The sequence below is a fragment of the Homo sapiens genome, chromosome 3, assembly GCF_000001405.40.
Source record: "Homo sapiens chromosome 3, GRCh38.p14 Primary Assembly".
NCBI lineage: Eukaryota > Metazoa > Chordata > Mammalia > Primates > Hominidae > Homo > Homo sapiens.
Window position 1 is genome coordinate 194,172,853 of NC_000003.12, and position 140,164 is coordinate 194,313,016.

The window sequence follows — 140,164 nt, forward strand, 5'->3', positions numbered from 1 at the left end:
GGAAGGTCATATACCAGTTAAACTCCGCCATTGTGCCTCTTAGTGCGCAAGCTAGGGCCCACTCACACAACTCCGGAGATCTTATCCGGAAGCTGCTGTTCATCAGCCTCAGGTATTTTCTATCTATTGGGAGACTGCCTTTCCCTGGTGCTGGCTGTGGACAATTATTATTTTTGAGAGTTTAAGAACCACCTCATCGTCACCTGATAGTCACCTGACATTCCTGGGGGTGGAGGGGGGGCCTGTCCTGCCCTGCTCATGTCTGCCTAACTACCTACTCTAACAACCCCACAATTACATATAAGGACACTGAGGCCATGAGAGGGGAAGTGACTTACCCAAGGTCACACCACACATGACCCTTTGGCACCGTGTTTCCTATTCCTCCCATAATGCCTCACATTGTCACTTGTGATGAGGGTCAGCTCTGAGGTGACATAGTTAACCTTCATTCTGAAAGATATTAGGAGTGATTTATATTTTTGAATGTGGCTAATGGTAGAAATAAAATGATAATGAGAAAGCAACACATACTTTCAACGTGACTGCTCACCAGAGCTAACATTAAGCCTGATTTGATCGTACCCATTAGAGATTTCAGCTGAACATTATGAGGATATTTCTTGGGAATTTATCTGATGGATGTGGCAGGATCAGCTGCTAAGGATAAAGAACCGTCACTGAAATGTCCGACTAGACAAACTTTTTTCAGTTAGAGGTATGAGAGAATTTGTCACGCTACATATAAATCAATTCATTTCTAAAACGAAGCAGCTACTTTTAAAATTATTTTTTACATTGCAAGCTGTTTTACCTTTATTAGCCTGCTTTATCAGTAAAAAGGTGTTTGGGGAAGGTAGATTTTATTTATTAATCATTTCACATGTTGGGTTTTATTAAGGTGAGTCACCTATATGGAGATCTTTAAGTTTGAAAGATGCCAGGGATGGTGGCTCATGCCTGTAATCCCAGCACTTTGGGAGGCCGAGGCGGGCAGATCACTTGAGGTCAGGAGTTCGAGACCAGCCTGGCCAACATGGTGAAACCCTGTCTCTACTAAAAATACAAAAAATTAGCCAGGCGTGGTGGCGGGCGCCTGTAGTCCCAGCTACTCGGGAGGCTAAGGCAGGAGAATGGCATGAACCCAGGAGGCAGAGCTTGCAGTGAGCTGAGATCACACCACTGCACTCCAGCCTGGGAGACAGCGAGACTCTGTCTCAAAAAAAAAAAAAAAAGCTTGAAAGACACCTCAGAGATCATCTGGTCCAACCTCTTTATTTTCCAAATGAGGTGGCTGTGATTCAGAGAGGGAAAGTGACAATTCCAAGGTCACACAGCAAGCAACATCAGAGCCAGGACTATGACAACTTCTCCAGACTAGGTCAAGGCTTTGTTTGATTAACAGCCAATAGAGCTCCCTGTGCTGTAAGTTATAGGAACAAGACCACAGTATTGAAAATACAAAGGAACACAGTCCACTTTCTTTATGAATCTTTTTTTCTTATAAAAATAAAATATTTTCACTTACCCAATTTCAAAAAATTTTTAAATAGCTTATACTAAGACAATGTGTACAGCCACAGTACATCCCAGTGTTTTGGGAGGCCAAGGAGGGAGGATGGCTTGAGGGCAGGACTTCAAGACAAACCTGGGCAACATAGCAAGACCCTATCTCTACAAAAAATTTTTAAGAATGAGCTGGGCATGATGATACGTACCTGTAGTCCTAGTTACTCAGGCAGCCAACACGAGAGGATCGCTTGAGTCCAAGAGGTTGATGCTGCAGTGAGCCGTGACCACATCACTGCACTTCAGCCTGCACAGCAGAGAGAGACCCTGTCTCTAAAAAAAAGAGCAAAGTAAAAAGACACTTGTAACCAAAACAGAAGAGATGAAGAAAGAAAGCTAGGGGAAATAAGAATGTACATATGATGCATGCACATGTGTATGTGTGTGATCTGTCTGTGAGGGGGTGGCCAAAGAATACATAATTTGGGTAAAATTTAAACCTCTAATAAGAACGGTCACTGAAATTAATTTTTTAATTTTTTTTTTTTTTTCGAGACAGGGCAGGGACTCACTCTGCCATCCAGGCTGGAGTGCAGTGGTGCCATTTTGGCTCACTGCAGCCTCAACCTCCCGGCCTAATGCAACACTCCTGCCTCAGCCTCCCAAGTAGCAGGGACTACAGGTGAATGCCATCATGCCCAGCTAATTTTTTTTTTAAGAGATGGAGTTTCACCATATTGCCCAGGCTGTTCTCAAACTCTTGAGCTCAAGTGATCCACCCACCATGGCGTCCCAAAGTGCTGGGATTATAGGTGTGAGTCACCGTACCCAGCCTGAAATTGATTAAGATCTGAGTTTCCTGGTAATAAAGTTTTCATTTGCTTGTTTATTTCCCCCCCCAAAAAACCCTTCAATTGAGGTTTCTAAATATTCGTTTTTTCTCCCCTCCGATCCCATCGCATTGCCCTATGTCCCAGCCTGAGAAGCATGGAGCAGAATCACAGCACATTGGAGCTGGAAGGCTCCTTAAACACCGCCAAGTGCAGCCCTCCCAGTTGACGGAGGGACACCTGGAGCCCCAGAGAGGAAAGTAGCATGCCACAGTCATAACAGTCCACAAAAAGGGGGTGCTGTAGAGACACCGAACACTTCATGCCCGCGTTTCAGGGATTTCATAGCCGCAGACGGCATCCCTGATCCCCATTGGTCCCATTCTCAAGAACCTTGAGCCTGATGATCTTGGAACTTTTTCCTCCCACGGGGCCTTACCAGGTACAAAGTCTTTTCACCCCTGCTGTGTCGCATGGGACCGCGACTTATCCCTGTGAGGCAAGAAGGCAGAGAAGAAAATTGGGCCTCAGAGAACCGGAGACTCAGCCAAGGTCACAGGGCCAGTCAGCGCTGGTGGTGGGAACTCAGGCTGCTGCAGCCAAGGACACTCCTTCCTCTCCATGCTGGGGGCTCCCTGGGAGCACGGCAGACAGTGAGCAACGAGCCCGTGCACTCCGTCGTCCACCGCAGAAAACGCTGCAAGGATATTGCTGACGGGCCGGGCGCGGGGGCTCACGCCTGTAATCCCAGCACTTTGGGAGGCCGAGGCAGGCGGGTCACGAGGTCGGAAGATCGAGACCATCCTGGCTAACACGATGAAACCCCGTCTCTACTAAAAATACCAAAAATTAGCCGGACATGGTGGTGGGCGCCTGTAGTCCCAGCTACTCGGGAGGCTGAGGCAGGAGAATGGCGTGAACCCGGGAGGCAGAGCTTGCAGTGAGACGAGATCGCGCCACTGCACTCCAGCCTGGGCGACAGAGCAAGACTCCGTGTCAAAAAAAAAAAAAAAGAAAAGAAAAGAAAAGAAAAGATATTGCTGACAGCTGGTTGGGATGACAGCTTCATGGTCAAAGTACCATCTCTTAGACGCATAAAACATCTAGCACAAAGGGATTTAAGTAAAACGGCTGTTTTATAAAGGGATATGTGTTTTAAAAGGGGGAAAAGAGTCAAGAGCTTTGTATTTCAAGTTTTGTGGAGCACCAATGGGTACCTCAACAGGTGACCTGCAAAATCCATGGCAGGCAGAGGCTTCTGGGCATGCGGTTCACAGGGCTCATGATTGAAAGGAATTAAGAGAAACTTCAAAGTGAGATTCACGGGGTCTGGATGAGGTAAGAACTCTTGGAAGCATAGGGAAAAATTAAAGCAATTGTCAAGCATGAAGGGGAAGAAAAGATCACCTCTGCAGTCCACGTTCTACCTCTGGACCTAAGGCTTAAAGTTTAAAATAATAATAATAATAACCTGGCATCTTGTTTTGATTTAAGTATGAAAAGCCGGTGTCTGCAGGCGGCTGCTGAGCTAAGCGCTTTTCCTGCTGGGGCACCGTGGAGCTGTTGTCAGAGGTGCGGGATAACTCGAAGCAGAGCCAGCCCAGCTGGGCGGCCGGACCCCCGTTTGAGTTGCAATGCCGGCAGTTAGAAAAAGTGTCTCCAACTTGTAAACACAGCAAATTTGATCTGGAAGTCATTGAGAAAACATAAACACGGAACCTCACGCAGTCCTGTTTACACTCTTCCAGCCCTGGTGAAAGATGAGCTCCTTATGGAAGGATTTTTTTTTTCCAAAGGCGCTTTTCTTTTTAAAATAAAAATCCCAAGAAGTATGTATTGCCACCAAGACCAAAATCCCAACAGAGACCACGAGTGCATGAACAAGTGTTGCTTCAGCAGGTGACAATCATAGTGTCACATTTATTCGAGTTGTCTTCTGCAGTTGCAGAAACTCTGCTTTATCAAAAATCCATTGTTTTTGAGGTGGAAATTAACATGACTGGAACGGCGTCTAAAACCATATCCTTGGTTGAGAATATGGTTTCATAACTATTTCCTGTTTCCCAAATCCATTCTAAATGTGTAGTAACATGAACCAGGAATTTAGTCCAGTATATCTTCATACGACCAATAAATAAATGGAAGGCACAGATGGAGGAAGGGACTTACTTAAGGTCACAGAGAGCTTGTTAGTGTCAGAGACAAAAATAGGACAGCGATTTCCTGGTTTCTACTAGTTCTTTCAGGACATGTCTCTTCCAGGAATTGCTACTGACACTTTTGCCCAAGGGCGTTTATTAAATAGTGTGTTCTGTGTGGAGCAGGTATGGGCTTTATTTCACAAACTTGGCATGAAAGAAATGCCACATGATTTTTCTTTAAAAAAATTAATTCTGCTGAGGAGTCTCCAGTTCACTGGGTGGGTGAAGAAATTGACTAATTCGGTCATTAGTGACTAGGGCCCATCCTGGAAGCAGCATCACCTACATTGTGCGGTGGAAGGGACCAAGGTGTGGAAGTGGAGCAGCCTTAAGAGAGGCTCTGGTTTTCAGTCCCCACCAGCACAATGACCTCCTCACCATACCCCAGGGCCTCTGCCGGCCAGCAGCTCCTCTGCTCCTGGGCTGTGGCCTCTGCAAGGATAGGGTCAGCAGCCTCTCCCTCCCCAGATTCTGCGTCCACCCCTGCAACCCTGGGAGGGAAGAGAGTAAGGCCTGGGATCCCCGCACTGTTCCTCTCTGAAGTCTGGAAGGACGTCTCCAGCCCACTTTTCCCTCCCTGCACCCAAATCTCCTTCTGTGTCCCAGCCTCTCTCACTGCCTCCTTTCCTGGTTAGCATAATCTTCTCTAAAGCAAGGCCAGAATGTAAGAGAGAAGGGTTTTGAGGAACTCCTGCTTTCCGTCCTATCAAGGAATCCTGAGACAAGGAAACCCAAATACCTAACAATAGAATTCTAAATTAATATCTCAATCAATTACTCTGCCACTTAGATATGCCACCTTGACCACGCAGAATTCAAATTCAAATCCTTTTACAATGAAAACAATAATGCATTTGCACGTCTGACCATCTACAGAGCACATTCGTTCAACTCACCAGCTCCTTTCATCCTCAAACACTGCAAAGTAGGTCTTTGTCACCCCATTTTACAGATGAGGAGACCAAGGATTCATGAAGTGATGAGGTATTTGTAGTGACTTTTTCCTGGTCCTGAGAAGAGGATGGCAAGCCCTGTGTTTCAGATACCCCCTGAACTTGGTCAACCCTCAGTAAATCCACACTTGATCCCACTCCATGATATCTTTTCTCTTTCACTGCTAAACGGCCTGATGAACTTAGCTGAAGCTACCAGATACAACTTTCAACATCCTTCTAGGTGGATCCTCGTTGTTTTTGTTCACTCAGCTTCAAGGTTAAAAAAAACAAGCAAAAAAAAAAAGACCAAAGATCATAAACAATCTTGCTACTTTTCATGCCTCCTCAGCATTTGAAAGTTTTGGCAAAAAACCCAGTGAATGATAAAAAGAATTGTTTACATTCTCGAAGGCAATTTGGTTGAGGTCCTTGTGCCCTGGTGCCAAGACTTCTGAGACTCTCGGTCTCTATTTGTCCCCCGCCTGATTTCTGTCCTGATTGGCACCTACAAAAAAGGCTTTGGCATTCAGTGGCGCCAACTTCCTCATCTCCCTGGAGAAACAGGCTACAAACCCACGAGAGGATCCAATGCATCCAGTCACTCAGCAAACATTCATGGAGAAGCTACTGTGTGCCAGGCATTGTTCCAGGCATGGAGGGATACAGTCACAAACAAAACCAAGTCCCTGCCCTAACGGAACTCCTCAGGGGAGGGGGTGCACATTAAATAACCATAATAAATAATATTTCAGATGATGGTATGTGGTATGAATAAATAATATTTCAGATGATGATATGTGGTATGAAGAAAATACAGCAGGGGAAGGGGGATGCTCTTCAGAAGAACAGCCCCTCCAGGAGTGCTTAGGACGCTGGCTGCAAAAATTCACGCACATTTCTAACGCCACTTCATCTCCCTTTAGTAGTTTTGCGAGCAGGCAGGAAATAGGAAATCGTTGGCATAAGTGTGCCCTGAAAGATGTCAAAGGCTGGATCCATCCACAAAAGCAACTGCAACACTGAGGTTGCCTGGCCTGGAGCAGGCGAGCATGGGGGAAGCAGCTCTGGGTGGGTAGTTGGCAGCCCTGACCTTTGTTTCCCGATCTGCCACCCAGGCTCAGTATGCCCTTCCCCATATCCCTTCACCCGATCTGCCACCCAGGCTCAGTATGCCCTTCCCCACATCCCTTCACCCGATCTGCCACCCAGGCTCAGTATGCCCTTCCCCACATCCCTTCACATCGCTGGATCCTCTGTAAAATGGAATATACAGCAGGTTGAGAGTTTCCTCTTTCCAGCCATCATTTTCTCCTAGCGCCATATTCTCTCAGACTTTTATTCCACATAGTCACTTTATTTTGGGTTTAAGTAGTTAATTTAGAAAAATGTCCCAAAGAGAGGGTTGATAGACCCCAGGAGTTCGAGGCAGTGAGCTATGATCGTGCCACTGCATACCAGTCTGGGTGACAGAGCAAGAGCCCCCCCACCCCCCCCAAAAAAAAAAAAGAAGAAGAGAAAAAAAACAACCTAAAGAATGGCTGGCAGACCTGGTCAAAGAGCTGTCTCGGGAAGAAATGATATATTCCTTCTCCAGCAGAAAGTGAGACCAGCCATCTAGAAACCAGAGCTAAGCCTTTGCACACACTTTATCTGAGAGAGAAAATTTAAAAATACAACCAAGAGAATTTTGGAAAAGAACAATAAAGGGAATCTTGTTTACTTACTTACAGCTTACTAGACAGCTATAGGAAGCTGCATATCATTTTGAACCATATTCCTCTGCTGGTGTGGGAAGAAGAAAATAGATCAATGCACTGAAGTGCTTCCATGACAGCTGGTAAACAGCTACTGCCCTGAACTCTCACAGTGCGTCCTGCTGACCTGGCCACCTTGGTCTCTCCCTTGGGACCCCTGACTCCTCACCCACCAGCTATTAAAGACTAACACCTGGGGGCGGGACGCGGTGGCTCACGCCTGTAATCCCAGCACTTTGGGAGGCCAAGGCAGGCGGATCACAAGGTCAGGAGATTGAGACCATCCTGGCCAACATGGTGAAACCCCGTCTCTACTAAAAATACAAAAAATTAGCCAGGCGTGGTGGCAGGCGCCTGTAGTCCCAGCTACTCAGGAGGCTGAGGCAGGAGAATGGCGTGAACCCGGGAGGCGGAGCTTGCAGTGAGCCGAGATCTAGCCACTGCACTGCAGCCTGGGTGACAGAGCGAGACTCCGTCTCAAAAAAAAAAAAAAAAATTAACACATGGCCCAGCAGGACCTCCTTGGACCCTACTTCAGCACCTCAGGCTGACGGCTAACTTCTGCACTGATCTGCAGACATTGCCCGATATGTGTATTATCTCACCGCTGAGCACCCTCAAACTCTCTTAGTGGTGGTTTGTCCTTTGAGAGTATAATTTGGCAGTTTCTATGAATTTTCAAACTATGCACACCCTTCAGCCCAGGAATTCCACTTCCCATCAGTTTTTCTACGAATATTTACATATGCAAAAGCTGTACAACAATTTTTATTGCAGCAGTTTAATAACAAATAAGGAAGCAACAACAGAAATAAGCTTACAGCCCAAAAATGAAGGCTGGTTAAATAATAGTCTATCCACGGAAGACTGCACCAACAGCCTTCAGTGACCCAGCAATTCACTGGCTTAGTGAATGGAGAAGTCCAGAAGAGAGGGGGTTTCGGGTTCCGTTCCATCAGTCCTCTGCTGTGTTGGTTATTCTCTTAGCTCTCCTCTCCTCTGTGTGCCACCTGCATCCTTTGTTGACCTCTCTCATCTATGGTGGTTCCAGGCCTGTCATCCACACACAGCCCAGCTCAGAGTGAGCGGGAGAGATCTTCTCTCCTACAGCTATTCAGAGACATCCTGGGCCGCAGTGGGATTGGAGCCCTCCTGAGCTCATTGCTGAGGTTTACACCTCCCAGGGCCCTCCCCTAGAGCTGCTGATGAGGTCAATCCCACCCAGATTCCAAGGCTGCTCCCCAAGGCGGAAGGGGCAGAGTGGATGGGTATGGGTCGGGGATGGGGGAGCCACCCAGTTTGGCTGGCCAGTATGGTGACCATGTTCTAGAAAGCCACCCTTAACTCACTGGGGGAAAAGGATGTATGGGGAATAAGAGTGGATGGAAGCAGGAAGACAAGTTAGGAGGCGGTTGCTATGGTGCTGACCAGAAAGGGAGACGGGCAGAGAGTCACAGGGTGCGATCGGCAGGGCTTAGGGCTTGGTCACCACCTAAACTGCATTGGGAGTATTGAGAGGGGTTTCAACAAAGCCAAGACCAGGGTGCAAAATTTAAGGGGATGTCGAAAAACTCAGTAATCAAGATACATAATATTTCAATGCAATATTTTTTAAAATAAAAAGGAATCCAAACATTTATGATGTATGAAATACTAAAAATTCACATAAAGACAGAAACTGTGACTGGGCATTTTCCTTTTTGGCCTCAGTCTCTAAAGTGGCTCGGCACGGCACTCACTGGAGGATGACCAACAGGTTACAAAATTGTGGTGCTTAAAAAAAGTTACTGGGATAAAGAATTGGTTTGAGGTAGAAGTTGGTGGGCTTTCTTTTAGCTGCTACAGGTATGTTCAGGCCTCTTAAACTGCAGCTGAGATCCATTTAGTGTAGGAATAAAAAACAGTTCCTGAGATTGTGTGATCAGAGAGGGAAAAGAGAATTTTCGCTCAACACTGAGACCACCTAATTCACTGTCTTCTCAAAATGCGCTGTAATATTCACTTAGCTTCCCCACATCAAATGGAATGTGGCAGGAGGGAATTCCGGGAAAGAGCCCACTGCATAAGCAATGTAAGTCGTGGATTACACCATCCCAGATCTCCAGCCAGGGGCCTAACCTGAGCTGTGACAGTCATATAATTACACTCTTGTATTCATTAATTCACCAACTTCCCCTCCTACTTCTGCTCTTCTTCTTCCTCCTCCTCTCCCTCCTCCTTCTGCTCTTCCTTCCTCCTCCTCCCCCTGCTCTTCTTCTTCCTCCTGCTCCCCCCTTCTCTTCCTCGTCCTCCTCGCATGCGTCAGGATGCGGAGTTAGGAAATGATGATGATGATATTGGTGAGAAGAAGGGGGAGAACAACAACATGCAGGATGAGAAAAAACAAAAAAGCTGAGAAGGAGAAAGGAAAGAAAAGGAAAAAAAGAAGAGAAAAAAGAGAAGGGAAGAAGAGAAGAAACAGGAAACAGTACTAAGTAGAGTCATTGTTTTTTTAAATTATGAACAAACTATTCTATGTGAATTTTAGAGTCGAAAACTGTTCTCCTCCCCCACTGCAGACTACAGCGACAAACCTAGAGAATGATCACAGATTGAGCAACAACTGTTTTCTTTCTTTTTTGTTTGTTTGTTTGTTTGTTTGAGACAGTCTTGCTCTGTCACCCAGGCTGAAGTGCGGTGGCACGATCTCAGCTCACTGCAACCTCCACCTCCCGGGTTCAAGCAATTGTCCTGCCTCAGCCTCCCGAGTAGCTGGGATTACAGGCACCCACCACCACACTGGGCAAATTTTTATGCTTTTCGTAGAGATGATGTTTTACCGTGTTGGTCAGGCTGGTCTCAAACTCCTGACCTCAAGTGATCCTCCCGCCTTGGCCTCCCAAAGTGCTGAGATTACAGGCGTGAGCCACAGTGCCTGGCCTGTTTTCTTTCTTTTTTAGTGAGGAAAGAGGCATAAGTCTAAGAGATATACCTGCCCTCAGCTGATGCTCCCAACAGGTGCCCTAGCTAGAGGAACAGGAGGTGTTTCCTGTGCAGAGGTGGTGTTTGCATCGAGCCTCACAACTCCACAGCTTGGCTCTATAGATGCTCATTAAGTTCCAGGGAATAAAAATATTATAAAGGTTAGTGGCTAAAGGAAATAACTGCTATCTTTTCTTTAAAAGAAAGAAGAAAAAGCCCACCAGTAATGATATCATTGCTACCTTGAATCTCAAATTTAGGTATAACAATGGGTCTTAGACAAAAGACATGGCCTGGAGGACTGAGCCAGATGGAGCAAGTTGGGCAAGGAACAGAGTTTCTTCCAAGTGAGGCCACTGAACTGTGAATGTGGTCACTAGAAGAGGCAACTTCCCTGTAAATTCAAAGTGTGCTGGCATTCCCATCACTAGGGACCACTCCTGGGCCCTGGAGTCAGAATCACCATGATCAGCAGCCCGTGAGGTGGAACTGCTTTCACCCCGTGGCTAGGAATTGTCCCAGTCCCTCAGTGGGCCAAAGAGGAGACCTTTTCAGGGGAAAGCCCGTGCATTTGTGTCTATGCCTTGTTTTGTAAAGAATCGTTTCAAGTTGAAATTATTTTTAATTAAAACAATAAAACCCCACTGGTATAGTTTTGATGGCACAAGTTTGCACTGACTAGTCTTGAACTGGGAGTCAGGAGGCCCCTTCCACTAATTTATTGGGTGACCTTGGGCAGATGACATCCTCTTTCTGGAGCTCAGTTTTCATATCTATAAATTAGGGATGATATAGATAATATAATGTAGACCCCCTTTGGTTCCCAGATATAGACGCATCAATGTGCTATAAGAGATTCACCAAGCAGGAGAAGGAGGTGGGGACAGTTAAGTACATTTTCTGGGTCAACCTCCTGATTCTGATTCCATAGGTCCAGGAACCTCCAGGCTGCTGCTGATAACCAGCCATTAAGTAATCCCTGGACTTAAATGACCTCTGCAGCCCTTTCTGGCCCAGGAAAGCCGGGGACAATCACTAAAAAAAGATATAACTATAAATTACATCAAAGTCATTTGGGGATAGAGCTTTCTTTGAAATGACGTGTAAAAGGAGGGCAGCGCGGCTCAGAGATTTCAGAAATATTTCAAAAAGTAACACTCCTGATAGGAAATACTATCTACATAAATAAATGAAATGAAAAAGGCCTTTTTTTTCCCTTTAATTTCCCCTCAACTTTAACTCCTTAAATTTCTACAGGAAGGGTAACAGGGGCAGAGAGTGAGGGAAGTCTATCTCCCTGACAATTCCCTAAAGTGATTTATTGTGGAGGTCACAATAGTCCCTGTTTGGACCTGTTACAGTTTGCTAAGCTCCACTAAGCTTAGGTAGTAGGAGATCCTTCATTGGAACACTTGTGTTGAAGGGAGGAGGAGGAGGAGAGGAAGAAGCCGCCACTGCTTTGTTTTTAGCTCTAGAGCTGCCTGAGGCCTGGTCTCAATCCTGGGACACGGTTCTGTTTGTCTTCCTTTTCTATTCAAGTTGCTGATGTTCCAGGCGTTCTCTGCCCCATTGCTCAGTGTTTGTTTATGGCAGCCAAGTAGAAAATTGTAATGTCTGTAATTGTTATTGGTTTGCTGATTGTGTGACCACCTGGTTGGCTGGATTCCGGACAAAGGCAGTAAATCCTGCTTTAAGGCTAAAGCTGTGTACTTTAGGAGGAGGAAGAGGAGAAGGGGAAGTTTGGAGGTCTTTTGTTTGTGTCTGTGCCTTGTTTTGTAAAGAATCATTTCAAGTTGAAATTATTTTAATTGAAACAATAAAACCCTGCTAGTACACTTTTGATGGCACAAGTTTGCACTAGAAGAAGGCCTTCTTTTTTTTTTTTGCAATGAAATGCCCTGAAATTGAGGAATTCCTCAATAAACAACTTCATACTTGATTTGCTGTGTATGAAGTTGGATGTGCAGTTTCCAGATGTTTTCCAAAAGGCCCTGTGCTCTGAGGTACACAGACTGCTTCGAGACATCCCTCTGGTCTGCAGAGATCCCACAGCTGTTTTAGTAAAAAATTATTTTCTTTTAATTTCATAAAATGCCACATTCAACATGCACCTTTCATCCAGAGAGACCCTAAGATGTTCAAAGGATTCAGAATTAGCGACCCATCCCCTACCCTCTGGAGTCATACACAGAAAATATTTAACATCTGTACTGCTATACCACCCAAAAGTTTTAAATTGAAGGAAGATGTGTTTCTTGCACTAAATTACCAGAGGAATTTTCAAAGTAGAGCTCAGTTACCTAGGTTGGTCAGGACGTCACTGCAGGAAAACCCTTCTTTTTCTCAAAGCGCTGAGGCGCGATGAATGAGCAACCAGCCCTTTCCCTGCCTCTTGCCCCAGAGATGGCACTGCAGGCGGTACCGGTTTCCAGCACTCAACTGGCTCTGGTGTGGTTAATAATAATAGTATTGGCCAGGCGCCGTGGCTCATGCTGTAATCCCAGCACTTTGGGAGGCTGGAGCGGGTGGATCATCTGAGGTTAGGAGTTCAAGACCAGCCTGGCTAACATGGGGAAACCCAGTCTCTATTAATAATACAAAAATTAGCTGGGCCTGGTGGTGCATGCGTGTAATCCCAGCTATTTGGGAGGCTGAGGCAGGAGAATCTCCTGAACCTGGGAGGCGGAGGTTGCAGTGAGCCGAGATCGTGCCATTGCACTCCAGCCTGGTGACAATAGCAAAACTCCATCTCCAGATTAAAAAATAATAATAACAATAGTAATAATATTACAGCTGGCTTCACTGAGTGCTTACAGTCTACCAGACCTTGAATCCAATGCTTAATGTATATGGTTTCATTTAATTCTAATAAAATAGCAACTTTATTGGGTGAGTATTGTTACTGTCCTGATTTTATAGAAGAAAAAAACTTACAAGGCTCAGAGAGTTAGTTCAGTTGTTGAGTCAAAGATCACAAAGCCAGGAAGTTAGAATTTAAATCCCGTTTTGTCTGCCTTGCATCCATGCTATTTGTCACCATGTCCCACTTGTCCTGATGCTACAAGGTGCTGAGGTATGTCCTCCGACAAATAGTGCATCTTACCAAGAACCCGGTGTGTGCAGAGTTGTGGGTTATGATCAGAAGTGGAGAGGAGGCTGGGTGTGGTGGCTCACGCCTGTGATCCCAGGACTTTGAGAGGCCGAGGAGGGCGGATCACGAGGTCAGGAGTTCAAGACCAGCCTGGCCAACATGGTGAAACCCCATCTCTATTAAAAATACAAAAATTAGCTGGGCGTGACAGTGGGCACCTGTAATCCCAGCTACTCAGGAGGCTGAGGTGGGAGAATCACTTGAGCCCAGGAGGAGGAGGATGCAGCGAGCCAAGATCGCGCCACTGCACTCTAGCCTGGGCAACAATAGCAAAACTCCATCTCAAAAAAAAAAAAAAGTGGGTAAGAGAATAACCAAGAATAACCAAGAATAACCAATCCTACCCTTACAGAGCTTACTAACAAGGTGACCCATTGCCCCAGTGTGTGCCTCAGACCGTCCCAGCTTTAGCATCCAGAGTCCCGTATGCCAGGTATGGGAGGCGGAATTCTAGGATGACTCTCCAAATTCCCTACTGCACATACACCTTCTCCAGTTATTGAATCAAACCTTAAATCTAGGTGTTATTATGAAGGGAGTTTACAGATGTAACTAAGTTGACTTTAAGATAGGGGGATTAGCCAGGTGGGCCTGACTTTATCAGATGAGTCTTTTAAACCTGGGTCTAGAGGTCAGAGACATAAGGCAGAGAGATTTGAAGTCTGATTCCACACGGCTTTGAAAATGGAGGGGGTCACACAGCACGGAATGTGGTTGACCTCATCCAGTGCTTACAGTACCCTGGTCCTATTATGCCCTTCTTAGACATGAGGAAACTGAGGCACGGAAGGTTCAGCTTCAGGTCCAAGGTCATATAGCCAGCGCGGAACAGCACTGAGATTGGTGGTCAGACCTTGGAGCCACAAGTCCGTGGGAGGCCCCTGCACACAGGCGGAGCTGGGAGTGACCTCCAGCTGACAGCTGGTAAGGAGATGGGGGCCTCAGCCATATAGTGCAAGAAACTGCATCCTGCCCACCGCCTGTGTGAGCCTGAAAACGGATTTACTCAGCCTGGCAGACACCTGAATTTCGGCTCTTTTTAGACCCTGAGCAAAAAGCCCAACCACGCCTCGCTTGGACTTCTGACTGACATATAGAACTGTGAGCTAATATGGGTGTTGATCTAAGCTGTCAAGTTTGTTATGCAGCAATAGAAATGTAATATACTAGGAAACCCTTCAGCCCCGGGCAGACTGGAACAGTTGGTCACCCCAGATGAGCACAGACCATGTGACCCCTGTGTGTCATGGGAGGCAGCTAGAGGGTGGGATAGGACAGGAGGGAAAGGGCTGAAGGCACTTTAGGAGGAGGACACCAAATAAGCAAAGACAGAGAGACAGGAATACGCAGGGATGTCAACCAAGATGCCAGCAAGGTGCCAACTGAGAGGGTTAAGTGCATAGGGGCAGAGGCTTTGCAACTTCAGCATTTGAAAAGGGTCTGTTCTGGGGTCATGAAGATGGCAATGATATTAGCAGCCTGTGCTTACAGTTTTTTCGTTTCTGTCATTCTGGCACTGATCCAGTCCAACCTCTTCCAGGAACTCTGAACTCCCTGAAGGCAGGGCTGTGGCTTACCCAGCTGTGCAGCCCTAGCACCTAGCACAGAGTCTGGGGCGGCATCATTTTGTATTCAGGAAGTGCTCAATCAAGACATGGATGAATGGCCTATTGTGGACAAAATAATACCACTTTAGGACAAACTTGAGGCCGTGACATCCCAGGGAATGCTAAGAGGTTGAAGGGTTGACCTGCCATGCTGCCACCCCGCCTCCCTTGGGATCTGACCCTCCGCCTGTGTGCAGGGGCCTCCCACGGACTTGTGGCTCCAAGGTCTGACCACCAATTTCAGTGCCGTTCCACGCTGGCTATATCACCCTGGACCTGAAGCTGAACCTTTCGTGCCTCAGTTTCCTCATGTCTAAGAAGGGCATAACAGGACCAGGGTACTGTAAGGACTGGATGAGTCAATACGACATGTCAAGCTCTTAGAATGCAGCTTGGCGTGAATTTCAATGTTTAGTTGTTATTATCGTTAATTTTTACTTTATTTTTTATTTTTATGTATTTATTATTTTTTTTTTTTGAGACAGAGTTTCACTCTTGTTGCTCAGGCTGGAGTGCAATGGCGCGATCTCGGCCCACTGCAACCTCCACCTCCCGGGTTCATGCGATTCTCCTGCCTCAACTTCCTGAGTAGCTGGGATTACAGGCATGCGCCACCACACCCTGCTAATTTTAGTATTTTTAGTAGAGACGGGGTTTCACCATGTGTGCCAGGCTGGGCTTGAACTCCTGACCTCAGGTGATCCACCCGCCTCAGCCTCCCAAAGTGCTGGGATTACAGGCATGAGCACCGCTCCCGGTCTAACTTGTATTTTAAATAGTGATGATGGGTCTCCTTCGACCAGAACTTTAGCTGGGCTCCTCTGGGTCCTCTGCTTGACTAGGCCCTACCTTGGCTTCCTTCCCTGTCCTTATAGAAGCCAGTCTGAGCAAGAATCCTGCCAAGTCAGTTTAGCAAAAGTCTCCCACTTTTGGTATCTCATCACCCTGGCCGGCCTTCAGCAAGACTCCTGTTAAGTCAAGTCAGCCAGAAACCCCTTATCTGTGATATTTCCTCTTAGTAATTTCCCATCCATTGACCCCCACCCTGCTTCTTGGTTAGAAGTCTCCACCTGTCCTCGTTGCAGCTGGAGTTGAGTCCCACCTCTCTCCCCAGCTGCAAGACCCCGTTGCTGAAGTCCCTGCACCCCTTGTCTCCACGGCTCCCCTTGAAGAAAGTTGACCTTAGCATCTTGAACAAGTGTTTGAATAAATTTCTTTCTTTAACAATAGTAATGACATATTTGCTGCCAAAATTCAGATGGAGACACTTCGTGCACCCTGCCCCAGCCCAAGGGCGTTTTCATTTTACTCAAAGATTCTTGAAACCACAAAAACCTTTTAGGACCCAACGGGAAGACTGCCCAATGGAGGTGGGTTCGACAGAGACCTCCCCAGGATGAGTAAACCTGGCCCTCTAGCTGGGTGCTCCTCAAAACACACCAGCCTTGCTGCACCTGGAGTTGTTGAGAACTGCAGAATCTCAGTCCTCTTCCAGGCAGCCTGAGTCAGAATCTGTATGTTCACAGGGTCCCCCGGGAAAGGCACCGGTCTAGACGAATTCCTATCAGCCCTGCATCTGGGCAACGCGGAATCTCTCTGACCTTTACTTACGATTTGCTTTAAAAGTTAAGTGTTTAAGCACATAGGCGAGCCAGACCAGAGAACTCTCAGTTGGCAAGAGATAACCTCATTTCCAGGGACAGCTGGCTCTCTACGTGTTTGAACAAACTGGCATTATCCAAGAGCTCTAATGGTCTGAAGTCAGGCTTAAAACTCAGCAAAAATAAACTTTCCAGGAAATTTTTGGCACACCCAGTTTCCAAACCCATCATCTCAGGAATGTTATCCAAGCAGTGGCCTCTTTCCCCACATCTAACTCTATTTCCAGTTGGGACAGTTCTTTCTCTGGCCTTGAACTGACAAAACACACACAAATGAGGGAAAACAGGGAGGCCACATTTAGTGTGGGCCTTTAGATAAGTCTCCGGGAAAGTCCATAATCTCATTTTGGCACTATTAGTGTTTGGCTTCTTAAGGCAAATGTTATTTTAAAAGAATGTCTTAAACCTGAGGGACGTGTGCTCTTGGTCACTGGGGTTCAAAGAGGTACACTTGTGAGGGCGAGAAGTAGAAACCACCGTCTGTCCTTCTTGCGGCTGTTGATGCCATGTTCTTTGTTGCCTCACTTCTCCCTTTTTTTTTTTTAATTTTATTATTATTATACTTTAAGTTTTAGGGTACATGTGCACAATGTGCAGGTTAGTTACATATGTATACATGTGCCATGCTGGTGTGCTGCACCCATTAACTCGTCATTTTGCATTAGGTATATCTCCTAAAGCTATCCCTCCCTGCTCCCCCCACCCCACAACAGTCCCCAGAGTGTGATGTTCCCCTTCCTGTGTCCATGTGTTCTCATTGTTCAATTCCCACCTATGAGTGAGAATATGCGGTGTTTGGTTTTTTGTTCTTGCGATAGTTTACTGAGAATGATGATTTCCAGTTTCATCCATGTCCCTACAAAGGACATGAACTCATCATTTTTATGGCTGCATAGTATTCCATGGTGTATATGTACATTTTCTTAATCCAGTCTATCATTGTTGGACATTTGGGTTGCTTCCAAGTCTTTGCTATTGTGCCTCACTTCTCAAGTGAGCGGAACACCCAAATCTTCCTTGAGGATGAAAACTCAAATTAGCCACGTCTGTTGAACCTGTTTACAAATCCTTCTGAATGGACTGTTGTGTGATAGCCACTATAGGAATATGAGAAGGCACGATTCCTTCACTCAGGAAACTCCCAGCCTAGAAGGGACATCTTCTGTTTGACTTATTATTATTATTTTAAGACAGTGTCTCATTCTGTTGCCCAGGTTGGAGTACAGTAGCGCTATCTCGGCTCACTGCAACGTCCGCCTCCTGGACTCAAACGATCCTCCTGCCTCAGTCTCCTGAGTAGCTGTGATTACAGGCATGCACCACCGCACCTGCTTAATTTTTATATTTTTCGTAGAGACAGGGTTTTGCCATGTTGCCCAGGCTGGTCTCAAACTCCTGAGCTCAAGCAATCTGCCTGCCTCAGCCTCCCAAAGTGCTGGGATTACAAGCGTGAGCCGCTGCTCCTGGCCTCTGTTTGCGTCTTTAGCTGCACATCTCCAGATGTTTGTAACGCATCAGTCAGGGTCTATCCTAGTAACCTACTGCTCCCTAACAAATCACTCCAATTTCAGCAGCTTAAAATACCAACCATCGCGTTAGTATCTTTCATAGTATCTGTGGAAGAGGATTTTAAGAAAGGCTCAGCTGGGTAATTCTGGCTCTGGTCTCGCCTGTAGTCACAGTCAGATAGAGATGCTGAAGCAGCCTGAGCCTCCCAGGAATCCCTCTCTTCATGTGGTCTCTCCGCATGGGCTCACTTGAGCTTCCTCAGAGTATGGCGGTCTCAAGTCAAGTGTTTTCATGACGGTTCACCCTTCATTGTTTATGACTAGTTCAGAAGTCACAGTGTCTGAACTTTTCTTATTTTATTTATTTATTTATTTTTAATTGAGACAGAGTCTCGCTCTGTCACCCAGGCTGGAGTGCAGTGGCATGATCTCGGCTCACTGCAACCTCTGCCCCCTGGGTTCAAGCAATCCTCTCACCTCACTCTCCTGAGTAGCTGGGACTACAGGTGCATGCCACCACGCCCAGCTAATTTTTGTATTTTTAGTAGAGACGGGGTTTCACCATGTTGGCCATGGCTGATTTCAAACTCTTGAGCACAAGTGATCCACTGGCCTCAGTCTCCCCAAGTGTTGGGATTGCAAGCATGAGCCACCGCGCCCAGCCATCACTTCCTCTTGAGGGTGAATTGTCCCAGTCACACTGTAAGCAGAGCTATAGGATGGGGGATATTGTAACCATCATTGGTAAATATAGTCTGCAACAGGTTTCCAGCAGAAAACAGAAGTCACATTTGAATTAGGATATTTCAGGGAAAGGTTAATGAAAGCACTAGTTATGAAGATATAAGCAGAGTGGAGAGAAACAAGAGATACAGTTTCTGATATGGTTTGGATTTGTGTCTCTGCCCAAATCTCATGTCAAATTGAAATCCCCCGTGTTGGAGGTGGGGACTGGTGGGAGGTGCTCGGCTCATGGGGGTAGATTTCCCCCTTGCTGTTCTCATGATAGTGAGTGAGTTCTCATGACATGTGGTTGTTTGCAAGTATGTGGCAGCTCCCCCCACTTTCCTCCTGCTCCAGCCATGTAGGATGTATCTGCTTCCCCTTGGCCTTCTGCCATGATTGTAAGTTTCCTGAGGCCTCCCAGCCATGCTTCCTGTACAGCCTGTGGAACTGTGAGTTGACTAAACTTCTTTTCTTTATAAACTACCCAATCTCAAGTAGTTCTTTATAGCAGTGCAAGAATGGACTGACACAGTATCCCAAGGCTGCTGATAACATAGAAATTGTCACCATCTCCATTTGGAAGGAACAAGACAAGGTTACAGGAACTCTGAAGGAGAGAAGAGTTCAGGGACAGCTCGCTTGAGAGGAACAGTCAGAGGGGACTATCCAGCAAGGAGGCAGCCAGGGAATAAAGGCCCTTAACTCACCCCCACCCCAGTCTCCTGCCAGGGCTTCTCACTGACTGAGCCTAACAGGAGGCCCAAAGCCTAAAGCCCACACTGATAAGACTCTGGGGAAGAGAGCAGAGTGGAGAGTAGAGAGGACATCTAGAGAAGCAAACAGGAGACACATAGCATAAGAAATACCTACAATCTAATGCCAATAGATTATAAAGTGTATTTCTACAAGAGGGAGATTTTAAACTATTTTCATGCAAAGTCCCAGAAATAGAAACATGATGTGGGAGAGAAGTTCACATCACCAGTAGTCTTCTGGATGTCTGGAGCCCACTTTATCTTGAGGCTTAAGAGTAGACTCCACAGTAGAGTCCTTGGCTGTTGGAAAGGAAGTTGTCCACATGAGCAATATAGACAGAGACTACTCAGTCTTTGGGCACTGATAGGAGTTGTTCCTGATGGTGATGGTCCAACAGGAAGCGTGGTTGCTGTGGCTCCTGGACACCAGTGATGGGGTAGTGGGATGGAGACTTGCTGGGAGGGATCCTGGGGGGCTTGTGGGCACCACTCTGGCTGCCAGTGCCAGCCAGTGCCCAGCAGAGCAAAGCCTGCATGATCCCTGGAGGCTGATTCTTCTGTCTGAGTGGTCCCTCCAGGCCTGGTTCTCTCATACTGTCTGAGTGGTCCCTCCAGGCCTGGTTCTCTCATCCTGAACACCACAAGCTTCTCTCCCTCATCATATTCCCTCCAACTCTCCTTTCCCCCAGTCTGGTTAATCCTTATCTCATCTGGGGTAAGAAGGCCCAGTTTTCAATCTATTCTTCCAAATCCATTATTTATTGTATAAAATGTAAACTCAAAAGTCCAGGTTCTTGTAAGTCCACATCCTTGATTTCTGCAACTCAAAAGCCAAGGCCTGGTGTGTTTATTCTCTGCATTCTGCACAGGTGTGCCTTCCTCGGGGTATATTGTATGGAATTTGGCCCTAGCAGTTTTGGGGGTCGGAGAAGATCACAAGGCTTGTGGCGGAGTGGGTGGAGGGGTGTCCCAGAGGAAAAGTATCGTCTATCTCCACTCAAACAAAGAGGTGTAAGAACACAAAAGATCACTTATGGAGTGTCCAAGAAAGATTTCATCTGATACTTTGAAAAATCAATAGACTTTCAACAGAAAGAGATGAAAGAAGCATTCTGAACAGACAGAAGATCATGAACAGGAAAATTAAAGCATATCAAGAAAAGATGTAGTTTCATTTGTAAGTTGTACAGGAGTATTTGCATGTAGGGGAAAACAATTCTAGAAGAGGTCAGGTCATGAAGGACCTAGACGGAAAGCTTTCTTTTTGCATTTAAGAAGCCACAGAGGCCGGGTGCAATGGCTCACGCCTGTAATCTCAGCACTTTGGCAGGCAGTTGAGGGCGGATCACGAGGTCAGGAGATGGAGACCATCCTGGCTAATGTGGTGAAACCCTGTCTCTACTAAAAATACAAAAAATTTTCCAGGAGTGGTGGCACATGCCTGTAGTCTCAGCTACTTAGGCTGAGGCAGGAGAATCGTTTGAACCCGGGAGGCAGAGGTTGCAGTGAGCCGAGATTGTGTCACTGCACTCCAGCCTGGGTGACAGAGCGAGACTCCGTCTCAAAAAAAAAAAAAAAAAAGAAGCCACAGAACGCTGAGTACTGAAGGTTGCTGGCAGGGTATTCAGGTCTGAGCAGCATGTTAGAAAGATGAATGCAGTGTACAGGACACAGAGACTATGGTTAGAGTGAGGGACATTCACTGAGGCCTGAACGAGGAGTCTCCTGCTGCTGGCTTCTCTCACTGTCTGGCCTGCAAGTTCGCATGTGCATTTGGAGTCCCTCCCTGACTCCAAACCTGTGTCTCCAACTCCCTGGAAGGTGTGTCCACTCGCGGGGCCCACAAGCTCCTTAACTCAATGCACCCAAAATGAAACTCTCCAAACCCTCTCCTCCACTGCCCCCGTGCTCCCCCAGACAGCTCACCTTCTTGGACTTCCCCTCACCCACTTCCTCCTTTGCAACCTCATGGTCTCCTTCATCTCTCCACGCTCGTCACAGCCAGATCCCTTAGAGTTTCCCTTGTATTTTTTCTTTTTCTACTAGACCCTTCTCCTTTCTAAGTCCTCTCTGGAACCCCCCAAGGTCAAGACATCAGCACCTCTGCCTCCAACATGTGCCACAGCCCGCTAATTGGTCTGCCTACTGCTGAACTCTCTCTGCTACCCCCCATTCTCCATAGTTCAACCACAATCTTTTCTAAACACAAAATCTCATCATGCTATTTCCCCCTTTAAAGACTTTTCTGACCGTTTCATGGTCTATAGCACCAAGAAAAACCTCTTTTGTTGGCATTTAAAGCTTTCATAAGCTGACACCAGACACTCTTCCAGCTTTGTCCATTGCTGCTCCCCCTGACATTGCAGCAGAAACTGAGGGGATCTTGGCTCTCAGCATCCAGCTGCCACACCCTTCCAGGAAGCAGCCTGTGATGGGATTAGGCCCCAGATGTTTACACTAGAGAGAAAGGGCCTTAAGACAAAAGGAAATCCTGGATGTGTGTCTGTTCAGGACAGAGGTGGGAGGAAAGCGAGAATGAGAATGTATCAGTTAGTTCTTCAAAAAGTCTGCTTGCCACCCAGTCCTATGCTACCAAAGAAATGTTTGAATTGTTATATGTTAAAGACTGAAAAAGGGCCTTCAAAAGAAACAACACATTTGGATAATATCTTATTCTGCAAGGGGCTGCCCTGGTGAGTGCTCAAGCTGGGGTCTTTACAGGTTCCTCTGTGACACAAAGTGGAGATTCCCAATTCTTCCTCTTACAAGACGCAAAAAGCTTCAAGGAGAAGCTTGGGAGGACAGCTGAGCTGGCGAGCGTTAATAAACACTGGAACCAATGGGCCAGCGGAATTGGTGGATCATAGCTAATTAAACTGTTTTTTCTTCTCTGACCCCCTGGCTCTATTAAACATAGATGATCTTAGTGAATTAAGTTTTGGCTGACTTGATGGTGTCCTGTCAGCAGCAGCAGCACTGGAGTCAGGAGGCCTGGGTTCTAATTCCGGGTGTGTCTCTAACTAGCTCCACGACCTTGGGCAGTCCCAGCCTTTCTCTCAGCCTCTGCTTCCCTATTTACCTAACAAAAGGACTGGACTCATTTGCACAGGCCTCTAAATACTCAGTTCTATATTTCTTCAATTTCATACCAATACAAATATTTCCCCTCTTTCTATTTATCTACCTCTGAATTTTACTTTTTGAATGACTTCAGTCCTCATCTTCTCTTTATTTTTTCTCCTCATCCTATCTGCTCAGCCAAGCAAGGCATAGCACTTGTCCAGCCATTTTCCAGACTCTTGACTTGGGTTTACAGAGTACGTTCTGCCCACTGCATGTGTTCAGGAGTTGAGCCTCCTTGGCTAGGACTCCAGCAGCCAACAGACCTTGGCATCTGCGCTGCCTAGGACACTTTCCAGGGCCGAAGAAGGATGAGACCTTCAGACTCTGATGCATGTGATGCTATCCTGTTACCAAAACTGTAGCATCCTTCAACAATGTTACCTGTTTGGATGATCCTATGTATGAAATTAATTTTTCAAAAGGGAAAGTAAATTCAAAGATAGGGTAAGCAGTGACCAAACTAAGGCCATGCCAGTCATTCTGACAGGAAGGAAATCCTTCCAGTCTTTGCAGTCTTGGCACAGCTCAACATTTTGTATCTGCTTTCAGGATGTTCTTGGATCCCTTGAAGTCAATAAACCTCATAATAAGGGCCTTGAGATATATATACATACATATGAAACAAAGGTCAGGATTTTTCTCCTCAAAGACAAAACATCTGGATGAATGGCTGAGTTTTCCACTTAAGAAATGATGTCTTGGCCGGGCACGGTGGCTCACACCTGTAATCCCAGCACTTTGGGAGGCATAGGTGGGTGGATCATGAGGTCAAAAGTTCAAGACCAGCCTGGCCAAGATGGTGAAACCCCGTCTCTACTACAAATACAAAAATTAGCCAGGAGAGGTGGCAGGCAGCTGTAATCCCAGCTACTGAGGAGGCTGAGGCAGGAGAATTGCTTGAACCCTGGGGCACAGAGTTTGCAGTGAGCCGAGATCGTGCCACTGCACTCCAGCCTGGGCGACAGAGTGAGACTCCATCTCAAAAAAAAAAAAGAAATGTTGGCTGACTTCACCTTAGCTCAGATGGAGTGATGAGCTACCCAGTCCCAACTTCCCAGGCACCCTTGAACAAGGGGCCAGGGGTACATGGCAGCCTTGTCTCTATCAACCTGTGAAGTTGCTTATGGTGTTAAAATGTTGCCAGAGATCAAGGATGTCCAGACAAACACCAGCTAAATCTAAAAAGAAGTCAGAAAACTAATACAAGCTTAAAATACCAATTTCAGCACAGATATGCTTATCTTTTAGACTTACTTTATTTACCCACCTCACATGACATGGGGAAGAATTCCTGAAGAACGTTTTCCCACTGATTGTTTAAAATCCTTCCTCTCAATAAAGTCCTTTCTAAGTACACATGGTTCCGTTTCATTCTCTGGCTCATCCTCTTAATCACCTGCCTTTAGCGTCTCTAATTTACTTATTTGACAGTATTTATTGAGCATCTGCTATGGGCCAGGCACCAGGTTAAGATGGCAGGAAGCCGAATGAGACACGGTCCTGACCTGCGAGGGCTCGTGGTTGAGTCACGAAAAACTACACTGAAAGAATGGCAAATAGCGAGATGTGTGCCAGGAAAAGACACGTGGCAAGTAAACTCACTCCTGGAGGAAATCAAGAAAGAGAATGGTTGGGTTTTCTCAATAATCCATAGACTATCAGGGCCAGAAGAGACTTTACAGATTATCTGTTCTAACCCCCTCATTTTATAAATGGAAAACAGAGAGGGGAAGAGCCACACAGTTTTAAAGCTGGGGCCAACGCGTAATGAATTCTTTCTCTTTTCCTGGCTGATAATTTGTTGTGTGTCTCTCAAATTGTCTCTTGAGGTAGGTAAAATAGAAATCATCAGTATACCACTGAAAGAAATCTATTTTGTTTTCTGACTAAAAATCTACAAGATATACCTCATCAACATTTGTTTGAAAATGTGACTATTCTTTGAAGATTACTATCATCGATTCACATTCAGTGCCTTGCCTGGGTATTTTTAAGTTGTTCCTTATTCCAGCATTCCTACCACTAGTCTCAGCTATCACAGTCCTTTATAGAAAACGTCATCATGATTCTTGTTGTTTCTCTACATTTACATAGCACCTCGGAGTTTAAGAAGCATTTTCAGATCCATTGCTTCCACTGGGGGAGTCAAGTTGTTGGCTTGATAGCTTTAGAGGGACATGACAAGTAGAAGGAGGTTTGGAAAGGAGCAAAGCACGTGGTGACAGTGCTGGGGAACAAGACCTACAAAGCCGGGTGACAGGAGTAGGACGCCTGGGACTGCTCTTGTGGGGCCAGATCACCAGGGGAGGGCTAGGGAATGGATTTCTAGTCCATGAAGTCTAGTGAGCGGAAAGGAAACACATCAATAAACACATCAATAAACATACTGAATAATGCCTGTGTGCAGGGCACCATGCTAAGTGGATTCAAAGATGAGTGATCAACGTACCCCCTTCAAAGAATGTTTTGGATTTCTGTTCAATCTCCTTAAGCCACCGGGAGTGGAAGGCATGAGTGAGCAGAAGCCACTGAGCAGAGAGAAGTGGATGTACCAAGCTCCTGCTGTGTGGCCTCGGCTTCTCCAGGAGGTTTGGACTTAACCCCTATTAGTGACTCAGGCTAAGGCTCTTCATGGAAGAATGGGCTGCCTCCCCGGGACTTGCTGGAAGGTGACATGGGTGCATTTAGGCAGAGTGGAGGGTGATCTGTCACGGAAATGGTAGACCCTGGTCCTTTCCCTTGAACATCTCAGGTTGAACACTGGGGCGGTGCTTCATTATGAGCCATTAAGTGGATTCTCATGAGTGAGTTTCTGTTGGCCTTATAGACAATGGGGTTTTAATCATGTTTATCTAGGCTAAGAGAGGACAAGAGAACCATTTGTGTACTTTCAAAGAATCAGGGCCCCATGGCTGAGTGCTGCTGGGGACGTAGAGGAGCAGCTAAGAGAGCCCAGAGGATGATCACGGAACTGGGACAGGGAGCGCCCAAAACCATGTGAGAGGCCATGGGTGGGGGGTGACTGAGAAACAAGCTACTAACCACCTTGAAATACATGAAGGGTAAGAAGAAACTCCCACAGGACTCTCAAATCAGAATGTAAAGGTAATGCAGGGAGGGGAATGGACGCAGGAGCTGGAGGAGTATAGAATTGTTACAAAGCAACCGTGAAGATGAAGACTTTGGAAAGGAAGGACACATTGGAACTAGCCTCACACAGGTGTTAGACTAGTCGTGGGAACTTCAGACCCACTACAGTGCTGCATGCTTCTGGATAGCAGGTCTTCTTGCTAATTTAAAATAGCCCCTGGCTCTCTCACCAGATTGGCCACAACCTCCCAGCAGACCCCCTGGCCTCCCTGTGCTGGCCCCAACTACACTCTCATGCTCCTTTCCCACTTCTCCCACCTCATCTTGCAGATTCCCTCCTCCATAGCCTCTTTCTGGATCTCTCCCACGGATGTCTCATCCTTCAAGGCTCACCTAACGTGCTACCTCCTCCAGGAAGCCTTTCCTGATCCATGCCACCAGATGGTACATGCTCCCTGCGGGAACCCATATAGCACATTGTGCCTCTTTATGGCACTTTCACTTCCTCCTGCATTCTAACAAATTGTGTGCTTGTCTGAGCTCTCACCCCCACCTCTCCTTAGAAAACTTCAAGGGCAGAGACCTGATCCTTTCATTTGTGTATTCACAGTGCCAGGGCAGGAACCAGTGTGCCATAGACACTCAATAAATGTTAAATTGCATTTCAGCCAATGCATACCTTGGACAAAGTTTCTGTGTTCCTTTAGAGGTTATGACCGAGACTCGGGCTTAAACACTTGCCTCTGTCACTAGCCAGGTGATCTAGGGTAACTTAATTCATCTCTGCACCTAGGTTTTCTCATCTGTAAAATGAGCACAACAGGACCTACCTCCAAAGGACACTGTGGTAGTCTTCATAAAGCCCTTAGTAGATTGTCTGGACACACTGTGAATGCTCAGTAGATGTAAGACAGGGTTAGCAATGTGCAGTATAAGGGACATAATTTCCTTTCGATTGCCAAGAGTGCAGTGATTCATATGCTCCTTTTCTACCTGGCAGTCTTTATCTTCTGTAAAGCACATCTTTGCACAAAGCAGCTTCATATCATTTCAATGCTGTTAGATATCTGGGCGCCATATACACAGGAATGCTAGTAGGCAGTTTGTTAACTAGGAATCAAATATACCAATCAAAGAGATTTTCCTCAAAGTGATTTGCCAATTCATCCATCCATCAAGCCTGTGCCATTACAAGCTGCGTGAGTCCTCCAAGGCCTGCGAAAATGAAAATGAACAAAACCAAACCCCTGTTCCCATGTTGATCACAGCCTCCCCGGGCAAATATAGCAAAGACCTAGATAGAACTATAAAAAGAGGCTGCGAGAGTCCAAAGAGGAGAGTGGCCGCCCCTGTGCATGGTGAGGAGAGGTTGGGGAAGTGGGAGCGCCAGCAGGCCTCATGGAAGAGGGGGTGTGCAGCTGGACCCTGCCAGGTGAGTAGGAAGAAGTTTGTCAGAGAGAGGAGGTAGAAGCATCTCCAAAAACAGGAAGCAGCAAGTGCAAAGAGACAGAGTCCTTGAGTCCACATTCGGCAAATGCTGAGGTTGGTGGCCCTAAAAGGCCCAGAAAATCAATCCACATTCTTCTAATACTGATGTGGATTTTATTTAAAATAGAAACACTTCCACCAAATTAGTTATGAATCCCAGAAGAGATTATCTTATTGCTAAAATAAATGTTCTTTTCTTATTTCTTCCAAAATGATTTGATGGTTATTTTTCTGAAGCATATTTCTGATTTCTCTTGAAAACAAGTGCCTTCAGAAAGTCCATGTCAGCCAAGGAGAAACAACTCAAAAGTAGCCCAGGATCACAACTATTTAGCCCCACCAAGGATCAAATTCTTCATATTCTCTAAACTACCCCCCCAGCACATGGAGTGATTTCAGCTCTTCAAAGCCAGTAAAGAGATAAGTTCATTGAAACTCAAGATGACAGGCACAGAGCTCATTATATCTGGTTTCATTTGTTCCTTCAGTTATTCTCTGAGGACAGTGGACAGTGAATGCAGCCAGACGTCTCTTTCAGAAGAGCACAAATGGAGGAGGAAATTTTGTTCATAACTTTGCTGGGAGAATGTTTGGCCAAATGCAGTGGCCTGAGGCCAGAAAATGCCATTTTTTATCTCCAGTGCAGACAGGCAGAGAGGAGGTGTAATGGATTTAGCAAGATAAAGACTTGGACCCACAGAAAAAGAAACACACACACATCCACATGCACACGTGATCCTCACGGAAAATTAGACTTCACTTCCACCTCTTGAGGTGGGAATTGTAGTCTTACTGAAATTACAGAGACGAAGCTACGGTCATATTACACAAAGCTGTATCTATCAGTGAAGGGTGGCCTCTTGGGAATGAACTATTTAAACAACAATTGCGTGTCCAGAATTCATGATGTGAGCAGATTTTTCCTGAAAGAGGCAACTTGGCCTGTTGGGATCAGAACTGTTGCTTATTTGATTGTTTTCCTTTTGGTCTCAGACGCTGGGGTCTCAGTGTCAGCTGGAGACTGAAAACTTCAGCCTGCAGGGAGAGATGGGACAGAGGTGGCCCTGAGGGCCTCTGAGTCCTGGCTCCAGGTGTCCCATTCGTCGGCCCTTCCTGTGCTTGGCTATGCAAGCCAATCCATTCTCTGCGATTGCTTGAAATTTGTAAAAAAGAAAGAGAATGAGGCTTTGTCATCATTGTGAGCTTGAGTAAATCATTTCTCACTTCTAGACCTCGGGTTTCTCACTTGTTAAGAGGGTGGGGGTGGGAGACTAAGCAAATCCTCAGGTTCTTAAAATTTGTTGATTTAATTGATCTGGAAAAGGGATTTTTTCCACCATTTTGGTTTAGGAATATTTTATGGGGCCCAGGATGCAGAGGTTCCTTGAGTTCCTCAGTGAAGGACCGCAGTGACTTCATGGTTGGGGTGGCAGTTAACCTGAGCAGCAAAGACTGCTGGGTAGAGCTAGGCGCTGCTTTTCAGAACCAAAGGCTTCACCTATTTGAAACTTGTATTATGGAGGCATGTTACAGAGGAAAGAGCACAAGACTTAGAATAATTGTCCTAGATTTGAGTCTAGCCACTAAACTAACTCACTGAGATTGTGGCCAGGGCACACCCCAATTTGGGGACTCAGTTTACTTGTGGGTGAAGTGAATATGGGAGACAGACTCCCAGGAGGCTCCATGGTCCATGCTCCCTGGTGTACCCACCCTTGTGGGATCCCTTCCCTCCAGTGTGGGTGGCACCTGTGACTTGTTTCTAACCAACAGAATATGGCGATGGTGGTGGACGTCAGTGTCATGATATTAATATATTCCAGCGGACTTGAACACCCATCTTACTAGCCGACTTTTGCTGTCAACTGTCTCCCTTGCTGGCTTTGATGGAGTAAGCTGCCATAGAGAGAGGTCCTGGAGAAGAACTGAGGGTGGCCTCTGGCTGAGGGCCCACAAGAAGCTGAGGCCCTCAGGCCAACAACCCTCAAGGAACTGAATTCTGTCAACAACCACATGATTTTGGAAGCAGAACCTTCCCCGGTCAAGCTGCAGATAAGATCCCCAGCCCTGACTGACTCCCGGATTAAAGCACCGTAAGAGAATCTAAAACAGAGGAATCAGCTAAACTGTGCCTGGACTCCTGACCCACAGGAACTGTGAAATAATAAATGTGCTGTTTAAAAGTACGAAGTTTGTGGTAATTTGTTATGCAGCAGTAGATAAGTAACACAACAAAGCAGTTATAACCTTCTGTACCTGACATCCTGTGAGCATGACAATACTCTTCTTATGATACCAGCATTACACATGTAACAGAAACCACTCCATTATGACATACACAAACATATTGTAAGCTGCTGTTACTATGCTGGGTTGAGAATTATTCATCTTTCTAGAACTCCTAGGGTACTTGTTCTGTATTTAGATTCTCATTTAATCAGGACTCATTTCCAGGCTTCTTCCTGCTGATTGTAAATACCATGCTCACACACACAGGTCCACATTCACACATACAGATCCACATTCACACACACAGGTCCACACACACACACACAGGTCCACGTTCACATACAGATCCACATTCACACACACAGGTCCACACACACACACACAGGTCCATGTTCACATACAGATCCACATTCACACACACACAGTTGCACACTCACACACAGGCCCACACTCACACACACAGGTCCACACTCACACACACAGGCCCACACTCACACACACACATCCACACTCACACACAGGCCCACACTCACACACACAGGTCCACTCTCACACACAGGCCCACACTCACACAGGCCCACGTTCACACACACAGGTCCACATTCACACACAAGATCCACACTCACACACACAGGTCCTGCATCTCGCTGAATTTAATTAAGGATCAACCTGAAATAAAATGGCTCCAACAGGGCAGAGGATGCCTCTGAGAGGTTCTGAGGACAGGAGCAAGAGACTTTGGTGTTATTTGGTGTTGTTGGTCCTGACAGTCAGGGTCAAGTAGAAGAATATGAATCAATGAAGCTTGAGGAAAAATTAGAAAATTAGTCTAGCAAGGGGAGCCCCATTTCTGTGCAGAAACATATGGCCACCTATAACCAGCAGCTAAAGATATTGGACTTCTTTTAACATACAGAGGTGCCCAGAACAAGTGTAAGGGCCTCAGTGAGCTGCAAGTTAACGTTTTGTTGCTTTCCAAGTCTGCTTTTCTGGAATCCTGACATCCCCTACAAATAAAATCAACATTGTGGACTGTCTCATTTTAGCCATGAAAGGAATGGACCTAAAGTCTGGTTAGTGTCTGAGGTGGTGGTTGTCGAAGGTTCCAGAGAGGTGCCAAGGAAATATGGCTCAGCCGCATCTCCATGAGGAGGAGTAAGTCCATGCTTCTGCCCACAGGGGCCTTCTAGGCTACCGGTGAGCTGTCACTTCCTCTTCCAGGAGAGTTTGATGGGTGCTGGTGCAGCAGCCGACTTAGGAACCAGAGGAGGTGAAGACACCCAGGAGATCAGAGCAGGGCTGGGGAGTGAGGAGAGCAGCGCTTAGTGCTTTTGAATGATGAATTCCTGCCCTTAGAGACTTAGTAGGTGGCGTCATTTCCTCCCGGGTACCCGTCCCCCCAACACCTGCTTTGTCATTAAAGGACGATCCACCTCTGCCGAAGAAGAACTTAAAGGACAGGCATGTAAGACGCATTAAATGACAAAATATAACCTGATGAACAAAGGCAAGGGGGCAGTCTCGGTTCATTGAGCCAGGGGGATTTGGGTAAACTTCCCAGGGGCATCCCTGGTGACCCCTCCAAAACCCCAGCAAGAGGCTGAACTGGGCAAGGGTTAACTGGCATTTCTTGATGAAGTGATTTCAGCTCTGAAAGTCTGATGCTCGCGGCCCCAGCAGGAGGCCCCTGGAGTCCCAGGTTTGGGACAGGGCGAAGTGCCAGGCGGTCTCCTGGCCTCGGTCCCTGACAGCGAGGGCAGCAGCGAAGGCAGCCGCGGGGGCGGCGCTGGAGCCGACGACCGGGCGGGGAAAGCCCGAGACGCGGCCCGGGCCCGGGGTCTCGGAGGCTCGGGGACTCCGGCGCGGGCGTGTCTCTGCCCCACGCCGCCCACAGCAGCCGACCCGGCCCCGGGGGTAGATGATCCGCGGCGCGGAGCCCCCTGGCCCGGGCCTGCCTTTGTGGCGCGGCGGCGCGGCCGCCTTTGTCCCTCCGGCGCGCACGCCCCGCCGCGCGCCGCCTTCTGCAAGGATCACCCCCGCCGCGGCGCTACCTGGCCCTTTGTCACCAGCTGCCAAAGAATTCAGAAAATCAAATTTATTTCCCGATTACGGCCGGAGCGCCCCTTTGTGCAGAGGGGTCTCTTTAACTGCTGAGATTCCAGCAGACACTGTGCAGCCCTTTATGGCGCAAAATAAAAGCCGTCCCGCTTCTTGCCCCGGCCCCCGCCGCCCCTCCCGGCTCCCCTGACTTCCAAGCCCCTGTGGGAACCTGGGAGGGACGCTCTTCTCTCAATAAAAACGCTTATGAGCCCGAAGACATTGGGGCTTGAGTGTCTTGCCAGCTAAAGGGGATAAATCAATGGGCATCTTGAGTTCGGGAGGGTGTATTTCCCTTTTTTTCTGGGAATGAATAGATGAATGGTAACTCCGTTTCTTACCAGCCCAGCACTGTCCGAAACTCGCCTGGACAAGTCCAACTTCATTCTTTTCAGTACGACTAGCTCCTGTGCGCTGCAGAAGACTCGGGCTGATCTGAAAGCGCCTCTCCTATTCGAGACTCTCAGGTTTTAAGTAGGTCTTCCGCACCTGCAGATGAAAAAAGATGTGGCTATTATTTTCCTCGATTACGTTGACATTGCCTGAAAATGAATACAAAACATTGCCTTGCAAAGATTTTTTACCTTTTCTTTATTTCTTTCTTTTTTGTGTGTGTGATTGTGCAGGGAAATAAATGTATGTCTTTTATATTTTTGAGAAAAGTCTAGAGTGACCACATGTTCACAGCACGCATTCCCACACTTCTTGTCCACTCATAAAGCAATGGATAAGAGAGACGGATATGCACAAATCTACTAACCCATCAACATCAGCCCAATAATAAATGCTCCCATGAAAACAGTTACAAAGGCCATCATAATTTGTACTCTCATTATAAAATATTTAGCAGTATAACTTGAATTATATAGTCATGGAAGGAAGAAATCTGTATTGGAAGAATTAGGCCCATTAATTGTAAATCATACATGTTATAAGGCTTTTGCAAGCTCTTAAGAATAATAATACATAATACATAGATATTTAGCACTTAGGATTTTTTTTCACCATCTCTTTTTTTTTTTAATCGTGAGAATTGAAAGACGCCACTCAGTCATTCTGTGACTACAGGAAGTGATTATAAATCAATGCCACAGTTGCTAACAGACGGCATTCCTCTCTTTATACACATCTGTGTGTCTCCTCACACACAGGCGTACATGCACACACATATGCACACACACACACAAGTGCTTGGCCCACTCAGCCTCCCCATAATTTCACAAAAGAGTGACTCTAATGTTTGCTGCCTCGTGGGGAGCCGGTGGGCACAGCAGTGGATTGGATACCTACACCAGAGAAGGCCTGAGAGGCGTAATCAAATAAGGGAACCACTTGAACTGAACTCCCAGCAGGAGCGGGAGGGAGGCCTTGAGAGGTTACACGTAGTTTTTATCCAGCCTTGCAGGAGAGCACCAACTTCCTGCTGCTAGAAATTTGTCTGCAAATTTTTTCCTCATTCAGACAGAGAGCTGGGGTCCAGGAAACACTGGGTTGATATGATAACTTGATTAAGTCTGGGGACAGATGACACGGGAGCACCAACTCGACTCAAAGGAACCTGTGCTCTCCTCTTTAACCTCTCCTTGGGAGCCTACAAATTATATCTATTAATGCATCAGCCCCGGGAACTGCACAAAGACATTGTCTGCCTAAATGTATGTCAGTCATTTGCAGGGGCCTTTGTGGAATTCCCACCACATTTTCATGTCTCTTCGCTATTTGAAAAAATAAAATGTAAACTGATGGGCTAGACAAAGGCTCACAGTCTACCTCCTCTCGTTAAAATCGCTTTGAAGGCAGAAGTCAAGTTCATCAGCAAAAGTGTTCAAGAAATTCTTGAAATGGGCCCTGGGCAGCTGGAGCATATCCAGGGGAGAGAAACTACAAGGAAGAAGGGTTTGGAAACTGCATCCAGTGAAGCATGGATGGAAAACCCAGGGATTTGCCTGGAGAAGAGAAAACACAGAGAGGACTTGGGAGCTGAAGAAGTGCCAACGGGAAGAAGGATGAGAGTTTGCTGTGGGTCCCGGGACAGAGCCCAGGGAGAGACAGGCGTTCGCCAAGTGCCAGCAAAGTGACTGGATGAAAAATGGGCCACGTGCTGGGGCCGCCCCTGCGGATGTGAGGAAATCAGTAGCGTGGCCACAGCTGCACAAATCACAGCTGCCTCTCCTGGTGTCTGATCCAGGAGACAGCCGGCCATTGAGAGGCTGGTAAACCTCAGCTCCAAATAACGTGAGTTTTTAAAATGTGAGGGTTAATTTAACATACAGTAAGTTTTGTATCCACCACCCCAGTCAAGATATAGAAAATTTCTACCACCCCTGAAAGTTCCCTTGTGCCTTCTTTCCAGTCAGCCCATCACATCCCACTCCACCTCCTAGGCAATTATTGTTCTTTTTTTTTTTTTTTTAAGAGATGGATTCTCACTCTGTTCCCCAGGCTGAAGTGCAATATCAGGATCATAGCTAACTGCAACCTGGAATTCCTGGGGTCAAGTGATCCTCCTGCCTCAGCCTCCCAAGTAGCTAGGACTATAGGTGTGCACCACCACACCAACTAGTTTGTTGCTATTTTTTGTAGGGATGCGGTCTCTAACTACTGGCCTTAAGCAATCCTCCCACCTCAGCCTTCCAAAGTGCTGAGATTCCAGGCATGAGCCACTGTCCCTAGCTGGCAATCGCTGTTCTGATTTCTATCACTCTCAATTAGTTTTGTCTGTTTTTAGAACTACATTTAAATGGGATAATACAGTATGTACTCTTTTGTGTCTGGTTCCTTTTATTTAGAGGACGCTCTTGAGATTCATCCATGTTGTTTGCTCATTTTTGTTGCTGAGTAGTATTCCCTAGGAGGGCTATAACACAGTTTGTCCACCCATTCTCCTGCTGATGTGTATTTAAGTTGTTTCCAGTTTGAGGATATTATGAATATAGCTGTTATGAACAGTCTCATAATACTTTTCATTTCTAAGTCATAGGATTAGGGTATATTCCAAATGCCTTTTTTTTTTTTTTTTGACCAAGTCTTGCTCTGTCACCAGGCTGGAGTGCAGTGGTGCGATCTTGGCTCACTGCAACCTCCACCTCCCAGGTTCAAGCTATTCCCCTGCCTCAGCCTCCCGAGTAGCTGGGACTACAGGCGCCCGCCACCACACCAAGCTAATTTTTTGTATTTTTAGAAGAGATGGGGTTTCACCATGTTGGCCAGGATGGTCTTGATCTCCTGACCTCGTGATCTACCCACCTCGGCCTCCCAAAAGGGCTGGGATTACAGGCGTGAGCCACCACGCCGAGGCCCAAATGCCATTTTAAACAAGACTGCAAAGCAAGAAAAGCCTGAGGTCATGAAAGGTGTTGTCTTCAGCCAAGACTGAGAAGAGTTTCTGGGACTTGACAGTTTCTAGCTATTGTCCTCACCTTCCCCAGACAGCACAAGTTGCATCCTCGTTCCTCTCACTGATGGGCAGGGGGCATATACTGAGATTGATCTAGGGCGGCCTGGGATTCTTCATGAGCAAGAATATCCATCTTAGCAAAATGGGTATTGGCATCATTCCAGCTTACTCAAAATATGTGTATTCCCATCTACTGAGCTCCCACTATGGGCTGGGCCTTGTGGGTAGACAAGGGGCCATAGGCTGAGAGAGATGAATTTGATGAGGGACCTGTCTTTAAAGTGCTTGCTGCCAGGTGCGGTGGCTCACGCTTGTAATCCCAGCATTTTGGGAGGCCGAGGCAGGTGGATTACCTGAGGTCAGGAGTTTGAGACCAGTCTGGCCAACAAGGTAAAACCCCATCTCTACTAAAAATACAAAAATTAGCCGGGCATGGTGGTGCATGCCTGTAATCCCAGCTACTCGAGAGGCTGAAGCCAAAGAATCACTTGAACCCGGGAGGCAGAGGTGGCAGTGAGCTGAGATTGCGCCATTGCACTCCAGCCTGGGTGACAGAGCAAGACTCCGTCTTAAATAAATAAATAAATAAATAAATAAATAAATAAATAAAGTGCTTGCAAGTCTAGAAGGAGAAATTTAAAAAGTAATAAATTATGAAACCATAAGTCAGTCTTCAACAAACACTTGGGAGTCACCTGCTGTGCTGGCTCTGGGCTGGTGCTGACATGGTGGGGAGATGGCTAGACAACCACAGAGAGAACGTGAAGGCCACCCATCTGAACCATGGGGAAAGAGGGACAGAGCCTCCCACTCTGGAATAATGAGTCCCCTTTAGCAAAGAGGATATAAGGACAACGGAGAGGTTGGATTTGGATTTGGAACAGGTATTCCAAACCCCAGATCTGCTGCATCACCTTGGGACACAGAACCTGTCTCTGCCAGGTGTGCTCATGTGTCCTTATCATCTGACTTCAGGTGGCACTAAAGCTTCCAAGTCAAATCAAAGCCATCAGAACACAGAATGCTGGTGCTGGGAGGCCCTTTAGAGGTCACGGTTCACTCCATCCCAAGTACAGATGGAGAAACAGAGACCCAAGCAAAGATAAATCACTGTCTCAAAGTCACAGGGAAAACACGTTTGCCTCCCACTACAATTCATATTATATGATGTCAGTCCCTCATTTATTACAGGTTCTTATTACATAATAGAGACCTATTTATTTATGATATTAGCTTTGCAGGGATAAGATTAGCAGATTCCCTGTAGTCTCAGCAGGTTAATCAGACTTTGCCTGTGAGCAGCTGTTACATTTGGAGAGACACATTTTTAATCCAGAAGTTGTCTAAACTTTATGATAAAAACAGTAGACCGTGTTATGATAGGGCCTTATGTTATTAGGACTCACTCATCTTCTATATCAGGTTGTTTATTTTTCTATTTGTTAGGCTTTTATTTTATTTATTTTTTTGAGATGGAGTCTCGTTCTATTGCCCAGGCTGGAGTGCAGTGCCACGATCTCAGCTCACTGCAACCTCCACCTCCTGAGTTCAAGTGATTCTCCCACTTCAGCCTCCTGAGTAGCTGGGACTACAGGCGTGCACCACCATGCCTGGCTAATTTTTTTTTATTTCTTTAAGCAGAGACCGGGTTTCACCATGTTGGCCAGGCTGGTCTTGAACTCCTGACCTCAAGTGATCCACCCACCTCGGCCTCCCAAAGTACTGGGATTACAAGTATGAGCCACTGCTCCTGGCCTATCATTTTTTCTATACACAGGTTTGACAACTGTTTAATCATAGAAAACTGTATAAACAACTTTAGAGTAAAACTTCATCCCTATAGCCTTTAAAAACACTGATGTATATTACTGCAAAGTGAAAGAAAGTTGTGAATATATTGAATTTTCATATTACCATCCAAATGGTTGTTGACAAATTTGTTTAAAAGAAAAAAATGAATTTGGATTTATGCAAACTTGGCAGGAATTTACAAATCAGAGGGAATAAAGACAGCAATGTTCATGGTTCCTGCTTTGTAGTTTTTTAATAGTAATAAAAATTATACTTGATACATACACAACATTTTACATTTTCCAAAACACCTTTATATGCGTACTTTTACAGGAAATCCTGATAAATGACAAGATATATGCTACCTCCCTGCTGCAGATTGAGAAGGCAGAGGCTTGTCCATGATCACATAGCTAATAGGGCCACTGTGATCTCCACCCACCACCCTTTGCCCAAAGAGCAACATAGCGCCATGTGATGGTCCCACACAGAACCCAAGAAAACTCGAGGACGGCATTGACACAGTAGCTCTTTTAGGGCTGATTGTAAGATCTGTGATCACAGAATTTTTTTCAAACATATGATACGCATTTCAATAGGTCTTCTGCCAGAAACAGGGTTAGCTATATAATTTGTGGATTTTATTTACTATTTAGTGTCTTCCTAAGTAAAGAAAAATTCACATTTTAAATTATTAGCATGAGTTTTACAATTCCTCTTTAATTTGAATAGTGCCAGTTTTAAATGCAAATATAAGAACATTTAACTCCTACGCAGAATCACCAAAATTGCAGAATTTTTATTTTGTAGCCTATATATGTATGTATGTATGTGTGTATACATGTATATATATATATTCTTACCAGAACAGTGAAAGTGCTATACAAAACTAACCCCGCTGTTTTCATTTCTCTTGGTAATACACACACATTTCCCAGCCCTCTGTACCTTTGGCTTATGATGAGGCTGAATGAAAGGGCAGGGAGCTATGGATCATCCTTGCTCTCTCGTTCCTTCTCGTGTCATTTTCAATGGATCTGTTTTGCTAACACAAGGACATAAGGTGAGTAAGAAAGGATATGATGGGATTATTTGGTCAATTGTGTTTTTCTTAGACTGCCACTGTCTTTTTTTGTAATCTTTTTTTTTGTTTTGTTTTGTTTTTGAGACAGAGTTTTGCTCTTGTTGCCCAGGCTGGAGTGCAATGGTGTGATCTCGGCTCATTGCAACCCCCACCTCCTGGGTTCAAGTGATTCTCCTGCCTCAGCCTCTCAAGTAGCTGGGATTACAGGCGCCCACCACCACACCCAGCTAACTTTTTGTATTTTTAGTAGAGATGGGGTTTCACTATGTTGGCCAGGCTGGTCTCAAACTCCTGACCTCAGGCGATCCACCCATCTCAGCCTCCCAAAGTGCTGGGATTACAGGCATGAGCCACCGCGCCTGGCTCTTTTGTATTCTTTTGTACTGGTTTGCAAGGAGTGCATGGCTTCTAAGGGCCCTAGGGGCCCGCTTACTCAGGTGTGGGCAGAGTGTGCTTACCTCCCTGAGTCTCGACGAGCTCCTGGGCATCATGGGCCCACTGGACTCCTGGACTCCTGAGCATGGAGAATGCTCTGTATGAATGGCATAGCGAGGAACTGCAGTGGCATGACCCCTCTCCTCCACTGTCTCACTGGGCTTCACTTACAAAAAAGAAGTTCAAAGATGAAATTATCAAGAATGTCAAGACAGTGACAGAAGAGCATTAAGCCAAGCACGTGACCCTTCTCAGCATAGAGTCCTCTATAACAGAACTTCACGGTCACATGGCAAAGTCAGCACAGAGTATTCCTAGTCTAGAGGCTTTAAGAGTACAGATGTGTCTCTCAGGCCCCAGGCTGAACTTCTAGACGAATTCCAGGGTGGAGCACCTTCCTCACAATATCCCTAGAATTGATGAGGCTCCGTGAAGCATAATCCCAGAGGGAAGCTGGAACTCCCAGCACTGCCCTACCTGAGAGCCTCGTGCCTATAGCTGCGTGACTTGAGGATGAGGAAGGAAGGGAAAGGGGACAGTAGAAATCCTCCAGGCACAGCTAGAGTGCAGTGGAAGCAGTCTTGTCAAGAAAATGCTATTATGACCAGAAATTAAAGGGGAAATCCAAAATGTTGTTATAACCTAGCGATGTTCTTCTTTACCCACAAAACAATGCTTTAAAGAAACTAATTGCTCAAGACATCTCTCTCGAATACACATTTACACAGTCTATTTAATACAACCCCTGGAACAACTGCAGTGAAACAGAGCGTCAGGGAAACCTAACTTCCAGACACAGCTCTGATTCCTTCTTGATGGGTGACTCTGGGCAGGCCACCTAACTTCTCTGAGTCTCAATTCTCTTATCGGTAAAATGGGAATAATGATTCCTAACCCAGAGGTAGGGTCCTTGTGAGAGAATGCATGTAAAAGTGAGCTGTAAGCTGTAAATCACTGTGCACACATGAAGGCATGTATATTGCATTGGCACGTTGGTATCCTGTGTACAAACGTTATATATCACACACGGACACCATCAGGAAATTCCACTCCGGGGCAGAGTGATTTACAAAGCCTGCTCAGAAGTGGAGTCAATTAAGGTCAGCTTTCTATGTTGCTAAACAACAGGGGATTCTGGGTTCAGTAACGTTGAAAGGCAGGCCCAACACACCCCTTGAAACTGGGCTTTTGAGAGGGTTCAAAGGAAGGCGAAACAAAAGCCCCTCTTTGTGATGTTTTCACTCTTCCTGCATTGTCCTCTTTCACCCTCCAAGGGCCTTCATGTAAAGAAGGGCTGCTAATGTGGCGAGTGGGAGTTTGAAATTGTCCTGGGCCAACAATGTTGGCACATTCTGCCGGGCCTCATTACAGAATCATCTGAAATGCTCTAGAAGTGTTTCCCACTCATTAGCATAAATAGCAGAAAAACTCTTTCACAAACAAAGCAGGTTCCATCTGCCCCAGTATGTCCTCACCTTGACTTCAAATGGCCAGTCCCTCCCCCAGCACAATACAGGGGCGCCGGCCTCCGAGGCCCCAAACACCCCACTTCAGAACAGCATTCAGCGAAATATCAACACGGTAACCTGCATGTTTATTCATTGGCCAGCCCCCTCCTTTTAATGGAGTCCCTTCCCCATTGTGACCACTTGATTCTTTCACAGACCTAAAAGGGACAGGCAGGGAGAGGCTTCCTTTCGAAGCTGTTGGGATCCTTAGCAACCCACACCTTGTGAGTGGGTCAACTAGGCTAATTAGGTTTGTTCTGCCTTTTTGGCCCAGGCGTATTTTGTCAGGTATTCTGCTGTGAGATTAAAGAGTCATTAATCACCCAGGCCTGACGCTGACAAGGTGGCTTTTACAATGAAGTCCACTTCCCTGGTGCTGGCTGGAGCCTAGGCCGGATCTGTTTTGCATTACATTGCAGAAGAATGTAATGTGGGCTTCTTCCCAGGCGACCTCACAGGATGTCAACCTCGGGCCCCCGGGCCTTAAGAAGGCCGGTGCCAGGGACAGAGATAGCATCTACTTTGAAGGCAAACCGTGCTCACAGCAGCTGGGTGGAGTCTGTTGGGTTCTGGAAGGGCAACTCACAGAATAAGGTACAGCCTGACAGAGTCAGACCTCAGTCCCCAGCCGCCCAGCCCCGCATTTTCCCAAAGAAAGCCCAGAGGCTCAGAAAGGAAGGATACTTGCCCGAGGACACATAACAAATCACGGTGAGAGTCAAGATTAAAACAAGGCATCTCACCACTATCACACTACCACATCTGAATCCCAAACTAAGCTTTTTATAACCCTTTTCAACATAATCAATAACTGTTACAGTTGGCAATTCAGAGGTCCTGCACTCTTAAGCGGAGAAAGAAGGGAAGTCAATCCCATTTGTCAAGTGCTACAAAAGGCTAAACTCTGTGCCATTTTGCATATAATTGATTCCATTTAAATGTCATTTTCATAAGATGACTTGTGAAAGGGCTCAGCCACCCTTAGTTCTTACCCAGTGCAACAGTTTTCCTGATAAGTAGACCTTATCATCCCTATTTTTTTTTTTTTTAAGATGAGAGTCTCCCTGTCACGCAGGCTGGAGTGCAATGGCGCGATCACAGCTCACTGCAACCTCTGCCTCCAGGTTCAAGCGATTCTCCTGCCTCAGTCTCCTGAGTAGCTGGGATTACAGGTGCCCACCACCATGCCCGGCAAATTTTTGCATTTTTAGTAGAGACGGAGATTCACCATGTTGGCCAGGCTGGTCTCGAACTCCTGACCTTGTGATCCGTCCGCCTTGGCTTCCCAAAGTGCTAGAATTACAGCCGTGAGCCACCGTGCCCGGCTAGCATTCCTATTTTTATGAACAAAGAAGCCAAGACACAGCAAGGTTAAATAACTCATTCACGGCCGATATTCTTTCCTATGCCAGACTGCCATTTGAAAAGATGAGTTCTCTAAATCCAGGTGTTCTCATGAACTTTTATTATTGCTGATGTCAATCATAAATTAAAAGCTTAGGTCAATTATCTAAACATCAGATTATCAGAATGTGTTGTTTCCTTTTAATCTCAATGTGTGATCATGCCATCTATCTCTGCTGATGTTTCCTTGTTGTCCTTTCTGCTTTTATTCTTTCATTAATTTAGCAAACATCTGTTGAGCATGCTGGGGATACCCAGATTTTAAAAACAAGGCCATATGCCCCTTTCTTGTGACATTACTGGAAAATGAGCTCCTCACAAATAAGAAGGTAAACCAAGAAGGAGGAAGGCGAGGGCTTTGGAAGCCAGGAGCTCCAACACAGAAGGATGGTGAAGGCAATGCCTGGGAGGCTGCAGGGTTCTCCAGAGGAAGGCTACATGCCCAGTGCATAGGGAGGGCAGCTGGCCCACATGCTGCAGGGCGCAGCCCTGGGACAGGCTTCAGCAGAAAGACAAATTCGATAGGAGACCTGATCATCTACATCACCAAGGAGGAGATTTAGAACTTTGGCAGAGTTTGAACCTTTATTATTACTTAATACAATGAAAACAAAACAAATGGACTCACGCCTGTAATCTCAGCACTTTGGGAGGCTGAGGTGGGTGGATCACTTGAGGCCAGGAGTTCAAAACCAACCTGGCCAACTTGGTGGAACCCCACCTCTATTAAAAATACAAAAATTAGCCAGGCATGGGGGTGGGCACCTGTAATCCCAGTTACTAGGGAGGCTGAGGCAGGAGAATTGCTTGAACCCAGGAGGCAGAGGTTGCAGTGAGCCGAAATCAAGCCACTGCACTCCAGCCTGGGCAACATAGTAAGACTCCATTTCAAAACAAACAAACAAAAACCAACAATAATAAAAAACAAAACAAATGGAAAAATAAGACAGTTACTAACTCCAGGAAAGTAAAGGCAATCACACTGTACTTCAGGGCACAGTTATAAACCTAGTTTATATTTTCATATGGAAACAAAGAATGATGAACAAGCGATACTAGTATATAATAACAGTGGGAGGATATGGAGTGAAAGAGTGTGTATATGAGGGGAGGCCACGGCACAAGAAGAAAAAGCTAAACTCATCTTTCATGGTGGGAATTCAAGATTTAATGCTTAAAACTAAAAAATCAAAACAGAAACACAAGCATATTAGGGACAACATTTGTGGACTATTTGACTCTCCAAATTATGTGGATGTGTAACTTTGGTAAACACAGAAACTCAAATTCAAAAGTCATTGATGAATTTGATTGCAAAGTAAGACATTGTGTTTGTTGTCAAAGGGTTAACAACGTCCTTGGGAGGCTGTCAGGCCAAGTCATAATTGAAGCATACCTGGGATGCTCTGACCCTTCTGTGGGTCGTTGAGAGGTGGAGCAAGAGGTTAAGGAAGTTCACAGGTGAGGGGAGGGGCAATGTCTTGAGTGGATGCAGCTGTGAAAGGGAGGGAGCGTGAGGAATTGGTATCACAAACATTGACAGCGTGAAAGCCAGAGAAGGTGGTAGAACGCTGGGGAGATAATCCTGGTCCTGTCTAGCGAGATAGACAAGATTCAAAAGTGAGCCTGAACCAGACCCAGTTTGAACACCAGCTGCTGTACTTACAGACCACATTAGTAACTACTCTGAGCCTCACTTTCCACAATCTAAAGAAGAGAAAAATAGTAGCTCCCACCCAGGATTGTTCTTATACTTGATTCAGACACATTTATAAAGCCTCCACTATGAAATACTTACTGCATCTCAGGCCCTGAATAAAACCAGCCCTCAAACACACCATCAGTGAAACCAACAAGGTCGGTAGTATTTCTTGTTTCTTGAAAGTACATGCGGAGATCATCTATTCAAGTCTACAGGGTGACTGACTCAATGTTAGAAAGAAATGAAAAAAGTGCGTGCAAGGAAAATGGCGTTAATGGATGGTTTGACTGCGTCTTCAAAACCTACACACAGACCCAGGAAATTTCATTCAAGGATTAGCTGCATAGTAGGATCAACAAGCTGGATATAAGCATTCATTCTTTTCAGACATTGAGTTGTTCTGTTGATTTGAACCTCAGAAACCTACAGGCAACTGGCTTTCTTTAATTTTCTCAGGTCCTCATCCCTGTTTACCTCTTCTGTCTCTCTCTGCCTCAAGCCCAGAAACAACCCTTCTCCTTTTCCCTTTCTCCCAATGCTGCCTCTTCCCTCTCCCCGCTCCTCTTCAATAAAACCCTCACTAAACTCCAGGCCTTGCCTCTTCTGTCATCAGTCTGTGCACAAATAATAGTCCACGCAGCTGGGTGCAATGGCTCCCGCCTGTAATCCCAGCACTGTGGGAGGCTAAGGCAGGCAGATCACCTGAGGTGAGGAGTTCGAGACCAGCCTGGCCAGCATGATGAAACCCCACCTCTACTAAAAATACAAAAATTAGCCAGGCATGGTGGCCGGCACCTATACTCCCAGCTACTAGGGAGGCTGAGGCAGGAGAATTGCTTGAACCCAGGAAGTGGAGGTTGCAGTAAGCCAAGATCGTGCCACTGAACTCCAGCCTGGGTGACAGAGCAAGACTCTGTCTCAAATATATATGTATTATATATATAAAATATATATATTTATATATTTTAAAATATGTATAATAATTTATATAATATATATTTTATATACATATAAAATAGTCCAAACCTATATATAAAATAGTCCACACCTATATATATAAAATAGTCCACACCTATATATATATTTTATATATATATAAAATATATAAATATATATAATATATATAAAATATATAATATATATAAAATATATATATAATATATATTATATATAATATATATTATATATAATATATATATATAGAAAAAATAGTCCATACGAATATTTGTCCCAAAGACTTAAGACTTTTTAAAAAAGATTTAATGTTTCCATAACAAACAAAAATTGGATTCAGCCTTAGGAAACATATAATCAGAGGCTGACTTCCCAGACTTTCAGGGGATAGGAATGGGTGGGAAGGGAGCTTCACAAAATCAATATAAATGATATTTACTTGTAGTATTTTGGAGGAGAAGCGGGGGCAGGGCAGTAGAGGAAAGGGAAAAAAATGTATCTGAGCAAGAGAGGTATAATTTAGAAGCTGCCACGCAGTAAGTAGGAATTTCCGAGGAGGATAGATCATTTTTTACAGGTTTGACAAGAAGCTGATGGAGAGAAATCTTGACCAGACTTGCACCTGTTCTTCAAGGAGGATGAAAAATGCTGCCCTCCTCACCAAGCCCCGTTCCCAGTGGGCGGAAGAGGGGAAGGGCTCGGTGGCACGGGGGGACCACCCTCTGCAAAGCCTTTATATATGATCTCTAAGCTGGAGGGCAACAGTGAATAGTATGTCTTATACCATCACTAACATAATGTATCTGTGAATCATAGATAACATTTATTGGGCATTTGCCATGTGCCAGACACTGTGTTAAATATTTTGCAGGCAATCTTATTAAATTCTCATAACAATTCCACGAAGGAATCTCTACGATGTTCTGATTTACAGATGAGAAAAATGAGGCTGAAAGAGGTGGCCACTTGCCCAGGCAAAGCCAGGACTCAGAAAAACGCAGGTTTTCCCTGACTGTGGAGTCCCACTGCTATGGCAGAATAATTTTTTTTTTTTAGACCGAGTTTTTCTCTGTCTCCCAGGCTGGGGTGCAATGGTGTGATCTCGGCTCACTGCAACCTCCGCCTCCCAAGTTTGAGCGATTCTCCTGCCTCAGCCTCCTGAGTAGCTGGGATTACAGGTGTGTGCCACCATGCCCAGCTAATTTTTGTATATTTAGTAGAGACGGGGTTTCACCATGTTGGCCAGGCTGGTCTCAAACTCCTGACCTCAGGTGATCCACCTGCCTTGGCCTCCCACAGTGCTGGGATTACAGACATGAGCCACCATGCCCAGCCATAATTTTTTAATAAGTACTGACTTGTGTGTGTTTTTCCTGAATTTTCACAAGCTCTCCACAGAGTTAGACAGTCCTGCCTCAGGGGTTTCTGTAGGACAGTAAGCAAAATGCTACCTGAAAATTAAATCTCTTGCTGTATTTTGTAGACACCAAAATGCAGAGATGATGCTGAGTGTCTTAGATGGACCTTTTAAAGTAGCCCAGGACCGAAGAGTAATGAGAAATTTCTCCCAGCCTAGGAGGGGGGCCCTGGAGTTTTGTTGGTGGAGGTGGCAGGACCCGCAAGGCACAGCTCCATGGTGCCTTAGGAAGGCCACATGTAGGAGGGCCAGGGGCTCTCAGCCTCCCCTGGGACCCGGTGTGGGAAGCAGAGGAGAGGACCTCAGTCGTGGCTGGAATCTAATTTCCTTCACCTGGAAGGATGGGAGCATAACGAAGGATTTAAGATCATTTTAAACAAAAGAAAGTGGTATTTCTCACACAAATAAATTTATGTACTAAGATTTCTATGCATTACAAAATAGGTAAGTAGGCGGTCCCCCAACTCCTCCCTTCTATGTGCTCAGCCTACTGATAGGAGTTTGGCTGGGTGAGGTCAGGGAATTGGCATAAAAAGTTGATAACGCCCAGTTTCACCTTCACCTGCTACACAGAAGAAAATGGTTCTTCACACTATCAAAAACTTCTCCTCCCCACCCCACCCCTGGCCGAGGAATAACCTGCTGGGCTCCCCGCCTGACTCCAGGAGGGCCCACCACATCATGTACAAGGAGCCTTGGAATCTGTCACTGTGCGGGGCGGGGAAGCATTGCTCAAATGCACAGCCGGCTGCCAGAGCCCCAGCCAGAAACTCTCTCCAAAGCTACCTTATTCCCTTCCCCCAAAGCTTGAACATTTGTAAACAGAAGAAAATATCATTTTTTTAAGAACAGGCTTATCTGACCCTCCAATCCCCATAAGACACCCCTTTCTACACTCTCATTGCACCTTTCACTTCCCCTTCCCATCACCATTTGAACTGACGTGTTTATCTGCGTAATTACTTGCTATTCGTCTCCTGTGTTAGAAGCTCCATGAAGAGAGGGACTAAGAAGCCTTGTCCTCTGCTGCATGCCTAGCACGTAGCACAATTTCAGGAGCACAGTGCTCACGTTATACTTTCTGAGTAACTGAATGAACCATGGGCGAATGAGCATGGAACAATCACAGTTGGCAAAATCTCAGCGATCACACAGCCCAGTGCCCTGAGAAGCCCAAGCTTAGTGAGGCTAAACAACTTGCCTGAGATTCCAGAGAGAGTTGGTGGTCAAGCCCATGCTAAAAGCCAAGGACTCCAGACAGATCTTTGAGTGACTTTCTTCTTCTGACTCTGTCATTCTAAGTGTCCAAATTCATCATAGACAGACCAAGACCAAATTCCCACCTGTCCATACAAGTACCCTTGTCCTTCCTTGATCCTCTCAAGCTCACCTGTTTCAATATTGTCACAAGCCCCTCTTATCTAAATTTTTGGTGCCTTCTGTCCCCTAGTGTCTCAGTATTTCCAATGCCCAAGAAAAGATGATTGCTTTCTCTCTTATTCTAAAGAGTTTCGTCTTTTAACATGATAGTTGAAGGCTTTAAGATTCATCCTGTTCAGCCGATGTTCACTGAGCACTCACAGATGTGGACACTGTTTTAGTGCCCAGGGTAAAACAACAAGCAAAATAAGCCCCTTGTGCCACACATATTCTGTTGCCAGAGACAGATCATAAAGATAAACCAGCAAATCAATTAGTTTTAGATAATGCAGTGTCAGGAAGAAAATAAAATATGGTAAGAAGTTAGAGGCCGGAGTGCTATTTTTGATCGGGAGTTAGAGAGGACTTCTCTGAGAAGGCCTCGTGTAAGCTGAGCTTGAATTGGAAGAACATGCCAGCCTGCAGAGTTCTTGGGGACAATATTCCAGCAGACGGCCCAGAGGAACTGGCCAGTCTGCTGGAGCAAAGCACATGAGGCTTGTACGGTCAGTAAGGTGGGCAAAGGGCAGATGACAGAGGGTTTTGCAGGCTGTGAGGATGACTGGATTTTATTCTATGGGTATCAGGGAGCCGCTATTGGAGGTTTCTAAGTAGAGGAGTGATGTGATCTTCTCACATTTCAAAACAACCACGCTGGCTGCCATGTAGAGAATGGCCTAGGAGTGGGGATGCAAGAGCAGACAGACAAATCAAGAGGCTGCTGGTGTGGCCCAGCCCGGAGAAGAGTGTTCGGGACTAGGTGGGGAGCAGGGAAGCAGCAAGGGGCTCCTGTGGGGTGTGTTGGAGAGGTGGAGCTGGCGTGTCTTGCTGATGGACTGGATGTGCGCTGTGAAGGACAGAGAGGAGTCAGATAGGACATTCTTTGGTTTGTTTGTTTGTTTGTTTAGTTTTTGTTTTTGTTTTGAGTCAGAGTTTCGCTCTTGTTGCCCAGGCTGGAGTGCAGTGGGGTGATCTCGGCTCACCGCAACCTCCGCCTCCCAGGTTCAAGCGATTCTCCCTCAGCCTCCCGAGCAGCTGGGATTACAGGAATGTGCGACCACATCTGGCTAATTTTGTATTTTTAGTACAGACGGGGTTTCTCCATGTTGGTCAGGCTGGTCTTGAACCCCCAGGTGATCCACCCGCCTGGGCCTCCCAAAGTGCTGGGATTACAGGCGTGAGCCACCGTGCCCGGCCAAGGATGTTTTCAATCTTGGCTTCAGTGTAGGTGATTGTGGCACATTTACTAACATGGAGAAGACTGGGAAAGCGGCACATTTGTGGTGGTGCGGTCACCAAGAGTTGGTTTGGATGCATGAAGCTCAAGAGGTCTGTTAGCCCAGTGGAGATGCCAAGTAAGTGGCCAGATATGCAGCCCAAGGAACACACAATAACTGAGGAATTTCTGAAGTCTAAGAGGATTTCGAACTTCAGCCAAGGCTGGGCGTAGGGATGAGAAGGAGAGGCCTCCGGTTCTTCTCAAGTCTCATCACCCAGCAGTGGACGAGCGACGCTCATTGTATTAGCACAGGGACCTCTTTAACTTGGTCTTCCAGGAAGCTGGCCCAGGTCTAACCTCTCAGATGCTAATTTCACAGCAGACATCTAATGAATTCCTTAGCGTGTTTGAATGTCGAAGGTTTACCATTACTCACAGCAATGAATCATGGAATGATTACAATCTGGACTTTTTTCTTTAATTGGTAAAATGGTATGGTCTTTCTTCCTCCTGCTGTCTGTAAGTCTGCCTCCAACCATGGGGTCTCCAGGGCCTAATCTAGGAGGTGCAGTGGACACAGCTGTTGTTCCCCATACACAAGACTGTCCTCGCCTTGCCCCTGCTTGCTTGCTTGTTGGTGAAGCCCATCTCCCACCCCAGAGGATCGAAATGCCAGTACTCTGTTGTCAATCTTCTTTGAAGCTGGAGCATAGAAGTAGAACCCGATCTTGGCCAAGGGAGCTGGCCTGAGTGGAAACCTGCTAAGAGTCTTCTGCAAATGTTTTCCTCTCTAATAAAAGAGCACATTTCCTCTTCCTCACTGGGTGTGGTTGGGTCAGCCCGTGTCACTGGAATTGTAGCTGCCCCCTTGTGTGATTAGGAGGATGGCAGAGCAGAGGGCTGGGATGTACCTAGACCACTCAGGACACTGGGGAGCCCCATGTCTGTCCTGGAAGCCCTTGTGCAAGGCTTATTTTGAGGTGCTAAGGTAAGCATCGTTATTTTTAAAGCTGATTAGACTTGGGTCTTCTTTTCCTTCCATATACTTAGGTTTCCCACCTGGCTCACATTCTCCCCTTCAAGCACAAAAACTCCTTTGTGCTAACCACCCTCACTTATCCATTCATCCTGCTATGTGCTGGGCACTCAGTGGAACGTGCGGAACGGAAGAAATAGACTCGTCTTGGTAGCACCCGTCTTCGTGGGTCAAATAGACTGGTGTGGAGACAAACATCACACAGGTGACGAATAAACATATGATTACCAATTGTGACGCATGCACCTGGCAGGGACGGCGTGGTATGCAATGAAAGAAAGCGACAGCAGGACTGTGTTCCCGTCTGATCGTCTGAGAAGGTGTCTCTGAAGGGGGGACATTTAAACTACAACCTGAGCCCGGGCACAGTGGCTTACACCTGTAATCCCAGCACTTTGGGAGGCCAAAGTGGGTGGATCACCTGAGGTCAGGAGTTCGAGACCAGCCCGGCCAATATGGCAAAACCCCGTCTCTATTAAAAATAGAAAAATTAGCCAGGCTTGGTGTCACGCATCTGTAGTCCCAGTTACTCAGGAGGCTGACACAGGAGAATTGCTTGAACCCAGGGGGCAGAGGTTGCAGTGAGCCAGGATCGTGCCACTTCACTCTAGCCTGGGCAAAAGGGTGAAACTCTGTCTCAAAAATAAATAAATAAATACTACAACCTGAGAGACAAGAAGGATCCAAACAGGCAAAAGAGTGCAAAGTAGCATTTCAACAAGAGGGGACAACCAAAAATGCAACATTTGCTTCCATCTCCTTTTTTTTTTTTTTTTTTTTTTGAGACAGAGTCTTGCTCTGTTGCCCAGGCTAGAGTGCAGTGGCGCGATCTCAGCTCACTGCAACCTCCACTTCCCAGGTTCAAACGGTTCTCCTGCCTCAGCCTCCCAAGTAGCTGAGATTACAGGCACACGCCGCCACGCCCGGCTAATTTTTTTGCATTTTTAGTAGAAATGAGGTTTCACCATGTTGGTCAGGCGGGTCTCAAACTCCTGACCTTAAGTAATCTGCCCGCCTTGGCCTCCGAAAGTGCTGGGATTACAAGAGCTGCCTCCTTCTTGAACAGAGGCTTCTGAGCATCCCGTACCCTCTTCCAGACAACCTAGTGCAATCACTGTGGATCTTAGGTAGCTGAGGCCGCAGGACACAGAAGGGGTGTTTGCCGCTTTCACTAAGCTGCCAAGGTTGCTATATCCCGCGTGTCTCTCTGCAGCAGCACTGACCACCCAGACCCATCACCCGTGGGTCATTAACAAAGCTTTAGAGCAGTTCCGCACCAGCCCTCAAGCAGACAAAACCAAGAAAAAGGGACCCTTTCCCTCTGAGTTTGTCCAAGAATGCCCTTTTATTGATTAATTTATTTACTTGTTTGTTTGTAAGGCACCTTCAGATTCTGCTTTTCTGGGGAATGAGAATTAATGCTGGAAAATAGCATTCAGGTTTTCCCTCGCACGTCTTCCACCCTCCTTGGTGGTTCATCTGTGGTCTGGAGAACTGTGTTTGAGAAAGGAAAATCAACTCTAGTGGCCCAGAGTCAGGCAGACCATGATTACCCTGTTGTCCAGGCTGGTCTCTATCCTTAAAAGTCCAGGAACGACCTCAAGCAAAGCTCTAATGGTTACATAATTTCTCTTAGGCAGAAACAGAGTGTCTGTTAGAGCTGGCACTCCTAATTCAACAACCTCATTTCACACAATGGGAGACTGGAAAATAAAGCAGAGAAGTCTGCACAGTTCAGCAGAGGCAGGGCTGGCACCCAGGCCCTGGGGACTTCCAGTTCACTTTTCTCCCTGAACCATGCAGTTCACTCACAAATCCCCAACACATTCTGTTCAGATGACCCAGGTGATTCCCACCCCGCCCGCCACTTCCAGAAGGGTTACACTGTCATAGTTTGTGTCATAAACCTATGTCTATGCGCTTCTGATCCAGGCAGAGCTGCTTCCAACAAGGGCTACTCAAAGAGGCCTCGGCTGGGAGTGACCACCCTAAACCTGCCCTGCGATTTCCGGGATAACCTTTTGAGTCTTCCCAGCTTGTGGGATCACTGGGACGGGGTGAAGGAAACATGGACAGCAGTGTGTTCTGTTTTCAGTAACTCTACTTCACCCAGCATCTCCCCCCACCACTCTTTTCTCCCTCATCCTCTCCATCCCCTCCTCTAGTTCCTCCTCTCCTGCCACCACCACCCCCTCCACTTCCTCCTCCATCTCCTCCACACCTCCACCACCAGCACCCTTCAACCCCTGTCTCCACTGTCTCCTTCTCCACCTCCCTCAGCCCCTCCAAGCCTCCTCTACTTCCTCCTTCACTGCCGCTGCCACCTCCACCACCTTCTTCATGCCCTCCACACCAACACCACTAACCCCCTCCCCTCCAGCACCCCACCCCCCCTACCTCCACCTCCTCTGCACAAACACCCATACCAGCCCCACTGCCCCGGCTCTGCTTCCTCCTCCAGCAACACCCCCAGCTGCTCCTCTCTCCACTCCTCCTCCGCTGCCCGTACGTCCACACCACTTCCAGCAGCAGCTCCACCACCACCTAATCTGTAGCATTAAGATAGGTCTTCTAACCAAATATGCCTCTAGGACCTTGATGCTTCCAAAACAAAACGGGTGATCAGTATTTTAATCTATAGCCAGAGTCACTGAGATTTAGCATACATTTGAAATGAACCAGGATCGACTCCTTCTATTTTTGCTCATTTTGAAATTACTTATCTAACCACACACACCCATGCACATGCAAACGCGCACACACACACAGACACACACGGGCTCCACACACAGGCTCCTGATCTCTCTCTCTTTCTCACCAGAAGACCATAGGTACTCTGAAATGAAGCAAACAATGGTGGCCTTGTTACAGAAGCCTGATATTAATAGACTATTCCTTTTGATTTCAGCCTGGAAACATTGGCACCGAACCAATATTAGAAAGGAGGGACTGTGCAGCGGAAGTTTAAAAGAGAGAGGGAGAAAAAAAATCCAACCCAGCTTTGATCAGAAGGGTCTGAAGATGAATCGTGGTCATTTCATAGGTCTCTGGGTGGAGGTTAATGTCATTTTGAGACAAGGAAACTGGGTTTAAAAAAAATAAGGAAGCTGAGAAGAGATGAACTTTCTGATGGAACAGGGCCACCTCACCAAGAGGATCAAAGCTGCTCGCCATGCAGAGGCGAATGAAGGATTATTCACTTTCTATTTTTTCACGCCTGCAGCACACATGGGGATCTAATTGGTCAGGATGCGAAATACAGCCAGCCAGCCCCCGCAGCAGGGCAGAGCCCACGGGGGAAGCTGGTGCTTGCTGCAGCTGCAAACCATTAAAGGCAGGCTCAGCACCCTGTGCCACTTTAACTGCTCCTGTGTGCGTTTCCTCAACTTACAGCCCCCAGCATCTACCTGCAAGCCTTTCTGATCTCAGAGGCGATGAGCTTGACGGCTGCCAGGCCCCGCCGCCAGGACTCAGGGAATGCAAGAGAGGAGCCTTGGGGGAGGGCAACGCACAGTCCCTGGAGGGAGGGGCCGCTGGGCTGTGAGAAGGCTGGGACTGTGGCCCCTGGGGTGGCATTGCCTCAGTTTTAACCCACATCACCGGACAACAAGGAGTAAAACAAAGTGAGGGCCTGAAAACCCACACCACTGTGCATTGCGACCATAGGCACAGTACTCAACCTCTCCGACCCTTCATTTTCTTGCCTTTGAAATGGGGTGTGTGCCTAGCCCACAACACAGCTGTGAGGATTAAATGACATCAGGGATCGTTGACTAATGAGGGGAGTGTCTATTGGTTATTGTCATGGATCACACCCCTCCTTCAACCTTCTCTGACAACCTCTTGAACTACTTTAGGTCCAGTTTCTTCCAATTTCCCTTCCAGTCTTCTCCACCCTTCCTCCCTAGTGAAACCTTCCCTGCTTGCTGAGGTCAGCAGGATCGTAGAGCTCTCACTTGCCCCACTGAACCCCACTAGTCATTCATCTCAGGCTCCCATCTTTCTCTCTTAGCTGTCATCCTCGGGCACATCCTCCCAGCGGGCGTTGCCACCTCCAGTCTCCCCATACCTCCTCCTCAACCGCCCGTTATCCACATATATGAAGCTATACAACACAAGCCCACCCATTCATACAGCCCACCCTCTGCTGAGCACTCAGGAGCAGCACCCTGTCGCTTACAGGGTAAATCCTGAGCCCCTCAGTTCTGCTCCCTGTCCCCAAACCCCTAACTGTCCTGTTCGCAGCTGTCCCCTTAGCGAGGAATGCCATCAATCTTCTTCTGGTCTGCCTCATCCTGCAAGACACAGCTGAGGTGTGACCTCTTCTGGGTAGTCTCCCCTAATGCCAGACAGTAGCCTCGGCTAAGCATCGTACGTGTGTTTCCACACTGTCCTACCTCGACCACATGGAACTGAAATCATGGGCTTGCCTAAGTCTCTCCTCCACGTGAAGGTGAGCTTTTGAGAGACAGGAATGTATTCTAACTCATCTTTGTAGTCTCAGCATGTAGCATGTTTAGCCCAGTGCCTGGAATATAGCGTGCACTCAATAAGTGTATTGTGAACTCATTCATGGCTATCAATTGTTACTTGTCTCTCTGCCTAAACTGTCCAATTAAGTTGAAAGCATCTGGAGCACCGGGAATGTGTCTGACTCATTTTGTATTCTGCACAATGCCCAGTACATAGCAGAGCCTCAACACGGAGTTGCTGGTTCTGTGGGGCACCGTTAGCGATAATGCCCCTGCTGTGTTCTGTGCTGTTTTCTCAGCATCTAAGACCAAGCTCTGCACATAGTAGGGGCTCAATAAATATATTTTGAAAGAATAAATAGTGTATCTTTGTAGGAAAAACACCTGTTCTGGTCAGAATATGCAATGGGTTGGATGGTTATGACCCCCCACCCCAATTCATATGTTGAAATCCTAACTCCCAAAGCAATGGTGTTAGGAGGTGGGGCCTCTGCTGGGCGCTTAGGTCATGAGGGGTGGCACCCTCATGAATGGGATTCCTGCTCCTATAAAAGAAGCCTGAGAGAGCTCCTTCACCCCTTCTACCACGTGAGGTTACGGCAAAAAGAAACCTGTCTATAAGGAAGTGGATCCTCACCAGACACTTGATCTGCCAGTGCCTCGATGTTGGACTTCGCAGCCTCCAGAACTGTGATAAACTTCTGTTGTTTATAAGCCACCCAGTCCATGGTATTTTGTTACAGCAGCCCCAACAGACTAAGACAGAAAGCCTGGGTTCTAGTCAGAGGTAACAAACCCAAAATTAACAAGGCCAAAAGATAACTTCTGATTTTCTCCAAAACTCCATTTCTCATTCCAAAGCCCCAGCAAAAATTCTCCATCTTGAAAAATGTAGCACCAACATCCACCTAGTTACTCAGACCAAAATCTAGGAGTAATATCTGATTTGCCATAAATCTCACATCCCACTTTGAATTCACTGGCAAATTCTACAAGTCCTGCTTCCAAAATGTGTCCAACCTCTGACCCTCATCACCTTTAGAGCCCCAACCCTACTTCCAGGTACCATGATCTTGACCTTGTAGCTGGTCTCCCTGTCCACATACATGATGTGCTCTTTTCATTTTAATCACCTTGATCTTTCTGATATACCTCCAAAGCCATTCCACTTTACTTAGAATGAAGTGCAAACTTCTTTTTTTTTTTTTCCTTTGAGACAGCGTCTCCCTCTGTTGCCCAGTCTGGAGTGCAGTGGCACAATCTTGGCTCACTGCCACCTCCACCTCCCGGGTTCAAGCAATTCTCCTGCCTCAGCCTTCTGAGTAGCTGGGATGACAGGCACATGCCACCACGCCTGGTTAATTTTGTATTTTTAGTAGAGACGGGGTTTCACCATGTTGGCCAGGCTTGTCACGAACTCCTGACCTCAAGCAATCTGTCTGCTTCAGCCTCCCAAAGTGCTGGGATTACAGGTGTGAGCCACCATGCCCGGCCGAAGTGCAAACTTCTAATCATGGTCTACAAACCTCATGCAATCCAGCCCTGCCAACTTCCTCCTTTTCTGATCCTCTCCTTGCTATTTTCTTCCAAACATACTGGTCTTTTTGCTGTTCCTAAAGTATTCAGGTTTGTTCTCACCTCAGAACTTTCTATTCCCTCTACCTAGAAAGCTCTTCCCCAAATATTCATATTTCTTTGTTCAAATGTCACTATTTCAGTGAAGCCTTCACCAATCCTAGGTGTGATATTAATTGTATATGTCAATTTCACTGGGCCATGGGGTGCCCAGATATTTGGTCAAACATTTTCTGGGTGTGTCTGGGAGGGTGTTTTGGATGAGATTAAAATTTGAATTGATAGACTGAGTAAAACAGATTGGTCTTCCTAATGTGAGTGGCTTTCATCCAATCAACTGAAGGCCTGCATAGAACAAAAAGGTTGACTTCCCTTAAGAAAGAATTTTCTTCTGCCTGGCTTCCTTGAGCTGAGACATCAGTCTTTTTCTACTTTCAGACTCCAGCAGAATCATCTGCTCCTCCAGGGTCTTAAGCCTGCTGGCTTTTGGACTCCAACTTACACCACTGGCTCTCCTAGTTCTCAGGACTTCAGGCTCAGATTGGAACTACACTGTCTCCCTCCAGCTTGCTGGCTTTGTGGGACTTCTTGGCCGCCTTAATTGTATGAACCAATGCCTTATAATAAATCTTTCTCTCTCTCTATCTATACATGCACTGTTAGCTCTGTTTCTCTGGAGAACCCTAACTAATACACTAGGCAAAACCGTATCCCTCCACCCACCTCATGCAATTCTTCTTTATCTATTTCTTGACTGTTTGTGCCTGTCTCTTCTCAACCAGAATGGAGGCCCCTTTTTCATCACTGTATCTCTAGACGCATGCATGGCACACAGGGGGTCCTCAGTAAATACTGGTTGACTGACTCTTTTCCCTCATTAGCCATGTGACTTTGCACAGTTCATTTGACCTCTGAGCCAATTTCTTCACCATTACAACAGGCATGGCATCTTGTCTACGTAACACCAGGGCTGTTTGAGAGGATCCCCAGGCACACAGCTGTGAAAGTGCTCCTTACAAATGTAAGTTTTCTCCGTACTAAGGGTTGTGTCTCATTCATCTTTGCACCCCCATCCCCTCTTTCCCTCCCCTCCACCCTTCCCCCCACCCTCTACAGATGCTCAGTAGATGTTTATTTTCAACGAGTTAAATCATTCTATGGCTATCTCAATTTTAGTCAGTTACATCAGTTATGATGACACAAGAAATATCTACTCATCGCTGAATACCTTAATGCCTAAGAAACTTTGGTCAGAAAAGAATGAAAGGTAAAGTTGGGGGATCCATAGCATGAATTTGGTCATATCTAGTCTAACAAGATTAATAGGAAACTTAAAAAAGCTTTACGGTATACAATGAAATGGGCTCTCTCATTTGCTAATAAGCATGCAAATTGGTGCAACCACTTTGGAAAGCAATTGGACTATATCAAAATGTTCATACCATTTAAGTCAGCAAAGTCTCCCTATCCTAGATGTTTCCATGTGACACAGACTCTGATCTAAATATAAAAACAAAAACTATCAAACTTTTAGAAGAAAGCAAAGGTGTAGATCTTCTTGACCATGGTCTAGACAATAGATTTTTTAGATAGGATACCAAAAGCTCAAGCAACTAAAGAAAAAATAGATAAATCGGACCTCATCAAAATTTAAAACTTTTGTGCATCAAAAGACACCATAAAGAAAGTAAGAAGACAACCCACAGAATGGAAGAAAATGCTTGCATTTTCTCCATATTTCTGATAGGGGATTTTTATCCAGAATATAAACAGAATTCTTGTAACTTAAGAATAAAAAGAAAAATAACACAATTTTAAACTGTGCAAAGAATTTGAATAAACATTTCTCCAAAGAAGATAAATACACAAACATCCAAGAAGCACGTGAGAAGATGCTAAACATACTAGTCACCAGGAAAATGAAAATAAAAGCCACAATGAGATACCACTTCACACCCACTATGATGGATGTTGAAAAATTAAAAAGGAAAGTAGCAAGTGTTGTGAAAATATTGGAAAGCTTGCACAGTGCCGGTGGAAATGTAAAATGGTGCAGCCGCTTTGGAAAACAGAGGGGCAGTTCCTCAGAAGGCTAAACCCAGAGTCACCATATGGCTGGCAGTTCCACTCTTAGGTTTATCCTCAAGGTTGGTGAAAACATGTCCACACAAAACTTCTACATGGGCTGGGCGCGGTGGCTCATGCCTGTAACCCCAGCACTTTGGGAGGCCGAGGCGGGTGGATCACTTGAGGTCAGGAGTTCGAGACCAGCCTGGCCAACTGAAGAAACCCTGTCTCTACTAAAAATACAAAAATTAGCCAGGCATGGTGGCACACGCCTATAATCCCAGTTACTTGGGAGGCTGAGATAGGAGAATTGCTTGAACCGGGGAGGCGGAAGTTGCAGTGAACCAAGATCACGCCACTGTACTTCAGCCTAGGTGACAGAGTGAGACCTTGTCTCAAAAAAAAAAAAAAAAAACAAAAACAAAACTTGTACATGAATGTTCAGAGCAGCAATGTTTATAATAGCCAAAAGGTGGAAGAGAAGCTTTAAATGTCCATTAATTGGTGAATGGATAAACAAAAGTGATACATCTACACAATGCAATATTATTTGGCCATAAAAAGGAATCAAGAACTGATACCTGTGATAACATAAATGAACTTTGAAAATACTATGATAAGAGAAAGAGGCCAGACACAAAGGGTCACCTATTTTGTGGTTCCATTTACATGAAATGTTCAGAATAGACAAATCCATAGAAATAGAAAATAGATTAGTTGTTGTCAGGGGCTGCAGAGGGAGGAATGGGTATGGAATTTCTTTCTAGGGTGACAGAAATGTTCTGGAATGAGATAGTGATGATAGTTGTATAACTGTGAATATGCTGAAGTCTACAGCATCGTACACTTTAAAAAGTAAATTTTATGATACCTGAATTATATCTCAAAAAGCAATTATTTAAGAAGTGCTCATTGTAGCATTATTTATACTAGTAAAAAATAAAGTAGTCAAAATATCCTTTTATTAAAAAGAATATTAACTAATAATGAATTTATTTGTTAATTACACAGCCATTCAACTGTATCTATAAAATTTCATCATACCATGTAGAAGGATTATAAAATAATATTAAGTAAGATATAGTCACGACGATTTTTTTTTTTTTTTTGAGATGGAGTCTCGCTCTGTGGCCCAGGCTGGAGTGCAGTGGCGTGATCTCGGCTCACTGCAAGCTCCGTCTCCTGGGTTCACACCATTCTCCTGCCTCAGCCTCCCAAGTAGCTGGGACTACAGGTGCCCACCACCACACCCAGCTAATTTTTTGTATTTTTAGTAGAGACGGGGTTTCACCATGTTAGCCAGGATGATCTCCATCTCCTGACCCCGTGATCTGCCCTCCTCAGCCTCCTAAAGTGCTGGGATTACAGGCGTGAGCCACCGCGCCCACCAGTCACGACTCTTTTTTAAAGCATGTCTGTCTGGGTGTTTTTGTTTAAGTCTGGAAGAAAGCATACCAAACTTTTAACCAATGTTGGCTATAGGGAGTGAGACATGAATAATTTCTTCTTTTTTCTACTTTTCTATATTTTCTAAACTTTCTTCCAACATGATTATTTTTATTATTGTTATTTTTTTGAGACAGAGTCTCGCTCTGTCACCCAGGCTGGAGGGGCAGTGGCATGATCTCAGCTCACTGCAAACTCCGCCTCCCAGGTTCAAGCAATTCTCCTGCCTCAGCCTCCCAAGAGGTGGGATGACAGGCGTCTATCACCACTCCTGGCTAATTTTTTTTTGTATTTTTGTAGAGACAGGGTTTCGCCATGTTGGCTAGGCTGGTCTCGAACTCCTGACCTCAGGTGATTCGCCTGCCTCAGCCTCCCAAAGTGTATTCTTTTTATTTTATTTTGTTATTTAAAATAATCTTTCTGGGTTGTTTACCTGCTACGGATAAAGTGTCAGATTTTCAGCGTCTGGTGTTATGAAGATGAGTCCACCTCCCTCAGTGTGGAGGCTGCTGCTCTCTGGCGCAGCCACCTGAAGGGCAGGGTCCCGAGAGAACTCAGGCCCAAGGCCCTAGAGGGTGTCCCGGCTGCAACACAGATGAGTCCCGAAGAGACTGGCCCCCGCCCCCGCCGAGGCATCACCTTACAGATAGGGAGAGTCTTCTTTTCCTGTTTTAAATTGCAGTAGTTTTTTAAAATCCCTATTGTCATTTCAAAGGTGGCATGAGGCAGCTGGGTCCCCAGGCCTGTGTCTTTCCTTTGTCTGCCCCACGGACTGTTTATTTCCCTTCTGTCTCCAGTGGTCACCCTTTGGGCAGGGACACCAGCGATGTTGTTACAGGTGTTGGCTCTCTCTGGCCTCGTTTGCTCTGGAAAGGATTCTGGTGGGATCAAATGGCCCTGTGGAAACTCAAGCTGAATTGTCTTCATTTTCTATCATTTTATTTTAACATCCCAGCAGTCCCAGCCTGTCAGGGTCTCCACCGGCAGTCAGCCATTCATCAATTTAAAGCATAGCCGTAAAGTTCTGGAAAGCGTCCAACTCCACAGAAGAAATCAGTTCTTTTCTTCTCATTTTTCTTTGAAGGCAGGAAAGAATCTGCTCATCTGGATACAAGGCATGATGACTTTTGAGTCAGTCAGGAGCCTGCTTTTAGATAGTAATACTCAACATTTCATCCACAGGCCAAAACATTGTCCTGTGGAAGGTGCCAGCGCTACTACAAAACCAGTATTACAAGTGAACTTTTTGATTTCACAATAATTGTAGGCCAGGTGTGGTGGCTCATACCTGTAATCCCAGTAATCCCTTGGAGGCTGAGGTGGGAGGATCACTTGAGCCCCGGAGTTTGAGACCAGCCTGGGAAACATAGCAAGACCTCAACTCATTTAAAAGAAAGAAAAAGAAAAAAAGAAAAAAACCATCATTGTACGTGCTTATTTATTTATCACATTTCTCATTTAGTAATAACACTTATTACTTGACAGAAGGACTTTTCTTATATTAACTCATATAATTCTCTCAATAACCCATTATATTACACCCCATCTTACACATCAGAAAATCGAGGCACTGAGAGAAGGTTGTAAATGTAATCTTGTAAATGGAAGGTTCTAAAAAATTAGCCAGATTTAAGGATTAAATGAGCATTACAACTATATTAAATAATTTTTCAGGAAGACCTAGCTTCACTCTCTGCAGTGGAGGGATTTTGTTCTAAGTTGGTCTCATCTGCTCATGGCGATTCACTGGAGTGCTTCATGGGTTAGCAGAAAAGGGAAAAGAACGCAGAATGACATGCTCATCCCTTCTCTTACCAGCCTGTACCCAGCCATAGCAGGAAGATGAGACAATAGAGCAGAGAGTACCCCACTAAGGTCCAGTGGAGGTGCCAGGACCACCTGTGGAAAAGCCATTATTTTATAGAATTTCAGAGCCACCTATAAAACACAGAGAGGAAAAATGCTGAGTCACACTATGCAACCCCCATTGTACCCCATGGGAAAGGCACCCTGGAGCACCACTCCCCAGCAGACTGAAATGTGAATGGTGCCCTGTGGAGGTGTGCAATATGGATTTCTGTCCCTTGGTGATCTCAGGGAGGTCCTTTGAGATCCTGCAGAGGTAGCTGGAAACAACTGCCTGGTACACAACCCCAGACATTTCTGCCCCCAGCTTTTGCTTATGGCCTGTCTTCATGGTGACCAATGTCTCCTCTGCAAGAGAAGTGGAAGACTGGCCACCAGAAGCTTCCATTCTGCTGTGTGGGGTCTCCTAGAGAAATTTAGGAGCAAAATCCTCCCTTAGAACAAAATCATCCGCATCTGCTATTTCCCATTTCCAGATGTTTCTTACATTGATAAGCATCTCCCAAATGTTTCTCCTTGCATTGCTGTTCTTTTAAAAAAGTAAACATAAAAAGTTAAGGCACTGTTTCTCATGTTCCTCAGCCTTCTCTAAGCCAACCCTGCACAATGCTTTCTCACCCTACCTTTTCTGCATCCGAATGTCAAGAAGACTTTTAGGGGCTTTACTTTCCATGGTTTTTGTGACTAAATTAATAAATGTACTTTTTCATACTCTGTTTGCCCCCCAACCTCCTCTTCCTCGCCGTGAGGCAGGAATTGCTGTGCTAGGCCATTATTGCCATGATGTGGTCTTCAAAAACCTGGAGACTTTCCCCTAGGACATTCAGTGCTTAGTCCTATTATACCTCTGTCTGGAATATGCCACAGTTCAGAGTTATCTGAGCCACAATGAAAAGTGGCCTCTTATGGCTGGGCACCGTGGCTCACACCTATAATCCCAACACTTTGGGAGGCCGAGGCGGGTGGATCACCTGAGGTCAGGAGTTCGATACCAGCCTGGCCAACATGGTGAAACCCCGTCTCTATTAAAAATACAATAATTAGCTGGGCATGGTGTTGGATGCCTGTAATCCCAGCTACTTGGGAGGCTGAGGCAGGAGAATCGCTTGAACTTGGGAGGTAGAGGTTGCAGTGAGCTGAGATCGCGCCATTGCACTCCAGCCTGGGCGACAAGAGCAAAACTCAGTCTCAAAAAAAAAAAGAAAGAAAGAAAAAGAAAAGTGACCTCATATACCATCCAGTCAAGCTCGGTCTTATTTGACAAACATTATATCATTTATGCAAGTGTTTCAGATGCATCCCAAAGTGCCAGGAGGGCCCCTATTGCCAGAGCTGACTTCACGTGCACATCACCTGTGTTCACACAAGGCCCACATTTAGAAGGGCTCCGTATTTGGTTTAATGCCATGTTGATGTTATCTTGAAGTTCTTGATCATTTTTTAATAAGGGGCCCCACATTTCCATTTTGTCCTAGGCCCTAGGCATATCAGTCGCTGGTCCTGCTCACAGCTTCTGTTGCCACTCTCCATGCCCTGCCCCACGGTCCTCCTGCTCCACGATTTGGGAGCAGAGAGGTTTGGCTCCCAAAAGAACTTTGAGGTTTAGTTCCTGAAGTCTTTACATAATTTATTACTAGTTCTCTTTTTCCAAGGAGGAATCTTAGAAAAGTGACATCCCTGGAAGGTTCAAAGATCATTACCCCAGTTCCCCAGGGCTAGGTAGGAACAGCTCCAACTCTAAAACCTGTAGGAGGGGAACTGGTTTTTTGTTTTTTTTGTTTTTTTTTTTTTTCAGGAATGCGGGTGGTGGTGGACCGGAGTAGATATTTTGTAAAGTGGTGAAACTAAACAGTATCTAACAGATTGCCTTTATAGGACCATATTACTGTGTTCCTCTAGCACTGAAAGAAAGGTAAGGAGCTGTCATTTCCGGAAGGCCAAAGAGCCCTAGGCAGATGGGCCATTTTGCCTGAATCTAGCTTGGAAAGTACTGCCTGATGAGAAGACATAATTCTTACGTCTATAGGGAACCTTGAGACAAGAAGTCTGGATGTGAGTGACTGCACTAGCAGGCAAACCCCCTCCAAGATAAGAGAGGAATTTGTAGTTGATGCACTATTTTGAGATCACAAGAGGTCAGTCAGGGTGAGAATGCAGCATTTCAAAGTGTGTTGATGATAGAAGCCAAAGAGCCCCTAAGTCAAGGACTCTCCAAGATAGGACTGTCCTCTCTGGCAAGCACAGGGGTGACATTTTAGACAAATCATCTCATCTTTCTGGGCTTGGTTCCTCATTTCTAAATGGTAATAATATTAGTACCAACCACATGGGGTTGTTGAGAAGAATAAATTAGTTTTTACATTAAAAGCAATTAAAACAGTGGCTGGCATATTGTAAACACTCCAGAAGTCATGGTTATGATTCATATTACTATGAAGTGATGACTTCCTCACTAAATAGCAGGTACAGGTAAAGACTGAGTTCTCTAGATGCCATCTTGAGCCACTTCCCTTTTAGCCTTGCCCATCAGATAGACCCCAGGTGTCCCTAGTCCCAGCACACATTCTTTCCAGGTGGCATTCTAGATGCTAGGAAGAAGAGAGACTGATATTTGGGAGGCTGGATGGAGGAAAAGGACAGCACCTATGAAGTGTTCTTGTTGAAGGAGAAGAAGCTGCCAGAAGAGGACTTCCAGTTTCCATCCCAGCAAATAAGAAGCTTGGAAGTCGCCACACTATCCTAACAAAAAGTAAAAAGCTGGGCCAGGCACACTGGTTCGCTCCTGTAATCCCAGCACTTTGGGAGGCCAGGGCAGGCAGATCACTTGAGCCCAGGAGTTTGAGACCAGTCTGGGCAACACGGCAAATCCTTGTCTCTACAAAAAATACAAAAATTACTCAGGCATGATGGCGCATGCCAGTGGGCCCAGCTACTCCCGAGGCTGAGGTGGGAGGATTGCTTAAGCCTGGGAGGTAGAAGTTGCAGTGAGCCGAGATCACGCCACTGCACTCCAGCCTGGGTGATAGAGCCAGACTCTGTCTCAAATAAATAAATAAATAAAGTCTGAACAAACTGAAAAAGCAACAGCTCTTCTTAGATCCATAAGAGAAGAGAGGTTACAGGGCAAATCACTGCTCCCAAATTGAAGAGACAGGCAGGTGAATACAGAGAATCACAACAGACCAGAGCACAAACTGTGGGAACCAGGGCCAGGGTAGGAAAACCTACACTGTAATTGACTAATTACTGGAGGCTCAGTGTGGATAACTCTAAGAGTGAAAAACTCTAAGACCTAGTCATGGGGATGGGAGACTCCTACACGTTTGTGTGTTTTACCCCCAAGAGCTTGACCTGGTGCTCCCATTGAATATTGGAGAAAAATCCCTCATGTTTCCAGTACAGGGAGGGGGAAAGGAGCCATTTTGGAATACACCAAAACATTCTGTTCTTCTTAACAAGGTCTGCCCTCAAGAGAAACTATTTTACCAGTGCCTAAACTACTGGGGCTTTATCAGTACCTAACTGACCTGGAGGAAAGGAAACACCAAACTGGATCCCCCTCAAATCTTCCTGTCCCACCCACAGGAGAGGAGAGGGTACCGAGAAGCAGGTGTGACATTCACAGTCCAGAGGCACAGGCTCCCTAAGGGATTCAGACCAAATCATAGGACTGTGGAACACTTTCCCATTGCCTAATGCCTTACCACCACATCACCAAAGGCCCATTTACAACAGTTCCTTTTACCCAAGACACCATGCCAGGCTTTGAAGAAAAAGTTACAAGGCATACTAAAGACAAAACAACAAAGTCCAAACAGACAGAGCAAACATTAAAGCCAGATTCGGGTATGACATGGATGTTGAAATGATCAGACCGGGAATGTAAAACAGCTATGACTAGTATGCTAAGGGCTCTAATGGATAAAGTAAGCGGCATGCAAGAACAGATGGGCAATGTAAGCAGAGAGATGGAAATTCTAAGAACTAAAAAGAAAAAGAAACGCTAGAGATAAAAAACACTGTGACAGAAAAGAAGAATGCCTTCAATGAGCTTATTAGTAGACTGGATATGGCTAAGAAAATAATCTCTGAGCTTGGGTGTATTTCAATAGAAACCTTCAAAACTGAAAAGAAAACAGAAAAAGGACTGAAATAAGTAGAACAGACCATCCAAGAACTGCAGGACAACTACAAACGGTGTAAATGGGAATATAAAAAGGAGAAGAATGAGAGAAAGGAAAAGAAGAAATATTTGAAAGAATAATGATTGAGAATTTCCCTCAATTAAGATCAGATACCAAACCACAGATTCCAGAAGCTCAGAGAACACAAAGCAGGATAAATGCCCCAAAAATACACCCAGGCATATCATGTTCAAACTGTAGAAAATCAACAGTAAAGAAAATCTTGAAAGAAGCCAGAGGGAAGAAACATCTTATCCTACAGAAGAGCAAAGGTAAGAATTATGTCTGACTTCTCTTCAGAAACAAAGCAAACAGGAAGAGAATGGACTAAAATACTTAAGGTGTTGAGAGAAAACAACCACCAACCTAGAATTCTGTACCCTGCAAAATTATCCTTCAAACATGAAGAAGTAAAGACTTCCTCAGAAAAACAAAAATTGAGAAAATTCTTTTTCCAATACAACTGCCTTGCAAGACATGTTAAAAGAAGTTATTTAGAAAGAAGAAAAATTATACAAATCAAAAACTGGGATCAACATAAAGAAAGGAAGAGCATCAGAGAAGGAACAAGTGAAGGTAAAATAAAAACCTTTATTTTTCTTATTTGTTTTGTTTTTTTTTTTTTTTTTTTTTTGAAATGGAGTCTCACTTTGTTGCCCAGGCTGGAATGCAGTAGTGTGATCTCTGCCCACTGCAGCCTCTGCCTCCCAGGTTCACGCAATTCTCCTACCTCAGCCCGAGTAGCTGGGATTACAGGGGCACACCATCATGCCCAGCTAATTTTTATATTTTTATTAGAGTTGGGGTTTCACCATGTTGGCCAGGCTGGTTTTGAACTCCTGACCTCAGGTGATCCACCTGCCTCGGCCTCCCAAAGTGCTGTGTTTACAGGCATGAACCACCGTGCCTGGCCTTATTTTTCTCATTCTTAATTGATCTGATAGATATCAGTCTGTTCAAGATAATGATAGCATCAATGTACTTAATTGTATATGCTTACGTATAAGTGAAGTGAATGACAGCAATGATACCAGGGATGGAAGGGAGGAATTAAAATTATTTTGTTATCTTAGGTTACTTGTACTATCCATAAGCGATATAGTGTTGTTTGGGGTTTGTTTGTGTGTGTGTGTTTTAGATTTTTTGTTTTATTTGAGATGGGGTCACACTCAGGCCAGAGTGCAGTGGCGCCATCGTGGCTCACTCCTGGACTCAAGTGATTCTCCTACCTTGGCCTCCCAAAGCACCGGGAGACCAGGCATAAGCCACTGCACCCAGCTGGTATAGTGTTATTTGAAGTGGACTTGGATGAGTTGTAAATGTATATTGCAAACTCTAGGGCAACTTCTAAAAAAAAAAAAAAATTAAAAAAAACTGATATGCTTAGAAAGAAGAGGAAATGGAATAATAAAATGTTCAATTAAAACACAAAAGGAAGAAAAAGAGTAGAAGACAAAATAAGAACAAAGAACCAGGGCAACTTATAGAAAACAACAATAAATATGGTAATATTCATTCAGCTACATCAATAATCACTTTGAATATCAATGGCCTAAATGCACCCATTTTAAAAATAATTATTATTATCATTATTTTATTATTATTTTGAGACAGGGTCTCACTCTGTCACCCAGGCTGGAGTGCAGTGACACAATCAAGGCTCACTGCAGCCTTGACCCCCAAAGCTTAAGCAATCCTCCCACTTCCGCCTCCGGAGTACTTGGGACTACAGTGCGCACCACTATGCAGGGCTAATTTTTTATTTTTCATAGAGATGGGAGTCTCACTGTGGTTCCCAGGCTGGTCTCAAACCCCTAGATGCAAGTGTTCCTCCTGCCTTAGCTTCCCAAAGTGCTGGGATTATAGGTGTGAGCCACTGTGCCCAGCCTAAATGCACCCACTAAAGGACAGAGATTGTTAAAGTGAATTGAAAAACAAGACCTGATTACATGTTGTCTACAAGAAACAAACTTTAAATATAAGAATCCAGATAGATTTAAAGTAAATGTATAGAGAAAGATATAACACAGTAACAGTAATTAGGAAAACAAGGATATATTAGTTTTGGAAAGAATAGACTTCAGAGCAAGGAAAGTTATCATGGACAAAGAGGGCAATATACAATAATAAAGAGATCAATTCTCCAAGAAGAAATAACAGTCCTTAATTTATGCTCCTAACAGAGCATCAAAATAGGTGAGGCAAAAAGCAACAGAACTGCAAGGAGAAGTAGATGAATCCACTATTTTGGCTGGAGACTTCAATACCCTTTTATCAAAAGTGGACAGACCCAGGAGGCAGAATATAAGTAACAATATAATTGAAGTCAATGACTTGATCAATCAATTGGATATAATGGACATCTATAGACTACTTCATCCAACAACAGCAGAATACACATTCTTCTCAAGGTCACATGGAAAAATCACCTGAGGTCAGGAGTTCGTGACCAGCCTGGCCAACGTGGTGAAACCCCATCTCTACTAAAAATACAAAAATTACCCTGGCATGGTGGCACATGCCTGTAATCCCAGCTACTCAGGAGGCTTGAGGCAGGAGAACTGCTTGAACCCAGGAGGCAGAGGTTGCAGTGAGCCAAGATCACGCCATTGCACTCCAGCCTGGGTGACACAGCAAGACTCTGTCTAAAAAAAAAAACAAAAACAAAAACAAATAAAAAAACAAAAACAAAAAAAGTTCACCAAGATAGGATTCTGGGACATAAAGCACACCTTAACAAATTTAAGCAAATAGAAATCACACAGTGTCTGCTATCGGACCGCAATAGAATTAAACTAGAAATCAATAACAGAAAGATAGCTGGAAAATTCCCAAGTACTTGGAGATTAAACAACACACTTCTAAATAACATGTGAATCAGAGAAGAAATTTCAAAAGAAGTTTTAAAATATTCTGAACTAAATACAAGTGAAAGCACAGCTTATCAAAATTCGCAGATGCACCAAAACAGTGCTTAGGGGGCAAATTACAGCATCGAATGCAAATATTTAAAAAGAAGAAAGCTCTAAAATCAATCATCTAAACTTCCTCCATAAGAAACTAAAAAAAAGAAGAGCAAATTAAATCCAAAGGAAGCAGAAGAAAAGACATTAAACATTAGAGCAGAAATCGAGATGCAACTGAAAACAGAAGATTAACAGACAAAATAAAGAAAACCTGATTTTGAAGTTTGAAAAGCCGATACTTTGAAAGCATAAAGAAAATAAAAGACAGGCAAACTAAGAATAGAAGAGAGAGGACATAAATTGTTAACATCAGAAATGAAAAAGGGAACATCACTGCAGATCTTATGGCCATTAAAAGAAACTTGAAGGAATACTATGAACAACTCTATACTCACAAATTTGATAACCTAGATGAAAGAGACATTCCTTGAAAGACACAATCTGCTAAAATTCACGTGAGAAGAAATAGGGCAATCTGAAGGCTAGGCACAGTGGCTCACACCTGTAATCCTAGCACTTTGGGAGGCCAAGGCTGGCAGATTGCCCGAGCTCGGGAGTTCAAGACCAGCCTGGGCAACATGGCAAAACCCTGTCTCTACTAAAAAACAAAACAAAAAAAATTAGCCATGTGTGGTGGCACGTGCCTGTAATCCCAGCAACTCGGGAGGCTGAAGCAGGCGAACTGCTTTCACCCAGGAGGCAGAGATTGCAATGAGCCGAGAATAGGCCTATATCTGTTAAAGAAATTGAATAATTGAATTCACAATTAATAATCTTCCAAAACAGTAAGCACCAAGTCCAGGTGAGTTCACCGGTGAATTCTAACAAGCATTTTAAAAGGAAATTTTACCAATTCTTCACAATCTCTTTCAGAAGATAGAAGCAGAGGGAAAACTTCCTAACTCATTCTATGAGGCCAGCGTCACCCTAATACTAAAACCAGACAAAGATATTGCAAGAAAAGAAAACTACAGACCAATATCTCTCTTAAACACAGATGTAAACGTGCTCAAAAAAATATCAAATGAAATCCAACAATGTGTAAATTATACACCATGACCAAGTGTAATTTATCCAAGGTATGCAAGTCAGAGTCAACGTTCAAAAATCAGTTAATGTAAATGTAATATAAATGTAATGTAAAACCTATCACATCAACAGACTAAAGAAGAAAAATCACATGGTCATCTCAATAAATGCAGAAAAACAAGTTAACAAAATTGAATGCCCACTTATGGTTAAAAAAAAAAAAACGCTCAGTGAACTAGGAATAGAGGAGAACTTCCTCAACTTGATAAAGAATATCTACAAGAAACCTATAGTGAACGTCACACTTACTGGTGAGAGACTCAGAGCTTTTTTCCCACTAAGATCAGGAGCAAGGCAAGGATGTTTCCTCTCACCATGCCTTTCAACATTGTACTGAAAGTCCTAGCTAATACAACAAGACAAGAAAAGGAAATAAAAGCTATACAGATTGGAAAGGAATAAGTAAAACTGTCTTTGTTCACAGATGACATGATTGGCTATCTAGAAAATCCAAAAGAATCAACCAAATACTGTTGGATCTAATAAGCAATTATAGCAAGGTTGCAGGATATAAGGTTAATATATAAAAGTCAATTACTTTCCTATACACCAGCAATAAACAAGTGGAATTTGAAATTAAAAACACAATACCATTTATACCAGCACACCCAAAAGATGACAAGCTTTATTCGAGAAAAGCTACAAAACGCTGATGAAAGAAATCAAAGAACTAAATAAATGAAGGATATTCTATGTTCATAGATACAAAGACTCAATTATTGTCAAGATGTCAGTTCTTCCCAGTTGCTCTGTCGATTTCATACAATGTCAATCCCAGCAAGTCACTCTGTGTAAATCAACAAACTGATTCTAAAATTTATGTGGAGAGGCAGAAGACCCAGAATAGCCAATACAGTATTGAAAGAGAAAAACAAAGTTGGATGACTGTCACTACCATTTGCACATACAGCAAAGTGAATCTGGACACACACTCAACTGGACATGCACATACAACAAAGTGAATCTGGAAACACACTCAACTGGACATGCACATACAAAAAAGTGAATCTAGATACACACTTTACACCGTCCACAAGAAGTAACACAGTGGACCACAGACCTAAACATAAGATGTAAAACTGGGAAACTCCTAGAATAACATAGGAGAAAATGGAGATGCCTGGGTTTCACAATGACCTTTAGATACAAGACCAAAGCGACTATCCGTGAAAGAAAGAACTGATAAGGTAGGCTTCATTAAAATTGAGCATTTCTGCTCCATGAAAGACACTGTCATGAGAATGAGAAGGGAAGGTACACACTGAGAAAAAAACATTTGCAAAAGACGTTATCTGTTAAGGAACTGGTGTTCAAAATTTACAAAGAACTCTTAAAACTCAACAATAAGAAAAAGAAACCTGGCTGGCACGGTGGCTCACACCTGTAATCCCAGCACTTTGCAGGCTGAGGTGGGCGGATCACCTGAGGTCAGGGGTTCGAGACCAGCTTGGCCAACACTGTGAAACCCCATCGCTACGAAAAATACAAGATTAGTCAGGTGTGGTGGTGGCTGCCTGTAATCCCAGCTACTAAGGAGGCTGAGGCAGGAGAATCACTTGAACCCAGGAGGCACAGGTTGCAGTGAGCCGAGATTGCGCCATTGCACTCCAGCCTGGGCGACAAGAGTGAGACTCCGTCTCAAAAAAAAAAGAAAGAAAGAAAAAGAAAAAAAGAAACCTGATTAAAAAATAGACGAAGACCTTAACAGACACCTCAGCAAAGAAGATACACAGATGACAAAGCATATGAAAAGATGCTCCACATCATATCATCATATGTCATCAGGGAAATGCAAATAAAATCAACAATGGGATACCATTACACGTCTGTTAGAATGGCCGAAATCCAGAACACTGACTGCACCAAATGCTGGCAAGGGTATGGAGCAGCAGAAGCTCTCATACATTGGTGGTGGGAATACAAACTGGTACAACCACTTCCAAAGACTTTAGCAGTTTCAAAAAAAGTAAATATACTCTTACCATATAATCTAGCAGTCATGATCTCTGAAATTTCTCCAAAGGAGTTGAAAACTTATGTCCATACAGAAACTTGCATACAGATGTTTATAGCAGCTTTATTCATAATTGCCAAAACCTAGAAACAAACAAATGTCCTGCAGGAAGTGAAAAGACAAACCGTGGTATTAATACATCTGGACAATGGAATGCTATTCAATGCTTAAAAAAAAAAAAGAGCTAACAAGCATGAAAAGGCATGGAGGAACTTACATGCATATTATTAAGTAAAAGAAAGTAATCTAGCCTGGATGTGGTGGCTCATGTCTGTAATCCCAGCACTTTGGAGGCCAAGGTGGGTGGGGAGGTCACCTGAGGTCAGGAGTTCGAGACCTGCCTGGCCAACATGGGGAAACCCCGTCTCTACTAAAAATACAAAAATTAGCCTGGCATGGTGGCACATGCCTGTAATCCCATCTACTTGGGACTTGGGAGGCTGAGGCAGGAGAATCACCTGAACCCGGGGGGTGGGGGGCAGAGGTTGCAGTGAACCGAAATGGTGCCACTGTACCCCAGCCTGGGTGACAGAACAAGATTCCATCTCAAAAAAAAAAAAAAAGAAAAAAAGAAAAAAGAAAGAAAAGAAGCTAACCTTAAGCTACATACTTTATGATTCCAACTATATGACATCTGGAAAAGGCAAAACTATGGAGACAGCAAAAAGACCAATGGCTGCCAGGAGTTAGTGGGGAGGGAGGCATGAACAGGTGGAGCACAGAGGATTTTTAAGACAGTGAAACTACTCGGTATGAACTGTAATAGAGACACATGTTATCATACATTCGTCCGAAGCCACGAAATGGACGACTAAAGTCCAAAAGTGAACCCTAATGTAAACTATGGACTCTGGGTGATAATGATGTGTCAATATAGGGTTATCAATTGTAACAAATGTATTTAATACCACTCTGGTGGGGAATATTGATCGTGGGGGAGGCTATGCATGTGTTGAGGCAGGAAGTATATAGGAAATTGCTGTACCTTCTGTTCAATTTTGCAGTGAGCCTAAAACTGCTGTAAAAATTAGAGGTTTTTGTGTTTTTGTTTTTGTTTTTTTAAAGCTTGAATCTGGGCAGCCCTCTAAATATAACTACCATTTTACAAAAAATCTAGAGGGCAGAGGAATTGTAATCATGTAAACAAACCATACAGGTGCATTCAGCAAAATCTATACTGTGGTTAACTCTATAGGACAAGTGACCCAGTTTCTTCAAAACAATAATAACAAACAAGCAAACAAAAATGCAAGAAAAAACATTGACGGAGGAACCTATAGGGAGGTCTTAAGGGACTTATCCACCAGTTAAAATATGGGAACCTCTTTTGGGTCTCAATTCAAATAAAGAAAACTAATTTTTCTTAATGTATAAGAAAATCTTGGAAATATGAACAGTGACTGAATGGTCAATGATATTAAGGAATTATTGAATTACTGTTAAAATATTTTAAGTGGCCTAATGATCTTACGGTTAGTGTTTTCTGGAGACTCTCTGTCTTATTGAAATAAAGAATAAAGTCTGGGCGTGGTGGTTCACACCTGTAATCCCAGCACTTTGGGAAGCCAAGGTAGGAAAATTGCTTGAGGCCAGGGGTTCAAGACCAGCCTGGGCAACATAGCAAGACTTCATCTCTACAAAAAATTAAAAAGTTATCTGGGCATCATGGCACATTCCTATAGTCCCAGCTGCTTGGGAGGCTGAGGTGGGAGGATCACTTGAGCCCAGGAGTTTGAGGCTGTGGTGAGCTATGATGGTGCCACTGCATTCTAGCCAGGCACAGAGTGAGGCCAGCTCAAAAGATAAGTAAATAAATAGAAAATAAAGTATATGTACATATGATGTCTGGGATTTGATCTAGAATAATTCAGGGTGTGAAGGGGATGGTGATGGTCATGAGTTGGTAATTAATAAAGCTAGGTAATGGGAATTCCTGGAAATGTATTCTAATATTCTTTTTACTCTCACACAGTTGAAGTATTCTACAATGGAAGGACAAAAAAAGGAAAAAGAAAAGAAAAGAAAACCCAATCAAGTCTGTGGGTTTGAGATATGGGTCCCTGAGAAAGGATTCTGTCCAGGTGGGACTGGGACATGCCATGTCCCATGGGAAGATTTGGGGAAAGTTACTTAGCTCTCTTTGCCTCTATTTTCTCATCTGTAAAATGGGGGTTGGATAACAGTGCATTCCTCACAGGGCTGCTGTGAATACCCAATGACTAAATAAATGTAAATCAGATATAACAGGGCCTTGCGCGTCATGGTAAGTGCCATATAACATTTGCTATTAAAGCATATCAAGCACCCTGAAGTACCCTATTGCATCAACCCAAACTAAATCTCTACAGAACCCCACAGCTCAGACATCACCTCAGTTAAGCCTCCTGATAGCCCTTGGAGATAAACCTTCTTCTTACTCTCATTAGGCAGATAGGGAACCTGAGACATAGTCCATGGACATGCAGCTAGTTAGTGGCCAAACCTGCACCAGGGTTAGATCTCCTGACTCCATCCCAAGCCCTTTGGAGGCACCAACGCCGCCCTTTAGGGGATGAGTCAGCAGCTGAAATTAGATCTTTAGCTTTGTGTGATCAAAAACTTCATTTTGTCTCTTTGCCTGTTGTGACCAGCACCCCATCCCTGGGTAGGGGATGGTAACCAGACTCAAATGGAGCTAATAGGTGTCTCTTAGTCCCAGTCTGGGCAAGAGGATGGCACAGGGCCTAGGCAACCCTTTGCCCTAGAGTTTGGCCCCAGTCAGGCCTCCCTCCTGTGGCCAAGGAGTTTGTCGCAGCTAAACACTGGGTGGGCCTGAGCGTGGGGCTGCTGGTGGGGGCTAAGGAAGTAAAACAGACAGGAGCCACTCCAAGGCTGTAGCTCAGGATAGAGGTCTCCTCCAGTCTCCAGGGAGCCAAAATGCAAGTCTAGGATTTCAAAACTAGCCTCCCACAAAGGGAGAAGTCCTTGGGCTGCAATAGCATTGTTCTTGTTTGCAATTTCCTTTCCAGGAATAGGCTTAGGGGGCTCTGGGATAGTTGAATGTAAAATAATAACAATGATGAAACCTGTGATTTGTTGAATGCTACACACTGCGTGAAGCACAAAGGACATTTTTCTCACTCAGACATTCCTTATTCACAATATACTGTGAAGTAGGCGTTTGTTTTTATTCAAACAACACAGAAGTTTAGAAAATAAGTCATGAAAGTCTCCCTCCACCATCACCATCACCAGACCTGCCCTCCAGAGGTAGCCATTGTTTACAATCCTTCTGTATTCTTCCTGACATTTGTCTAATTTAATCAACGTTATATATACACACCCACTCGTGTGTGTGCATATGTATACACATACACACAGTTTGTTTGTTTTTATAAAAGTAGGATTATACCTGATTCAGCAACTTGCTTTTTCCATGTATGCATCTTTTCCCAATCCTATGCATATAAATATATGAGACTACAAGGAAATCTGAAATAAGCAAAGAAGATTACAGGGTTTCTCCAAGAGAAAACTATTTATTGTTGAGAGCAGACCCTCTGGATTATCTGATTCCAGCCTTTGGGCTAGTTTACTGCTCTGTAAGTTTTAGGGAAGAGAGGACACACAGTGACCCTGAATTGTGGACCCGCAAATGAGCTCCATCCACCCTCCTACACGGGGCAAAAGCCAGATCATTGTGACCACTTGAAAATCAACATTCCATAACCATAAACACATCTGTTCTTTGGATTCTTCTTTGAATCAGTTGTAACATCGCTGGTTCACTCATTCACAATGATAACGTGCTCATTTTTATCTATTTTAGAATCACGATTTCTAACTTGTTTTAAAACCATTTTTTAACAACACGCATTATTTTCTCTTTGTATAGATGGTGAAATCCAGACTTTGAAAGACTGAGCAAATTGCCCACAGCAACACTGTTGATAAATAGCAGAGTTTGGATTCAAGCGCAGGTCTGCAATCCTGCTTGCGCAAATTTCAAAGGAACGGATACTGGGTATCTTCCAGGTACTAGACCAAACATTTAGTGTATGTTAATTTGTTTAACCCTCCCCTCAACCTATGAAGTGAGTGTTAGCCCCACCCTTATAGAAAAGGCAACTGTGCCCAGAGCGGTGGAGGACTGCGCTCCAGGATGCAACCAAAGCCGGGTGCACAGCAGCCGGCATGGCGCCAAAACTGAAGCCCTGAGCTGCTCTGCGGTGCTACCCTTTGTCCCTCCAGACTCTCTTTTCCTTCATCTGTTTGTCAGTAAACCGAAGCCACCACAGTTTGTCATTTGGATGATTTTCGGTAAGGTAACATTGCCCAGAAACTTTGGTTCCTGGTTTTGAAAGGAGCCAGAGGGAGCGTATGCATTTCCCAGGGGTGCCATAACAAACTACCATGCACTGGGCGGCTTAAACAACAGACACGTGTGCTCTCATGTGTTGGAGGTTAGAAGACCAAAGTCAAGGTGTTGGCAGGGCCGTGCTCCCTCGGAAAGCTCCGGGAGAGAATCCTTCCTTGCCTCTTCTAGTTTCTGGGGTTTGCTGGCAATCTCTGACATTCCTTGGTTTACAGATGCACTACTCCAGCCCTCCCTCTTCCCGTGGCATATCTGCTGTGTGTCCCTGGGTGTCTTCATGTCATCCTCTTTCTGTGTCTGCTTGTCTCTGTGTTTATATTTCCCCTGTTCTAAGGACACCAGTCATATTGAAGCAGGCCCCATCTAAGGGCCTAATTTTAACTTGGTTAAATCTGCAAAGACCCTATATCCAAATTAGGTCACATGCCGAGCTCCCAGGGGTTAGGACTTCAATGAATCCTTTCGGGGGTTGAGAGAGTAACACAGTTCAACCCGTATCAGGCAGCATATTGAAGTTTAGCCTCTACCAAGATGAGCTCTAAGCATGCCAGTCTCACAATCAGCTCTGTGGAGAAGGGGCCCTGTGGCCTCACAAATTTGGAAAAATCCTTCATGTTAGATGCCCTGGTGGTAATTCACAGGTATCATGAGCATGGTGACATGCTGGAAAGGACTGCGGCAAAGAAACCTGTTGACTCGAAGTTGGCATTTCCCAAACTTATTTGAGCATGGGAGCTGCGGGGGTGATGTGGTGGTGGCGGTGGTTTGAACAGTGTTCTGTGGAACACACTTGGGGAAACTCACATAACCAGAGCATGACTTTGAAGCCAGGAAGGCGTAGACTGGCATCGTGACTCTGCTATTAACCGAATATGTGACCTTGGGCCATGAATTTCCCTCTCTGAGTCTCGATTTCCTCATTTCTACAATAGGAATGAAAATTTCTAATCAATTACTGAGGGATAAGTTCACTGCTAAAACAAACAAACCCCAAAAAGCATAATGGCTGGGAAACAATAGAGTATAAGTTCATTTTCTTGCTCAGGACAGGGCAGAGAACATGCTGTCCGGGCAGTCTTTCTCCACACAGTCATTCAAAACCCCAAGGCGAGAGATGCTCTGCCATTTTAAGTTTGTAGCTTCCAAGGTCATGGTGGGGTTGCCCCTGTTCCATCCAGGCGGAAGGGTTGGAGCTTGGAGACTGCTTCCTGGGAAGTTTCTAGTGGGAGGCTCTGGAGTGGGGCAACCCACTGCACTGCTCACATTCCACTGGGCAGAACCCGATCCTAGGGCTGGACTTAACTGTAAGGGGGTGGGAAAATTAGCAGCTATTTCCTTGCAGGAACTCAACCCTAAAAGAAGGAGAAGTACACCCTTGCAGTGGACACCTAGCCCTCTTCTAGTTTCTTATAGTTTATTCTACTTTGCAGGTGTGTTCTGAGGGTTAAATGAGGCTTTTGACATAGGCAGCATCCTTAGTATCACACACAACTAAATACAGGGCCAACAGTTTGAAAATGGAAAAAGATATGAATGGGAAGCGCCTTGAAGGATGAAATAGGAGCCAGGCCCTGGTGCACAATACAAGTGTGGGCCCCCCCGCGCCTTTCTTACCCAGGCAACCTGATGGCCCCGGTCTGGTGTGTGGTAGGAAAAGGGGAGTGAAATCCTCAGGGTGCCATTCAACCTCAGCAGCTTCTTCCCATGCTTCCTTTCCAGCCAGATGGAGAAGCTGCAGCTCCAGACTCTTGACAGCCGCACAACTTCCAAGGCAGTGGCCCCGCGGGCTGCAAACCCCACCTTCCTGCAGTTGCAGAGCCAGCTAAGAGGTGGGCAGCATGCCAGGCCCCATCAGCAGCCCCTGGAGCACACACCAATTGCAGATGCTCAGGAGACTCGGGGGAAGGAACGGGGTTTTCACCAGAACACCACAGGCAGGACCTCCCAGCAAAGGCCTCCAGATGCTGTGAAAACCTAAGGCTCGTCCTCCTCCTGGCTTCCCAGGTTACCCAGCCACAACACACAGGTGAGAACCATCTCAAGACCTCCCCACTTTTGGGCTCCCTTACCCTGACTCATCGGTCGTCAAGGGACCAAAAGGGGTCAGTAGAGCAAGGCCCCTGCCTTCAAAGAATGCATGCATTTTTTACCTTCATATTAATTATTGAAAAAACCGTACCTCAAATCACACCCCCAACCTCTCAGCATGAACAAGCTCCAGCAGACTTCTCCCAGCAGCCCCTCCCGCCTTTCTCTGCATGTAGGTCGGCTTTTCAGAGCTGCCATCAATGTGGACATAAAGCCCTGCTTTCCACACTCCTCCCTCCGCTTTGTATACACTTTCCCATGCATCTGGGTCAGCCTGGAGCTGAGTATTTCACAGGGCAGCAAAATATACAGAGGCATATTTTGTTTTAGAATCTTAATACCCAGAACATCTGGGTAATACTCAGACAACTGGACAGATTCTTGCTGATGCTGCAAGTCTCCAAATACGGTCCCTTGCAGAGAGAAAATGCTGTATTTTGCATCTGTACCTAGGCACATGGGTTTTCTCAAGCATAGTGGACTTTGGAGTGTGACAGTTAGTGATTTCTCCCCGGGAAGTGGCATGACCTGTAGGAGTTACTGTTGGCTGCAGCTGCTGGTGCAGCCCAAATTATTTATTGGTTTTGATTCGTGCACCGTTCCCTGCGTAAATTAAAATGTGACATTATTACACCCTCCGAGAGCCCATCGGCGACCTTGAGCACTCTCCCCCCACTCTGCAGCCATTATTCAGCATAATTTGACTGGTTTCAGGCAAGTTGGGAGGGTGGGAAGGGATGGGTGGGGGCAGGGGAAGGCAGAGTCCAAATTAGAAACAGATTTAAAGAGCATTTGCAGGGAATTAGGCAGTGGGCCAGGCGCGCTTGCTGGCAGCATGTGTAACCCCTCTTTAGGGACTGTCAGCTCCTCCCAGGTTTCCACAGCGGATGTTTCCCGGCCGGAGCACAGCTGGGTTTCAGTTGTCAAACCCACAGCCAAGACATCTGAGAAGCGGGTGGAGCATCCATGTGCACGCATGTGTCTGCACCCGGCCATATGCACACACACTCGACCCTGAGGATACTCCCAGCACAGCTCCACACATCCACACCCAAGACGGCACACTCAGGACATAGAAGGATACAGGGGCGCACAGAGAGAATCAGGACAGACACACTTACACAGGTGCACACGCAGACTCCACTTGTGCCCTGCTGACACTTTCTAAGAGGGATTCCAGAGCAGATTTCCTAATCCATCCTCCCTCCCTCCACCTCAAGTCGGGCTGTGTGACATGAGTTAGCCCCTCGACCTCTCTGAACCTCTGTGTCCTTAACTGTTAAGAGTGAATAATGGCAGCTGCAACCGTCAAAATGGGATAATGAAGAAACATGGTGTACACTCTGCAGCTTTGTTCGGATGTGGGACAGGGCGAGCAGGATGGTGGCCGTGATCGTGAGGAAGACAGTGGTGGTGATGGTGAGGAAGACAGCAAACCTTTGGCTCATGGCCTTTCTGGAGGGGACATAAAGCACTTTGCAGTCGTGCTGCTTACTATGATGAAAAGAATGAGAGACACCCATATGGGGAGAGCAGGGCAGAGAAGGAGCAAGGCACCCTTTCCCCAGGGCCCCTGTGGTGGGGTGGGGGACAGCAGTCAGCACCAGCCTGCACAGCTCTGGGCACCTTGCTGCACAGGAAGCCTGACGCTGAGGCCTGGTCAGCTGGCCGCCCAGGAGGCCTTGGGCTGGACTGACGTGGCACTGAGGCTGCAACTACTCTCCTAGCTCTGCTCCGCCACTGCCCCTTGTTGCCCTGCCATTCCTGTCACAGTCCCTCACAGGAGCTCGGCCTTCACCCCACTCTGGGTGAGGAGTAGCTCCTCCTCCTTCTCCTCCAAGCTTCCCTCCAGCCATCCGAATTCCCAGAGTCCCACCCCTCCCTAAGTCCCTCCAGCCTTCAGATGGATCCAAAAGAACCCTTTCCTGGGAATCTACCGTGCACAAATGAGCCCTTGTTCTGGGTGCTGTGGGGAGGGGGAGGGGGGACCGGTGGTCAGAGACCAGTTGGATGTTGCCCCTGCCCCGGGGACATTCACAAGCCAGTGAAGGGATGAGCACGAAACCCCATGGGGACCCGGTCAGAAGATGCCAGGAGAGGGCACAAGCACCGGGTAGACTTTGGGAGGTCCAAGGCCAGGAAAGCATGTCCTACTGTGCAGATCAAGGCGCTCTGCACCAAGTGACCTGTCATGGAGAGGAACGGAATGGGTGGCACCAGCACCCGAAACACACTGCTACATGGGGCTGGCCCATGGATAGCCGCGCACCTCAGAGTGAGCAGTGCCAGAAGCCAGGTAGATTGGGGGTGGAGGGCTGGGGGAGAGACATGAGGCAGGAAGCAGTTAGGCACCAAAGCAGGAGTTTCTAGACCTTCGGTCAACAAAAATTCAAGGAGCACCTGCTTGCGCTAAGTGCTGGAAATGCAGTGATGCGTAAAACACAGAGCCCGCTTCGTGGAACTTAGCATCAAGAGAGAACACTTGACATGCAGACAGGCAATGCCAGTGTCGTGGGATGCGTGCTCCCCAGGAAATGGGCTAGGCATGTGGCACTGGGGGCACAGAGGGACCATCTAATTCAAACAGGAAAAGGGGAGGCTTCTGGAAGATGTGGACAAGAACCCAGGCTGTACGGGGAGCTCAGGAGAGCTGCCAGGTAAAGGGTAAGTGGCGGTGAAGGAGAGAGATGAGACTTAAGAGGTAAACAAGGGTCAGGCCATCCTGACAGGTCTCCCCTGGCTCACTCACTCTCACTCACATCTTCCATTCCGCAAATGGTACGAGCAACCATTTCACAGGTCCTGTGCTGGGTGCAGAGACTGCAACGGTGAGCAAAGCAGACATGGGTGGGTTGGACAAAGGTTGTAACTGGGAATGGAGAGAAACCGGTGGATTTGAGAGCTCACAAATCAACTGTATTTGGGCGATGGTGGTGACAGAGAGGAAATGATTTCAGATGATTCTCAGGTTTCTAGGTGGGTGCCTGGTTGGAAAAGGTGCCCCTTCCTGAGGAGGAAACACAGAAATGGCAGCATGTTGAGGGACCTAGGGGACATGCTGACAATGATGAGTCTGCATTGGTCTTGCTTGTTTGCAGGGCTGGGACAGGGGCTAGGTGGAAACTGATGGCCATCCAGATGAGAGCAGATCCCCAGATGAAGATACAGGGAGCAGTGGCAAGAAGGTGGCAAGAGATTGGCTGCCCAAACCCCAGTTAAGAGGAGTAGGGGTTAGGAAAGAATTCCAGCCCGAGCTGGGGATCTAGAGTGCTGAAGGCAAAAAGCCAGCCTATTCCAGGTGCCTCAGGTACCAGGATTGTGACAACAAAACAATGCCAGCCCCTTCTTGCTGGTGGACTGGTCAGGCCCAGCTGCAAAAACCCTCTGTCTGGATGAAGCTTGCACAGCGGAACACCACCAGCACCTACACGGCATATTCTCCTGTACGTTAGGCTTCCCCCACCACCACCACTAGATCCCACACAGCACTTGGCACAGGGTTGGTCAGATAGTAAGTGCTCAATTAATACTCTCCTGGGAGCAGATAGACTTTCAGCCAAAAGCAGGAGACTCCAGTGATGAATGCAGCATTAGACCCTTACTGGGCCCTCACTGAGTTGCCTTTGAATTGAATTGGAGCTGCTGGTCTCCTTTAACCACATTAGGAGAAAGCCCCATTTATTAAATACCTTCTCCCCGCCCTCCATAAAGATGGCAGTCTTCAGTGACAACCTTTAGTCTCTAGAGTTTAGGTCAGAGACTTCAGCTTACACTCTTTGAAACCCCAGGCATTTGACCTACAACTGGATTCCCTAAAATACTGCCATGTTGATGAAGTCCAGGCTGACTGTTTAAAATAAATACTCACATTCAGGCTGAAATTGAAGTCCGGGAACAAATGAGAACAGATAATCAATCAGAGATGGAAAGAAAGCATTTTCTGTGCTAACGTGGACCCCCTTGGGAGGGGCCTCATTTGAACAGGGAAGTTTCAGAAGCGTATACCAAAGAAAGACTATTTAATCAGCGAAGAGGACAACGTGGAAGGCAAACCTAGAGTGACTGGGTCATGATTTTTCCTGCTGAAAAGCAGGTGGATGCTCATAACATGGGGTAGATCTCATACAACAGGACAGAAAGGCTATGCGTGGCCAGCTGCAGGAGTGCCCTACTCAGAAGCACAGTCTCCTCCCCTGCACATCACGGTGCGTGTCCTGCACTGGCACCTCAGAGCCGCCACCCCTGCCATTCACTATGGCACAAGGCACAGCGTCAGGGCTCCTCCTTCAATCCCAGGGCCATCCTTACCCAGCAAGGCTCAGCTCGGCTGGTCTTCTAAGGCTGGCAACGAGGTAACTGAGAGGGAAGTGACTTGCCCCAGATCTCCAGTTTAATGGTGGCAAAGCTGAGATAAGAACCCTGGTCTCTGAGTCCAGCTCTGATGCTGCTCCCCATTTGTGCTGTGAAGAGGAACTGCAAGCAAACTCAAGCTCATCCATCTATGTTTCTCTCCAAACAGAAAATTCTTTATTCCTTGTCATCATCTCTATCACTCTCCAAGGAATAGATCTATCTTGAGTCATGATTAGGATGTATTTTGTGTATACAGAAAGAATATTAGAGAAACGACAATAGACAGAGGCGTGGATTCCACGGCATAAATACTTCACACTTCTGGTTAACTGCAAGTCAAATTTTGGCCTTGTTCAATTTATTTTAAGATAAAAACTAATCTTGTAAGCCAGACGAGGTGGCTCACACCTGTAATCCCAACACTTTGGGAAGCCAAGGCAGGCGAATCATTTGAGGTCAAGAGTCCAAGACCAGCCTGACTGACATGGTGAAACCCGGTCTCTACTAAAAATACAAAAAAAATTAGCGGGGCTTGGTCGTGCATGCCTGTAGCCACAGTTACTCGGGAGGCTGAGGCAGGAGAATCGCTTGAACCTGGGAGGCGGAGGTTACAGTGAGCCGAGATCACACCACCGCACTCCAGCCTGGGCAACAGAGCAAGATTCTGTCTCAAAAAAAAAAAAAAATATATATATATATATATATATATAATTTTTGTAATACATACCCTATTAAATGTATCACTGATTATTTTATTTTTAAAAATAAAAAAAATTAAGTATCACATAATTGGATTCACAAATAGATTTGCATTAAAATATTCAACTTAATATTTTCCATTTCAAAAACAATAAAGTAAATGGAAAAAGTATCTTAAAAAGAATCACAAAAATATCTCTTTATCTCTTTTCAGATGCTGGGTCTGGGACGGCTCCACTGGAACCTGAGATGACCTGAGGGTGTCCCAGTGATATAACATATGAGGAAAGCAGAAACAACTAAGAAATAGACTCTGAATGTGGCAGATTCTAGAACTGAGGTGAGCAGCCAGGACTTGCCTGACATGCCCACTGGGAGTACGGTGCTAGCAGCCTGAGAACAGAGCCCAGCCGCCACGCCACCAGGATGGGAGTGGGCCCGGCGGACTTCCTGCCTTTTGGTCAGACAGACTGCCTTCCTGAATTACTAGGTCCAGGAAGTGTGGTGACGGGGTGGGGGCGGGTGGAGAGGTTGCACGTGTCACTTACCACCCCCATACGGCCCTCTTCCTGACTGTCGCCTCCCTTCCTCGCTTACAGACCAGTTACTTAATCTGCCACATGACGAGATGGTATCTGGGATCTCTAACGGCTCTGAAATCCCACAATTCTATAACTGGTCTTAGACACAAGACCAGTAAGAGATAGGCGAACCCCGGCCCCGCCCCGCAGTTTGCTCCATGTGATACACAGTTCACACTGAGTGCTAGCAGTAGGGGAAGAAACAGTAGCTGCTCTGTGTTGAGCACTGAGCCTGCACTGAGCAAGGTGATGCGTGTTTCTAGGCATCGTCACATTCTGTGCCCATGTGGGTGCTCCTAGCACCAGTCAGAAGATAGAGCTTAAACAGGTGGAGTAAGTTGCCCAAAGGCCAGCCCCAGTTTCCCTGAATCTCATCATGCTGGACACTGGACTATTTCTGGAGGTTTAAGGCTGAGAAAATCTAAGTCTGTATCCCCTCACACTCCTCCTTACACTGGTGTCCCTGGGAGAAACCTCGACATTACTCCCAACCTCGCTTCTCCCCAAGAGCAGGATGATTTGTGTAACTCATGAGTTTGGGAGAAAACCCGCACCTGTGGGGCTCGATCCCTCTGCCTCTTGGAGCAGAAGGCGGCCTTCTGTGCTGGGCTCCGTCCTGGGGGAGGTCCGCAGCTGGCCATCTGCGCCAGGCCCTAGCAGATAATAAAGCTTATCTGTCCCAGGTGTGATGTATTAGCAAGCCTGCCTGGCCGTACCTCAAGCTGCATTTTCCTCCAATTTGCCAAGAAAGGGGACACTTTCTCTCAGTTGGTTCTGGACTCTGAAAGAAGAAAGGGTGTTGTTATTCATCCGGTTTCCTAGAGCCCCACCATATGGACACCTGGTGCAGCCCTGAAGGGAGGGATGGCAGCAGGTTTAGGGATGGAGACATCTCAGAGCCAGAAGAGACCTTCTAGCAGCCCAGCAGAAATATAATGAAGCCACACAGGTGACTGTAAATTCCCTAGCAACAATATTAACAAATAGAAGCAGGAAAAATTAATTATAGTAATACATTTTACTTAGTTCAATAGAGCAGATGATCATTTCAATATGTGCTCAGAGTGCAGTGTGGCTAACGGCTTCTGTCATGGACAGTACAGCCTTAGGGCCTCCTATGCCTGAGGGGGTCTGCTCCCTTTGACAATGTCCCAGTGCAAAGACTTCCAGGTGTGAAGAGGTCTCAACCTTCTGAATCACTCCATTTAGTGGTGGGCATTTCTGGTTGTTAGAAACACCTCATCCTCCATTGGTCTCCACCCCCACTCAACTTGCTTCCATCTCTCTGAGAGACAGTCAGAACGGAACACATTCCTCTAGAAAGGTCCTCAGTCTTTTCTGAAATGCCTATCTCCTGTCTTTCACAGGCTGCTGCCTCCCTGTGTCATTGCCTAACATTGGTATTCTTTGGTGGGACAAAGTTTTGGTGTTTTTCTCACTTGAGAATATTATATTTATAACAGTTGTGGACACATGTTGTTTTTTAACTACCCAGCATCCAGTCTTCCTAATTTAGAAGAACCCCAAAATAGGTGAAAAGTACAACCCCACCTCTGATCCCGCCTCTGACCCCGCCTCCTGTCACAGAGGCGGAAGAGGAGCAGATCTTCACTTTCCACACCTCAAGGTACTCAGCCAATCACCTGTTCATGCCTGAGATTGTGAATCCAATAGGAAAGTACAAGGACATGGAGATTGTCAGAGCTGTTGTATGATGGTGGCAGCAGAGTCAAGAGTCCAGCGGAGAGGCAGCAAGCATCCCAAGGATCCCATGACTGAGAACCAGCTTCTGTGGTTTAGAAGCAAGGCGCCAACTGGTATGAGAAGCACAGACAGATGGTGCCCTGGGAACACTGGCTGTCACGTGCTGGAGGAGGTTCCTCAGCAAGTCACCTTCCCTCCATGGGCCTCTGTTGGAAAGAAGGCATCAAGATCATTCCAGCTATGATTCCTGAGCTTTTAATATATTCTTTCTGATGATTAAGAAATATATCTGTCGAGCATGGCAGCTTACGCCTGTAATCCTAGCACTTTGTGAGGCCGAGGCGGGTGGATCATGAGGTCAGGAGTTCAAGACCAGCCTGACCAACATGGTGAAACCTCGTGTCTACTAAAAATACAAAAATTAGCCGGGTGTTGTGGTGTGTGCTTGTAATCCCAGCTACTCGGGAGGCTGAGGCAGGAGAAACACTTGAACCCGGGAGGCGGAGGTTGCAGTGAGCTGACATCACGCCACTGCCCTCCAGCCTGGGTAACAGAGTGAGACTCCATCTCAAAGAAAAAAAGAGATATATCTGCATGTGACATGGAAAGAGGCTCAGAATATCAGACATTTTACTACAGATCTTGAAAACAGCTCTCCAAAACTAACTCCAGATCCACCCTGGGGTTCTCAACTCCACATGGTTTTCTAAAATTGAGACCAAGACTAAGATGAAGAGCTATGCCTCGCCCTGATGCTGCCAGGACTACTGTTCCCATGACTACCTTGAGGTGCAGGCTGAGACCCTGGGTGTCTGTGGTGGCAGAGTACAGCAGAGGAGTTGGAGTCAAAGCAGTTTGGATCCTCATCCCAGCTGGGCCTCCTGATGTTGGAGGGCCCTGGACAAAGGGTTTTCATTTGCTGGGTCTCAGTTCTCCACATGGACAACAATGCACTGTATGAGTTTTAAGGTTCTTTTCAGCTCTGACTCTCTGTGAGTCTGAATCCAGTAGGAGCTATTATTTCCTTGATTCCTCCTTACTGTTTTGTTCCCTTCTTCTCTGGTTTCTGTATTAAAACTTTATATGTTTATGAATGGATAATCAAAATGTGGTATATCCATATCATGGAATATTATACAGCCATGAAAAGGAATGAAGTACTGATGCATGCTACAACATGGATGAACCTTAAAAACACTAGGCTAAGTGAAAGAAGCCAGTCTCCAAAGACCATATGTGGTATGATTTCATTGATATGAAATGCTCAGAATAGGCAGATTTGTAGTGACAGAAAGTACATTAGTGGCTGCCTAGGGCTAGGAAGAGATGAGGAGTGACTCTCAATGAGTACAGGATTTCTTTTGGAAGTGATGAAAATGTTCAAAAATTGATTGCAGTGATGGCTGTACAACTCTGTGAATATATGAAAAACCCTTGAATTATACAATTGAAATTGGTGAATTGTATGGTATATGAATTGTATCTGAATAAAGCTGTTAAAAAAACGGGGAAGAAGTTTAAGAGAAATCCAATATATTTTAAAGCTCTGCTCATGGCATTGGAGGTTAGCCTTGAAAATTAAATCCACTCACAGTCCAACAATTCTATGTTGTTTGGGTTTTTAAATTTTTCCCTATTATTAAATTGATTCATTTGAATGTAACTACTTTAAAATCACCCCTTCTCCGAAGGTCTAATTAGCAGTCTAATGGGATCAGAAAAAGGAAAAATGGGATCTGACAAGTTTCTATGCTTGATTCCAGAGAGTTCATTGAGGTAGTTTCTCTTTTCTCTAGACTCTTTTGTTAGATTCTACTGGAAATCCTATCTGAAGAATTATTATAGAACAGTGCAGCTCATACTTTAATGTGCACACAAATAACGTGGAGATCTTGTTAAAATACAGATTCTAACTTAGGAGGTCTGGGGTGGGGCCTTGGAGTCTTGAACCTCTGACAAGCTCCCCATCGATGCTGATGCTGCTGGCCCATGGACCACACTGCAAGCTGCCAGGCTCCAGAACACTGTCTAATATGACCACTGAGCACTTGCAATGTGGCTAGTCTGAATAGGGATGTAATGTAGGTGAATGAATGAGAGAATATAAGTGATGTCAGTGTAAAATATATCATAGTTTTCAAAGACTTAGTAAAAAAAAAGAACATGAAATAATTTTTATATTAGTTGGACATTGGCATAATAATATTCTGCCCTGGGCGTGGTGACTCACGCCTGTAATCCCAGAACTTTGGGTGGCTGAAGCAGGCAGATCACTTGAGACCAGGAGTTAGAGACCAGCCTGGCCAACATGGCAAAACCGTGTCTCTACTAAAAACACAAAAATTAGCTGGGCATGGTGGTGCACACTTGTAATGTCAGCTACTCGGGTGGCTGAGGCACGAGAATCACTTGAACCCAGGAGGTGGAGATTGCAGTGAGCTGAGATCGTGCCACTGCACTCAAGCCTGGGCAAGAGAGCAAGACTCTGCCTCAATAATAATAATAAAAATATTCTGGGCACATTAGATTACATAAAATGTATTATTTTTAAAATTACAAATTTTATTTGTGAAAGAGACTGGTAGCACCCCTCTCTCAATTATTCAACTCCCCTTTTTCCTTAATAACAGATTTCCAGCTGGGCAAATGGTAGCCACATGGAATAAAGACTATATTCCCCAGCTTCCCTTCCAGCTAGGTGAGACCATGTGATATAGTTTGGACATTTACCCCAGCCCAAATCTCCTGTTGAATTGTAATCCCCATTGCTGGAAATGAGGCCTGGTGGAATGTGTTTGGACCACGGGGGCAGATCCCTCATGGCTTTTGGTGCTGTCTCCGTGATAGCGAGTTCTCACGAGATCTGGTCATTTAAAATCATGTGCTCCCCCTCACCCCGCCCACTCTCTCTCTCTTGCTCCTGTTTTCTCCATGTGAAGTGCCTGCTCCAGCTCTGCCTTCTGCCATGACTGTAAGGTTCCTGAGGCCCCTCCAAAAGCAGATGCTACTATACTTCTTGTATAGCCTGCAGAACCATGAGCCAGCTCAACCTCTTTCCTTATTATAAACCCAGTCTTGTGTATTTCTTTACAGCAATGCAAGAACAGCCTAATAAGCTGTGTGACTAATCACTGCATGAAACGGAGGGAGAGAGTTGTGCAGCTTCCAAGAACCTTCCTTAAGAGATTATGTCAGTTCACCCCTTGCCTTCTTCTTCTTCATTCCTTCCTCCATCCTGCTGACTAGAATGAAGAGATGTTGTCATCTTGGACCATGAGGTCAAGGCCATGAGTGGACCAACAGGATGTAAATGTCATGAGGGCAGGGATTTTGTCTGTTCCCCATTCCCCAGCTGCTGTGACCCCAATGCCTAGTCGGTGCTAAATAAATATTTGCTAAGTGAATGAATGAACGAACAAGCCTGGGAGTCCGATACTGGGGAGGCAAAGTGAATGAATGAATGAACAAGCCTGGGAGTCCGATACTGGGGAGGCAATGTCAGCCCCAGACCACCCACCTGGACTTTTACATGAGTGAGAACCAAACTTCTACCTTGTTTAAACCAACCCTAATCCTATCAATACAATTTTTAAAAGTCCTATCATTGTTTTAGGCCATATAAAGTCTACCTAAAATGTTAAGCTAAACCTCGGTAAATTGAATCACATTTCCAATGCATTGTGATATTCATTTTTTAATGTTGTGGATTATTTTACAGAGCCAAAATCCATCCACTTGTATGTTTAATAAGTTTAGGTTTTAGTAATTTGGGTTTCTAAAACCAAAATCCACTTCCAAGAGTACTTTCTTACTAACAATGCAAAGCACTGTAAAAATTCAATCCAGCAATGATTTTCTTAACAGCCCTAGAATGTAATATAAGTGTTATTAGAATGTAATATAAGTGTTATTAGAATGTAATATAAGAGTTAGTATCAAAGGCAGCATCTTACAAGATAGAGATGAGCTAATTTCCTTTCCCAACTCAGGGAAAATTTTCCATTTTCATTCTGTGCCCATTACACTTCACTGCTCTTAAATTGAATAAGAAGTTTACATCGGAGACTAGGAGTTTACATAGGAGTGGCAGATTTTAAGCAAAAACAAGTGTTTTTTGCTTTTTAAGAAAAACATTTCATTTCATTCTCTCAAGTTTTCAGCCCTGCTGACCTCTGAGAAGAATTACACCTTTATACATTGCTTTCTTAAAGGAAAAAAAAAAAAACTTTGAAAAAAAAAAGGGCTTGATTAATTAACTTTGGTATGCAAACCGGTGGGGGTAAAAGTTCAGTCAACACTGTGCAGAGCACCATGTCCGCATCTCCTATTCTCAGGAGAACAAGAGGAGCCGGCAGGATTTCAGTGAACCTGGAGAGGGCAGGTTGGACTACTGGCAGGGCTGGGGGTGAGGGTGGGGAGAGGCAAACAGAGAGACCAGGATGGACCAACCCTAGGTGTTTGCACTTGCGACCTTTCTCAAGGGCAACGAGAGTTACTATCACCTGTCACAGGAGGACACAGAGGACACCAATGTGATTTTTCACCCTTCCTGTAGCCTGGAGGCCTTGTTCTTCATTCCAAACTCACTGGACTGAGGGCTTTGAGGTCACAGAGGCCAAAAATCAGTTGTGGGTCATGTTTGTCTCATGAGCGGTCACACACTGACACGCCAGTGAATGCCAGCTTCCACTGGAGGCTCCTGGGGCTGCAAGGCTCTGTTCTGTGACACAAGAGGAACCCCAGAAGGCCACTTGACTCCAGTACAGCATCCTTACTTGCCACACCATTACCCTTCCAGGCTGGAAGCCTCATGTTTGCCATGAGCCCATTGCCTGGGTATTTCTGATCAAGGAAGCTTTTTATCAGAAGGCATCTGATATCTAAGTTTCCTTTTAGTTGAAAAAAAAAAAAACTTTTCTCAAAATATACCATTGGTACAGATTTTCAGAGCTGAATTCCAAACAGAACTGAGTAACATGCCTTTAAACAACGTGTTTAAAAACTCTGGAGTCACAAGATACATTTAATGACTGATTTGTGATATCTTGCAGAAGACGGAAATTCTGGAAGGGAGACGAGACATAAATAGCATTAAAGTGCAAGAGATAAGAATATATATAGTGAGATCCATCTGCGAGGCTAAAAATCATGTGCCAAGCAAAGAATGCCAAAGGATGGAGCTGGAAAAACCAGTGGAGAAGGCTCTGGACATGAAACTGGACATTGGCCTACTGTGAATGGGGAGCCATTGATTATTATAGAGGCTGAGCAGGACAGAACCAGATTTTTTTCTTGAAACATAAATCAAATGACAAAGTGGATAAATGGATGGCGTAGAGAGCTACGAGAAGCAGCTACTGCAAGGGCACAGATGCAAAACTCGGAGCAGGCAGGACCATGGAGCTGCTCGGAAATGGTGGCTACTTTGATGGTTGCTGGTCCTGAGGTGAAGGGAGCAATTCTGATGCAGAGGACGTTCAGGTTTCTGGCTTGAGACCTTGGGAGATGGAGAAGAAAGAGCAGTTTGAGAGGCGGAGGGTGAAGATGAAGAGGTCATTTTGGACAGTGTGTTTAGGTGCCTACAAGAGTGGCAATGGAGGAGACACTTTGGCAAGACTGCCTGGGTTTATAGGAGCCTCCTTTTTCCAGATTAAGGGCTATCTTTCCACTTATTCCCACAGTATCTTCACGTGTCACAGGGCAAGAAGATGCTGAGGCCCAACCTGGAACTTGACCCTCAGCGCAAGTGGCTTTCAGTAGTAACAATGCATTCTTCCAGGTAGCAATTCCCACCACCTCATCAGCACCTACTGTGTACCCAGCCCTGGGCCCCAAGCTTTCCACTCTCTGTTTATCCTATGACAACCCTTTGAGTGAGGTATCACCGCATATCTCAAATGGGCAAACTGAGAGCTAAGACTGAAAGAGCCAGTTACATGCCCAAGTTTTCACAGCTAGAAAGCGGCAGAACTGGTGCTCAAACCAGGCCTATGCGTTCCCTTCTATGAGACTGCACTCACCGCATTATATCACCGCAGGCAAAGGTCAGAACGGAAGCCTAACCAGTTCTATAACGGTATCATTTGCAAAACTCATTCATTCATACATTGAATTAACACTGAACTCCTATTAATATATAGGAGCTAGAAGGGTATATGTACTAATATATCTACAAAATATAAATGTGGTCAACCTGACATGGGTGCTGGGGTAGAGATAATGCTTGCGATTGCATAAGCAAAAATAACAGTTTTGGCCTTCGAGGAGTTCTAAAGCAGTGGTCAGCAAACTATGGCCTGGGGGCCAATTCTGGCTCATTACCTGTTTTTGTGAATAAAGTTTTATTGGAATCACAGCCATGTTCATTCATTTACATATTGTCTATGGCCACTTCTGTACCGCAATGTCAAAGTTGAGTGGATGCCACAGAGATCATAATGTCCCATAAAGCTTAAAATATTTATCTATCCCTTTATTTTAAAAACTGCCGATTCCAGGACTAGCGTCAGAACCACAGAGGCTATGGAGTACAATAAAATGTAGATTATTAAAAAGGCACAAATAAAGAGCTGTGACCAAGTCGAGGAGAGCGACTAAAGCCACAGGCAGGATGTACTCAGGAGGAGGTTTTCAAACTGAGCTTTGACAAATGAATGGGGTGTTAGCAGCAGACTCCAGTCCGGAGCGCATCCCCCAGGCGGGCCTGCACATGAGCCAGAATAAGGTGGAGGATGCTTAGATGCGTGGGAAGCAGTCATTCAGGTCTCTTTCCAGAGGAGCAGAAGTCATTGTGGTGGGCGGGACTCTGCCACCGCTCAGCTATGTGACCTTGAGCCAACCCGCTTACCTCCTTGTCCCCCTGACACCAGCCATCTCTCACTGGCCTAGCAGGCTGTGAGAAGCAAATGTGAGGGAAAAAAATACCTGAATGACTTGTGAAAAGTTTAAGCTGTCTGCAAACCTGGGGGGTGTTCATGGCAGTTGTATGGGCTGTATGTGCACATAGACAGCCTCAAAGATAATCATGCATAGAACCTACAAGCAAAGGCCGAGTGTGGTGGCTCACGCCTGGAATCCCAGCACTTTAGGATGCTGAGGTGGATGGATCAACAGGTCAGGAGATCAAGACCATCCTGGCAAACATGGTGAAACCTTGTCTCTACTAAAAATACAAAAATTAGCTGGGCGTGCTGGTGCCTGCCTGTAATCCCACCTACTCAGGAGGCGGAGGCAGGAGAATCGCTTGAACGAGGGAGTCAGAAGTTGCAGTGAGCCGAGATTGCACCACTGCACTCCAGCCTGGGAGACAGAACAAAACTCTGTCTCAAAAAAAAAAAAAAAAAGAACTTAAAAGAAAAAATGTCAGCCCTGGATGGAAAGCTGCCTTTGTCCCTGGCTGAGCACATACTATTTTAAATAAATTCATTCAGTGCAGCTTGGTAATTTTCGAAAGCGTCATCCTTCAAGCTGGGCATGTGTGGACGTCCCGCCCCACAGGACTGCAGTGCGTGCTCCCCGGGGTCTGTGCTGGAGGACTGCAGTGTGTGCTCCCCGGCCCGGGGTCTGTGCTGGAGGACTGCAGTGCGTGGTCCCCGGGGTCTGTGCTAGAGGACTGCAGTGTGTGCTCCCCAGCCTGGGGTCTGTGCTGGAGGACTGCAATGCGTGCTCCCCGGCCCGGGGTCTGTGCTGGAGGACTGCAGTGCGTGCTCCCCGGGGTCTGTGCTGGAGGACTGCAGTGTGTGCTCCCTGGCCCGGGGTCTGTGCTGGAGGACTGCAGTGCGTGCTCCCCGGCCCGGGGTCTGTGCTGGAGGACTGCAGTGCGTGCTCCCCGGCCCGGGGTCTGTGCTGGAGGACTGCAGTGCGTGCTCCCCGGCCCGGGGTCTGTGCTGGAGGACTGCAGTGTGTGCTCCCCAGCCCGGGGTCTGTGCTGGAGGACTGCAGTGTGTGCTCCCCAGCCCGGGGTCTGTGCTGGAGGACTGCAGTGCGTGCTCCCAGGGTCTGTGCTGGGGACTGAGGACTGGACCAAGGAACACACTTTGTCCGGCGCGATCACAAAGGGGTCTTTGCGCATTCTCAGCCAGCTGGACTCGCGCTGGTAAACGCTGTGTTCCCTGCTCCCTCGCCCTTCCTCCAGGAAGCACCTCCTTCTGCCCCAGTCTGGATGATGCTTTTCCGCTCACACCCTTGAACCCACATTCCCAGCCCAAGGGGGAGTCCGCGGCCCCGGCAGTGCAGCCTGCAGCACCTGGCTCGCCTTCCTCTGCCCTGGGCCAAACCCTCAGACGCAAGAGAAACCAGAGCTTGCTCAGCTGGCCAGCACTCGGGTTCCTGTCCAAGTGTTTGTGGCTGGGCTTCCTGCTGACGGAAGGGCGGCCTGCAGCTCTCCTCTGACATCCCGAGAGGTGGCTCCCAGGGCCTGGCCGCCAAGCACGTCCAGCTGGCACCCGGCAGAGCTGCCGCGGTGGCTGCACTCTGCGCAGCTGTCCGTCGACATTCACAGGGATGCTGAGGTCAGGCTGCGAGAACTGTAAAGGGGATTCCTTTGGGAAGAGAGGAAGCTGTGAATCAGAGCAGAAACGCTGGAGCTCAGGCTTGTCCTGGGCAGATGGCCAGAGCCTGCCTTACATACACCCCACCTTCCAGACCGACGGACCCCCTTGCTCCACTGAAGCCCGCCTCTCTCACCACCTGAGAACCTTTGCCGGTGTCCCCTCATGAGTCTCTACCACACAGCTTCCCTCGGCCCCAGGTGCACCAGAAACAGAGCCCAGGCACCCAGATTAGAGCCTGTCCTGGGCTATCAGGACCTCATGAAATTTAACTTCATGGAGAACCAGCTTCCCTTTCACAAGTGCAACTTGGAGAGTGAGAATACTTGCTAGGTATAATGTGTTTATTTTCCCAAGTTTCAAGGGCTGTGACATAGGAAACGGAGTCAGACTTACACTATATAGCTCCAGGGGCCTGAATAAGCATAACAGAGACAGAGTTTAAATAAGGAAAAAATAACCCACAAAATAGGCTGTCTCAGAAGGTAGTGAGCATCCTGTTATCAGGGGTATTCAACAGAGATCGCTTGCAGAAACTTTCAAGTGCTAGACTTTGAACTCTGTGAGGGGAGCACCCCACATCTGTCTCCATTCCCTGCTGCAGACACAGCACCCAGCGCAGTGCCTGACAGTTGGTGCGCCGAAGTATGTGTGGAAGGGAGGAAGAAAAAGAGGGAAGGGGATAGAAGATAAAGATGGAGGGAGGAAAAGAGTCTGAGTACTTTGGAGAGCAAACTCTTCCTTTAAGGGAGAGGTTGGACAAGCTGGCTCTTGAGTCCAGCTGTCTCTGATTCCATGGTTCTGAGGTCAGGTTTATAGGTGCCCCCTCCAAAGGGTGTTGTGATATTAGCTGCAAAACAGAGCTTAGCAACTCTCCTCGGAGAGTGCTTGTTTCCAGGCAGAAGCCTTCTATCAGAGCACTCATCCGCAACCTCCCTGTCTTCCATCTTGTCATTCACTGCTACAGAACGCTGAAAAACGCAGAGTCCCCTTTGAAAGATGCAGAGCCCGAGGCTCCAAGAGGAGTGAATAGTCTGAGCTGGGACATCCTCAGGCTCTGGGTTCCAAGTCCAGCACCCCCTCGTCCCATGCCTGTCAGTCTGTCTCACTGCTGGCCTCAGGTCCTTCATCCTTGAAGACTGATGTTATGTTATAACAGAATACCTGGTGTTTGTTTAAGCACCAGAAGTTCCCCTATCTTTTGAGAAACGCACAGAAAACAGATAATCCTCCAAAAATTATCCTCTTTCCCTGCCTCACTCTGGACAGAGAAAATGTTTGGACGTTACCACAAATTGCAATCACCCATAGAGGATTTGGGAATATCTCCAGAGGCAAGTTGACTTTTCAGGGGCTAGTCCTCTGGATCGCCCCGTTGGAGGGATGCGACATTTTTTTTCCCCCTGGGACTTTTTTCTTTTTCTTTTCTTTTTTTTTTTTTTTTTTTTTTTTTTTTTTTTTTTTTTTGAGACTGGAGTGTCACTCTGTTGCCTAGACTGGAGTGAAGTGGTGAAATTTTGGCTCACTGCAACCTCCACCCTCGGGTTCAAGCAATTCTCCTGCCTCAGGTCTTTTGTGAAGGTCTGACTAGCTGACGACTAGGTAGCTCCTGTGCTTGTTTGGCCTCAGATCCACGCCCTGCCCTCCCTCTGCTCTCTTTCGTCACAGGGGACCCACCCCTGCAAGCTACATTTGCCAAGGTCCCCATCTCCCACTGCCAGGAGACTGTGAGGAGGAAGAGGGAGGAAGCTGTCTCCCTTTATCTGACTGCTCCTCCTCTGGGGTCCCAGCTCCTGCCAGGGAATCTCGCCCACGGTTTTAGCTCTCACTGGGTTCTGAAAACACCACCTCCTCTCTCTGTCCGCAGCCCAGGAATGGTGGCGTCTCCCTGTCCTGTGCTCTCTAGGTCACCTTTCCCCATGTTTGCACTTTCATCTTTCAGTACCTTTCCAAGCAGTTCCCCTCTATTAAGGTCTCCAGAACGAATTATGTTTTCTACCTGGACTCTGCCTGTCTCCGTGTCACAGTGAACTTGTTGAGGCCCAGCCCAGAGAGGGTTAAAATGACAGAAGTATGGGACAGTTCAATCTCAACACCGCATTGACGGTCAGAGAGGCAGGGCCAGGAAGGAGGTTCCAGGAAGGAAGATCAGGTCTGTGTTGGCCTGTGCGTGCGGAGGCCGCCCAAGTGCAGCCTTGGCTCTGTGTGGGGACCAGGGGGCCTGGAGCCGGCCCCAGCTGTCCTCCCACAGGCCCCTTTCTTCTCACGCTCAGCTGCACGAGGCCCCACCAGGCCTGGCCTCCTCCGACGCTATGACGCAGTGTCGGTGCCTCTCACGTCCATGGGCCAGACCGTGTGACTCAGCCTCTCAGGGCTCTGCGCGGGCCAAGCTTCCAGGTCCACGTCACCTCCATCAAGGCAGGAGAGGAGGGCCAGGTCCGCATCACCTCCATCAAGGCAGGAGAGGAGGGCCAGGTCCGCGTCACCTCCATCAAGGCAGGAGAGGAGGGCCAGGTCCGCGTCACCTCCATCAAGGCAGGAGAGGAGGGGCTTCCTCAGCGACCTCAGCAAAGGAAGCAGGTGTCTTTGCTCTCCACTCCCAAACCCAGGCCATGTGGGATGCAGGAGAGAGAGCCACAGACTCTGCCTTCTCCTCTCCCACCCACCCCTAAGGCCTCTCACTCCCTCAGGCTGATGGGTTCTGACTGAGACTTTTTTCTCTCTCCTTTTTTTTTTTTTTTTTTTTAGATGGGAGTCTTGCTCTGTTGCCCAGGCTGGAGTGCAGTGGTGTGATCTCGGCTCACTGCAACCTCCAACCCCCAGGTTCAAGGGATCTCTTGCCTCAGCCTCCCGAGTAGCTGGGATTACAAGCATGTGCCACCGTGACCAGCTGATTTTTGTATTTTTAGTAGAGATGGGGTTTCGCCATGTTGGCCAGGCTGATCTCGAACTCCTGACCTCAGGTGATCCACCCACCTCGGCCTTCCACCGCACCCAGCCCTGACTGGGACTGTTAACAGCTTTACCCAAACAGGGACCGAAGGAGAGGCTGACAGTGTTATTCAGGAGCACAGATGCACCAGGTAAGAGGGAGGAAAGCTGCACCTTGGCTTCTGCTACGTGCCAGCCACTGAGCTAAGTTCTGGCATGCATTTCATGTCCTTTCATCAGTCTATAATGGGAGAGAGTCAGTCCCCTAAAAATGCAGCAGGCCCCATTCAGTACATCTTCACTGGCTACTATGCATTCTGCAGGGTTGAGTAAACTATGGGTCCTGCCTTCCAGGAAAGTTAAGGACATAAAGTTTGGAATCACCCAAACCTGCCTGGGTGTGAATCCAGACTCCTACAATTAGTGTTTACGTGACCTTGGGCAAGTGATTCTTGTCCCCCGAGCCTCAGTTTTCTCATCTATGAAATGGGCATCATCATAATCTCATCTCATTGAGTTCTTGAAAGATTCTCTGTTTTCTCATCTATGAAATGGGCATAATGTTCTCATCTCATTGAGTTCTTGAAAGATTTGTGTAAGTAACAAGCTTAGCATGGTGCCGGGCACAAAGTGAACACTCTTCAACAAGTCTGGGCTGTTTCTTGTTGAATTAATGAGTCTAGGATACACGTTCAGTCCTAAGGTAGCACCTGGGAGTAGGAAAGCATTTGGGAAGGCCGCCCCACTACTTCCGTCAACCCTGAGAAGCCTTCTGATCCTCACATAGGATAAAACGCAGCTCTTCCTTTCTCATGTTGGAAATCTCCAGTGACCTGACCTTGGAGGCATCCCACACGCCCTCAGTCCCCCGGCGGGCCCTGCCACCACCCCTCAGCGTTGCCGGATGTGCGGCTGAGGTCCAAGGTTTGGAGAGTTTCCGGGACTGGCCGGGTCACCCTGCGGCTCGGCCGTGTCTGGCAGCCCCACCCTTCCTGGCAGCCAGGCCCTCTGAAATTCCGCCAGCACCGGGGGACGAAGAAGGTCTTGCTAGGATGGGGGAGGGCGGGAAGACGGGGAGCACGAGCCGGCTTTGCCCTCCCATCCAGCCACGCGGAGAATCCATCCCTGGCGGTGCCGACTGCTCCTGCTAGTGGGGAAGGAAGCTCCTCCCGGCACCAGGACCGAGCGCCTCCACCAGGCCTGCTAGAGGATCACACCTCCATCTCACCATAGAGCCCCCCACAGCCGAAAAAGCCCTCCCACATCCAGTTCCCCCAGACACTTGGTGGCTTTTCAGGAGACACGGTTCTAACACCCATTTCACAGAGAAGAGCACTGAGTCCGTCTCTGGCCGTGAGGCTATGGCAGGGCTGGGACTGGAAGCAGGGCCTTTCATTTGACTTCTTGTAGGTTTCTTCCGGGGCACCACTTTGTTTTTGTTTTTGTTTTTGTTTTTTGTTTTGTTTTGTTGAGATGGAGCTTCACTCTTGTGGCCCAGGCTGGAGTGCAGTGGTGCCATCTCGGCTCACTGCAAGCTCCACCTCCGGGGTTCAAGCGATTCTCCTGCCTCAGACTCCCGAGTAGCTGGGATTACAGGCGCCCGCCACCACGCCCGGCTCTTTTTTTTTTTTTTGTATTTTTAGTGAGACGGGGTTTCACTATGTTAGCCAGGGTGGTGTCGAGCTCCTGACATCAGATGATCCACCCACCTCGGCCTCCCAAAGTGCTGGGATTACAGGTGTGAGCCACCGTGCCGTGCCCAGGGCACCACTTTGAAAACTGGCATAGAGGAAGAAATGGCCACCTTCTCACCCATTGCCCACCCCTTTCCGCCTCCACCCCTCACACAAGCCTGACACCACCTTGACAAGAGGACTGCTTCATTTCATTGCCCTGGGTCGCTAGAGCCTAGTGCCCCAGGGTGTGTTGACTGGCTCGCTCCTTTCCTGCCGGATCATCCTGCTTCTTCAAGCTCCACCCATCTCAGGATCAGCCTTCCCTTCCAACCGCAGGCCTGACCCCACTGCTCTACAGGAGGAAAAGGCGCTCTGCGCTTTGTGGCCGGATCCGGGGTTCAGCAAGTCTCATCCTGGAGCTACCTCCATCAGAGTCAAGCTGTGCAGAGGCCCGGGGCAGCTCAGATGCTTGGGTGGGGGTGGCGAGGCACGGCTCCTGCCCTGTCAACAGAACCCGCAGAGGTCTTCAGGCTGCCCCCTTGAGAGCAGACTCTGTCACCCCTGCCCTGGCAAAGACCAATTGGAGAGAAGCCATTTTGGAGCCAGTCACTCATTAAGGAGGGGGAGGTGACCCTTGCCCTGCCTTCTTCCCTGAAAACAAAGTCCTTCCTTTGAGCTCTCCAGAGGCTGGCCTCCTGCACTGAATGCAGCCACAAGCAGCCCCCAGGGAGCCCCAGGTCCTGGGGACAGGCCCCAGAGGCCTGGCTTGGAGACCCTGGCTTGGAGGCTCTCCCAGGCCTTGGAGCCTGCTCTCTTCCCTGGGATAGAGGGGAGGGCCTGCCACCCGCCACCCGCCTCCTGGATCCTGTCATGGGACAGAGCTGGGCCTGAGCTCAAGGACAGAACAGGCAGACAGTGATCTGTGTTTTCTGGGAAGACAGCCAGTCCTCGTGCCCTCAGGCTTCCGGGCACTGAGGAGTATGGCCGAGCAGTCACCCGCCGCCCTGGCTCAGCCCCCTCCAGGCCCAGGCTGGGTGGGCACACCCCGTCCCTGGTATCCAGGCCAGAGAGCTGCAGCAGGAGGGGCCATCACGCTGCTCTCTCTCCCTCGCCTGTGGCTTCATAAACTAAACAGTACAGCATCAAGGGGAGCGGGCATGCAGGCTGAGCTCTGAGCCGTGCCAGCCTGTGCCCCAGGACACACAGAGGCATCGTTTGGTGGGTGCACCCTGAGCATGTCTCATCCTTTCCCCCTCAACGAGGCTGAGCTGCTCAAGGGCATGGGAAAAGCACTAATTTGGCCTCAAAACAGCATTGGGTTCCAGTTCCTGGGCAGTGCTGCCATCCACCCGTGGGACCATGGCGAGTCATTTCATCCCCTGAGCCTGTTTTTTCAGCTGCGCCGTGGGGCAGTAACCTCCGCTGTGCCCCTTCCTAGTTGCTCAGTCTTATGGTGTCAGGCAGCTGTGAGAGTACCGAAGCCATGATACTCCCACGAGAACTTCTCCCTACTTTTTTTTTTTTCTTTTTTTTGAGACGGAGTCTCACTTTGTCTCCCAGGCTGGAGTGCAATGGTGTGATCTTGGCTCACTGCAACCTCCCCCTCCCAAGTTCAAATGATTCTCCTGCCTCAGCCTCCCGAGTAGCTAGGATTACAGGCACCCGCCACCATGCCCGGCTAATTTTTTGTATTTTTGTAGAGACAGGGTTTCAACATGTTGGCCAGGCTGGTCTCGAACTCCTAACCTCAGGTATCTGCCCGCCTCGGCCTCCTAAAGTGCTGGGATTACAGGCATGAGCCACCACGCCCAGCCTCTCCCTACTAGGGTTTCATAAAATCTTATTGACCTGGTTTCATAATTCAATTTCACATATGAGGAGAAATGAAGGCCAGGGAGGGTGTAAGTCACTGGCCCGCAGATTGGAGCTGTCCTCAGGCATCCCTGGAGGCCCAACGAGCAGCCCGGCCAGGCCCGTTGTGGTTGACAGAGTTGGTGTCTGCCCACCCGAGGGCAGGACAAGTGGATGACCCCGAGCAGAGCCCCAGTAGGGAGCTGTAGGGGGCCTGGAGCTCACCTCTCATTCTCTTACTTAATGGAGAGAACTGCCCACCGCTCAGAGGAAGCGAGGCACTCTCCTGTCCCGCTCTCCCTGTGGGCTACTCAGAGCAAACCGAGGGAACCATGTTTCTAGGAAAGTAAATGGAGCTTGGATAGAATGGGGAAGGGGGTCAAAACCAGGTGCAGGAGAACCGTGTCAGGTGGTTCAACCCTGATGGTGAGAACTATCTTCCAATAGCCAAGGGCAGTCCTACAAGAAGGGATTGGACTCTATCTGACCCCAAAGGGTCTGATGAGGGCCCTAGAGCAAACGTCTATGGAGGGCAGATTTTGACTGCTATAGGAACTTTCCAACAGAGGACGGACTGATCCTTGGCCGGCACACCTCCGGTCACTAGAAGTGTCCGTGCTAGATTGGACACACATGGTTGTGGGGAGGTGATTCTGGAAAGGAGATCACGAGTTAAGGATATCAGAGGATCCTCCCACTTCCTGGAGATTCCAGGCTTCTCTGTTCACCGCGGGCTGTGAGGTTATCCCTGGTATTAATTAGCAAGTGCTGCCTAAGAGGGTTATTTAGAACATAAGTGCTTGGCCAGAGCGTCTGCTGGTGCCGCCCCAAGCGCTACACATCTTGTACACATTATCGACATGTAGGAGCGGCCTGGGCGTCCATCAGGACAGGCAGTTTAATGGGTTATACATGGTTCTGTTCCCACGTAACTTTCTGCGTATGCAAAAAAAAAAAAAAAAAGCATCTCTTTACCCTCGCTAAGAGCCCACGGGGGCGCCTCACACTTACTGCCACGAAGTAAGCATGTGACCTTTGCAGTGCCAGGAAAAACAAGTCCGAGCAAGAAAACAACCCACCCTGAAATGCGGTGGGCCGACTGCTTAGGGCTGGGTGGTCCCCCAGCTGCCACACACGAGTTTGATGCGTGGCGTTCACCGGCCAAAATCCACACCCTAGCCACCCGAGGCAGGAGGGGAGGAAAGTGCCAGGCAGTGGCCCGTACCTAGGGAGGCTGCCGTCACTCTTGAGGCTGGAACTGCAAAGCTGCGTGCAGCTCCCTGCCTGTCCAGCCACCCCATCGGCCTGGAGCTAGGCCAGCAGGCGGCCAGCTGTGGACTGGCTGCAGGTGTGAGGAAAACCAGCAACCAAGTGTCAGGAGGGTGGAGGAGCAGCCTTCATCTTAAAAGGGGGCCCAGCCCAGGCCCCCAGGAAAATGCAGCTCTAAATGACAGGGTGCTGGGCTCCTTCAGGCAAATTAATGTCATCAGACCAGGTTACATTTCATCCTGTTTTCATCTGAACCACAATGGATGTGCATGGGAAGGGCTGCAGGTGCTCAGATGTCACCCGGAAGAAGTGAAGGACAGTATCTCACAGGACCTAGAAAACAAGAGCGGGAGAGCATCGTGCCCAAGGCCTGTCCTGGGACAAATCAGTGGCAGAACTAGATCTAGAGCCACGTCTCCAGAGTCCCCATTCACTTTCACCAAGCTCCATGCCACCTGAATGACAGGTTGGAGGAGGTAAGCCCAATCTGATACCTGCTGCTTCTGGGACCCACCTGACGTGGTTCTCTCTCTCCTCCCTCTTCAGACCTTGGAGCCAGTGCTGTGCCCTCTGCCTGGGATGCTCTTCATGTCTCTGCAGCCAGCTCCTCGGAGCATCTCCACCTCCGCTCAGATGTTGCCTCCTCCAGGAGGCCTTTCCTGACTGAGCTCTCTCTGCATCACTGCCTCAAGCTAATTTTCTTTAGAGCACTCTCTGATGTCTTCTTGTTTGTTTCTGTGTGTGTTTCATCTGTCTCCTTACCTGAAAATTTAAGTACCAGGAAAGCAGGCACCAATAGGAGCTCAACAAATAGAATATAGTTGAATGACCAAAAGAGAATTTCATGTTGAATTGCCAGCGGCCCAGAGTGCATGGGGATTATGAATATTGGTGGAGATATTTTTAAACCTTACATTTTGAACCATGCGAGGTTCTCCCTCTGGTGACTCACAAGGTCCCTGCCGGCACCTCCAGGCTTTGTGCTCACAGATCCTGAGACTTCACAGGGAAAAGAGGACAAAAGTGGTTTCCTGGTCCCTTAAAGAGCCAATGGGATTTTCTGAGAAGAACCTTTCTTTGTTTTCCTTCTCACTCAAGAGAGAGGGTTCACAGCCTGCTCTCCCCTCCCTCCCGCCTCCCATAATTGCTTCCCTCCCTTCTTCTTCCATCCTGAGTATTTGTCATTCTCTGCTTGTGGCAAATTGCTTTTCACCTTTGAAAACCAAGAATGGTTGCTACCCAAGACAGCCTGGAAGTTTTTTGCAAGCAGGGAGGTGTTTAGCAATAGAAGACACTGTTGATGACTCTCCCCAGCTGTGGCATCACTGAAATTCAATTTACTAAGCATTTATGGACAGCCTATGAGATGGGTACTGTGGGGGATAGCCTGGTGATGCAGAGGTGGGTCTTGCCTCTTAGGGACTCTCAGGCCAGTAAGAAAGAGATCATTTTTACTCAAGAGATGTTTTATTAAGTGCTTGCTAAAGGCCAAATACTGGTAGGCCTACAGTGAATGAGGATTCGCCTTGCCCTCAAGGAGTTCATTGTCATGTGAAGAAGGAGAAATTACTGACAATTTCAAACTTCAGTTTTACATTCTGTGAAGGGAGACATGCAGATGAAAGGAGAGAGTGGCAGGGAGCTAAGGGAGCAGACGGGAAGTTCAGCTGCACGGAGAGGTGGGAGCTAGGCAGGACGAGGGGGGTTGGTCATTAGTGGGAAGGGGCATCAGGCAGAGAAACGCCAGACTCCTATTACATCTTCCACTGTGCGGGGCAGAGGTGGGAATGAGCTTGCTTGGTCCAAGGACTGAAAGGAGATTTGTGTGGCTGGAGAGGAGGGAGGAAGTGGACAGCATGAGCCAAGCCAAGGCTGCAGAGGCTGGCAAGGGAAACACCGAGGCCAGGAGGCCAGGAGAAGGTTTGCAGAATGGTTAGTGTTCAATCGCAACAAAAAGCCAAGGGGGCGGTGAAAGACAAGGCTAAAATATCTGTTAGGCCCAAGATCACGCCAGCAAGGGGAGTCCAGGGACCCTGGGGCTGAAGGGGGAAGGCTGTCGGTGCGGACCCCAGTCTAGAGGCTGTTGCAGAATAAGTGATAAATGACAAGGGCCACAGCAGAGTGGCAGGGGTGGGGTGGGGATAGCGTGGGGGTAGTGTGGGGGTGGGGGTGGGGTGGGGGTAGGGTGGGGGTGGGGTGTCATTGGCAACTACAATAATAGTAACACCATGGTCTTTCCGCTTCCCCCTTCCACCACATGAAGCCCCTGTTTCAAATGCCCTCTCAGACCCCTCCCCAGGTCTTCCCGACTCCCCTCCTCTTTCCGCTCCCCACTGGAGATGCTGCCAGGAAAACAGAGGTCCTGGAGAATACGTTCACTCGGCTACAGGGAGAGGAGGAGGCTGAGAAGCCGGAACAACCAGCTCATCCTGAAAGCAGAGGCCCATGAGGCCCCTTTGTGACCCAAAAGATTCCCACCCTGAATGAGTCTGAGCACACACACGTGTGACCCCACACACACACACTCATTCACTCACTCATAGCCCAGAACTTGCCCCTTATTATTTTACCTGAAATTTCAGCATCTGGAAATTAACTGGAATAAGAAAATCCTTTCCAATAAATGCCCATCCTGACTCGTGCCTTAGAAAGGAATGGTCTGGCTGGGCGTGGTGGCTCACGCCTGTAATCCCAGCACTTTGAGAGGCTGAGGTGGGCAGACCACTTGAGGTCGGGAGATAGAGACCAGCCTGGCCAACATGGTGAAACCCCATCTCTACTAAAAATACAAAAAAAAAAAAATAGCTGGGTGTGGTGTTGGGTGCCTGTGATCCCAGCTACTCTGGAGTCTGAGGCAGGAGAATTCCTTGAACCTGGGAGGCAGAGGTTGCAGTGAGCCGAGATCCTGCCATTGCACTCCAGCCTGGGTGACAGAGTGAGACTCTGTCTCAAAAAGAAAAGAAGAGAAGAGAAAAGAAAAGAAAAAAAAAGGGAGGGAGGGGAGGGAAAGGAGGAGACCCTTGGGAACGGGGAAGTGGAGAAGCCAGGCCCCAGGGTCCTTTGGCATGATCATGAAATATCTTTTTTCTTTGAGAAATGCAGCCCCTGGCTCCAATCAGCTAATTTTCAAACCTTTGATCCATTGATCCATTGGGCAGTCTGGGCTTGCTTGGTTCTTGGTTCAGTGACAGACAGCAGAGGGTGAGAGAAATGGCACAGGGCTGAGAGCCATGAAGTCACTGGGTGAGTCCCTTCCCCTTGCCAGGCCTCAGTTTCCCAGTCTGTAAAATAAGGGGGTTGGAAGGGCTGACTCTAGGGCTGACTCTGACCTTTTCTCTCCAGGCATAGGTGAACGGTGTGACCACACCAGGCCAGGGAAGAAACACGTGCCCAGCCTGCCATCTGCCCTCCTGTCTTGGAGCCAGGTCTTTCCACCAGCTTCCTTCATCTTTTAACACTTGGTGAAAAGGAATGACACGTCAGTCAAAGCCCCTGGCCGGTGCTCATGGAGCATCTGGCAGGAGGAAGCCCCTTCCTGGCTGGCCTCCCATTCATCAGTCAGCGCCGCAGGCTGGGCCAGGTAAGGTTTCAGTGGCTGCTGATGGCGGCTGCCCGGCAAGGGTTCTGGCCAAGTCCGCCCCCTCGTTCCTTTCTAACTGGGCTTTGGGAAGTTTTCAGGACTTCCCAACTCGGCAGCATGCCCACTGCCACAGTCCCCACCCACCCTGCAACATGAGGAAGGCACAGAAGCCCAAGCCAGGCAGAGCAGTGCTCCCTGCATCACCCACAGGCAGCCCGGGGAGCGCGGGCCTCCCGAGAGCCAGCCCAGGCCTGGATGGCCCACTGGGGAGGGCAAGGAGGGGAAGAGGGGAAGGGAGGCTGTGCCAAGGGCTGTGCCTGTGTTTCAGGGACAGCTGTGGAACCTGAGCTGGGAGGCAGCTGTGAAAGGCAAGAAACAAGGAAAGGGGACAGAAGTCACCCGGTCGGTGAGCCAGCTCGGAGGCAGGCAGAGAAAGCAAGAGAAGGGGCCTCTCCTGCCGTCATCCTAACCTCCCAGGTCCTCCCCAAAGGCTCCCAGCCCTTCCCCAGACACTCCCCAGTCTCCTCCCTGTCCCCACCACCATCCCTCTGGCCCTGATTTACAGCTGGGCAGTCACGGGACAGATTCTGGTTAAGCCTCAGAAACATACACCCAGCAAGGGGTTTGGATTTTCTCCTTCCTACCCTCCCTCGAGACTCTTCCGTGGAGGAGGAAGAGAAGCAGATCCAGCCTGGAGAAGCCAGGCCCCGAGGCCCTCTGGCACCCTGACTCCAGCACCCTGGTCTAACATGCAGTAGGAGAAATGAGGTCTGGAAGGGTGAACAGGCAGCCGGCCCCCCATGAGGCCTTGACCTCAGGCCCCGGCTGGGTTGGCAACAGCTCTTCTTGGCTCAGACAGGCTCCCTTGGAAACAAACCTCTGTTACTCACTTCTTTCCTCTAGTTGGCTGACAAGGGAGCCGAAGCTGTTGGCTCAAATCTTTTTTTTTCTTTTTAACCTCTCCTCCATTTTTTTTTCTGCTGCTAAAAAATTTGTTTTGCAAGATATAGTATAAGGCTCTTTTACTTCTTGAAGTTTCTTTAAGAAAATAATGGTGCTTACAAGAAAATTGTGATGACTCCCGGCGTTTGCACAGGACTCTGCTGTGTGTAAAATGCTTTCCTGGGTCTTTGCAACAGCCCCAAGCTGCAGACAAGGCAGATCGTTATCCTGTGAAATCTCAGGGGGACTCTGAGGCTCAGAGAGGAGAAGAAGCTTCCCAGGTCACACCGCTGGCAGGATGAGGACCCAGGGACCTAGATTCTGCCAAAGAAGACCTTGAGCAAGTTTCTATATGGCCCCTCTTGGCCCCAGCAGCACAGCAGGGAAGAAAGGCCATCCTCCCACAGCCAATCCCCCTTTATCCCCTGGGCAACCTCAGAGAAGGGGAAATCGGTGGCACATGGATGTAACTAGAGTTGAGGAACACTAGGGAATGAACTCCTTCTTAGGCCCCACAGGGACAAAAATGGATCCCCTTGTCCCCGCCAACAGGGAAGCGGAATGCCTGGGGCTACACTACTTCTTGAGTAGCTACTGTGCATTCAGGCAGTCTGCAAACATTACCTCCTTTTCTTTTTTTTTTTTTTTTAAGACAGAGTCTGATTCTGTCACCCAGGCTGAAGTGCAGTGGCACGATCTCTGCTCACTGCCACCTCTGTCTCCCAGGTTCAAGCGACTCTCCTGCCTCAGCCTCCAGAATAGCTGGGAATACAGGTGTGCACTACCACGCCCAGCTAATTTTTATATTTTTAGTAGGGGAGGGGTTTTGCCATGTTGGTCGGGCTGGTCTCGAACTTGTGACCTGGTGATCACAAAGTGCTGGGATTATAGGCGTGAGCCACCACGCCTGGCCAAACATTACCTCCTTTTAAACATGACAGCAAACTTCACAGTGGACATTATTCCCCTTTTATAAAATAAGTGAAACTCAGAAAGACGAAGTCATTGCCAAGGCAACACACAGGGATATGTGGAGCCATATTCAAACTCAGGTCTTTTTGACTCCAAAGCCTACGCTATTTCCACTGCCCCTGGGTTGCCACTCCCTGAAACCACCTGGCCCACCGTGCACAGTCTCCCCTGTGGAGGGAGAAGGCACAGACCACAGAGTGAACGTAGGCAGACAGCTCCACGTGGCCTTGAGCAAATCTCGTCCTGGACCCTCAGATAGACTCATGCCCAACACGGGGCTGGGCTCATCGCTTGAGCTCGAGGGTCCTTCTGATGTTTGGCCATCCTTTAAGTCTAACAATCCTGGGCCAAATAGTAATAAAACATTCTATTCAGCTCCAAAAACCCTTCTTTGATTCCTTTCCATGCCCCGCACACAGAGCTGGAAGTCAGAGCGAACATAAGCCACACTTCGTTCTTGTCCTCACCGGGCTCCTAACAAAAGGTGGATGGACCTTGAGAATGACATATGCGCTTCTTCTGACCTCCCATTGCTGTCGGTGAAAATGGGTCATGGAAAGATGGGGAGGTCACAGCCATGACAGCTCAGAGGGCTAGATGCGGGGACTCACCAACCTCCTCTCTCTAGGAAGGGGCAGGGGATCCACGATCCCCACTCTCCTGCCTAGTCTAGAAGCCCCTCATAGAGAGGGGCATAATTAACAGAAGGAGTTCCCTCCCAGCCGCCCGTCTACACTGGGGCATGGGCTTCAACATACAGGACTGTTCTAGGGGCTGGGCTGGGTGTTACACAGACAGTCACACCTCTAAGGCCAAAAGGGAGGTGACAGATGTGAGGAACCCACATGTTGAAGCAGAAGGACCCTCTGGGTAACCTCAATTTCATGCTTGTTCCCAGAGTACCTACTCTGTGCCATTCCTTGTGGCAGGGCCAGGAGAGAAAGACTTCAGAAGTGGAAGTCCCAGCCTTCGAGGGGCTCCCAGGCCACTGGGACAGGTGGACTGTCTCTGGTACAAGGAGAAGTCAAGGGGGCAAGAGCAGGGGAGACAAGGTGCCATTGGGCATGGTGGGGAGCAATCGATTCTGCTTGGGGGACCAGGGAAGGCCACATGGAGATGTCACTGAGAGGGACTTAGAGGGTGGAGGGACTCTGACAAATGGAGTTGGAAGGAGAAAGGCAGGGACAGTTCTACAGAAAGAGCAACAGAAAGTGCATTCCAAAACCCAGCTCAGCCACACTGCAGCCCTGGGCTCACTCAGCTTCTCTGAAGCTATTTCCCCATCTTCAGAATGGAGAAAATAATTCTCTAATCCTGGGAAATACCTTCCTGTGCACGCTCCCCTCACGCCTGCCTTCAAGGACTGCACTCTCTATCTTCTCAGCTACTCTTCCCCCAAACATACCCTTTGGGAAACTAGAAATTTACAGAAGAGATATAAAACATAGAACACAAATGGTGGGACAACCCTTACTGTCAATCAATCAGTATATCCGGACATTTTACCAATAGGGAAACTGAGGCCTAGAGATATTGCTTGACCTGCCCAGGGTCAGGGACCAGAAGGACTAGAAGCTTCTTTTCTATTGCAGCCCTAACCACGTTTGTGAGGGTAACACCTTTGGATCATCTTTCTTTTGAGGGGAAAAGGTCAGCCTTTGCTGTCCACTCCATACCCTGGCTCCTCTCTCCCATTCACGGCAACTTTTTGCATCCACCCTGTTCCACTGGCCATTGCTGTCATGTGTCTGGGTCAGGATTTATGGGCTCAGTCCCCAGCTATGGAAGTAGGTATCAAATGAATGGAATAGCTCCTGCCCCTGAACCAAAGGCCCCAGAATCTGAGGAGGCTTCAGCCTGTCTCACTCATGGGGCCCGAGGGCAGATGTGAAGGAGATGAGGGTCTCAGTTCCTCTGCCCAAGGCAGCCTCCTCCCTGGGGTGCCTGTGTGGAGGACTGACAGGTTAGGGTTTGCCAAGGGAGCCAAGGAATCTCGGTGACTGGCAGGAGAGGACATGGGCCCATGACAAGGTGCATCAAGGACAGGTCATCCTGGGCTGTGAACAACAATTGCTCTCTTGACTAACATCCCTTAAGACCCAAAATTTGAGTGGTAGAAGTCACCAGATGACACCCAGAAGGGCATTTCCAGGCTGAGGCTGTGTCTGCCCGTCATGCAGGGAAGAACAGCTGTCAGGGTTGGGGGCTGCAGCCTGTGTCTCTCTGTGGCTTTGCTTAGACTCCTATTACATCTTCCACTGTGCATGCACCCCTGGATTCTCTAAGGGTTGGGGCTGTTGCTCAGGGGGCAGGCAGTTAGGGGAACTGCTTTGGGGAGAATGTAGGCATCCCAGGCCTCAAAGCAAAGCTACAAAGCCAGGAGCTAGCTGCAGCTTGGCTGTTACCACCTCGCTCGGAGGGCACTGGGAGTGGGAGCGTGAGCGCGCACAGAGGTCAGCAGACATGCCTGCAGCCCGTGGCACTCTAAGCCCCTCCAACCTGCCTCTCTATGTTGGATTGACTGATGCTTCAACCTTGTTGGTTTTCCCAGGACTCTGGGACTGGAGCCGTGTTTTGGCCTCCGCTCACAAGGGGATTGGGTCATGCCACAACACTGTAGGTCCAGCCACCCTGGGAGGAGAGGAGGTCATGTCCAGGGGGGGATCTTGGTGGCACTGAGGGACCTCCATCTGCAGCAAATAACACAAAGCCTCAGACTGGAAAGGACTTCCCGGGCCATCTATCCGGAACTCTTCATCCTATGGAACCACCCTATGGACCACTCTGAGGTCCAGGATGGGGTCCTGCCCCCGACGACCGAGGAGTGAGGGATAGTTTGGAAACCCCGGGTGAGTCAGGAAGGGTTTCCTCTATTTGGGAGGAAACACTGACTTGGAAGCCCTGGGGAACTGGCCCCCACGATAGGGTGGGCAGATGCAAGAGAGGACTCTGCGAGGCCCACCCACCAGGCGCCTCCTCCAAAGCCCACCCATGGTATGGACCACCCCCCAACACCCGTGTGATCCATCCTACATGCACAGTACACATAAAACCAACTCTTAGAGGCCAATTGGAAATTCTTAGCCCTCATTTTGGCCAATAATTGCCAGTGCCTCCCTCAGAAACCATTCCCTGGGCTTCCAGGGAAGCTGAGCAGACCAATGAGAATGACGTCCTGGCTTTTTCTGACCTGCTGTTGCCGTAGGTGAAAAGAGGTCATGGGAAGAGAAGGAGGCAGGTGGCCAGGAGAAAATGGAGGTGAAGGCAAGGTCAGTCCTTCTGAGGGCTTAGGCTCAGAGAATCGAGGTTGCTCTTGACAGTCTCTCCAAGATTTTCTAAAACACCAGGCCAATCAAGACGTTTTTCAAAGCTCCAAGTCGTAAACAAGGGGCAACAGCAGAGCCGTCATTCTCCCATTGTAGTGGGTACCAGCATTACCCGGGGAGGTTGTAAAAATGCAGATTCCCAGCCCCTTCTCCAGATTCAGAAGGACTGGGTAAGGGCCCGGCACCCGCATTCTAACAAGCCCTCTGCTTCTGTGATTCAGGCAGGGTGGGAGAGACCAGAGGAAGATACGCTAAGAACCAGGGTGGCCTGAGTCACCAGGGAAGTTAAATTGTCACAAGCAGTGACATCTCGGGCCCCGCATCAACAACGAGGCTGTGCAGCCTCCAGGGCTCAGAGGAGCACAGGAGTGTGTGCCTACTGCCTCTGCAGCATGAGGATCCGGGGACAAGCCCAACATGGAGCTGAGGGAGTGTCAAGATGCTACGCCTGAGCATGCAGCTGTGCTCCAACGAGTGAGCCAGGCGAGAAGGCTTGGGTGGGAGAGGAGCTGGGGCAGAGCCAAGGGATCAGAGAAGCAGGAATGGACAGCAGCACAGGATGGAGTGAACAGGAGGGTGGTCTGGGAGAGCCAGACACAGTGGGCTCTGAGCTCCCAGCCGCACAGGGCCTGCCTGGGGCACAACAGAACACTTGCTGAGGGAGGAAGGCAAACACTACGGAGTCTGCACAGGCCATTACAGCTGTGCAAAGAACACTCACAAAGAGAGCTTGGAGAGATGTAAATAGCTACATTTCGTGATCATCGGGTTCCTTTTTTCCATAAACTTTGCCTAAGTTCATAATAAAAAAAATAAACACGGGCAAATTACACTTACTTCACCCAGTCATTTCTGGGTGGTAAGTTCTGTATTAAATTCAGAATTCATACGCGTGGGTTGAACTTCCCATATCAGCCAAAAAGCGAGCCCTGGGGAGAAGGGCAGATGTGGAGGTTGTTATACTCTCAAACAGCCCCTTAAATGGCCCTCTGTCCCCACCAATTCTCTGTCATCACTGCGTCCCCTGCTATGTCCATCCCGCTCATACCAGAAAAATCTGCGCTCACAAGCAGGCAGAGGTTTGCCAAATTCAATTCTTCTGGTTTATTTGTGGGAAATGGGAGTGAGAGGAAGTCTGATGTAGTGGAAAGAGCACTAGACAAGAAGTCAAAATATTTGAGTTAATTTCAAGCACTCACTTGTCCTTTGTGAAATTGGGAAGTGACTTTCCCCAGCAGGCCCTCGCTTCTCCCAACTGCATAGTACAGGAGGGCATGAGTGATCTGTTGCTGCATCACGATGGCCCCCAAATGCGGCAGCTTAAAGCGACAAACATCTACCATCTCACAGTTTCTTGGGGTTAGGAATCTGGGAGTGGCTGAGTTGGGTGGTTCTGGCACAAGATCTCTTATGAGGCTGCAGTCAAGATGTGCTCTGGGGCCACAGTCAGCCCGAGGTTACAGTGGGGGAAGATCAGCTTCCAGGATCACACGCATGGCTGTTGGCAGACTCAGAAGATCCATTTCCAAGCTCCTGCATGTGGTTGTTGGCAGGCCTCAGTTTCTTATGACAGAGGCCTCCCCCTAGGTTGCCTCATGACATGGAAACTGGCTTTCCCCAGAGCAAGTGATGAAAGAGACAGAGACAGAGACAGAGACAGAGACAGAGACAGAGACAGATGGAGAACCCAAGACAGAAGCTACTGCCTTTCCATAATCTAATTTCGGAATTATCCAAGTGACTATTTCCAAGTGACATCCATCATTTCTGCCATATTCTAGTCTCTAGTGGACTAGTCACCAACTCCAGTCCACACTCAAGAAGAGGATAATTAAGCTCCGCCTCTTGAGGGGTGTAGTGTCAATGAATTTGTAGACACATCTTCAGAGCCACCACAAGGAGTTTGATCCAGTGACTCTCAAGGTTCCAGGTCTGTGGTTATGACGCCCCGATCCCTGGTACATTAGGCATGGTGAAGAGAAAAGGACCAGAGGTGTCTGCTGCACTTCGTCTAGGTGGGCTGTGTTCTCCTCTCAGTAGAGGGGGCCTGGAGATGAGGGATGGAGATTGAGGAGGTGTGCTTCTCAGATGGATGCACACATCTGGAGGGCTGCCATTCTCCCCAATGATCCCCAAGCCTTAGAGTGACTGCCGAAAGGGTTCTATAAGCACATGGCTGGGGCCTCTGACTTGAGTGCCTCCTGCTGCAGCAAGGAACAAGGTTCCACCCGCTCAGTGGATCTGGGGTCTGGCGGCTGGACATGGAACCCTTCCCAGGGACAAGCCAACCAGAGATGTTCCCAGGCTCCGTCTTTATTCCAAAGGAATAGGGAGGACCAATGCCAGGGCATTAGGGGATGAACCAGGAAGGGTGTAAGCCCAATCCTCTCCTACTGACCAAGGAAAGAAGGGAACAGAAAATCACTTAACATCAGGTTCTCCTAAGAGGTCTTGCAGTGCGAGGTAAATCACCTAAGCTTGGTGTTGGGTACATCTGGGTTTCAGTACGGGCTCTGTCACTACTACCTATGTCCCAGCCACTCTAGGCTTGTTTCCTTACCTACAAAATGTGCATAATGAGAGATTTCATATCATAGAGCTGGGAAAATTAGAGAATCCATTTAAGACCCTTAGAGTAGTGACTAGCACATAATTAGCACTCAATATTATTATTGTTAAGTTTGCAAAAGATATCAGAGCTCATTCAGCTCCACTGCACACCTTGCATAGGAATTCCCTCCAACTGATGATGATAGAGGATGCTTGGGCCACTGCTTTGAGGACCTGGGATCTCACTACCTGCCCTGGCAGCCTAGGACCACAGGGCCAGCCCACAGATGGGCAGCTCACACTGGACCCAGAGCCATAATCAGCCTTTCTACGGCTGCCTCCTCCACTTCTCTTCCTTTTGTAACCCAATAGCAAACAATAGTTTTGAATTTAAAGTAGCCCTGTAACACAGGAAAGGAAAAATAAAAGTGCACCCTCCTATTTTAGCTTAGGTGAAATCTGCTTGGCAATCCCCCAAACGTTTGACTCAGCCTCACTTGCATCTTGTTTCATTTTAAAGCCAAGTTATAACTGACACATGCGATCGAAAGCCCGGTATGTTACAGGGATGGGGAAGGAGGATGCCTGCCCATAAGACTAAGTACGACCATTCAGACTGGGAGTAAGCAGATGCGTGTGCTGTCGAGTATATTGGCCGGAGAGGTGTATCTATAACTGGAAGGACACGTGTGTGTGTGTGTGTGTGTATACAGGAGGGTGAGTGGTGTGGACTGTTATGTGCGTGTGTGGATAAGTAGGGGGAGTGTATGCCTGGGCGTAGATGTGTGATGCGCGTGTGTGGATAAGTTGGGGGAGTGTGTGATGCGCGTGTGTGGATAAGTTGGGGGAGTGTATGCCTGGGTGTAGGTGTGTGGGTGTATGTTGGGTGTGTGTAAGTATGTGGGTATGGGTGAGGGCTATCCTGGTGCTCCCTGGCCAGGGCACAGTGATCCCCAACTGCAGAACAGCCACTAATTTGGGAGTGCATTTCTTTTTATACCAACTTCCCCACTCTTTTCAGGAAGCTGCATTTGTTGGCCAGGATTTGAGATTTCTTTCACTGAGGCCTCCGGAGAGACATTCCAACGGTGAACACAGAGCACAAACTCAAGAAATAAAACCACATGTACTGCCTCAAAGGCAACAAGGCAGGAGGGTGTAAAAAACCCCAGGGGGAGATACAAAGGCTCAAAGTTCTGCAACCCACACCCCTTGGAAAGAGAGTAGGGTCAGCTCCTCTCCCACCCCAAACTCCCAGTTTGAATTTTTTAAAAAAACAGCCTTATAAGCAAACATCTGCCACTCTCCGGCTTCTGAATGAAAGGTGAAGATCAGAAAAAGGAATCTTTGTGTTTTCATTAGGTATTTTAGCAAATGCAATGAGGACATTCAGATTTGATTTCCCTGTTTTGTACACACACATAAGTCGGTGCTAAGAGGATTACTTTTCCTGGAGCTGCGTCCTTCCTAAAGGCCCCCGTCAAAAGAGACCCTTGTTCAACAGTGTTTTCTCTGATTCCTCTGGCTTTTCTTCCTTGCCTCAATGTGCACACATCTAGCTTGCTCCTAAATCCACCCACCTCACAGACTTTGGGATAACGATGGTCCCGGCACTCCATTCTCCTCCTGCCCGGGTTCCTTAATAAAGCTGGAGATGAACATTAGTGCTTGGTTCAGCAGCATCCGAAAGGGAAACGGTGGCCTCCTCGAGCCCTCGATGCCCCATAGAAAAATGTAGCCTTTTTGCCTCTGCTCCGATGAATGGCTTTTCGAGGGTTTTCATTAGGACCGGGTCTGCTGGTGCAGAAAGCCTCACAGATGTTGACATTTTTTCATCCCTGGGTTAAGATGTCTTCCATAAGCTTTTATTCCTCATTTGTTACTTCTTTATTATCCGGGAGGTTTTGCCTCCTCCCTCTTCTCCTTTCTCTGAAGAGAGCAGCGGTAGCTGAGCCCGTCATTATCTCGGCCCTTTTCTCCTGCCTCCAGAGGCAGCCCGGGACTCGGGTCCCATTGTGGCAAACAGCAGGTAGCTGAGGCAGGCCGGGTCACTCCCCAGACCCTTTTGTGCGGCCGTCCCCTCCTCCCTGCAGCTTGGTTCTGGGGATGTAAAAGGTCAGGAGCAGCCAAGCTTCCATACCTGAGCTTTTGTCTGGGGCTGGAGGCAAATGATTTTAGAAGCAATTTCTTGGAAAGCAGCCTGGAGACTCCCGTCTCCCTCGTTAAAATGCACAGCTGTACTCCTAGCCCACTCCTTGGGGCTGGGGGTGAGGGGACAGGGGGATTAGCTCAGATCATCTGGATCCAAAAATGCCCTGAGAAAAAAACTTTCTACCCAGAGGATGGTTGAGACAATTCAAATAGAAGCCTAGAGCCCTGAGATGCTAAGCAGTGTTTTGTGATAAACAGAGTGTGGTGTTCTGTCACTTTTGACTCTTCTTTGTTTTTAGTCGTAGCAGCCTGCAGCCTCCCTGCAACCTCTCTTTCCTTACCTGTCAAATAGAAATGATCCACCCTCCCTACCTGCCTCACACAGTTTACTAGTTATTCTGTGGATCCAAGGAGGTGATATAGAAACTGTTTTGCAAGCCATAAGATTCCATACGGCATTCACCATTTTTGCCCTCTGCTGGCTGTATGGACCCTGACTTGAATATAAGCCATCCCATAATGCAGTTAATTTTTCTGAAAATTATAGAGCAGAGATACAGGCAGATTTAAGGGCCTTAGGGCATGTGGTTCCAAGCCCTGCCCAAGCTTATGCTTTGCAGGTGAGGAAGGTCTCGGGGCAAGACAGGCTTTCATGGTGGTAAATTCCTTGAGGTTTGATGTAGCTCCCCTTAGAAGGCAGCTATGGGAAGCCACCTGCAGAAAGCTGGTGTGCAGATTTATGTAGGGAAAGATAAAAAGGGCCCAGGGGTGCTCACCAGCCACCAGCTTAATATAAGCCTTTGCAACCTGGCTGCCGGAAGAGCCAATGGGAGCTTAAGCTGCCTACCGGAAAGAAGGGGGTCCCCCAGGCTCCACCCAGGGTGCTGAGACCTTTCTGGACATCACATCTGGAGAGAACTGTGCAGGTACAGAATTCTGCTCAAGGGAAAGAGACTAGGATCATGAGAGGACTAGAAATCTCACTCTTACAAACACTGGCTGGGGAAGCTGAGGCTGCTTCCCCTATTTGAGAGTTCAGGGATATTCGTAGGGAAGGGGAATCGGGCTCATTCTGTGTAGCCCTAGGGACAGACACTGGGACTGCAGAGTGGAAGCTGAAATGAAAGTGTTTTGAGCACATGAGAGGAAAATATTTCAAATGCCCAGAATTTAAGAGAGAGTGAACAATCTATCACTAAGGGTAATCTAGCAAAGTGGGATACTGGGGAGAAGATTCATCATCCCTGAGCATTCATTTAGGGCTTACTCTGTGTCAGGCCCAACATGTCCTTTCTAATCATGAAATCACTCCATTCTTTGATTTATTAAGAAATATAACATTCCTTTTAAACAACCAGGTCTCACAACTCACTATCACGATGGCAACACCAACGGGGATGGTGCCAAACCATTAATGAGAAGCCAGCCCCATGATCCAAACACCTCCTACCAGGCCCCACCTGCAGCACTGGGGATTACATTTCAACATGAGACTTGGGCAGGGAAATAGATCCAAACCGTATCAACAAACATAGGCAAATCACATCTATTTTAATATACTAGCAATGAATACATGGACAACAAATATAAAATATAATGTATAATCAAGAAAATGAAATATTCAGGTGTTAATATAACATATAATCAAGAAAATGAAATATTTAGGTGTAAATATAACTAAAGATGTCCAGCACTTATGTGTTGAAAACATCAAAATGCTAATGAAAGAAATCAAAGAAAAATCTAAGTAAATGGTTGACATATGATAGTCATGGATAGGAAGAGTCAAAATAGTAATGATGTCAAATTTCCCCAAACTGATATACAGGTGCAACACAATTCCAATCAAAATCTCAGCAAGATTTCTGTAGATGTAGACAACAAGCTTATTCTAAATGTATATGAAAAAGCAAAGGGAGTTGAATAAGTAAAACAGTTTGGGGAAAATAATTTGGGAAAAGTCATATTACCTGATTTTAAGACTGATTAGATAGCATCAGTAACCAAGTCAGCATGAGGAATAGATACAAAGATCAATGAAACAGAATAGAGAACCCAGAAATGGGTCCTAGATATTCTAGGTATGAGCCCCACACAAGTAGGGCCAACTCATTTTTGACAAAGGTGCAAAAGCAATTCAATGGAGAAGGGATAGCCTTTTTAAGAAACAGTACTGGAGCAAATAGATATTCTTGGGCAAATAAGAAGAAAGAAAAAGAAAGGAACCTCAACCCCAAAATCATACCTGTTACAAAAATTAATTAAAAATGGACCATAGATTTAAATGTAAAACATAAAACTATAAAACTTTCAGAAGATAACATAAGGACAAATCTTCAGGACCTGTGGTTTAGTGAAGAGTTCATAGACCAAAAGCAAAAAAAAAAAAAAGACAGAAAAAAACTTTTAAGTGATAAATTGGACTTTATCAACACTACAAACTTTTGCTCTATAAAAGCCCCTCTTAAGAGGAAGAAAAGACAAGTTATACACTGGGAGAAAATATTTGCAAACAGCATATCTGAAAAAGGACTCATATCATATCTAGAATATATAAAGAATTCTTAAAACTGAAGAGTAAAAAAATCAAATAATTTAAGTAGACAAGTGGTAAAAGATATATGAAGAAAAATTTTAATGAAGAGTATATAAAAATAAAAAATAAGCAGATGAAAAGATGTTAAACATCACTAACCAATAAAGAAATGCAAATAAAGACCGCAATTAGATATCACCACATATCTATTAGATCAAGTAAAATTTCAAAATAGCCACAATACCAAATCATGGCCAGGATGTGGGGAAACTGGATTTCTTATACATTGCTGTTGGTAATGTAAAATGATTCAGTCACTCTGGAAAACAGCTTGAAAGTTTCTTTTAAAATTACCATACCTCACAGCAATTGCACTTCTAGGTATTTATCCCAGAGAAATGAAAATGTATGTCAACATTAAAACCTATACGTAATTGTGCTAAGCCACTTCATTTTTATTATCCCCAACAGGAAACAACCAAAATGTTCTCCAACAGGTGAATGGTGAAATAAACGGTGGAACATGTATACTACAGAAAACTGCTCGGCAATGAAAAGGAATGAATTATTGATACATGCAATAGTTTGAACTGATCTCAAAGTCATTATGTTAAATGAGAAAAAAAAAAGCCAAGTTCAAAAGGTGACATACTGTATGATTCCACTTATATAACACTCTTGAAATGACAAAATTATAGTGTTGGAAAACAGGTTAGTGGTTGCCAGAGGTTAGGGATGGTTGGAGAGACGGGGATAGGCGTGACTATAAAGAGGCAGCACAAGAAAGATTTTTATGGTGATGAAATAATTCTGCATATTGACTGTGAGGTGCTTACAAATATACACATATGATAAGATGACATAGAACTATACACACACATTGTACCAGTGTCAAATTCATAGTTTTAATATTATACTATAACCATCTAAAATGTAACCACGGGGGGAAACTGAGTGAAGAGCACATGGATCCTCTTTGTACTACCTTTGTAACTTCCTGTGAACTTATAATTATTTCAAAATAAAAAGTTTAATTAAAAATCAGTTGCATTTCTATATACAAGTAATGAACAATTGGGAAATAAAGGTTTAAAAACTTCATTTACAAATAGTACTTAAAAATACTTAGAAATGAATTTAAAGAAAGATGTTCCAGACCTATAACCTTAAAACTACAAAATATTATTAAGGGAAATTAAAGAAAACCTAAATAAATGGAGAGGCATACCATGTTCATGGATTTGAAGATGCAATATTGTTAAAAGTTTTTTCTAAAAACTGACCTATAGACTCAATACAATCCTCATCAAAATCATAACAGACTATTTTGGAGAAACTGATAAATTGATTCTAAAATAATATGAAAAAGCAAAGAGTTAAAAATTGCCAAAATAACTTAAAAAATAAAAGCAAGTTTGAAGTGCTTGCATTACCTGATTTCAGGATTACTATAAAACCACAATAATCAAAATTGTATGGCATTGGCATGGTTATAGATCAGTAGAACAGAGTAGAGAGTGCAGGAATAGACTTGCATTTATATGCTCAATTAATTTTTTTTACAAAAGTGCCAAGACAATTGAATGAGGAATGTATAGTCTTTTTACAAAGTGGTACTGGATATCTTTATGGGGACGAATTAAGTTTTAAACCTTATTTCACATCATATGCAAAATGATCAAAATAGATAATAGACCTAAACATAAGAGCTAAAACAATAAGAATTTCTGGAAGAAAACAGCAGAAAATCTTTGTGATATTGTGTTGGTAAAGATTACCTAAACATGACACACAAAGATTATCTAAACTTAACACAAACAGCAGTAATCATAAAAGAAAAATATAATAAAATAGATTTCATAAAAATTAAAAACTTCTATTCACTTAAGGACACATTTAAGAAAATGAAAAGACAAGCCAGAGACTAGGAGAAAATATCTGTAAAATATATATATAGTGAAAGGCTTGTATGCAGAATAATAAGAAAGCAAACAATACAGATTTTAAAAATGGACAGAATATTTGAACAGACACTTCCCACAGAAAATATATGGGCAGCCAATATGAACACGACTAGGCAACAAGGAAATACAAATCAAAACTACAATGAAATACCCAATATACCCATTAGAATGGGTTTTTTTTTAAACTGTCATCGCAAGGAGTTAGTGAAGATGTAGAAAAACTACACTCTCAAACACTGCCAGTAGAAATGTGAAACGGTATGGCCCCTTTGGAAAAGTGTTTGGCAGTGTTCTTAAAGTTAAACATACACCCATTACATAGCCCAGAAATTCCACTCCTAGGTACTTACCCAAGAGAATGAAAACATAGACTTGTATGTGAATGTTCACAGCAACATTATTCATAACCACATATTCATAATAGCCAAACTCTGGAGGCCGGGTATGGTGGCTCACACCTGTAATCCCAGCACTTTGGGAGGCTGAGGTGGGTGGGTCACTTGAGCTCAGGAGATTGAGACCAGCCTGGCCAACATGGTGAAACCCCATCTCTACTAAAAATACAAAAATTAGCTGGGCATGGTGGCGGGCACCTGTGATCCCAGCTACTGTGGAGGCTGAGGCAGGAGAATCGCTTGAACCCTGGAGGTGGAGGTTGCAGTGAGCCAAGATCATGCCATTGCACTTCAACCTGGGCAACAAGAGCAAAACTCTGTCTCAAAAAATAAATAAATCTGGAAGCAACCCAAATGTCCCTCAATTGGTGAGTAGACAAACTGTGGTTATCCTATGAATTACATCAGAGCAGTTTTTCAGATTTTTTAATGGGCTGGGACTCAAGGCAAAAGCAAAAATGGAATTGATTTAAATAAATAAAAATAAAAGATTTCATCTTTTCTTCCCCTCTCACAATCCCCTCAGGTCACTCTCTGACACACAAAGGAATGGCAAAAATGCAATCCAACATTGAATCATAAATTACTAGACACCAGCAGCTGTGCTAGGTGCTGGGACACCAAGAGGGATCATACCTGGTTTCTGCCCTTGAGAAGCTCACAACGTAAACAGGGATAGAGGTGGGTGCACAGTGAATGCTCATACAAATCAGACTGCAGCGCGGCAAAGCACAAGACAGTGCTTCACTCGGCTGGGGGGATAGTCAGTACTGACTGTGTTAGGAGTTTGAAGACTGTGGCCTCACAGAGGAGGTGACAATGAGTAGAACCTTGATGAGACTTTTTTTTTCTTTTGAGAGACAGGGTTTCGCTCTGTCACCCAGGCTGTGGCAGGAGTGCAGTGGCACAATCATAGCTCACTGCAGCCTCAAACTCCTGGCTTAAGTGATCCTCCCACCTTAGCCTCCCTAGTAGCTAGGACTACAGGTGCACTGCCACACCTGGCTAAGTTTTTTAATTTTTGTAGAGATGGGATCTTGCTGTGTTGCTCGGGCTGGTCTCAAACTCCTGGGCTCAAGCAATCCTTCCACCTTGGCCTCTCAAAGTGCTGGGATTGCAGGAATGAGTCACTGTGCCCAGCCAGGATAAGATAAATTAAATAAGCAGAGAAGGTGGAGAGATGTGGCAGAGGAAACGGCAGAGGGAACATCCCAGCAGTGCCCCCTGTGACATTTGGGGGAGTCATGGGTATTTTGATGGGGCAGGTGCTTAGGAGCAAACTAATGGGAAAAGAAGCAACGCAGAGCATTTGGTCCCTGGTTTAGCTGTTTGCTGTCTGATGTTCTCTGTGTTTGGGCATCAGCGTCCAAGCCCTGCTTATGCCCACTGGGCCAGTCTCTCAGGAGAGCAACAGGGTACCCTATACCTATTCATTCAGAGCCAGCAGCCAGGTGATTACTCAGCATAAAGAAACTTCTTTTGAGCCACATCATCCATGACATTGGATCCAAACTGCCAAGTCCACAAGGCTGCAAAATTTCCCCAATGTATTCATTTGGGTTCCAGTTAAATGGACAATAATGATCCTTTAGGAGTGTGTGGTGAAGTGTGAACACATCCAGCACCTTCTGCTTTACAAAACACTTTCTCACCTGTTGACCAGATGACTCTACCCATGCTCCCACCAGTTAGGGAGGCAGAGAAAATGTACCCCATTTGATAGATGAGGAAACAGGCTAGAGTTGCCAACTAGGTTCAAGGTCGATGTCCCCTGTCATAGTGGCTGAAGGACATAAACAGTGTGAAGGTCAGGGGCGGGAGAAGAAGTGATTTATTGACCAGGTCTCCATCCAGCCTTTTTGGGATATGACTCTTTCAGCAGAATGTCAAAAAGTCTAATTTTCTGTGGACTCCAGAAAAGTTGATTTTGATCAGATCAACAAGCCACCTCAGAGTGTTGAACTCATACCCTCTGGCTTTTTCTGCTAATGACTATGAAATTCACATTCAGTGATGAACCTCTTCTCAGGATGGAATGCTTTTATAGTAATGCCAATTAATAACTTTCTTCTTCTCCTAGCCCTCTTTGTGATGTTGAATCACAGGGCATAGATGCTGGCAGGGCTTTAGAGGCACTAGTAATGTGGTTTTTAAATTTTTTTCATTGACTGATCAGCATCTTTCATCTCCTTGGTTCATAACCTGTGAAGTAGGCAACAGCCTGGATCATTATCCCCATCTTATACGCGAAATAACCAAGAAAAAAAGCGGCTAAGCCACTTACCCAAGTTGTAGAGCTAGGTCTAGAACATGTCTTATGACTCCCAAACAATGCTCAATCTACTACATCAAACTTCCTTTCTCTTCCACCCTGCAGATTAGATGCAAATTACTACATGCTTGAGCTTCACCGAGAAGGAAACCAGCTCAGAGAGGAGTAGAGGTCTGGCCTTCATGGCAGTGTGGGAGAGCTCCTTGACTCTTACCCTCCCTCCAGAGACAGAAACAGTTTCCCTTCAAACCATCATGAGGATTGTTGCACGCCAGCTCTGTCTTAACTTAAATATGACTCCAGGTCAATATCAAAAGGAAGGTGACAGTGTCCACCTACCCATTCCCCAGTAGCTGGCCACATTGTGCCGTCCTAGCCACAGCTGAGCCTGCTCCAGGCCATTCTCTTGAAACACATACTAGCATCCTCCCCCGAGCCCAGCTTCCACTGACAGGCAGGCTCTGAATCCAGCAGGCTGCTGCCTGAAGCAGCTCCCAGCAGGAGCTAGATGGAGGCCGGCAAGGTTACAGGTGCTTTTCATCCAGCCTCACAGGAGAGCACCAACTTCCTGCTGCTAGAAATTTGTCTGCAAATTTTTGTCTTCATTCAAATCGATGGATAGAAGCCGGGAGACACTGGGGTGATATGATAACTTGATTAAGCCCCAGAACAGATGACACGGTAGCTTAAAGGCCATGTGCTCTCCTCCTTAACCTCTCCCAGGGAGACCGCAGGCTTTGCTAGTAATTGGCCCATTGTCCTTCCACTGCGATTCCTGCACAAGCCGGGAATCGCCTGGCTAGGGGCTCCTCTCTGGGGCAGCCTTAAATACTCTCAGACCAGTCAGGCCTAGGGAACTGTGAAAAATACCTGTGCAATGGAACATACCAGAGTCACATTCTGAGAAGCTAAAAATGACCCTTACTGAAAACAATGACCTAGGATATTCTCCCATCCTCAAGCACAACTGTAAATTGCAACACACACAGGGATGAAAGCCCAAGACTGTTAAAAGGTGTTCAAACTTTTAGAATATTCCGTTCTTTTGGGGGAAAATCCCCCTGACCTTTCATTTTTGTCGAGGTTGGTGTCTCCTGCTGGATTACCCATTATTGAGAATGTTTTTGATCAACCACTTCCAGATACTCTGGCATTCACTGGTGTGAGCCCGTCTTGGGTGAGCTAAGGTGGATACCTGTGTATATCATTGCCTCTGGAAAAGAGATAGGTGGGTTCCAAGCCAGAAAGAAGAGTGCTAAATAGAAGATATAAGTAGAGCTGGGCGTGGGGTCGTGAACAGTGGCTCAGGCCTGTAATCTCAGCACTTTGGGAGGCTGAGGCGGGCAGATCACCTGAGGTCAGGAGTTGGAGACTGGCCTGGCCAACATGCCAAAACCTCGTCTCTACTTTAAAAAAAAAAAAAAGGGCCGGGCACAGTGGCTCACGCCTGTAATCCCAGCACTTTGGGAGGCCAAGGCGGGCGGATCCCGAGGTCAGGAGGTCGAGACCATCCTGGCTAACATGCTGAAACCTCGTCTCTACTAAAAATACAAAAAAAAAAAAAAAATTAGCCAGGCGTGGTGGCGGGCGCCTGTAGTGCCAGCTACTCGGGAGGCTGAGGCAGGAGAATGGCGTGAACCCGGGAGACGGAGCTTGCAGTGAGCGCGGCACTGCACTCCATTCAGCCTGGTCGACAGAGCGGGACTCCGTTTCAAAAAAAAAAAAAAAAAAGTAGCCGGGTGTGGTGGCGGACGCCTGTAATCCCAGCTACTTGGGAGGTTGAGGCAGGAGAATCGCTTGCACCTGGGAGGCGTAGGCTTCGGAAAGAGGAGGCTTCAGTGAGCCGAGACCGCATCACTGCACTCCAGCCTGGGCGACAAAGCGAGACTCCATCTAAAAAAAAAAAAAAAAGATGTAAGTAGATATTTGCTGTGATGATAGTTTTGCATTCTATTTTAAAATCTTCTGTCAGTCTTTGTTCAGTGATAGACTTAAGACATTTAAGAGCTGAGAGGGAGCGGAACACGAATCCCCTCAACCCATTTTTTTTTAGGAATATATGAGAGGAATAAAATTCGCTACTGTCTGCTCAAAGTTTGAGTTGGACCCTTGCTGGGGAATGTGAAAAACAAAGCTGTTGGTGACGCTTTGAAAATCAGCAAGGTGTACTATTAAAGGTTAAATAAATGCTATTTTAAATTCTCATTCATTATGATTTATTGCTCAAGTCTCCCTATGAGAAAGAGGGCTACAGTATGCCAACATCACCCCTTTCTGTCTTTGTCATGGGAATGGAATGTCTTTTGAACTGCTAAAGTAGATAATTCCATGCCTGGAAGAAAAACGAAGGCAGGGGGAGGGGAGAGTAGAAGGAAAAAAGATCCTCTCATTTCCTAATAACTGCAAAGGCCAGGAATGTGCCACAGCGGCATTCAGGAAAATTCGGCGATGCGTGCCACCGTTGGGTGCGCGCCCCGTCCCTCTAGTGCCAGGTGGGGGACTGGGAAGCCGCCTCTGCCATCTGCCAAGGACCCACGCGGCCTGAGTGATTTACCCATTCCCGGCAATGGCGAGATTTCTTTCTAAAAAAAAAAGAAAAAAGAAAGAAAAAAAAAATCTTTGTTGTTTCACCGTTGGCCTCTTGGCCTCGAAGGGCAGCGCGCGCCCCGCCTGCAGTCCCCCGGGCCGCGCGGCTGGAAAGGCCTCTCTGAAGGGGGCGTTCCGCTCTGCCCACTGCGACTCCGGCCATTGTCCTCATTCGCCCCGCACGGGGACTGAGGAGGGGGCTTTTTAAGTAGTTCCCCGGGAACAAAGGGGACTCAGGCGCCGGGCTTCATTACGGGCTCGTTGGCCACACCAGCGGCCCCGCCTCTCGCCACAGCCTCGGCCACAACCAGCCCCAGCCAGTGGCTCAAGGCCGCCGCCGCCGCCAGCTTGCTGGCTCCTCCCGGCCCTCCCCCTCCTGCCCCCTCCGTCCCCTCCCCTCCAGCCCCGGGCCCCCGCTGCGCCCACGCCCCGCCGGACCGCTCCCGCCTGCCAGGTAAAAGCAGAGCGCCGGGATCCACCCGGCCCCGGGCCGCTCCAGACCTGCCCCACGCCCTGGCGTGTCCCTTTCCCGGTGGGGACCCTCTAGCGGCCTGAGTTTGAGAGAAGATCTAAGCTAAGCCGCCACAGCGAGGGACCACATTGAGAAGATCGGAGCCTGCCTGGCCGTTGTGAGCCTCCTCTCCTGCGGCTGAACAGACCTAACTGACTACAGCCAGGAGTGGGTCATTCGAGGGTCAGGAGAGGTTTTAGACGTAAAATACACACGTGGGTGACCTCAAACATACTCTCTGAGCCTCTTGTTGAACAAAATGGAGCTAGGCAGTTTGGGGTTCTTTGTTTGTTTGTTTTTACATGGAGTCTCACTCTGTCACCCAGGCTGGAGTGCAGTGGTGCAATCTCGGCTCACTGCAACCTCCGTCTCCCAGGTTCAAGTGATTCTCCTGCCTCAGCCTCCCAAGTAGCTGGGATTACAGGCACGCGCCTCCACGCCTGGCTAATTTTTGTATTTTTAGTAGAGAAAGGGGGTTTCGCCATGTTGGCCAGGCTGGTCTCGAACTGCTGACCTCAGGTGATCCGCCTGCCTCAGCCTCCCAAAGAGCTGGGATTACAGGAGTGAGCCACCACGTGGAGCTAGGCAGTTTTAAGAGTGATCAATAATGTATGAGACACGCTCCTTTCTAGTAGGTGCTGCTTAAATCATAATTAGTGTCATTGTCGCATGGAACCTACAGCATCCAACGTAAGAGGCTTTGAAAAGTGCTTCTGGGCCGGACAAGGTGGCTTCCCCCTGTAATCCCAGCAACTCTTGGGGCTGAAGTGGGAGGATTGCTTGAGGCCAGGAGTTCAAGCACAGTCTGGGAAACGTGGCAAGAGCTCATCTCTAAAAAATAAAATCAATTAGCCAGGCATGGTGATGCCCACCTGTAGTCTTAGCGACTCAGGGGGCTGAGACACGAGAATTGCTTGAGCCCAGGAGTTTAAGCCTCCAGGGAGCTGTGATCACAGCACGGTACTCTAGCCTGGGCAACAAAAGAGACCCAGTCTCTTTTAAAAATTTAAAAATAAAATAAGAATGAAAGTGCTCTGAAGTGATGAGGACCGCAATGGAGCGTCAACAGCAGGCTAGGAAATCATAGCACGTGCTCCTCCACTGAGAGAAACCTCCTCCGTGCGCCCCCTGCTCCTGCCTAAGCTCCTCTGCAGAAGGACCTTCAAAGCCTGGGGCAAGCTCCCCCGCAGGTGCTGCACAATGATAAATCCTGATGCATAAGAGCCCCAGACAAGGCTAATGGGCCACGCGTGGGAAGCCAGGAGGTAATTGAATGGAGAGATTTCCCTGGGTGGCTGGGAGGGCTGCTCCACGCTGAACCATGCCAAGCTCCACTGCTCACAGAGGATCTGGCCAGCGCCCGCAGGAAGTGGGTGAAAGAACATTCACTGGTAGAAAAGAGTGCAGCCTCCCAGGGGAGCTTCCCATAGGGCCAAAGAGCTCGCACTCCAGCTCCTCGGTGGCACCCCGGATTAGTTGAAAGGCTGCCCTCATTGGTGCCCGCCCAGAGGACTCCTGATACATCAGATGAGGCCTGGGCAGGCAGGTGGGAAGCACAAACCCACAGGCAGCTGAGAACAGATACAAATCCTCTCCTCCATCCAAACAGAAGACCATTTGTTCCTTCTCCGTTGGGGTGGGCACTGAGGAAGGCAGTTTGTTGCAGAGTGGAGCAGACAGCAAGCTGACTGCTGTCCCCAGATTGCCGCCCACACCTAACCAGGACTAGCCCTGGGAGCAAGGAGGGAAAATGTAGGACAGTGACCAACGGTGGCCCTGCGGATGGGTGAGCACACTCCTACTCCTTCACACAGCTCATACCAGGCACCAGATCCCAGTGATGCTGTGTCATCCACAGCACACCAGCGGTTACACCTGAGGTTCCCAAAGAAGTAATGGATTTGGCATTTTCTTTTTTTCTTTCTTTTTTCTTTTTTTTTTTTGAGACAGAGTCTCACTTTTGTTGCCCAGGCTGGAGTGCAATGGGACGATCTTGGCTCACAGTAACCTCTGCCTCCTGGGTTTAAGTGATTCTCCTGCCTCAGGCTCCCGAGTGGCTGGGATTACAGGCATGCGTCACCATGCCCAGCTAATTTTGTATTTTTAGTAGAGACGGGGTTTCTCCATGTTGGTCAAGCTGGTCTTGAACTCCTGACTTCTGGTGATCCACCCGCCTTGGCCTCCCAAAATGCTGGGATTACAGGCATGAGCCACCGCACCTGGCCGGATTTGGCATTTTCTTTTCTTTTTCTTTTTTTTTTTTTTTTTTTTTGAGACAGAGTCTTGCTCTGTTGCCCAGGCTGGAGTGCAGTGGTGCCATCTCGGCTCACTGCAAGCTCCGCCTCCCGGGTTCACGCCATTCTCCTGCCTCAGCCTCCCAAGTAGCTGGGACTACAGGCGCCCGCCACCACGCCCGGCTAATTTTTTGTATTTTTAGTAGAGACGGGGTTTCACCGTGTTAGCCAGGATGGTCTCGATCTCCTGACCTCGTGATCCGCCCGCCTCGGCCTCCCAAAGTGCCGGGATCACAGGCGGGAGCCGCCCGCCCGGCCGGATTTGGCATTTTCAAAGCACACTATCGTTTTCTTGCTGGATTGATGTCTGGCAAGCTTGCCTGATAACTGGCCTGGGTGTACTTCCTTCTTTGATTTGTATATATTTTAATCTTTTATTTACATGTCCTGCCTATTTTTTTCATAGTGACCGTGAATTAACTGGAACAGTTTTTTTAATTCTTAAAAAAAGAAACAGAACCCATTGAATAGTCTTAGAACTTAGATCTACCAGTGAGAGAAACTGCTAGTTGAGACTAAAATAGAGCTTTAAACTACCAAGAGATGTAGAGGCCCGGGGCGCTTGTGGGCAAGCACGTGTCAGCATGGGGAGGAAGAGGCACAGCCGCAGCCCAGGACCCATGCTGATGCCCTCACCACTTCCATCCTCTCAGATAAGATCATTTCACTCCTGAGAGAGGATCTTCCTTCTCCTAAAGCCTCCTAAACCTCACGGCCCACACCCAGTCTCTCCGACGTGAAGGGACGCTGTCCTAGGGGCGCCGGGGAGCCCAGTGCAGTCTTCCTGAGGCAAATGTGCCGCACAAGGTTTTCCCCATCTGGGATCGGGGAGCAACTGAAGGCCTGGCTGCTGGAATGCTCCTGAAACACATTAGGTGAGCAGGCCTCAGGCAAGGAGGGATGAGGCCCAGGACCGATGACGCAATCTTGGCCTCCGCTAGAGGGCTGGCTTGGGAAGGAGGTGGAAAGCTTCCATAATGAGATTCCCAGCCCGGCTCAGTCAAGCAGAGGCAGTGACTTTAGCCAAGGGCCTTGCTCTGGATGGAGCAGAATCCTACGGGCTGCTCTTGGAAGAACTGGTTTAATCTAGAGCAACACGGTCTCAAAATAAGGGTATTTGTGTACGGGAGGGATGCTTTGGGGGAGAGGAGAGAATATGTAAATATTTTTTGGTGGTGGTTTTAAAAGTCTGGGGAGAAATCTGCTAAATGAAAAACTTAACATACATTTAATATTCACGTGCATTGCATATAATAAAACAGTCCATTTTAAGTCTAAAGTTTTGCTTTTTAAAAACTCTGTGAAAGCTTCAAAATGAATTTTGTTCAACCTCCTCTCTTAACTCGACACTTAAATATTAACTGAACTGTTTCTGAACTCCGATTTTGAACTAGTTAAAAATCTTATTTCATTAGACATTTCTGAAGCCCATAAGATTTCTCCCCAGTGGGGTATGGCCCGCCTGCCCATTGCAGATGAACCAGTACGCTGGCATGTGAGCGGCCTCCACAGCTCATATGCGGCATGTATATAAAACCAGTGTTTAAGTCAACATCACTTTATTTTTTAAATGCTGGTTTTCAGTCTAATTCACAATTTTTTGGAAACTATAATATACTTGATGCTTTTACAGGCTCTCAACATTGATAATACTTGAATCATTGTGGGTGACCTTGGGCTTCTGGAGCTTTAAGGAACAAAGTTAAGTGACACATCCCGTTACAGAAAAAGGTATATTCTGTATATCCTATATTCTATATAACTATGGACTAGTCACCCTCCTTATTCTGATTAGCATTCAAAAGCATCACCACAATACCTCTCATACTCTTTTGACGCGGCATAGCACTGGATATATCTGTTCTGTTTCATTGTTGGACCTTTAGCAAACACTTACTGATTTCCTCCAACGTGCCACGTTCTGTGCTTTCTGTTCTTGAAGCCACATTCAGTAGAAGATACAAACATGGAACAAATAAAGATGGTATTATGTTGTTAAGTGTTAAATTAAAGAAATAAACAGAGAGCAAAAAGGAGGAAGGTACAAACTCTGCCCAGAAGAGGGAAGAGAAAGTAGGGAAGGCTTCCCTAAGGAGGAAGCATTGGGAATGGCTCCTTGCTTTTAGGGACCCTGTCTGGGACTGTAACCACAGCTTCCTGAATGGTCTCCAGCTCCCACACTTCAAGCAAGAGGATAAGTAAAGTTCTAACAGTGTGCTGGGGGACAGCCCTTACCACCACCACAGCCCGCCAGCCCACCCCCGCCAGGCCTGGAGCTCTTCAGCAGGAGTGGGGAATAGCCATTCTGATTAAAAGTGACAGCCAGACCTCTGCAAGATGTCAACAAGGACCCTCCAACAACTAGTAATAAAGGAACACATTCATTTACTAAGCACTGACATTTTGAAGGGTAAATTCTGGTGAACGACACCCACTCATCCCTCTGACTCCTACTCTTAGCTAATGACCCTGACAGTCAAGTTGCTTTTGTACCTGCTGTTCCTTCTGCCTAGAGCACCTTCCTCCTCTTTAAGGACAGGCAATATAGACACCAATTCATCCAGGAAGCCCTCCTGATAACCCCCAACTAAGGGAACGTCGACATCCACCACTTCATTCATTCAGCTAAAGCTTACTGAGCACACACCATGTGGCAGACACGAGGGACACAGTGGTGAACAAAACAGACAAAATATACTGCCCTCGCGGAGCTTATATTCTAGTGCATGGAAATGAACAATAAGCAAAATAAACAAGGGAAACACATAGTGTATTAAGATAGAGGAGAATCGGTGGGGGCGGCCCACCCTGGCAGGAAAGTATATTGATAACAGAATTTAGAATTGCTGGTGTGCGGGGCTCATAAAGAGCAAACCCACTTTGAGTTTATTTCACGATTATTTTCAAATTCTCTACAGATGACGCACCTCCTTAGGTCCTGCTCCCAGTCACCATTGAATCAGAATGCCACTGGATTAAAGAGTGACAGGTCAAAGGGAGGAAGCAGAGCAAGGATGGAGAAGGAGGAATGGGTGTTGAACGGGCTGCAATTTTAAATAGGATGGTTAGGGAGGGAGCCGTCACTAAGGTGACAACGTGAGTAAAGATCTTGGAGGGAGGCCGGGCGCGGTGGTTCACACCTGTAATCCCAGCGCTTAGGGAGGCCGAGGCGGGCGGATCACGAGGTCAGGAGATCAAGACCATCCTGGCCAACATGGTGAAACCCCGTCTCTACTGAAAATACAAAAAAAATGAGCTGGGTATGGTGGCTGGTGCGTGTAGTCCCAGCTACTCGGGAGGCTGAGGCAGGAGAATGACGTGAACCTGGGAGGCAGAGCTTGCAGTGAGCAGAGATTGCACCACTGCGCTCCAGCCTGGGCGACAGAGCGAGACTCCGTCTCAAAAAAAAAAGGTCTTGGAGGGAAAGAGTTCCAAGCAGAAGAAACAGTAAGTGCAAACATTGTGAGGCAGGAGAGAGTAAGCACAGAGGAGAGCAGTGAGAGAACCAGAGAGAACAGGGACATGGACCACATGGTCCTTTGGAATGAATGTGGCTGACAGAGTGAGACGGGAGGGAAAAGATGGGATCTGACTTACTTTTTGAAAGGATTACTCTGGAAGCTGTGTGCAGAAGAGTCTGAAGGCAGGGTTGGAACTTACTGGGAAATGACGAGAACAGGGAGAGCCAGCTAGGAGACTCACCGGACTCCAGCCAAGAGCCAAAGGTGGGTTGGACAAGGGGAGGGCAATAGTGGTGACGAGAAGTGTCTGATTTGGAAACGATGCCTCAGTCGAAGGGAGATAGGAACCTAAGAATCAAAGGGGACACAAAGGATTTTTGGACTCGCCATTGGCTGAGATGGGAAATCTGTGGGCAAGAAGGGGTCTGTGTGTGGGCGGGGTGGGCAGGAGCTCAGCTCAGGATGAAATGTCTGTTACCTGCCAAGCAGGATGTCTTAGAGGCAGTGGATTCTCAGCATACACAACTCTGAGAGTCAGCAGAGAAGTCTAATTTAAAGATGAGTGATGGAGAGTTCCAAGGATTGAGCCTTGATGTTCTTTGTCATTCCTTCGCAGGAATCTGAAGAGAAGATGGCAAAAGAGTCTGAGAGGCAGTGGCCAGAAGGAGAAGGAAAGCAGGTGGATGTGAAGAAAGTGTTCAACGTGGAGGGAGGAACCAGCCATGTCAAATGATGCTGACAGCCAGGCAAGATGAGGACCAAGAAATGTCCACTGCATTTAGCAAAATGAGGACATTGGTGACCTTGACAAGAACAGTGTCAGGGATGACAGTGTGATTGGGGTGGATTCAAGGGAGAATGGGAGGAGAGAATTTGGAGATGATGAGTCCAGACAATCATTTTGGAAGTGGTAAGAACTGGGGCCATTCTCCTGGGGGAGGAAGTGGGGTCAAGACAAGGTATCTTTACATGGGAGAGATGGCAACATGGTAGCATGCTGCTAGGAGAGACCCCATAGAGAGGGAAAGATTGATGGTGCAAGGGACAGAAGGGAGACACTGGAGCGATGTCCTTGAGCAGCCAGGAGGGCATGGGATGAATGTTGCAGGGGGAGGGGCTGGCCTGAGCCATGGCGTGAAAAGTTCATCCACAGAACAGGAGAGGGACAGACACAAAACGCGGGCATGCGGTGAGGCAGCGGGTGAGGTGGGGACAGATGCTCGTGAGCATCTCTTCTGATTGCTTTTATCTTCTTCGTGAAGTAGGAAGCTGAGGCATCACCCGAGAAGAAGGCTCAGCGAGTCCGTGTAAGGCAAGCGGGACTGTAAGCTCCATGAGGACAGGAACCTTGTCTCTTGTTCGCCATCGCCCCGCTGTGTGAGCACAGTGCTAGGGATGTACTAGGTGTTCAAAAGGCATATATTGGATGATGAGCTAATGAATGGCAAAATGGGCAGATTATCACAGTACCTGAAACCACAGGACCTCACCCTAAATGGGCACAGGCCAGATGCCCAGTGCTTTTTTTTTTTTTTTTTTTTTGAGATGTGGTCTCACTCTGTTGCTCAGCCTGGAGTGCAGTGGCGCAATCACCAACCACTGCAGCCTCGACTTCCTGGGTTCAGGCAATCCTCCCACCTCAGCTTCCTGAGCAGCTGGGACTACAGGTGTGCACCACCACACCCAGCTAATTTTTGTACTTTTTGTAGAGACAGGGCTTTGCCATGTTGCCCAGGCTGTTATCGAATTCCTGTGCTCAAGTGATCCACCCACCTCCACCTCCAAAAATGCTGGGATTACAGGCGTGAGCCACCATGCCTAGCCTGCCCGGTGCTATTCTGATTCATACACTTATATTTATAGCCATCAAATCTCAGGGCTTCCTTGGGTCCCTGGGCGACCTCTGGCCAGTCTCTTTCCTGCTCTTGCCTCTCTCACCGAGCTTAGAAGAGGCTAGGCTTAGGGCTTCTTGTAAAATGACCAGCTTTCTCTAATTGAAGACCAGGGTACCCTATCACATTTGTATCTATTCTTTGCTCTTTTTCTCTTTCCTAGTGACCCTCATGTTGTCATATTTGTTGCCAAGCTCACTAAGGAGGGCACCACGGGACCAGGGTTGTCACCTCTAGGCAGAGGGGAAGCTTGAAAATGACAACACATGGCCCTAGGATGTTCATAGGCACCATCACAATTCAACTGCTTCCTCAAGGCCCAGGGAATATTTTTCTTTGCAAACTACTAGTATTCTATCAGTATGACTAGTAGTTTAAATTGTTTGGAATCTTCTGGTCCAAGGCAGAGCTGTGGGGCTGTGGAGGCAAAGTCCTGCCTGAAATGGGACCCCCTGCAGGGTGCCTGAAGTCTAAGGGTCTGGGTCCTCAGCCACGGATCACACAGCCTGGAGCCTGTGAGTGGGGAGCCCCTGCCACACTTCCCTCAGCCAGAATCCTAAACCCGCAGGAGTCCCGGGGCTCTGCGACACTCTCTAGCCCAACTCTCTTCAACACCAAACCCCTTATGCATCTGTCAGATGGTCCTTCAACTTCTGGGTGAAGTGCCGGTTTAAAAGTGAACTGCCAGAGAAGCAGTCGCTCCAGATGTCTTCAAAGGCCAGTGTCTGTAACCCCATCTGTTCTTACCTCAAAGGCCAGGCTCCCATCCATCATGATGGGGAGAGGTGGGAAAGGGCTGGCTGGTCCTGTCAACTCCGATAAACAGGTGAAACACTGGCCAGGTGTTCCTGGAACTGGGATCTCCCCTTTTCTCTCCCATGCTGAGCTGCTTCTTGGAAACATTCGCAAGAGGGTGACAGTCTTCCCTCCAGATCCCTTCTTCGTCCCCAGGGCACCAGAATAGCAGCTGACAGCCCCAGCACAAGTCCTTGGATTCTTTGTCATGTTTAAGAGGAGGCTGGCGGGTGGAAGATGGGAGAGGAATCCAATTATTTAGTCAATAAACATGTATTGAGAAGCCAGTGTGTGCCCGGCACCCTTCAAGATGCTTGGGATATCTGAGTGAATGAAACCCACAGGATCTGCTGCCTGTGGGGCTTGCATTCTAGTGAGGGGAAAGGTCAGAGTTCAGGCAGAGTCTTCCTGACACAACGGGCTTCCCTTCCCCCAGGGCAAGAGGGATCCAGCCAGGCTCCTGCTGGGCCAGTGGATCAGTCCCCGATCCACTCCCAGAGCAAGCAGCCGCAGTCAGCAGAGACCCCACCCTCCAGATCTGCCAAGCACATCGGCTGACTCCAGCCCCCAGAGCCACAGAGCCACTCAGCAATCAAGGAGAGTAGCTCCCAGCCACGGTTGGTGGCAACCCCAGGGCCCGCTGTGGGGGATGCTGTGGGTCCACTCCCTGCCACCTGCTTCCTGCCTGTGTAGCCACAAGGGAAATACCACCTTCTGAGAAGGGGGAGCCTGTCACCCAGATAAGCAGGTTTTGTGGGCCGCTTCCACAGGAAAACATGCTTTCTAAGAAGCCAGTCTCCTTCCTCTCGTTGTTTTCCTGGCAAGCAGAAGCAGCGTGAACACCTGCAGATCGCAGCGAGATGAGGTGGATTAAAGTAAACTCTCCTTACTGTTAAAACGCCCAGCATCCCCTCAAATGCTGGGGGTGGCTTCCCAAATATAATCTTTTTAGAGAAAAAAAAATGCCCACATCTACCACTGTTTGCAAGCAATTCAGACAACTTAGGTGTGTCTTCTCCCTGTTGCGGGCAATGAAAAAGAGGCTGCTGACATCTGTTTCCTTTAAGAAACTTGTAAAAAAATCCTCATGCAGATGCGCACGGTTGCTTGGCTATGAGCAAAGCAGCATGCCGTTCCTGACCATCCATGGGCCCCTCCTAACCTGAGCACTTGCTGGGGCCAGAAGACCCCTGCCCCAGGAGCTGGCAAGGGGGTACATGGTTCGAGGGTGGGTTTCTAGCTCCTAGGGTGGACCTTTGACCCAACCAACTCCTAATCAGCAAAAGCCAAACGAGACAAAACCACTGTGGGGAAACTTCTCCCTTTTTAAGCCCCAGCTTGTATAAATTAATTCTTTGTATACAACCATGAAAGGAGATCTGAGGTGAAACACAAGTCACCCCAATGGTGTAATGAACTTTCTGAAGCTTAAAAAAAGTCATCAAAACACGGAGGCAGTTGGGTGAGACATTTCCTCCAATGCAAAATCAGTTTCTACATCAATGATTCTCAGAATGGGGTAAGGTGGCAGGGGAGAGAGTATAATGAGTTTAGTGGCTTTTTCAAACTACCTGTGTGCCACTCCCATCCTCAATTCTAGAGATTCTGGCACACGCCCCAGGAAGCCTCTCCTGACCGAGAACTCCCGTCATGGTGAGTTCTTCTTACTCAGTGGTTCTTAAAGATGAGCTTGCACCAGAAGCACCTGCAGGGCCCGGTAAAGCCCAAACCGCTTGTTCCCACCCCCAGTTTCTGATTCAGTAATCCTGGGGTGGGGTCCAGAATTTGCATTTCTAACAAGTTCCTAGGCGATGCTGTTGCTGGTACCAGGGACTGCACCAAAAATCCTCCAGGTGTTTTGAGGCAGAAGATAATTAAGAACAACTGGGTTGAAAAGAAATTATTTGCTGTGTATTGCAAAAGAACAAAATCAAACCTCTTTGTAGCACCTCTTGATGCTGATGGCATGGCGGTACACTGAAGTATTGTGGGGGAAATGGCTGAGACCCCAAGGCTAGAGATAAACACATGACCCAGATTGTAGCTCCATCCCCCCCACTTGCAGATCTCGGACAGGCCAGAGAGTCCCCGCTGTGAGATAAAGTTTGGGGTTGTCAGCTGCTCATTTAGCTAGAGCACCGATGAAAGGAGAATAGGGCATGGATTCCATCTCCACATGGGTCAGGAAGCTTGTCCTGTCCTGTGGCTGTGGGCAGTGGCTTATCAGGGGTCGATCCTCAGGCCACTGAGCAGAAGAATGCAAGGGCAGCCACCCCTCACCAATGAGGCTACTCAGTGCCCACGCTCGACCCACCCCAGCTATGGCAGAAACTTTCCACCCAGAAGGAAAGGCCCCATTATTAGAATTCAGAAGGGACTTTGTGGCAACCAAACTTACAGCGTATATGCCAACGTCATGCCACACCCCAAAGGTCAGTGATGGTGCCAGTCATGATCTAGAAAGAAACTGGGCCTGCGGTTCCAGGGAAGAAAACCCACAGTCTGGGAAAAGTAGAATTTGAGAATTAACTTTGATTTCCTATTAATTCTTATCCCACATGGGATTACACTGTCTGGTAATTATAAGTGTGGGGTGGGGAAATCGATTCCTGTACTTCCTCCATAGAAGGGAACTTGTTTGTCAGAACTTCCAGGGCCTAGCACAGCCCTGGAACACACTAGGTCCTCAGTTAATGATAAATCTTTTACAGTCAGTGCCTCCCAGAGGGGAGAAAATACCATCAAAAGTCAGGACTTTGGGAGCCTGGGAACCTAGTGTTCATCTTAGAGAAGCTCAATGCCGTCTAGCACGGAATTCTGCAGCCGTGGAGCAAAGATTCCTTCCCCTAATTCTGTTGGCTTGCCTGGCTCTGCTCCTGAATATTTAATTGGAGTAATTAAGCCTATCACCAACAGGCTGTCAGTCCCAGCATTCAAAAACTCTCCTGTTGTTCTTCCAAAGAGTTAATGATCTTCAGGCCTTGAAAAGATCCTGCATTTTTGGCTGGTTATCAAAATCAACTAGAGAAGAGCTGATTTCAGGATGCTGACAGCCTTGCTCTCTTGCTCTGTGGTGGGGGCTGTGCTGGGCTAGGGGAAGAGGACTTGCATTCATACCCACAGACATTCCCACACACACACACATACGTGCACATCAACACCAACACCAAAACTTAGGTGTTCACTGATTTCATGAGGCGATTCATTTTCTGCTGGGTGGGGTGGGGTAGTGGTGTGGTGCAGCGTTAATGATTCCTGAGACATGTCCTGTCTTGTATGTTTATACCTCTGCAGTTAGCCTTTCTTCTTTTTTGCCCCCGATCCTACTCAAAGTACCCTTAAGTATGGAATGCATGATGAACAGGCCAGATGATTCTATCAGTTCTCTTGGAGTTTCCTATATTCTATTCTACCCCTCAAGATCACTTTCACTTCCCAGACTAGTCATTACGATGCCCTAAATGCTGGTTAAGGGTCATGACAAAAAAAAAAAAAATCCAGCTGAAAACTACTTGGCCATTTTGCATAAAACTGGGGTCAACCCACTGGTCTGTTGTATCACTTGACAGGAGCCCCTTAGGAAATCTCTTTTAGAGCTCAAAAGCCAGGTGAATTTTATCTCTCCTAAGAAATCCACTTACTTTTCCCTGTTTTATTTTTGTCTTGGCTGCCAAGAGCCTCAGAGTTAAATTTAATAACAGTTTTAGGTTTTGTATATTTACTTCCCTCCTTCTTCCTGTGGTCCTGAAAATAAGATAACTATTTTAATAATCTTACTGAATGTATTTTCTTTGTTGTAAGGCATGCAATTTTTTTTTCTTTTTTAGAAAACACAAGCTATCAATGATCTTAGTGTAAAATAAGTGCAGGATCCTGCACTCAGAGGGAAAGCCAATTGCATACAGAATGATGATTCCCTATAAACAAAAATTCCTGAATAAGATTAAGAGGGTCATAGTGGGCCACAAGCTGACAGTGCAACAGTAACCCTGTGCAGGGAAGCGGGTGGTCCCTAAGAGACCAGGCTTCTGAGTGTATGCTATCTTATTTCAGCCCTCCATGAAGCTTCGTGGTTTAGCTTTACAATGGCCCCTAGAGAAGATCTTACTAAGAGCTGTAGAAAAAGGTTGCGTTGTGCTTAACTGCAATCCTTTCACATGTGAGAGCAAGCTAACATACATCCGTTAGACACCTACTGTTTTCAGAATCCTGCCAGAGGAGCAGTAGGTCTTTTTCCTCAGTGGTTTTCTCCCACCCACAGTCACCAGTGTAGATAGAAGCCCTTGGAACCACGTTCCGCAGCAGCACAACAGGTGGGGCTTGGGAAGACAGTGCATCTCCTGCTAGCCAGGCTGCCCAGACCCTGGGGTGAGTGTCCAAGTAGGTCTTGGACTACCCTCTTCCCCCAGCTTTTAGAAAATTCTCACCCAATTGGACTGCTGTGAGGGGGACCTGATCTGAACCCTCAAACTCCTGCTCTGCAAAGCCTAGATCAGACAGAGGCCCAGCCTCAAAAGCACCTCACTGTTCAGGCCACACAGGCAAGCTCCCGGAAGCTGGGCATGGAGCACTGCCACACGGTATGGTCCTAATTCTCCTGTCTCATCCTCCGCAGCCTTTGCTCCTGGAGCGGCTGTGTTGGGTGTTCTGGCACCAGTGGCCACACGAGCCATGCTGGCCCCTTTCCCTGACATTTTTTAAATATAAATTTTTAAATGTGTCTTTGAGATGAAAGCAGGAATGCCAAAAGTAGGCCGACGCTTTCTTGTGTTCAATTACAGCCCTGGGGAGTACCCCACACAAGGAACTGCTCAGAGCTCCAGCCAAGATGAAATCTGCTTTTCCAATAAGCACTTCAAATGGCAGGGGATGTTGTTGGCTGGCTTCAGCAACTGGGAGGCCAACAGTTAATAGGGCTGGGCACAGAGGCAGGGCTGCCCGCCATCAGGGGAAATCTGAAGCTGCCTTTCACAGCAGCTTTCACCGCAACTGAAGTTACAAGACACTTTTCTGGCTCCCCCAAGCCAGTGGCATGAACCCACCTTTGGACTTCATTGAAAAGAACTTCCAAGATTTAATCTTCCAAGATTAAAGATTTTGATATCCAATGTATGGAGAATTAATTACTCTCTATACAGTTTTTCTTCATTATTTTCTCAGGCCAAATTCCTTTACAGTAAGTGTTAGGCATGTCCAAATTATTTTATTGGACTGGAATTTTGTTGGTTTGAATATAGGCCATGCCAGAAATGCTGATAAAATGAAATGAGGATACTGATGGTGGTGGTGAGGATGGATGGATGGATGCGTGGATCGATGGATAGATGGATGGATGGATGCATGCATGGATGGATGGATGGATGGATGCATGGATGGATGGATGCATGGATGGATGGATGGATGCATGCATGGAAGAATGGATGGATAGATGGATGGATGGATGGATGGATAGATGGATGCATGGATGGATGCATGGATGGATGGATGGATGCATGGATAGATGGATGGATACATAGATTGGCTGGTAGTAGAAGTAGTGGCAGTGTTATAAGCTAAGTAGGGAAAGGTCTAACAGCTCCATTTCCCAAACCTGGAAGCTGAAATTCCACAAAGCAAATGACTGGCCCAAGCTTACCACAGGTGAGCCTGACGTAGAACCCAAGCCTTCTAAGTTATGCACTCCTCAAGACACCAACTTGTACTTCAGTAATCTGTGTCACGCTGTGACTGCATATCCATGTCCTGCCCTGGCACAGAGCTTTCCAGACTCAGTCACAGTCATAGGTGCATTTTGCCTGGTTTAGTTACTAAGTATTGGCCAATTATCAAGTCATGAAGGGAATCGTCACCAGGACTCGGGATTCCAGCTTCATTCTTGAATCCCTAAAGCCATTCCTGGATTTGAACACATATTTCCTGACCCGTTAGGTAGAAGAAGAAGCACCAGGGTAAACAGCAGCGATTTCCAAATTGCGGTGTGGATAAAGGATTTGTTAAAATACGTATTCCTGGGCCTCATTTCCCTGCCAGGTTCTGAATGAGGAGGTCTGAAGCAGGTGCAGGAAATACAGGTTCAATAGCAAAACACTTAACCTCTTTGAAGTCTCAGTCCAAATGTCACCTGTGTAAGGTTTATCCTGACCACTCTATCTAAAATTGCAACACACATACAACCTCGTCACTCCCCAGCACCTCACCCTGCTCTCCTTTTCCCCCTAGTGCTCTCACCTGTTAGATATTGACTTGTTTCTTTTTAATTTTTTTTTTTTTGAGACAGGGTCTCTCTCTGTCGCCCAGGCTGGAGTGCAGTGGCACAATTACGGCTCACTGCAGTGTCAACCTCCTGGGCTAAGACAATCCTCCTACCTCAGGCTCTCAAGCAGTTGGGGCTACAGGTGCACCACCACACTCAGCTAATTTTTGTATATTTTGGTAGAGATGTGGTTTCACCATGTTGCCCAGGCTGGTCTCGAACTCCTGGGCTCAAGTGATCCTTCCACCTCAGACTCCCAAAGTGTTGGGATTACAAGCATGAGCCACAGCACCCGGCTGACTTATTGCTTATACTTGTTTGTTCTTGGCCTCCTTTGGCCAGGACCTGTCTTCCTCATTGCTGAATCCCATGAGCCTGGAGCCATGCCTAGGTCAGTAACTCCCTGTTGAAAACAACAGAGACTGAAGGAAGAAGTAACTATAATTAATGCAGGTGGTTCGAGATGCACACTTGGAGAAACACTGCTCCAAGAGCATGAAGTTGGCACCAGCCTGACGGGGGTTGGGTCCCAGCTCTACCCACCTGCTGTGTGACTTCAGACAATTTCAGCCTCCTGCGCATCAGTTCTCTCTCATCTGTGAAATGGAGACAATCCTTCTATCTTAGGGCTGCAACACAAGGATCCAGTAATATAACCAGGCACAGAGCAGGACGCTGCAGCGATACTCCCTCCCTTATCTTCTGGGTGGAATTTTGCAAGCAACGGTGTCTGAGCAGAAAATGAATCTGAAGCCTCCCAGGGGGGAGGGAGCACATTCTGTTTCTCATCAGGCGGAGAGGCGGGGAGGAAGAGTGAATGGAGGTCACCCATCGAGGGGAGTGTATAAGTCATCCCTGCCGGCTACCTCTGCAGCTCACAGGACACACGTTCACCTCCCTCCCTCCCTCCTTCCCTTCCCACCAGCAGAAATGAACAAGCAGTTTCTCTGAGTAAACAG

At 47.0% G+C, this 140,164-nt stretch overlaps 4 long non-coding RNA genes across 5 annotated transcripts, besides 19 other annotated features; 2 read left to right on the forward strand and 2 right to left on the reverse strand.

The window, feature by feature from the left end:
- Nucleotides 2,539-3,452: an enhancer, noted in NCBI's record as "H3K4me1 hESC enhancer chr3:193893180-193894093 (GRCh37/hg19 assembly coordinates)". NCBI's record gives its function as "activates a minimal SCP1, AML or CMV promoter by ChIP-STARR-seq in naive H9 embryonic stem cells {active_cell/tissue: H9 hESC(naive)}" and the evidence as "EXISTENCE:reporter gene assay evidence [ECO:0000049][PMID:30033119]".
- Nucleotides 20,883-20,962: an enhancer, noted in NCBI's record as "active region_21017". NCBI's record gives its function as "activates an Ori minimal core promoter by ATAC-STARR-seq in GM12878 lymphoblastoid cells {active_cell/tissue: GM12878}" and the evidence as "EXISTENCE:reporter gene assay evidence [ECO:0000049][PMID:35858748]".
- On the reverse strand, nt 30,164-77,301 carry LINC02036 (long intergenic non-protein coding RNA 2036). Of its 2 annotated transcripts, none has more exons than NR_125403.1 (3): nt 77,204-77,301; nt 31,967-32,114; nt 30,164-30,827 (listed from the first exon to the last, which is right to left on the reverse strand). It is a non-coding gene; the product is annotated as a long intergenic non-protein coding RNA 2036 (long non-coding RNA). The 2 variants fall into 2 exon arrangements; NR_125404.1 differs by lacking the exon at nt 77,204-77,301 and adding an exon at nt 33,396-33,455.
- Nucleotides 31,236-31,465: a silencer, noted in NCBI's record as "silent region_15018". NCBI's record gives its function as "represses an Ori minimal core promoter by ATAC-STARR-seq in GM12878 lymphoblastoid cells {active_cell/tissue: GM12878}" and the evidence as "EXISTENCE:reporter gene assay evidence [ECO:0000049][PMID:35858748]".
- Nucleotides 32,888-33,182: an enhancer, noted in NCBI's record as "tiled region #6697; HepG2 Activating non-DNase unmatched - State 20:ReprD, and K562 Activating DNase unmatched - State 5:Enh". NCBI's record gives its function as "activates a minimal TATA promoter and a strong SV40 promoter by Sharpr-MPRA in HepG2 and K562 cells {active_cell/tissue: HepG2 | K562}" and the evidence as "EXISTENCE:reporter gene assay evidence [ECO:0000049][PMID:27701403]".
- Nucleotides 38,719-40,816: an enhancer, noted in NCBI's record as "VISTA enhancer hs1543". NCBI's record gives its function as "enhancer in: neural tube[10/11] | hindbrain (rhombencephalon)[11/11] | midbrain (mesencephalon)[10/11] | forebrain[10/11]" and the evidence as "EXISTENCE:transgenic organism evidence [ECO:0001131][PMID:17130149]".
- Nucleotides 38,972-39,777: an enhancer, noted in NCBI's record as "OCT4-NANOG-H3K27ac hESC enhancer chr3:193929613-193930418 (GRCh37/hg19 assembly coordinates)". NCBI's record gives its function as "activates a minimal SCP1, AML or CMV promoter by ChIP-STARR-seq in naive H9 embryonic stem cells {active_cell/tissue: H9 hESC(naive)}" and the evidence as "EXISTENCE:reporter gene assay evidence [ECO:0000049][PMID:30033119]".
- Nucleotides 39,388-39,682: a silencer, noted in NCBI's record as "tiled region #8130; HepG2 Repressive non-DNase unmatched - State 22:ReprW". NCBI's record gives its function as "represses a minimal TATA promoter and a strong SV40 promoter by Sharpr-MPRA in HepG2 cells {active_cell/tissue: HepG2}" and the evidence as "EXISTENCE:reporter gene assay evidence [ECO:0000049][PMID:27701403]".
- Nucleotides 39,778-40,583: an enhancer, noted in NCBI's record as "OCT4-NANOG-H3K27ac-H3K4me1 hESC enhancer chr3:193930419-193931224 (GRCh37/hg19 assembly coordinates)". NCBI's record gives its function as "activates a minimal SCP1, AML or CMV promoter by ChIP-STARR-seq in naive H9 embryonic stem cells {active_cell/tissue: H9 hESC(naive)}" and the evidence as "EXISTENCE:reporter gene assay evidence [ECO:0000049][PMID:30033119]".
- Nucleotides 41,390-42,193: an enhancer, noted in NCBI's record as "H3K27ac-H3K4me1 hESC enhancer chr3:193932031-193932834 (GRCh37/hg19 assembly coordinates)". NCBI's record gives its function as "activates a minimal SCP1, AML or CMV promoter by ChIP-STARR-seq in primed H9 embryonic stem cells {active_cell/tissue: H9 hESC(primed)}" and the evidence as "EXISTENCE:reporter gene assay evidence [ECO:0000049][PMID:30033119]".
- Nucleotides 58,626-59,127: an enhancer, noted in NCBI's record as "H3K4me1 hESC enhancer chr3:193949267-193949768 (GRCh37/hg19 assembly coordinates)". NCBI's record gives its function as "activates a minimal SCP1, AML or CMV promoter by ChIP-STARR-seq in naive H9 embryonic stem cells {active_cell/tissue: H9 hESC(naive)}" and the evidence as "EXISTENCE:reporter gene assay evidence [ECO:0000049][PMID:30033119]".
- Nucleotides 59,128-59,627: an enhancer, noted in NCBI's record as "H3K4me1 hESC enhancer chr3:193949769-193950268 (GRCh37/hg19 assembly coordinates)". NCBI's record gives its function as "activates a minimal SCP1, AML or CMV promoter by ChIP-STARR-seq in naive H9 embryonic stem cells {active_cell/tissue: H9 hESC(naive)}" and the evidence as "EXISTENCE:reporter gene assay evidence [ECO:0000049][PMID:30033119]".
- Nucleotides 74,796-84,920, forward strand: LINC02037 (long intergenic non-protein coding RNA 2037). Its single transcript, NR_125402.1, has 4 exons — nt 74,796-74,969; nt 76,744-77,050; nt 82,379-82,504; nt 84,333-84,920. It is a non-coding gene; the product is annotated as a long intergenic non-protein coding RNA 2037 (long non-coding RNA).
- Nucleotides 82,888-82,937: a silencer, noted in NCBI's record as "silent region_15019". NCBI's record gives its function as "represses an Ori minimal core promoter by ATAC-STARR-seq in GM12878 lymphoblastoid cells {active_cell/tissue: GM12878}" and the evidence as "EXISTENCE:reporter gene assay evidence [ECO:0000049][PMID:35858748]".
- Nucleotides 98,194-99,125: an enhancer, noted in NCBI's record as "H3K27ac-H3K4me1 hESC enhancer chr3:193988835-193989766 (GRCh37/hg19 assembly coordinates)". NCBI's record gives its function as "activates a minimal SCP1, AML or CMV promoter by ChIP-STARR-seq in primed H9 embryonic stem cells {active_cell/tissue: H9 hESC(primed)}" and the evidence as "EXISTENCE:reporter gene assay evidence [ECO:0000049][PMID:30033119]".
- Nucleotides 103,797-104,996: an enhancer, noted in NCBI's record as "MED14-independent group 3 enhancer chr3:193994438-193995637 (GRCh37/hg19 assembly coordinates)". NCBI's record gives its function as "activates an origin of replication core promoter dependent on BRD2, BRD4, P300/CBP and CDK7 cofactors, and independent of MED14, by STARR-seq in HCT116 cells {active_cell/tissue: HCT116}" and the evidence as "EXISTENCE:reporter gene assay evidence [ECO:0000049][PMID:35650434]".
- On the forward strand, nt 103,868-105,307 carry LINC02048 (long intergenic non-protein coding RNA 2048). Its single transcript, NR_183751.1, has 3 exons — nt 103,868-103,968; nt 104,068-104,305; nt 104,634-105,307. It is a non-coding gene; the product is annotated as a long intergenic non-protein coding RNA 2048 (long non-coding RNA).
- Nucleotides 109,474-109,975: an enhancer, noted in NCBI's record as "H3K4me1 hESC enhancer chr3:194000115-194000616 (GRCh37/hg19 assembly coordinates)". NCBI's record gives its function as "activates a minimal SCP1, AML or CMV promoter by ChIP-STARR-seq in primed H9 embryonic stem cells {active_cell/tissue: H9 hESC(primed)}" and the evidence as "EXISTENCE:reporter gene assay evidence [ECO:0000049][PMID:30033119]".
- Nucleotides 109,976-110,475: an enhancer, noted in NCBI's record as "H3K4me1 hESC enhancer chr3:194000617-194001116 (GRCh37/hg19 assembly coordinates)". NCBI's record gives its function as "activates a minimal SCP1, AML or CMV promoter by ChIP-STARR-seq in primed H9 embryonic stem cells {active_cell/tissue: H9 hESC(primed)}" and the evidence as "EXISTENCE:reporter gene assay evidence [ECO:0000049][PMID:30033119]".
- On the reverse strand, nt 128,347-139,952 carry LINC00887 (long intergenic non-protein coding RNA 887). The gene is made up of 3 exons (NR_024480.1): nt 139,749-139,952; nt 132,905-133,175; nt 128,347-130,885 (listed from the first exon to the last, which is right to left on the reverse strand). It is a non-coding gene; the product is annotated as a long intergenic non-protein coding RNA 887 (long non-coding RNA).
- Nucleotides 134,060-134,299: an enhancer, noted in NCBI's record as "active region_21018". NCBI's record gives its function as "activates an Ori minimal core promoter by ATAC-STARR-seq in GM12878 lymphoblastoid cells {active_cell/tissue: GM12878}" and the evidence as "EXISTENCE:reporter gene assay evidence [ECO:0000049][PMID:35858748]".
- Nucleotides 134,810-134,959: an enhancer, noted in NCBI's record as "active region_21019". NCBI's record gives its function as "activates an Ori minimal core promoter by ATAC-STARR-seq in GM12878 lymphoblastoid cells {active_cell/tissue: GM12878}" and the evidence as "EXISTENCE:reporter gene assay evidence [ECO:0000049][PMID:35858748]".
- Nucleotides 136,513-136,562: an enhancer, noted in NCBI's record as "active region_21020". NCBI's record gives its function as "activates an Ori minimal core promoter by ATAC-STARR-seq in GM12878 lymphoblastoid cells {active_cell/tissue: GM12878}" and the evidence as "EXISTENCE:reporter gene assay evidence [ECO:0000049][PMID:35858748]".
- Nucleotides 139,953-140,164: the final 212 nt, after the last annotated feature.